Source organism: Triturus cristatus, chromosome 12, assembly GCF_964204655.1.
Source record: "Triturus cristatus chromosome 12, aTriCri1.1, whole genome shotgun sequence".
In the NCBI taxonomy this organism is placed as follows: Eukaryota; Metazoa; Chordata; class Amphibia; order Caudata; family Salamandridae; genus Triturus; species Triturus cristatus.
In genome coordinates, this window is record NC_140595.1 from 667,524,019 (window position 1) to 667,668,197 (window position 144,179).

A 144,179-nucleotide genomic window follows, 5' to 3' on the forward strand; every position below is an offset into this window, starting at 1 on the left:
TTGGACGATAATGAGGAGACACATCAACAGCTACATCCAGTTCATACATAAAGAGGAATTAGCCATCGTGAAGGCAGGAGAGCATGAATTGGGCACAACACAACATTGGCTTGGATCACATGGTGGTACACATATTGCATTAGGACCAAGACACCACAAGGAACAGGTCCAATGCAAGCCAGGTAACTTCCATTTGATCACTGTGCAAGCTCTCTGTGACAGACATTCCCAGGACCAATCCATGTCCACTTTGTACGTCTGAACAGCTTCATATACCTGCTAATTTCACAACTCTGAAATGTCCAAATGAAGATTCCATGGTGAAGGTACCTAGAACAGACCAAGACAGAGATTAGCTAAAAAAACATACATATGAAACACATCATATTGTTCACTTCTAGAGAACACAGCCCCAAACAACATTTACCGCTAAACAAAGCTACAGTTACAATACAAACACCGGGGATACCGCATTCCAGCTTCTAGGGAATCCCGCTACCAGATTGCCTCGCACCAGGAGGAGCTGACGCTGTTCCCACGCCCGGAGGTGCTATAAAATTCCAGCGCAGCTCCCGCAGCGTGGGTAGCCGCATTCCAGCTTCTAGGGAGGCCCGCTACCAGGCTGCCTCGCGCCAGGAGGCGCTGATGCTGTTCCCGCGCCCAGAGGCAGTATAAAATTCCAGTGCGGCTCCCGCAGCGTGGGGCGTGCAAGGGCATGCCCGGGCAAAGCTCGGGCCAAGGGAAGGCCTGTCCACGCCTGTTGGAGCCCAGAAGAGGCTGGGCTGGGCACTCGGCTAATGGACTCTGATCACGCTTTCCAGTTCCCAGGTACTGTCGCACTTAATCCTATTTCTGTCTATCAGTCTCTGTGTCCGGGCTATAGATTGCCTTTGATATCCGGTCCTACAATGAGCAAAAGCAAGGAAGTAGTGGGCCCTCTGGATGCATTCATTGTCAAGGCTGAATCACTGCTCAGTCACAAGATTGAAATGACGGAACGGCGACTCTCATTAGACCCATTAATATCACAGAGACGCTTGTCATTAGGTATCTTCAATCCGGGTGACGTCCCCCAAACTTCCTTGTCTACCATGCCCCAAAGTTTGTCTTTTGACCCCCCCTGCACTAAACCCCTCCACCAACCTCGGACGCACTCCCTATGGTTGTTTCTAATGGACCAAGTACAGCCACAAGAGCATGGGTCACTAAACCCCTAAACAAGAGTAAGGTGAAAGAGCCACCAGTGAAGCGAAGGTAGGGTGCTGGCACTCATAAAACTAAAGCCGTAAAGGGCCTCCGCCTTGCTGATTCCAAAGCAACACAATCTAACTCTGTCAGCACACAGACTGATGCTACATCTTCTACACTAATTTCTGGCATTGCAGGGGATGCTGCTCTTGTCACTGCTGTGGAGACTGCCCTGGAAATCGCACTAGCTTGCATCAAAGAGTCGATAGATAAGAGCTTTACCCTTCTTTGGGAACGCTTAGAACATGTGGTCACTGTAATGGAAAATTTGAGTGGCAGAAAGGTGACTTCACAGTCTGATGTTATTGTGGGGGAGGGCTTGCCAATTTTAACAGATGTCAATTCAGGCCTCAATCCACCAATTCCAGCTCCCATTCCGCATAAAGAGTCTTTTTCTGACAACCCATGTGCAACATGCCGCAAAGCAAAATAACTCTTTATGCCGAACCCTAGCTCTGAGCAGGAAAACATACGCGACGCATCCCGGGAACCTAATTTGAAGATCCGGGGATTATGCAGTACCCATCCCGAATGCCTACATACCGGTACCTTGCTAAGTAACCGGAGTAGGAGCACAATAGATAGCTTAAGGAGCAACCATCCGAGATCCGGGGATTATGCAGTACCCATCCCGAATGCCTACATACCGGTACCTTGCTAAGTAACCGGAGTAGGAGCACAATAGAAAGCTTAAGGAGCAACCATCCGAGACCCAATACCGATGTCTCGAGTTTGCCCCCAACCACTTGTCCACATGTATTAGTTTTGGCCGGTGTCCCTACCCTTACTGGGGACCAGAGGAAGTCTTGGGTTGACTTACGTAATAAGTGTGTGGATTGGTTAAAAAAGCATAAAAGGTTCCACCCATCCGACATGAATGAGATTATTATGGTCCATAGAGTTGGATGGGTTGGCCCATCTCCTAAGAACATAGACGATGATTGTATCGTGATTCACTTTTGTAAGCCCCACATGGTTCGCTGTCTATTGAGACTCTGTGAGCAAACATCTAACCAAAGCACTAGTATTTGTGCGCTACCTCTGGGTTACTTTTATAAACCAATACTTAGGCCTTTTGTGAATGAGCTTGCCCCCCCTCTCTATCCAATAGGTTTCAGGCCCTATCAGAATTAGACACCCAGAATTGACAACCACCTCTATTGGAACACCAATCATATCCCCTGGATAATTTTCAAGCCTCTGTTTCTCCCCCCCCCCCCTTGTTGGTAAGCTAGATGATCAGCAAGTGCTAACCAAGGTCCAGGATGACAGTGAGTTGAGCATTATGAGTTGGAATGTAGCAGGCCTTCAGTCGAGGCTGGCGGACCCAGATTGGCTAAGCATAGTAAACGAACAGGACATAGTCATGTTCCAAGAGACCTGGGCTACCCAGGAATTACACATTAATGCGTTCCAATGGTATAACATTGTAGCTCCTACCCCTAAGTTTGGTCGCCCTTTGGAGGGGCCTATCTATTTGGATCAATATAGCCGCAGTATTAAGGTTTTACCAACCAACAGTTGTAATTTCCAAGCTTTACTTTATAAACGAGTGTTTCTTTGTACCTGATTAATTTTTATAATAATGATTTTCATTCAACTCCCGATGGGAATTTTATTAAGCTTTTTGATTTAATTTCTAATTTAGACTGTCAGCAGGAATCAGCTAAAACCATTGGTATTCTTTTTGGTGGTGATGTTAATGCAAAACTAAAAGACTCACCACAGAGTATAGGGCTCCACAATTCTGGCCCAACTTGTCTCAGGGGCGTAGAGCTGGCTGCATTTTTGAACACACACAACCTCGCCAATGTCATGGAAATTGTGGAAGTAACACACACTAACAACCATCCTGAGCCAACATTCAGAGGGAGGGGATGCTCTTCCACTATAGATTTTGTCTTCACTTCCTCTCTACTCATAGACTATTTAATGAAAGCAGAAATCATTGCTACGAGTCATGGGGACCATAATCCAATTAAAACAGTGCTGAGCTAGCCCCCCAGTCCACCTTCATCTCCGAATGTGTGCCAGGAATTTGACGCCGACAACGTAACACTGACTTGGCGGGGTATTGACAGCAATGAGTTGTTCCATACATAAGCGAAGGCCAATATGCATCGTATAAACTCGTGCTTATCAGCTCAAGACCCACATCGTGAGGCCGTTCATGCCTTTACCAAACTTTGCCTAGCAATTAAACCCTACTATCAAAGCCTATCCCCTCTGCGAAACGTGGACCTAGATGGTTTGACCACGAGTGCATTGAGGCAAATAGACAATTGCGCAGAGCCCTGTCATCCAACCCTAGGTACAACTTAGATGTGAAATGGGCCAGGCAGAGGTACAAAACTGCAACTACTTGCAGGAAAGGGGAAATACTTAAAGATCGCTGGGAAGCACAATCCAAAGCCACTACCCTTAAAAGGATAATACACAGCTGTGATGGACTTGAGAGACATAGGGTAGCTATTAACTCCCATTAGCTGCACTATCACGAGCTAATGATGGGAAAACCACTTTGCAAAGATTTATGCTGCCCCTGTACAAGAGGCAGATTATTTTGAGGATGGGCCACCAACTAGAATACAGATAACTCTGTCTGAAGAGGAGGAAGCCATTCAACAGAGCGTGGGCAACAAAGCTCTGGGCCCAGATGGGTTACCCATTGACCCTATGAAATGTAAACCAGACTTCTGGGCGCCCCTTCTATTAAATGTTTTTAATAATTTAACGGTCGCCCCATTGCCTAGTACTTGGTCCACAAGTATGATTGTTTCGATTTTTAAAAAGGGGGATCACTCTCAACCCAATTGCTATATGCCTATCTCCTTAATAGATAACAATAAATGGCAAAACACTACCTGTACTACTTTAAGCGGATGATGCGGTCCATATGGGCCGCACTCCCAATTCTTTAAGCATTCTGGTGTAGGGTTTTGATGACCACAATGACAGCCTGGACCTAAGCACTCATTTTAAAAAATCTTTTATAATGTCGGTGGACCTGGGAAACACCATCCTAATTCTATATCTGTGGGAGACCAGAAATTGATAAGTACTAGTACTTTTCCTTACCTTGGGTTGGTCTTTGCTGCGAACGGCTCCTGGACTGAACATATAGCTCACTCCAGGAGCAAGTTCTCAAAGGCCTCCAACTCGATCCTTAGTCTCCCATGCCCAAAGAGAACAGGTGCTATCTTAGCTATTTTTTTTTTTAAATCACAATGTGTACCAACAGCCACATATGGCGCTGAGGCCTGGGTTATCGCCAAGAGCCACTGTATTCAACAAGAAGAGAATAGATTCTGCAGAAGCTATTAGGCGTATCTCCACGGCTCAATACATTTGCCACAAGGAACTTAATTTAAATTTCATAGAGGACTTTATCACGTCTCGCTCTGCCCTTTTATGGCTATCCCTATTGAAAAATCCGTCCGCATCACTAACGAGAGAGATCATAGGTGATTGCATTGGGTGTGAGAAAGGGAAGGATATCCCATGGCTGTCAGGAGTGTACCGAAGCTTATGTAGTGTTAACAAAGGAAGTATCTTTCTAAACCCTAGCACTGCTGAGACCCTGCATAAAAGTGACCTTAGGAACGCACTCCATTCACTTTACAGTACGTAAAAAGGATCAAAAGCGAATCTAAGAAATCCTCCATCCTTAGTTACATGACCACCGAACAGACCGTGTATCCCTTGGCCAGCTATCTTACCCTGCCTGTCAGTCATTGGGAGAGGAGTCTCCTCTTTTGCCTTAGGGCAGGTACTGTAAAATGCGCACTGTGCTTTCCCCTTGGCCATCACGCAAATCTTGACTACTTACCTTGCCCGTGTGATGGCCAGAGTGGTCAAACTATCTTAATTTTTTGGCTTTTCTGTAAATATTACTTAAAGTATATTAAGTGGTTTTCAACTCTGTTTTTTTAGGAAACTCACACCCGTTAGTCTGGAAAAAGCTTTTTTGAGGTTACTTACCCTGGCTGACGATGAGTTGGTTTTCCGCACAGGCACTTTCTTGAGAATTACTGTGCGAGCACGCCAGATGATGTCTAATCCCTGAGATCCTATATTATCTATATATGAGTTTTGCATAAACCTGATATATCTTCACTTCTTCACACAAATGCGCATGCACGGGCGTCTGCGCATTCGCATTTGTGGGAAGAAGTTACCGGCAAGCAGGAAGAGGGAGCCCCGGGACGCCGCACTGCAGGTAAGGTCTTTTATTTACTTTTTATATTCTTTAAAGTATTTTAAAATGAGGGGGGGCGGGAGGCGGGTGGTGCGTAGTGGGGCTACGCGGAGTGCGCAAGTGTGCATAGATTTTGCCACACTATGCACTGCTCCACGTAGCCCCACTACGCCCACTACGCCCAGGGTTAATGTGGACAGGACTCTGCTGTCTTCTGGGTCAGGCGGGTGGCGGGCAGCTCCGCTTCGCAGTGGCGTGGGCATAGCGCTGCCTGCTACGCCTACTTCGTAAATGGCGAAGCAGGCAGCGCTACGTGCACTCCGTGGGCAAAGCGGAGCACGACGCCCACCCTTAGTCCACATATAATTCTCTCCTTTTGAGCAGACACCTGGCTGAATGAAGTGAGATATCATCTCATGTTCTCAGTAAATCTGGTGACAATTGCACCACCCAGGCAACTGATCTTGCTTGTGTAAGGAGTGATGTACCCTCACTACTGTCTCTGTGATGTTGGCCCTATTGCATGTGACATGACATAGAGTTCAAAGTACATGCATTGACTGTACAACAGTTCTCACTTGTAAGTACTGGTCATTAACCCTGGGCGGAGATCGCAGAGTGGAAAAAAACCGATGCCGCACTACGAGGAGCTATGCAAGCAGCAGAGTGCGATAGAAAAATGGAGTTTGCGGTGATTTGCGGTGCTGGATGCTTGTCCGCACTGTGCAATCATCGCGAACGGCACCATGCACAGCGCAAGGGGGTGCTGCTTTCCTTTCTGCCGCTCAAGTAGATTTTTACTCGAGCTGCAGCTTTCTCAACGCGAATGGACAGTTTCTCAATGCGATCGGTCGCTAGCATACGCGACCACTCGCAATGAGAAATCTGGGAGGTTGATTTTCTGTGCTCGCACTCGCCAACTTGATCTTGATGATCGAGAACGAGGAAAAATCTTGCAGGGAGGTCGATTTTCCTCACTCGCACTCCCCAACATGACATTGATGAATGTGAGCGAGGAAAAAACTCCACTCCGCAATGCTAAGCGGAGTTCCTGGGAACTCCCCGTAATGCAGAGTTCGAAAGACACTGCAAACGCCACGCGCGGAGCCTAGCTCACAGCCCGGGGTTACTGGTCATACAGTGAAATACGAGTGCAAACATCACTGGTGCCATCAGCATTAGTGCCTACATGTGGGCCAATGTGCATTTGGCACTTGATGGTTCATCTGCAATAGTGTTTCAAAACACTTCTTTACTGACTGATGACATGCATGAGGGAGTAAGATCTAGAACTGTGGGGCTTCTATGTTAGTACACACACCAAGAAGCTACCCTGAATAAGTGTCTGATTCTAAAATGGACAACTTCTGTGTGGTGTTGGGCATATCAAAACAATGGAAGGACTGTCCTCATACACCACCAGGTATCATGCTTCATCATTGACAGTCCTTGCTCTCTAAAAAATGAGTTTGAGAGAGAGTGGCCCTTCACCTGGAGACAGGGAGGCACTTCTACAACTAAGTGGGGGCCGGTGCAAAAGGTAAGTGAGTGATTTAAAAATTAATGGAAACTCCACTTGTAATTTTATTTATATGGGGTTTGCTGAATATTAAAAGTTAGGGTGGGGACATGGGGGTTTAGTACCTCATCCCTATCAGTGTTGTCAACATGTTTCTGCCAATGTGGCCAGGAGGGTCCATGGCATTCATCAGGACGTAATGATAGGGCACCTATCTAGTTTCTAACAGACTAAGATAAAGTCACTTTGGTAGGGTGACCTTTGTCAGCCTCTACTTTGAGACTTCGTAACACCAGGTTAGGGGTTGGGATGTCCCATGGGAAGTGAGGAATTGAGAAACCCCTGTAGTCACACTTGCCTCAAGGTGCGTCCCTTGTGGTGCTCCTACGATCAGTCCTCGACTCTTCCCCGATCTTCTATGTGAGTGTCTTGACTGATCCTTATAAGGCAATCTGAGTATGCAGTACCGAAGAGTGGTGTGATGTGCCTGCCCATTGGGACTCTAGTGGTCCCACATCATTATATCATAGATGTTCAGGGCCACCCAAAACCTTCAAAGTGGTATTCGCTTGTAGAAATACAATCTATGACTGCTATCATCATCTGTACCATGCAGGATTGGGGATGTTCCTATGTCTAGATGGTGTCAGGTGCTGTGTGAATTCAGAGTATCAATCTCCCAAAGGTTTCTACCTCAATGTTGTCAGGGAACTTAATCTGCTAAATGTAATACATAGATAAAATACATGTGTACAGCTGTCATTTAACTTTTCTAGTAGTAGACAAATAATGTAATTTGTAGTGCAAAGTGTCATCAGTGTGCAATGAGGATTTGCATGTGACATGATGTCTGCCACAACAGTTAATGATGGTACGTTGGTGTACAATTTGACCATCATGTCATCCTGATGTATCATGAGTAATAGTTAGATTTGTTTTAATCTGGGCCTTGTGTGAGCATTGCATAAATCTAACAAATGGATCCATCCTATTTTGCTACTTCTCCTTACAAGGGTATGGAACATGTGCCAAAGTATGCAAGTGGATCAACTATCCTAGTATGGACATGAGGATGGAGTGTAAAGTAATCCATCAATGCATTTGGGCCTGTCTGGAATTATGACATGAATGGACCCAACTGTTTGCAGGTCTGTAGCATGCATGCATTTGCTCATGCTCAAGTAGAAGCCTACGGAGTGAGCCATGAAGGTGATATGTGGACGAAATTCTTCAATGTTTTCTGTGGATTTATTCAATGTCATTTCAAATACATCCAGGGCAAGTGGAGGAGAAGGGGCCAACGTCAGTGGGGATACAGCTGGCCTAAGAAGGGAGGAGCCTCCTTCACTTCAAGCACCTCAGCCCCTGTTAGCCCTGCTTTCCTAAGTGAGGAGGCTATTGACCTCCTGAGTAGCATCTTTGTGAGTCAGACTGCAATGCTGAATGTCATACAGGAGAAAAGCAACAAGCTGACCCAGGTGGTTGACTACCTGGAAGGCATTCACACTGCCATGTCTGACCTACAGAGATATTTTCAGGCTCTGGCCTCCACCCTGACGGCAGCCCTACACCCATTTCAACCTTCCACGACCCCCCTGCTCCTTCCCCATCCACATTCCCTCATCCCAATCGAATCCCAAGCACACGCACACCTAAGCATGCAGAAACTTCAACAAACACAAGCACCACACAGAAACACAATACATCCAAGAAACTCAAACATACATACACACAGCAGACACTCACCTCCCTCAATACCCCCAACATTCCGGGCATACCCCAGGCACTGCAGCAACACATACAGAACCTTCCATAGACACACCCATACCCACAGACATCACAGCAACACACACTGACCCCTCCACAGATACACCCATACCTGCAGACATCACAGCAACACACACTGCCCCTCCACAGACACAACCATACCCACAGACATCACACCAACACACACTGCCCCTCCACAGACACAACCATGCCCACAGACATCATGCCAACACACACTGCCCCATCCACAGACATACCCATACCCACAGACATCACACCAATGTGCACGCCCTCCCCACAGATACTACCATACCCACAGATATCACAACAATAAACATTGACCCTTCCACAACACCCAGCACATCTACAACACTCCCCCCTAAAAAATGCATACATTCACAGATAACAGCCACTAACACAACACACAGCATAGGCAGCAGACCCATCTCACACTTCCACTCCCTCTTCCTCCCAGACCGACTCCATAAAAAACACCCTACCCATTTTCCCTGTGAATCTGGCATGTTTACTCTTAACCTTACGCCTGGGATACCTGACCCCCTACCCAAAGTCCTAAAAACCTCTTCCACACCCAAACACATCCCTTCCACTTCCTACTCTACCACTGAAAAACAACCTTCCCAGCCCACTAAACCCAGCCCAAAAATGAAGACCAAAAAAATCCTAAAACTAAACCCACCCCAAAACCACCCAAACCCAAACCCAAAAAGCCACCTCCCAAAGACAAACTTACCCCCTAAACCTTTTTCCCCTTCCCAAGAACCATCTTCAAGGTGCCTGCTATGCCCAAAGGATGCCCCTTTTGTGAGGAGGTTCCCTGGCAGTGTCAGTAAAGGCAAATTTGATGGCAGAGCCCTGTACTGTAGCACACGATGTAACATAGGACTGCCCATTCTTCTTTGTTTCCCTTGATGTTTTTTTTAATCATTAAAACTTTTTCTAGTTTGGAATATATTGTTCCTGCCATTACCGTTCAAACTATTTGATGTTATTGTTAACCCTGGGCGAGACACTACGCTTCGCCCACGTAGTGTACGTAGCGCTGCCTGCTTCGCAGTTTTCGAAGTAGGCGAAGCAGGCTAGCGCTACGCACACCCAGGGCGAAGCGTAGCTGCCTGCTGCCGCCCCCCGCCTTCCGCCTCCCGCCTTTTAAATCAAACCTGCATTTTAAAATAAATACCAAGTAAAGAAACTTACCTGGAGCGCCGCGTCTCCAGGGCTCCCTCTTCATTATTTCCGACGTCTTCTAACAAATGCGCATGCGCGGACGCCCGCGCATGCGCATTCCTCAAAAGAAATGCGCATGCGCGGGCGTCCGCGCATGCGCATTTGTTAGAAGACGTCGGAAATAATGAAGAGGGAGCCCTGGAGACGCGGCGCTCCAGGTAAGTTTCTTTACTTGGTATTTATTTTAAAATACAGGTTTGATTTAAAAGGAGGGCAGGCGGGAGGGCAGGCGGGAGGCGGGTGGCGCGTAGTGGGGGCTACACGAAGCACGTAGTGTGCGTAGATTTGGGCACACTACGCGCTGCTTCATGTAGCCCCACTACGCCCACCCTTAGTTATTGTATAGTTTGTCATGTGCGAGTACAGTTGTGTTTGATCCCTCATTGCTGATCCAGTTGTTATGGTTAGTATGGTGTGCCCTTGGAGCCAGTGCTAGAATTAAATGGGACAAGGGCAAAAGTTGGGTGGATGTCTATGAGGAATTGCATCTAAATGGGACAAACATTGCATTGAGTGACATGTTATGTGATAGGTATTTCAGCTTGTGGCCACTGTCCACATCATTTAGGTTGCTTTTCCTATGATGTAGGTTGGATATGTGTTTGATGTGATGATGTTAGATATTTGTGTATACACACAAGAAGGGTGTCAACTTGTCGTATCTTTGTGTAGTTCAGCATAGAGATGTGTCCATTTTGCAGTATGTACCTAACAGCTACTTCATCTAGTGTGTGCCACATGCTGTTAGTGCTGTGTTTGCTTTCATAATTTGCACTGAAATATTAACTGCACAAGCATGGAACTTGGTTATGCTATTGGTTGTTACTGATATATTTCAGTTCCCAGGTCCAGTGCACATGGAGTTTGTCAGACATATGCAACATGTACTTACCCCAGGGCCCCAGCCTTTCAGTGTTTCCCCTGATAGAGGCATAGCTATCCTGCAGAGAGAGTTTCCATAGTGCCCTTAGAATGGTTCTCATATTGATTCTATGTAATCCAATCGACTGACATTGACTTTTCATGTGGGTGATATGTGAGAGTCCAATACTGAGTTCCACTAAAACATTAAAATACAGATGCATGGAACTTGGTTATGCTATTGGTTGTCCCTGGCATATTTCAGTTCCCAGGTCCAGTGAACATTGAATATGCAAAATATACTGTGCCTCAGGGCCCCAACCTTTCAGGGTTCCCCCTATTAGAGGCATAGCTATCTTGCAGCGAGTGTTTACATAGTTCCCTTCGAATGGTTCTCAGACTGATTCGATGTAATCCCATTGACTGACATTGCCTTTTCATGTGGGTGATGTGTGAGAATCAAATACTGTATAGCAGTGGAGAAGGTGTGTTTGACTTTACTGACACATCCATAAAGAAGTTTCTTTGACATCAAAAGAGGACCTGGGACGTGTGCAATGTGAGTTTATCACATTCACTATACCATCTTTGTTATAGTTGGTGTGATGAGGTCTCATGGTAGTTGTAGTCACTTCAATGTCACTTTAGCAACACTTGAATAATGGTAATCTGCATAAAAAGTGAACTTCAGTAGTGACATGGGAGACAAGTGAGAAGGGGCAGAAGGAGTCTAGCATCTTGGTTAGAGTTGGTGTGACAAGGCCTCATGGTAGCTGTAGTTACTTCAATGTCACTTTAGCAACACTTGAGAAATGGTAAGCTGCATGACAAGTGAACTTCAGTAGTGACAAGGAAGACAAGTGAGAAGGGGCAATAGGAGTGTAGCATTTTGGTAAGAGTTGGAGTGACTAGGCCTCATGGTAATTGTAGTCAATTCACTGTCACTTTAGCAACACTTGAGTAAGGATAAGCTGCATGATTAGTAAATATCAGTAGTAACATGGGAGGCAAGTGAGAAAGGGAAAAAGAGGAGTGACAGAGATTAATAGGTGTGATATTGTTGAGGAGGTGCTGTTGTGGAACACAAAATAATGCACACATCTCTATCACTGTATATAATTTGCAAACCCATGCCCATGTGTTAACAGTGTGCCTGTGCAGTACGAATGTTTTGGCCTAGGATGGTATCCTACAGATGTATTTTTGATGGTTGATAAGATACAATTCCAGACAGGGTCCATGTATATGTTCAAATTACTTAGGCACCTCAACTTCCTTGCCTGGTCCATGGCAGGGCATAATTTTGCAGAGGAGTCTATGGCAACAGGTAGTTGTATGAATTACTGATGATTTCATACACGATGGACTGGCTTTGGACGTGGACGAGGAGGTAGAGCAGTGGCACAATGTGTCTGATGGGCTTCATGATGCTTGAAGACGAGTACAGGTGAGTAAAGGTGAGTTTCGTCCTATCCCTCCCTTTTCACCATATATGATGTGGCAGTTAGACCGCCACGGTCACGCCGGCTTTAAAGCAACCCGTAATTAAGCGGACAATTTCACTGGCAGTCTGAGCCTCCCACAACCTTATAGGCACGCTACTCGGCCATCACGCTCGGAGTTGGCTGGCGAAGTCAGCTGTTCGGTAGTGGTCTTCGGAAAGCCAATCCGCCCAAATCGCACTACGGCAGTCGGACCGCCACTACTGGTATGGCAGTCCATGGACCGCCAAACTCGTAACAAGGCCCTAAATGTCTATTACTGGAACTTCAAGAACAATCACGGTCATTAGATTTATAGCCTACGGTAACTCCCTTTCTTTGCGATCATTGGCTCAATATAACGATTCGGCCCGATTCTGCAGTGAAGTCAAAAATCAATGGTACTTCCTCACATTCAAAATTCTAGACTGAAGCTTAGTCTCCTTAAATGTCATAATGATAATTCTGGAATAACCTATCTGGATAGCTTCAATACAAAAAAATAATATCGGAAATTACTCTGGGAAGCTAAACAGGAGCACAAGGAATCACACAGGCGATCTCTTGAATCAGTTTACTTGTGGAAAGACCTAAGATAGTTTAGTTTAGAATTATTCACTTCTTGTTATTTATGTATTTATTTATTAATGTTTTTATTTTATGTATTTTGTATTTATTTTTTAAAAATTATGTACTTGGCCAGACACTTAGAAAATACTTTTATTTTTTAATATAACAACAGAACAAGGTTGCCCAAACCTATGAAAATGTATTGACTGCTTTAATAGCCCTGATACAAAGCAACTTTCATTGAAAGTTCAAATGTATCTTGAATTCACATTTATAAATCTGTTGCTGTAATTTGCTTTCACTCAACACTATTTATTCCACCAAGTTGCAATCATTGTAAGAATGCACAAGTGTTAATTAGGTTTCATTCATTTGTTAAATTTATTAAAGACCTCCAAATGATAACTAGTTTTGTTCATCTTTCCATCAATGGTATATGGTTCAGCAGAACTTCTTTCACATACTTTGTAACCCTGGGCGTAGTTGGCGTAGTTGGCGTAGTAGCCCTACGCGTAGCTAAGCGAAGTACACTTTGAACTAGTGTTCACTCATGGAGCTTATGGAGCATGTGTAGTTTGATGATTTTGGGTTCCCCCCTAACCTAGGGAGAGGACCAAGAAGCAGATGCATTGAACACAAAGAGCATATCGTGCTGAACGATTCAGTGGTGGTCTCTTCCGCCTAGGACCACCCCAAGCGCAGTTATGGGCAAAAATACAATCCCAACCAAAGGCCCTGCAAAGCTTTATGGGATAAGATTAGCAGTGGGCAGTGAATAGTATAGTCTCAAATATCAAAATAATTCTACAAAGAGCTGCAGTTCAACTAGTCGTTACTAGATGTCCCTCACAAGTCAAATGCAAAAGCACTGAAATTATTATTACATCAAGCTGCAGTTCCACTAGTCGTTACTAGATGTCCCTCACGAGTCAAATGCAAAATCATTGAAACCCTTTCCTCAAGCTTTTGCATTTGACTCGTGTAGCGCAAACTACGCATGCTCCGAGCGTTGCGTTGTACTACTCCCAGGGTTAGTCATTTCTTATCCAGCACATTTTGCAAATCTTGATGCTTCATCAAAGCTTGGAAAAAGATCAGATTTTTATGCTGTGCCTCTGCACTGTTAACAATAGAATATTAAAAATAAACTGAAAACTCTTTTTGTGTCTTCAAAAGGCACATTTTTAAATTTTAAATTGGAAATTACAAATGTCCCACCCCTTATTGAATTCTATATCATTTATCAAACTTGTGGAGAGAAGGACTCATTTAGGGTTCGTTAGAGCTGCAGCCCACCCCAAATTGGTGGAGGTCTTGCCCTTTCCCATCCAGTAGTTCCCATGTCCCATTTAGAGATGGAGGAACCACTGATTGGGCACTGGGGAGCTTCTGCCAGCTCTACTTAAGCACATTATAGTCTACTACAGGACTGCTGTCCCAATGCATGAGGCTGTCTGCCCTAATTGCAGCACATCTTCTGATGTAGATTTTACACTGCCGAGAGCCACCATGAAAGGAAAGAAAAATCATCAGTGGCCGCACTCACATGATGAAAACTCCTGGCACATCAGCGTCAGTAATGTCAGCAATATTACGTATTTTGCTTTTTGATGGAACTGCAAAGGAATCGAGAATTGGTGGAAACTCTAATAACATGTCAATAGTTTTATGAAGTTGAAAAATACATGTAAAAATGTACTAAAACATGATTATACTGGTATGTTAAAAACAATTAATATAACTACATGTGTTACAGTGATATTTCCATGATCAAAAACCTAACTCTAACGACTTTCAGTTGGAAGATCGTGATTCAGAATGCAACATCAGGAGAGAGTGAATTATTTACTATGAATCTTTTAAGGAAGGATTGGCTCCACCATCTCTTTGGTAGGACTTTCATTAAAAATACATAACCATCTAGCTTTATTAAATATGTGATCCATCAATGTCCTCACTTTGTTACCTGTTACTTTGATTAGCTGTTGGTTTTCCAACTGCAGAAATATCCAGACTTTTGGAACTTACTGCAGAGAGCACAATTGGGATAACTCAGTGGCATAGGAAATCAATAGTGCAGTTTTCAGTATGTTTACTAATATGTATCTATGTTTTATCACCATTGAACCTCTGATGCCTACACAATCAGCAGAGATGACCAAACTAATGTGTTGACACAACTTTGAGATGCATGAAGGGGGAGCCTTCATCCCCTCATTGGCTCTACTCATTCTTCTCCAAGTGGTCCCAAGTTGCTGCGTTCGCCACAAAGTTTTCTTTATCTTTGTCGCTGTCCTATAGATTTGAATCTTTTGTCATCACTAACATAAGCTTTGATTATGTTAAAAAAGGAATTGTATTCAACATTGAGTCACTACCCTGTTTAAACATTTTATCATGTTGAAGACTAACTATTGTTGGGAACTATAGGTAGCCCTGCTGAAATATCCTGTCACTTTGCTTCATAAAAGTATAAGAACAGGACTGCATGCTATAATGTTTTAGTGTAAATACAGCCATATAGTAGCAGCAGTATGTCTGTACCCTGGTGTCTCCTCAGATGCTGGATACAAAGTCATTACATCATATTCCTGCACTGTTACAATATTGACATCAGAACAGAAGTTATATAATGTAGCAGTTCATCAACTACATCACAATACCCTCCTTCACCTTCAGGCCTCACCCTGCACACTCTAGGGAGTGTAACGACGTGCAGCTGCCTAATGCTGATTTTGCTTATTTTTAAGAGAGAGGCTAAAAGACAAATTAATAAATAAAAGCACCTCCTTCCAGAGTGTGGTTGACAAGAAATATTATTGACACTAGTAACTGTGGCAGAGTCTGTCGGAGTCACTTTCAACCAGAGTTGGGGCTACATTAAATCCACTGCATAGAAGTGCTTTATGCCACCACCATAAATGGACATCTGCGGCAGGAAATGGATGCCTAAACAAGGCCTTGTAGCCAAGGGGAAGAGAGTGCCAACAATGATGTAGCAACGGAGCTGCCTACTATTAGTTAAAAATGTAGCTGTCGCTTAGATGCTTCTTTGTTTTATTATGGCTGTTTGGCTGGCTTGTCACCTGACATAAAAAAAAACTTCACACACCTCGCTTCTGCCCCTAAATCCAAATCCATATGGTCTCCTGAGAAAAAAACTCACATTTCTGCCACAGAAAACACAATTGAGTTGTTATTTCTGACACTATACATAATATAATGCTTTTATATGTACACATTCAGGTTTTGACCCTTGTGCTCCATGACAAGCAGATTGAGACAGCACCCAGATTTTTTTTAGGACGAGCCTATAGCGGCAGTGTGCATGCGCTGCTTGCTTTGCGAAGCATACAGTATTCAGTATGGAGTGGCAGCTCCGTAAAAGCTTCGCCCATCTTTTTAATTGGCTTTGTTCCTAAATGCTGCTTTCCGATTGGTTTTAGACTTGTTAGTCCCTCCTTATGACAGGCATGTTGTCATTTGTATCCTTCCATGGCTACTGGCCCCTTTACTTCAAGTGTTGTACAGAATGTTTTATTTACGCTGTGAGCACTATTTTCTTCCCGTGCCTCCCCCTCCCGCAGTCCGTGCCTTCTCGTCCGTACACACGCACTCCCGTTTGCAATGCAATAGGTCTTGCGTAATGCTAGTCCAATTGCACTGCCAATGCTTGTATAAATTTCACACGGTATCATACGTTTTGTTTATATTCAAAAAGAGCGAAGGAAGTATGCTATTTTAGGAACTACTATTTCTTTTATTTTACATATGTGCCACTAGACCCTTGCTTTTAGTCCAGATAAGGCTGGCTCGCAGTGATCGTCTGCTTACGAGGTGACGTAGAACCATCCCCGAGGGGGAGGGGGGACACAGTGCAGTATTATGTGCTGTGGGGGAGGAATGTTGCTCAGCGCGTGATTTTGAACAAACAGCAATCTGTGTCTGATGTGCCTGTCTGTCCACGTGAGAGGAGGACAGCTGGTGAGCGCTGGCACCTGACAGTGGCATGCTGGCTTGTGGTACGTGGGTTTTTTACTGGTGGTGACTTTATGCGCCACACAAACGTGGCTGCTTGTGGGAGTGTGGGAGTGCCAGCAGCTGTGTTGACAGTTGCACCTCCCCTGTTCTGTGAGTAATAGGGAAGCGGTATCCGTGTGGAAATCGTTGTCCAGAATCTCTAGTAGGGCTCTCTTTAACTCCTTTCACAGCATGCTAGGAGGACCTGCCTCTTAGGTTGCCAACATCAGCAGCCTGATGATGCCATCTGTTTCTCTGTACTTTCCTGCACTCCTCGCTGTTCGACTCCAGCTGAACAGTGGTCCAAAGGGCGGTACATGTTTTTGAGCTTGCTTTTGTTTGCGTGACGCTTAATGATGCATGTCCTCATTTCATATCACCAACTGCTTTTGAAATTAACCAGGTAAACAAAAGAACACTATAGGCCTAGTGGAGAAGATCAGTTTATTTTGTCTATGCGACAGACTTAAACAGCACAAAGAGTAGCATTCATAAAATCCCCAGAAATTAAGTGTAATAGGTTGGATCCATGTCACTAATATTACATGGCATTGCATTCTACCCAGACTTCTTCAGTATTGCTGTTTTCTAATTAGTTATGCATCTGTTTCGAGTCGCTTAGCAACAAAATTACATTCCGTTGGCTAAACTTTTAAGTATAGGTAGTAGTTGCCCATTGACGGTCTCCGCAGAGGCATCACAACAGGTGGCAGACAAAGCAATACACAGGGTGGGCTAGTCTTCAAGGGAGGCTCCTTAGTTTCAGACTGGTCTGTTGTGCTTCCACCCTACATAATACGACAGCATGCGTGTATCTATCACTCTATATTTAACTTACAAGTCCCGCTTCTGCTCAGCTGTCAAAATGTTGTCCGGTTTGTGTCAGGCTTGGCAACCTCCACTGACAGCTTCTGGTTCAGGAAGTATTACAGCAATTAACTTGTCAAAAATTTTCTTTTGGGTTCAACCTCTGTTACCTTTGTTGCATTTTCCTTATTAAAGGTTCAACCTGATGTAGATGTACACATGAATGTTGAATGGCTCTGAAAGCAACTGTGACTAAGTAAGAGGGGCGAGGGCCATAACAGTTTTTAGGTCCTGACTGTGACAGAGTAATTGTCAAACAGATTTAATATGAATATTCATACAGTGTGCTTTTGGTCGTTCACTTCAAACAGTGGCATGACCTCTCCAGCCAATGTGTTGACCTCCAGAGTTAAGTTACCATTATTATTGTTCCCTGAGATTTAGTGAGCATACAGTGATAAGATATTTTAAAGTCAGTTAGTCAAGCTTGCTTCTGAACTTAATCTTAAAACAAATGTAGAAGGAGTAGGTGTAGTTACTGGCTGTTGTGCTCACTATACCAAAATCAATTTAGCATTCTCTAGATTCCAGTCCATAGAAATTGTCTTCCATGAGCACCCGTAGACAATAATATTTATTTCAAATCTTGTATTTTCAGTGATATGACCACTGAAGGCCCTGATTTTATATGAAAAACAGAGCTATGGACTATACAGTTGTCCGCTGAAAGGCAATACTTCGCTCCATGTGGTCCCATACCTGGTGTGTCACGCAGTTTGCTGTATGGTGTTTACTTTCCCTCCATGTTAAAGAACAGTAGATGTTTCAGCACCCAGGCTAATGTGCTGCATAGCTAAATACATATAAGGTTCCAAAGGCGAGACTCATTGCATTGCAAATGCTTGTTAATGTGAGGAGACCCTATAAGTAGCTGCATACTATCTCAAACCCCAACTTACAGGTGGTTTATCCGATATTTAAAACATATTTTGAAAGGTGTAAGCCAGTGCTTAATTTGTGCCGGTGCTTTCCGGTGCTTAGCACCGGCACCTAATTATCAGGGCCGGGTCTACAGTACACACGCTGACGCTGGTGCACGTAATTGATTTAAATACAAGTAATTATTACTTGCTTCGCTATCGCTACAGGACTTGGCAGTGGCACAGACAGTGAGTGATGGTGTTACTGCTGTTGAACGAACTCTCAAGTGTTACTTGAGAAAACGTTCCTCATCCCCCCAATAACACCTTAGAAGGGGATAAAAAATTCAGTACCTGGATCACTCAATCGCTTGACGCCATCCTGCCCAAAACCCACTCTCTTAGACACATCAAGAGAGTCAACCCCTCACCCTGGTATACCCCGGAACTCAATCTGCTACGTAAGGCGTGCAAAAGACATGAGCGTAACTGGAGGAAGGAAAAAACCGAGGAACGGAAAGAGGCATTCCGCGCCGCGGTAAAATCCTATAAAAAAGAGCTCCGTAGCATCAAAGCTAGTTTCTACGAGGACAGAATTAAAAACGCGGCCTGTTCAGCACATGAAACCTACTCAGTTCTAAAAGAACTACTCCACGCCCCTGACCCCCCACTCAAACCCCTCGACCCCAAAGCAGCGGAAACCAAATGCCAAAAATTAGCCACTTTCTTCGATGAGAAGATTCAAAACATTCTCCTAACCATTCCCCCCCCCCGAACAGGACCCCACACAGCCGGATCCTACCATCACTACCGCCAACCCTCCACTGCCACCAGCCCTCCAACCCTCCCTGGACACCTTCGGGCCCGTAACAACGGAAGAAGTAGGAGCTATGCTGGCCGCAATTAAAAGTGGTTCTCCCCTTGATCCTGCCCCCCTCCGCTTCCTAAAAAAAGTGTCAAATACCATCATCCCCCCCCTCACGGCCCTGATCAATTCCTCCTTCTCAGAGGGCATTGTCCCCCCCAGCTGGAAAGCGGCAGCAGTCAAAGGTCTGCTGAAAAAACCTCTTTAGACCCGCAGGACTTCGCCAACTACAGGCCCATATCCCTTCTCCCTGGAAACAGCAAGATCGCCGAGAAGCTGGTAAATAAACAACTATCGCTTTACCTAGAAAGCAACAACCTCTTAGCGGCCTCCCAGACAGGGTTTCGTCCAGGTCAGGGCACCGACATCGCCCTCCTGACAGCAGTGGAGAAGGCCAGAAGCATTCTGGATACGGGAGGATCAGTGGCAGTGATCCTCCTAGACCTCAGTGCGGCCTTCGACACTGTAGACCATCCCACCCTAATCCACCGACTGGGAGAGATCGGACTAAAGGGTCTGGCCCTGAAATGGCTAGAATCCTTTTTGACTGGACGCTCCTTCCAGGTGCGGGAAAACGACAGCTGCTCATCCATCATCCCCCTCCGGTGTGGAGTGCCACAGGGCTCATCCTTGAGCCCAACACTTTTCAACGTGTACATGGCCCCACTGGAGAAGAGGGTCAGCTCGTACGGCGTGTCAGTCATCAACTACGCCGACGACACTCAGCTGGTAGTTACCCTTTCCCACCCTCACCACGCCCCATCCGACCTCCACAGCTGCCTTTCTGAAGTCCACCGATGGATGAATCTCTCCTCATTAAAATTGAACGGGTCCAAGACTGAGATCCTCCTGATGGGCCACAATGGGCCCTCCCTACCACCTCACCTTTGGCCCAGGTGCCTTGGGGATCCTCCCGCACCTAAGGAAGAAGTCAAGAGCCTGGGTGTGTGGATTGAGAAGGACATGAGTTTCAGAACCCAGGCAAAGAGAACTGCAGGAACATGCTTTGGACTACTCAGAGCCTGCAGGAAGATCTTTCCCCTGCTCCCAGAGACCGCAAGGAGGCTCCTCATCCAGGGTCTAATCCTGGCAAGATTAGACTACTGTAACGCTATATACTTGGGAGCTCCTGAAGCCACCTTGAATTCACTGCAGAAAGTCCAAAATGCCGCAGCCCGCCTACTTACGGGCACACCTGGAAGATCCTCCGCCAGGCCAGCCCTCAACTCTCTCCACTGGCTCCCAGTCAGAGAAAGGGTCTTGTTCAAAGCCCTCTGTCTGGCCCACAAAACACTCAACAACAACGGTCCCCCTCTTCTGAGAGAACTTTTAACTCCATACAAAGCAGAGAGGGATCTCCGGTCCAATTCTGAAAATCTCATTGCAGTCCCTAGAGTGAGAAAAGCTAAGACCGGTGGCCGTCGCTTCTCGGTTCACACGGCGAAGAGATGGAACCAGCTACCCCGAAAACTTAGGACTGAACCGAACTATCTCCAGTTCAGAAAGACCTTGAAGACCTTCCTTTTCCCGCAAATATAATCCCATTAGTTGGCCAAAACCCCTGGAGAAGCAGATCAGCGCTGGGATGCTCTTCGGAGTTACTACGCGCTTTACAAAACCATTAAATTAAATTAAATTAAAAATTACTTCTCCTCCGACTCCGGAGACACTATAATCACTTCACTTCTTCATCTCACTGACTGGGGGCTCACGCGCGGCTCTAAATGTTGCAGTGTCGCCGCCGGCCCAGTGGCCGGGACACTGTTGGGCAGGGCAGGTTGGATTTTGGTTCTCGGGGTTGGGGCTGTGCGCTGCACAGATTTTTAAAGATTGTTGTGGAGGATTGATTGCGCAAGCGCATTCTCCTCAGAGCCACGCCCCAGCATACCCCACCTAGTCATCGTGGTGGTGGTTGAGGTTCGTTCAACGCAACGGCCGTGCGTTCACTTCCGCTCAATTAACCCGGCCGGACGACGTTGTGATCCTTGAGTTAGCCAGGGTGGCAACAGCTGCACCAGGTGAGACAGGGCCTCCTGGCAGGCCTAAGGCAAGCCCTAATCAATCAGACAGACACAGACAGTGAGCTGCGCAGCAGCCAGCAGTGCACAGAGAGACTCCCAGCCAGTCCCGAGTCCCACGGCCACCCACGTCCACTCAATTGGTCCCCGGCATCACTGTCCCCGGTACCCGGCCGTCCCCGTCCACGGTCCCAGCTATCCCCATCCGATCCATCCACTGCCCAGCCAGCCCAGTTCGCGAAGTGTGTTGCGGGCGCGCCTCTGAGCCAGTCTGTCTCTAGGCACAGTACAATAAATCTTTGGCAATCTGCGTAGGATGCGTTTCTTCTGGGTGCTGCTCGTCTCCACGCACGTTTGTACAGAACAGTGTTAAGTGAGTGACAAGTAAGCATATGCTCGCTGAGCAGTGTTGTGCTTTAAAAGTTTTCTCGCGCACTCAAAAATTATTTTATTTGCACAGTGCATTAATGTAAAGCTCGCCTTCATACGTTGTGCACTTCTGTTTCCTTGTCACTAATTTAACAATGTCCTCTACAAACGTGCGAGAATACTGGTAGCACTAGAAAGCTAAGCAAACTTACATGGTTAGCCATGGATTTACAGCTCCTAGGCTCAGCCTGACCTGTGCCCTACCATGTGGGAGCTTTCGGTACTACGCAGTGGCATGGGTGCAAGATTTGCTTGCAGGCAGGGCCACTGACAAAATTAGAAAAAAAGGTTCCGTGTGTTTTATTTCAGTCAAAATATCGACACATACATAGAATGAAAGCACACAAAGCCTCTCTGGAAGCAAAAAAGTATATAATTGTTATTTCCATTTGGTTGATAACTCCATCCATTAAGGTTAAATTCGTGGCTCCCCCTTACATTTTAGTGAGCTTTGAGGCAATGATTGATCCTCAGTGGAAATTGTGGAGCCAAAACCATCTTTAGCGACATTGTAAAAAAAGCAAAAGTCCAACAAAGTCAGGGATTTTTTGCCTTCGAAAATGAAGGTTAAGTTCCTCAAAAACAGAAACATTTCCTGTCTTTTCCTTAAAGAATCAGGGACCCACCTAGCTATCTGTGGTGCGGCCGGTGCAGAGGCACCGGGACATAGAGGTGGGTGAGGAGTGCCCATCCTGCCCTGCACTGGCTGAAGTTATTTTAAAGGCCTCCCGCTCAGATTTTCTTTTTTTTTCTTTAACGCAGCGCGACTGTGGCCTTGTTAGTTCCGTGTTTACATTTCATTTACAGGGGAAATGGAACCAGAGGAAAAACGAAAAATAGAGAAGAGAAAAGACGAAGGAAAATGAGGACCTTGACGATCGGTAAGCAGGGACACATCTGTTACATAACTTAACATGTGTATTTGTAAAGTGCACGCTCACCCAAGGGCATCTTGGAGCTGAATAACAGATGTTTATTGTTACCAACTCAATAGTACTCATTTTATAGACCTTGGAAGGATGAAAGGAGTGGGGTTTGAAGCTGTGGCCATGTGGTTGAACACAGGCCCCTATAGTGGGCGCATTAGTCCACTAAGCTACCAGACCCGGCATTACTAGTGCACAGACACCTGGTCTAGGTGTGAGGGGCCCACTGCACATCAACTATGTCTGTTTCTTTTTTTTATATCCAGCCGGCATCAGCAAGGGGTCCATTTCCTTACCTGTATTATATTCGGACAACATATTCTGTTACCATACCATAGTGGTCAGCTTCCCACTACGAACTCGCCGGGTGGCAGGCATGGACTATTAAAAAGGGCAAACCCTACCCCAGTATCGTCCTTTCCCCAAATCAGCACATAGAGCACTGAAATGATTGTCCCTTTTCAATGCATTAGTGATTTTATCTAATTTATTCCAAAATTGTGCTTTAAATGCACTTTTGATTTAATCTTTTTCAAAATGTTCACAGGGCAGGGGAACCTCCTATCAAAACGTTATTATGAGGAAGGCAGGCTCCCTTGCTGAACTTCATCTGTGCCAGTTGAGGATGTGGATGGAGCTAATAGAGGAAGTGGGTGGAGCCAGCGGAGAAAGTGGGCGGGGCCAAAGAAAAGTAGGTGTTGCCTCCGACAAAGATTTGAGCACCTGCACTTTAAATTTTACAAATTAAGCACTGGTGTAAGCACAGAAAATGTGGTAGCGTGAAATTATTTGAGGTTAGAACAAATCCATCAAATCGAGTTACCTAAAACTACTGTACACACATCCAACACAAGAGGGAAAACAGGCGTGCGAGAGATCCAACTGAAGACGCATTTTGGAGTGGGAAGCAGGTGAACAGCGACAAATCTAATTTTTGAAAACTGAAGCAAAAACAAAAAGCAATGTTTTGAATTGTTTCTCCCCCAAAAATACAGACTTGTATTTAGAAAGTTAGATTACATCTGTAGCAGGCCAGAATGACTGTAACTGGCTTATCGAATGTTACATTTTGTAGAAATAATATTTAAAGTGTTTAGTAATATTGTTTCTTGGTCGGTACAAATTTAAATAAAGCATTACAATTTACTGTTCAAGACCTTACACTAATACGGGAAGTTATCTGCTTACTAGTAGGTTTTGCAATCAGATGCATACTGTGAAGGTGCGTAAATCCCACAGTAAATACATTTCAAGAAGGCAGGTGTTAAAGTTTTGTATTCATGTAAAGAAATAAGGCGCTATTCCAACCTACACTTCCAAGCACTGACACAAAACTGTAGTAACATACAAAGGAGAAACAGTAATTAGTGTAAACATTACTCACACATTCCAAAAGGGAGCGGGGATGGAATTGACCATGTATGCCTTTTATTGTTTTCAAGGAAACTTTCACCTGTGTATGCAGGAGTAAAACCAGCTCCTTCTATAGAGTGTTACATTAGTGTAGAAAAATATTACTTTTCTTAATCCAACCAATTTATCCATACAATGCAAGGATCGGGCTTTAAAATGCATACATAGGCAGTATTCAAATAATGTAACTTGTATTTGTACACATTTAACCAACACGTTTAAAAACAATTGTCTCAGTGCATCAGGTACACCTTTTACGTGAGGTTATCAATTTCTTTGGTTTTTCCACAATGTGGATATAGTTGAATACTGTACTGTGCCACTGAATGTTTGAAGTGGAACAGAGAGTTATGTGTTCCATACACGAGGTTGTGTGACTGCAATCGTCTGGGGTTCAGCTATTGTGCACTTTGTAAGTTGCTAGATGTACCTGGGTTGCCAAAGAAAGGATCTGCTTTCAATAGTATTTGAGTCGATTTATTCTACAATTCGACAACAAACACTGGTGTGATGACATCCGTGTTTGCTGTACTTATTTTGTTGCTGCAAAGCCAGAAGCAGAGTATTAAGAAAGTGATGAACACTGATCCTGGTGCAACCCTGAAGTAATAACTTGACAAGAAATTGGGTGAATTGACTCCTGCACATGAAAATGTAAAGGTACAGCTGGAGAATATGTATGTGAGCATTCCTGAAAAGCTACATTGCGTTAGCGATTACTTGTCGAATTCATGTCTTTGTAGATGTGCAATGAAGCAATTGTGCTGAGGAGGACTTGGGAAACTTCTCTATCACAATCGTAAATATGGGCAAGAGCTTGTCTTGCCTCATTCACAGAACTACGTTTTGCCTCACCGACCTTCAGCCTACTGAATCTCAACCCACCTGTGGCTTCAGAAAAGAATGCGGTGCAAGACACAGCATATGCAGACCATCAGATGCACACTTAAGACCTCATTACGAGTTGCTTGTTATATTCCCACTAATATGTATACCCCTGTTTACACATGCGTCAGAACTACGAGTTTGGAGGAATTTAACATATCCAATAGAAATCGGATGTGTTAAACAGCTCAACCTTTGTTAACTTTTGGCAGGTCATACCTGTCAAAATTTAACACAGGAAAACCATACAGTAATTACTGTAGCATGCAGGTTTTGGTCTGTAAAACACCAAAATCTGCATGTTATTCCACAAAAACCAGTGATACATGCTATTTATCGCACCTGTTAAATAACAAATCCTGTGGTATTGTTACTCACCAAGGATCCAATTCACAAGCGAACGTACTTATAGTAAAGTTACGAGTGCGGAGCCTCCGTACTTGTGGCAGATCTTCGTACTAGGGGTGGAATCTCCGCACTGAAGTTCTCAGTGCGGAAAGTCTGCCATGAATACAGAGATCCTGCAAACTCATAACCTTACTACATGTTAGTACCTTTGTGAATCAGGCCCTTTGTGCAATAAATAGTTGCAAACAGGTTATTAAAAAGCATTTGCTGTTAAATGATCTCATATAACAGTGCATACACTTTGTGTATAAACAACATGCAGTGTAGAAATATAATCTATTAATGGTATAGTCAGTGCTCACCTTAACCCACAGTAAAAGGGCTAAAAAGAGTAGGGTAATAAAGGCAGTGAGTGGCTATTGCTAAATTGAAAATCAAGTCCATTGTTAGATGTCACTGTCAACCTGCCGCCAAGTCACAGCAAGCAAATATGTCCTGGGGTTAGGCACCCTGGAACATTGCAGGAGCTTGCCCTAGGGAGTGGTGGTCCACAGAACCATTATTAGCTCCAGTAGGGTGCAGGGTAAATTTGCACGTCCCCGCTCCCTATTTAAGTTAGCCTCGGGCAGGTGGTAGTCCCTCGGGCTTGGGGGTTCTGTGCACCTCCCCATGCATTATATTTTAAACCCTAAGGAGTTGTTGGTTACCGGGTCAGGGGGTCCACAAGGCCCCCCAAACATTTAATATGTATACCCGGGTAGGTAGTGGTCTCCAGGGATCTCCAGTGGGGTCTATATAATTAATATATTTCGACCCGGGGATGTGGTGGTCCCCAGTGCATTTTAAGCCCCTGAAGAGGGGGGCCCGTATGCACCCCTCCATTTTTTTAATAATCCCTGCATGACCCAGGGACCTAGCCCACCTGGCGGCTACAATTAAAACAAACGCAGTAGCCCACGCTTGTTTTTTGAAATTTTTATTAATAATGATATTCACGAATATTTCACAAAACTCACGGTGAATTAAAAAATATATATGCTTTTACGCCATGAAAGGGTTCCAGGGGAACCCCAAGACCAAGGCTTGGGGGTCATGGTATTCCATCCTGCCTTCTTTTATATTTTTTTCCTAGCCGAGTCCCAATATGGCTGGCAACACTTCCTGGTTGCAGTGTTGGCAGGCAATCAGACCACTGAATTTCCTTGCACAAGCTCGTTATTATTCGCAAAGTTGTCCCGATCGCAGATATCCTTATTTTTGTCCCCTAAATTTCTCAACAACTACTCAACAGATTTACACCGGAGCACTGAAAGCATGATCTAGATTCAAAATCTACCTTTCTGGCAAAGTTGGTGTAATCCCATTCAGCAGTTCGGGCTGTAGTCGTGTTCAAATCTTCTATTGGAATTAACATGGGGTGCACCATTTTTTTACCCCCCTCCCTTTTTCTCGGCCCCTGCTTGGCAGATCACCCCGAAACTTTCCACGCACAACAAGAATTACTGGCACACTTTTTATTTGAAAATGTAGTGAAGATTCGTAATATATGAGCACTTTATTATACACCCACTGCATTCTAAAGAATTATTGGTGATGCCTTAGAACTCTATCAATTGAGAGGGTAAAAGAAATCCAGTTAGTATCTGGAAAAAAACTTTAGAGGCTCAATGTTATCAAATTTTATTTCCAACTTGAAAAGGAGGGCAATATGATTATCATCCTATTCCAATTTCAGCATCAAAAAATTGTTCCACAAGACTATATTCAGAGGACCATGTTTTAGGAAAAACATGCCTTATATTTTTACTTTACTATATGATAGTGAATTACCCCTTACCGCGTATGCTGTCGCACATGTGATGTAAACTGCAACAGGACTTCAAACAGTAATAGCTAGATATTTTCCAAAATAAGGAGGAAAGCAATGATGAAAACCTTGAATATTACTTAATCAATATTATGACGTCATCAAGGTCCAAACTTGGTTACTTAGTTTGAGTTGTGCAGAATACCCATGGGATGTTTAATAATGTTTCCTACTAGAAGCTAACAATAATTTGACAGATGTTGTGTCTGAAACATTAGAGGAGTTATGTTCCTGAGATCTATTGAACAATATGTTACCTGTGACATCCCAAATAAAGAAACAAACAAAAAAAGGTGTGAAACAAGTTATTAGATTTCAAAGTCACAAATGCATAAAATACTGCTTCTGAATATTTTAAAACAATTCAAAACACTACACTGAATGTCATTTTGGCTTCCCAAGACCAGTTTTTATAAAAGAAGAGACAATAATCTTATGTCTTCTGTTACTCATGTTGTACCCTAAAAACACACCCCCTGCAACCGTTTAATACTGCATATGTGGAATGCTAATATCAATATACAAGTGGTTGCTGATAATTCAACAGGTGTTGCCCTGTACATGACTTCATATATTACTAAAGCTCAGAAAACTGATATGAAGGAAGTATGGGAAGAAATATCTGCTGAGCAATATTTAACTAAAAGGATGTATACATTTAGCGTTCAATACTAACCTCATTTATAATCAAAATGTGAACACTGATAATGATATTCAGGGGAAAAGAGGAAGAATTGATTCAAACATCAATATCATAAGAAGAAGCATTCTATGAGCACAAACCCTATATTACATTATCAGTGTTCTAGATTTATGTTAACTTGCTTGACCGAGAGATTTCCGAGAAAACCAAATCCAATCAGAAATATTATGCAATACTGCAAATACCAATAACCTTTCTAATATTACACCTGCAGACACACTTGAGGAAACCAAATATTGGTAATTAATTTACTGTTACTATTAGGGGTGGGCGGAATTTGCGAAATCCACTTTCGCAAATTATCGCGAAAATGTTAAAAATTATCGCAAACACGCGGAAATATCGCGAAGATGCGGAAGTTTTTTTCCAGCATGTTCGCGAGATTCTGCATGTTTGCGGCTCGCCAACTTACCCATGTGGTTGCTCGCGGGCGCGGCCATCTTGTTTTCAGTTGTCTCGCGGTGCATGATCGCGAGAAGAAAGACGTGATCGCGCAACGCATGACGTCACTGCGGGCGTGAACTGTCGCGAGGCAGCGCAAATGGCTAAAAACAATACAACATCTCATGGAGAACGCGACCGGATCAAGAAAACTTGTCGGCGAACGCAGGGATTCAGGTAAGGCGATCGCGTGCGCGAGAATGTATTATTTTACAGCGCGAGCAAGAACCAAATTATCGCTAAGCTGCGGAATGTGGAAATTTTGACATTTTTGCGCTTTCCGCGGAACGCGAAAATGTCAAATTATCGCAATTTCCGCGAACGGAACGAAATTTTAGCCCAGGCCCAGTTACTATGTGTGAGGTAGAAAGTGCTTTGGCCAAAATGTATAAGGATGGTGACAATGTTGACTACCTTTATCACAATTAAATACTGTACAACTTCAAATATTTGAAAACATCAAAACAACTGTCGATCATGGACTTCAACAGTAGCATGGTTTATGTATATGTTCAGATTTTCAGCCTATATTAAAATATATATAAGAGGCAGGCAGGTACCAGGAAAAGTTTCCTTATAAAAGTCATAACTGCTTACTTTAAAAAAGTAACAAATTTAAACTCAGCAAATTCTGATACCTACCAGGAACTTTGTAGAGTTCTCAAACAATTACACATTTTGATTATAAATGAGGTTAGTATTATAGGCTAAGTTAGTATGGTTTCCAACTTAATGATGGCTTTTTTTCACTTATGTATGACAGAAATACTGAAGACATCAGATGGCCTGGCGGTGGCGATCTGCCCACCAAATGACCCATCTTCACCCCCGCTATATTAGTATGGCGAGGGGCATCGTGGTGGATGGAAAGACCGTCCAGCACTTTTCCGCTGGTCGGATTGCCGGCCGGGCAGAAAAGGAATAGGTAATGGTGGCGGTGTCCTTGCAGGCACCGCCATCAATATTAGGATGTATGACTTTCCATGGCGGAGACTCCGCCATGGAAAGGCATTCCCGAAATCACCACCGAGGCCCATTGTGGGCCCCCGGGGTGTGGGTGGCTGCACTAGGGGGAACCCATGGTACCCCCATCATTGCCTTGCACAAGGTGGCAGGCACTGCACGGTGCCTGTCAAGTTGTGCATGGTAATGCACAACATGGGCATGAACATTGCGGCGGGTGCTGCTCACAGCACCGCCCGCCCGCCGCAATGTTAATGTCGAGGATGCACCTGCCAGTGTGTTGGGTGCTTCCTAATTTGCCTGGCGTGACCACCGCAACTTCGGCGGTCAGTCCCGTGCTCCGTTGCAGTGGTGAGTGGACAAAGTCTGCCCGCCATCGTAATAAGCTTCTTATTTCTTTGCAAAAATGTAAATGCTGTGCCATTTTATAACACAATTTAGATGTAGAACTTGGAACTTGTAAATGGAGCTATGGGACATATACTATAGTTTGGTAAAATGCAAGACTAATGATGAAATTGAATCATATTACGGCGGTCAGACTTTAAACCTACCAGATTGGTCGGAAACATTATTTTTTTTGTCTAGGAAGTTAAAACGCACCAAAACTCTGAGATTAATAGGGATAACCTATCGGGTGGAGAGAGGCAAACACTGAAGAACCTTATATCCCTTTCTGATGTATCCATCAAATATGCAGACAAGGGAGGGAATGTAGTTGTAATGAACACAGAAGATGACATTAATGAAATAGATAAACAATTGGCTGACACTACTGCATATGAATAGCTTAGATCTAACCCCCGAAGAAACATCACAAGTGCAATAGAGAATAAACGGAGGTACTGGCGTGACCAATGTTTGAACAATGATCTAGAATATAGATACTTGTTTGTTCTATATCCTAGGGCACCATGCATATATGCTCTCCCAAAATTCACAAACCTGGCCTCTTTCCGCCTGGGAGACCAATCATATCTGGGATTGGTTCTTCCACTGAACACATTTCAGAATATATTGATATTTTTTTACAACAATTGGTTTGTAATCTTCAATCATACATACGCAGCACCAAAGATTTGCTGAACCAATTGGTTGACTTCAATTAGTCTGAGGAATGTTGCTTTGTGACATTGGACATCTGCTCACTATATACTTCCATTCCTAAAGATTAGGGTGTTAAAGCTTGTCAGTACTATCTATCATCACAAGATGCCACACTATGGGAGCATACATCAATGCTGATAGAAATGATTGCACTAGTATTAGACCACAATGCTTTCTTGTACAATGGTGTGTGGTTTTGCAAGTGACAAGGAGTGACTATGGGATCACGATTTTCACCTTCCTTTGCTAACCTTTTTATGGGATGGTTAGATCTCAAATACATCTAGAGACAATGCCCTGAGAAAATGTTGAATCATGTTGTCTATTGGGGGTGCTATATTTATGATTTTTTAATGATCTGGATGGGGGGAGGCCCTTTTGGATGAATTGTGCACCTTTCTGAATAACAATCAATGCAACATTGTTTTTACACATGATTCAAGCCAGACTGAGATAACTTTTCTGTATCTCAAACTCTATATCAAAACCCATAAAATTCTGTCTTCTCTTTATAGAAAATCCACACCATGTAATTCAATCTTATATGCCTCCTCATCCAATCCAAGGTCACAGATATTCTCCGTACTTTTTAGAGAAATGACCTGGATTACACGTAATTGTAGTGGAGTTGAGAATTTCAGGTCAGAAATTGACATGGCAGAAAAGAGATTACTAGCATGGGGATATCCTCAGAATGTCAATTCCTTTTTTTTTTTTAAATATCTTTATTTTAGATATCATACAAGGGAGACAAAGAAATATCATGCATTACATAAAACAGATATAATTGATGTCCAATTTTGAGTTTTGATTCACCCGCTCCCTGAATGTCCCAACCCCTCCTGCGCTGCCCCTCCTCCTCTCTCTTTATCCAAAATACATTAGACTATACATTACTTTACTGCTACTTAACCTTTAACAAAATATCAATCCTCATTAATCCATCTAGTTATAGGCGCCCAGATTTCCAGGCCTATTCTTTTTGCTCTATATCTTCTTCTTTTGTATATCGCAATCTCCCACCTGTATGTTGCTAACAATTTCTCCAGCCAACAGTGTATTGAGGGGGGATCTTGGTCTAACCAAGCACTGGCCAAGCATAATCTAAACACCGCCATAGGTTTGGTTCAGCCATTTCCTGGTTACTTACCCCCAAAACTATCCCTTGGTGGGTGAGTTCCACCATATATCCCAAGATATTTCTAAGATGTTGGCCTCTCTCGGTTAACAGAGGAACAAGTTTATGGCATGTGGCAAACATATGCACGCTGTCAGCGGCTAACACTCAAGAACAGTGTATGCCTGAAACCCCCCCATCTAAAAATCTGTGCTGGTGTAATATACAAGTTAACCCAAGTTTTAAAACACTGTACTTGAAAATTTGCCGAGATAAATGCTGTCTGGCTTAGCAAAAGGGAATCTTTGCATTCCCCTATCCCTGCTTGTAAAAGCTCCCGCCACCGGTTTGTGTGTTTTGCTAAATCATACCCCATTTCCTTATTAATTAATTTATATATTGTAGAAAATGTTGGGTGATCCCCAAACACCATATCCAGTAGAGGGATTTTACTACAGCTAACTATCCTCTTAGTCAGGAAATCCCTTATCTGTAAATATTTGAAAAAGTGATTATTCCCTATCCCGAATTTTTCTTTAATTGTGTCAAACAAAAAAATGTCCTTGTCTTCTATTAAATTTCACATATGCCTTACATCTCTTTTAGCCCAAATTTTCATATATCCATCGTGAAATATGGCTGGAAGTAAATCATTATTAGCTAAGGGGGAATATCTGTGAACTCAGTTTTTTACTAACTGCAGTCCAGACCTTGAATGCGCCCAATAATACCTTGAATTTGACCCTTTTGAACTAGGCGAAATCAATATGTTGCATGAGACAGCCTTTTACCTCCACCCCATATATTAGCTCATAAATGGAGATATTAGATGTTTCCCTCATATCTCCACAGTCTCTTTTCAACAGATCGGCCATCTGTTGCAGAGCTGCTGCCCAATAGTATACTTGAAAATTTGGGACTGACAAGCCCCCACGATCTCTGGATATAGTCATATATTTTAAAGCTCTTCGAGGACGCTGCCCCACCCATAGAAATCTAGAGATCAATTGGTTCATCGCTAGAAACCAAGATTTACTTATTTCTCCTGGGATAGCTCTTAAGATATATAGAATTTGTGGGAGAAATAGCATTTTAATTACGTTACTTCTACCTAGCAGTGTGAGATGTGAATTATTCATCCTATTAAAATCTATCTTAGATTTCTGCATCAATGGCTTGAAATTAATATTAACAATTTCATCCACATTAGCGCTCATCTCTACCCCTAGATATCTAGCATTCCGAACTACTCGAATGTCTTCCAGATCTATTTTATCGTTCTTGACGATTAGCGTTTTGCTTTCCTTAAGGTGATAGCCTGAGATCTTGCCAAAGTGACCAGCTTATTTCTCTATCTCCATGAGGACATCCCGTGGTTTGGGTGTAACTATTGCCAGGTCATCCGCGTAGGCTAGAATCTTGGTGTCTCCTCCTCTGGCATGTATAGCCTGAATATTTTGGTTCTCCTCTATTTTCCTGATTAAGGGATCAATGTAAATAGCAAACAATAAAGGAGAACAGGGGCACCCTTTTCTCGTGCCTCTTGTGATCTTAATTATACCGGATGTGGAGCCCATCAAGGCTATTATAGCAGTAGGCTCCTGATAGATACTTTTTATAGCCCCAATAAACCCTTTACACAGGCCTGCTCTATCCATAATTGCCCACAGAAAGAACCAGGAGACCCTATTTAATGCTTTTTCTGCATCTAAAAGTATCAAAGCCATAGGGTCTCCCGTTACCTTGGTGAAGTCGAATAGTGCGCTAGTCCGACGAATATGTTCGGTTGTTCCCCGGCCAGAGACAAATCCATGTTGATGGGGAGTTACTAATTTCTTAATCACCGAGGCCAACCTATTAGGCAGAATTTTAGCATAAATCTTTGTATCACTGTTAAACAAAGTGATTGGTGGGTATGGTCCCAATTTGTTTATAGGTTTACCTTTTTTCGGAAATACAGCAATATTGGGTAATTACCAAGATTCGGGGGGACCTCACCAGATTGTGCTCTATGGAATATCTCTAACATTGTTACCAGTAGCTGTACCCTAAATTTTTTATAAAGTTCTTCTGGCATTAGGTCCGTTCCTACAGCTTTGCCTAGTGGCAGAGAATCAATCGCCGCTTTCAGTTCCTCAATTTTTATTGGTGATTCTAGAATTTCTTTCTCCTCGGGGGAAAGCTGTTCGAAAATTAGTCCGTTTAGATATTCCTCGATCTCACGGTCTCCTATTCGAATGTCCTCTGAATATAATCACTGATAACATTTCTTGAATGCAGATATAATAGCTTCTGGGTCATTCACCAGACCGGCACTAGGATCGATAATTTCGACGATATGGGTTTGTACCCGTTTTTCTCTGGTGCGGACTGCAGGCATGTGACCCACCCTTTCATTGCTCTCGTATACCCTGCTCCACCAAGCCATATACCTGCCTGCCGATTTCTTAATCAAGATTTCTATAATTGCTGACCTGGTGAGTATGATCCTTGATTGGACTGTCTCTGAATCGCCCCCCTCTGAAAGAACCTCTATGAGATGCGCTTCGGCCTTTCCCAGTTCATCATACAGTGTATGTAGCAGACTTCTTTCTTTCTTTTGTGTCTCCCAACCATACTTAGATGTTTACTCCCGGATATCAGCCTTTAGAGTATTCCAGACTACCTGTATACTTGTACTTCTTAGATTCTCTTCAATAAACCTGGGAATCCACCTCTCCATGTGCTGAACATAACCTTCATCACTAAGAAGAGCCCTATTGAATGTCCATCGTGCCGATTGTGGTTTCATCTGGATCTTAATTTCGAGCACCAAAGTATTGTGAACTGACATAACTCGGGGGTATTTGGTTATCTTGCTACCATGTAACAACTCCTGTGACACAAACAAATAATCCAGTCTGGCATGTGTTTGATGAGGAGCAGAAAAATACGTAGAATCTGGATCGTTTGTTGCTTGTTTTGCCCATACATCCGACAGCCCATGCAATAATCTCAGTTGTAACAGGGATTTATAAACTTTGGGTTTATGACTTTGACACGTTGCCCCTAATCGGTTAAAGGCCGATCAACTAATATTTATATTAAAATCCCCACAAACAATAAGTGGAAGGGGCCAACCAGCTAGCTCTGCATTCAGCCATTCGAAGAGTGCTGGATCATCGAGCACCGATCCATAGACCGAGCATAATGTGAACATGTTATTGTCGAAACAGCACTGCACAATTACCCATCTTCCCTATTTATCAGCAGTGAATCGTGGAAAGCTAGCTAAACCCTTCCGAGCTAATATTGCCACCCCTCTTGTCCTTGCATCCTGTGTGGTGCTTGAGATCAGCTGGTAGCCTGCCAGCACCAGAACCCCCCTCCTACAAGCATCAACGTGCGTTTCCTGAAGGCAGAGAATGTCTGACCTCAGGAATTGGATGTCCAGACTGACTCTTCATCTCTTTTGGGGGTTGTTTAGTTCGCAGATGTTAATTGAGGCTATTCTAAACTTCCCCATTAATGATTAAGTGAAGTTCGTACACCCAGTGGCATGTCCATATCGGTTCTTGAAAACAACCACCAAAAAACAACCACCAAAAATCTGTGCAACCTCCCCTTTCATTTTCCTTTTGGATCGCCCCCCTACCCCCCGCCCCACCCACTCAATAAGGCAAAAAAAGGTCTAAAGACCCTTGCAATGCCACCTGAATTCCACTTTGCTCCCTAGTCGCTACCCCTGCCTGAGATAAATAAGGAAAAAAAGGAAGAAGAAGAAACCCAAACAAAGAAAACAGAAGAAAAAGGATTAAAGGAAGAAATACTCTTCTAGTGGTATTTGACCCATCATACTGTATACGAAAAAACGGTGGAAAAAAGTATTATTAGTCCTTGCATTGTTCTCTTATCGGCTTGTGAGTTCCTACAAATATTCCTGGGCCTGGACCTCTGAGGTGAATACTCTGGTATTCCCTTTGTAGATAACCTTAAGGCGGGCCGGATTCATTAAGAAAACCTCACATCCTAGTTTCTGGAAGGATTAATCAGCTGCCGGAGCCTTCATCTTCTTTCCACCATTGTATAGCAAAAGTCCGGGCATACAAAGAAAGAATGTCCCTCGACTACTTGCCTTGCATCAGGTCTAGCTTTTTCAAATATTACCTGCCGTTAGAGGAAATTCCCAGAGAATATGAGAGTAGCTCTGGGTTTCTCATTTTGACCTGCTTTGTTCCTTTTCATCATCAGTGGAAATCTATGCACCCTCTGCACCTCGGCTTTCCAGTTCCAATGTGCCAAATCTGGAAAGGCGCCTTTGAGTAGTCAAAGAACAAACTCGCGTATGTCATTGCCTTCGGCTTTTTCCTCTACACCTAGCAATCGTAAGATTTGTTTCCACTGCCTATTTTCAAAATCCTCCAGTTTCCAGAGTACATCGCTCATTCTGGCCTCATTTGCTACAATTTTTCGTCCACCACTTTCCACCCCAGCTTCCAGCCCCACACACGTTCCTCTAGGGCAGTAGTGCGCTCCGAAATTGCTGAGCAAACTTTTGCGACTTTGCAGATCTCCTAACTGTGCCCTCTTGTGCTCTTGGCAGTCTTCTGCCTGCATCTGTTTGAGCGTAGAATATATTAATCCCATAGAAGGGGACGTTTCGGTCTTGTTCTCAGATACTTTAGGGTCCTTGAGAGGAAACTCATTTATATCTTCCTCCTCGGTCTCTATCCAGAAATGGATGGTCGAATAAGCCCATTGTAATTGACCTGTTTGGCTGTTGTCGGAGTTTGAGTCCCTGTCTTTCACTGTTCCCTTAATACTCCTTCTCTGGGATCAGTATCCTCGAGATCACTGGCATTAGTATGTTCCGACTCATCCGTCACGTAATTTTTTTTATCTCCATCTGGAGTTCCTGCATTTTTGCTGTCAAAATTAACCCTGGGCGTTATACTACGCTTCGCCCACGTAGTGTACGTAGCGCTGCCTGCTTCGCAGTTTTCAAAGTAGGCGAAGCAGGCAGCGCTACGCACACGCCAGGGTGAAGCGTAGCTGCCTGCCACCCGCCACCCGCCTCCAACCCGCCCTCCTTTTAAAATAATATCATGCATGATAAAATAATTAAATGTAAAGACTTACCAGCAGCGCGGCGTCTCCGGGGCTCCCTCTTCCTCGCCTCTCCCTCGCAAGAAATGAGCATGCGCGGGCGTCTGCGCATGCGCATTTGTCACAAGAAGTTGGAAACAAGGAAGAGGGAGCCCCGGAGACGCCGCGCTGCAGGTAAGTCCTCTTTTAGTCTAGATTGGGGTTCTTCCACGATCATTCTTTGGTCATGGCAAGAGAGCAACTCTCACAGCGGTCACGCAGCCACCATCTTGCCTCTAAGGCACTGCCATAATGTCAATTCCAATGTTAAACAACTGATTCTTCAAAAGAACTGCAATAAGTTACTTAGGAACAAAAGGTGTGTTCGAATGACATGAATAAGGTGACTTTAATCACACAATACCACAGCCAAAGTCACATTTTTTACAATAGCTTACACAAACACTGGCATGTGCTTAGGGTGGATTCTATTCTCAACAATTACATCTCTGATAAATCTGGGATGATCTACAGGAGAGGTACGAGTTTACGCAATATACTCTGTCCTAGTTTTCAGAAACCTAACAAAAACACACCGCTATTCAAGTTGGTTATCAATACAACCTGGAGTTTTTTTTCAAATGCGGTCACAGTAATGTTTGTCAATATGCTTTGCACAAAACCAAGAGTTTCCCGTACAATACCACTATGGAATTTGACACAGGAACCTTCATAAACTGTAGTTCCAAGTTTAGTTTATTGTGTTGTATGTGTTTGCAAACGTATTTATATTGGCAGCATCATAAGGCCCTTAAAGGAAATGATACAGGACAGGAGCACATTTGTGCTATAAAAAATGAAGACAAAATTACCCTCTAGCCATACATTTCAATACCTATCATGGTGCTGTGGATTTTGTACTTAATACTGATAGGGAACTATATGTATTTCTCAACGATTAATTAGATCCAAAATTATTGTATTCCGAGGATTGTAGTGGACTGTAGTGTATCCTGGCAAATCTATATTCTGTCCACTTAACATGCTTATGTCTAACTTTATGCTATGGCTTAACCATGTAAAGTCAAATATGTGTACCTATCCATCATGTTCTCTGGCCTTTGTATCTAACTGTAAATAACAGAATTGTTAAGAGTATTGCATATTATGTGAACAGCTCATGATTCCGAAATCTTATTGGAACCATGTTTTTTCTTATTCCCCTTTCCTTCCTACTAGCTGCCTTTTCAGTTCTTTTTTTTTTTTTTTTCTTTTTTTTTGAAACCGTTTATTACAAGTCTCAAGAGTATACAAGTATGGGCCTACAACCTTCCGGCCGGCCGCTAGCAATGGCAGGAACATACGACATACATTTATGGAACACGTGGTGTTGCGGAGGAGCATGCTCAGGAGGTAACAACGTCAAAAGCCACATCATCCAGACCCCACTATACGGTTTCATTTTAAATTAAAACAACAAGAAAACCACACCCACAAGGCAACCCACAATCGGAAATAGCAGCACGTGCTCCCCTAGAGGGGGGATCCCAACTATCCACAGAAGTCTAAAGAGGGGGAAGAGAGCAGAGCGAGGACTGGGGGAACCCAATGCCCGGCATGTGGGGCTGTTGCCTCACTTCAGGCAACAGCGCCACATGCGTAACCAGTCGCAGCACCTCATGTACACCACGCCAGAACTCCTCCACCTCCGGGCACTCCCACAAAATATGCAGAAAGGTCCCCAAAGCACCACACCCACGCTTACACAACCCATCTCCAGCATAGCCCATACGCAGAAGCTTTGGCCCCGTCATGTAGACCCGGTGGAGTATCTTGAGCTGGACGAAGCGAAGGCGAGCCGGTATGGCCACCTCCTTCGGGGAGGCCACCGCGGAGGTCCAGTCCTCGTCGTCCAACTCCAGCCCGTCGGCAACCCAAGCCGCATGAAGGGCAGTCAACAGGCCCGATCGGTCGTTTATCAGCTTTTTATATATCAGTGAGATCGTGCTGTCCGGGACGTGCCCATCCAGCATTCTATCCTCCAGGGGGGAATATTCCGGGATGGAGGCAACGTCCGGGAAGACGGAGCCCAGCGCATGACGGACCTGCAAATACCGAAAGTATTCACTGCCCTGCAACTGAAATTCCGTCTGCAGCATATCGAACGTTTTAAATCCTCCCCTCGTCCAGAGATCCCCCACTTTACTGATACCTATTATGTCCCACTTCTCAAAGCCCTTGGAGGTCCACAGGGAGCCTAACCGCTCAGATGCGTATAGTGGTGACGCCCGGGTCAAACGGTCCTTCCACCCCATAGCTGCATTGGCCGCGTGCCACACTTGCACAATGTCACGCGTGGGGCCCGTCAGACGAGCGTCGGGCGCGCTAGAATAGAGCGCTCGATTGTAGTCGCCACCTGGCAGGAGCATCTTGTCCATTTCGAATGCCGGGTTTAAGGCGGGCCCGTATAGGCCATGGTTAATTGCAGCTAGCTGGGAGGCCCAATAGTACCGTTTAATATCCGGGAGGGCAATCCCCCCGTCATACCATGGGAGCGTCAACTTCGCCAGGGCAATACGCGGCCTCCCGTCCCAGAACAGGCGGCGTTGCAGACTCTCCACCTCACGGAAGTAGCGCGCCGGGACTAAGTCCATAGTGTTCTGCAAAGCGTACAGGAAACGCGGCAGAGACATCATCTTGAACAATGCTGCCCGGCCGAGCGGCGAAAGCGGCAGGCGCCGCCAGCGTGCGACATCTACCTGCAGGCGCTGGAGGGGGGGAAGCAGGTTCCGTTCATACCGGGCCTCCGGGTCCAGAGTAATGAAGACACCCAGGTACCGAAATCCCTGCGGGGCGATCTGGATCGGACAGCCCCGCGGGAGAATAGGAGCCTCCCCAGAGAGAACATACACGCACGATTTAGCCCAGTTGATGACGAGACCGGAGTTACGACCAAATGAATGTAAAACATCAACCAGCACTATAAGTGATTTACGTGGGGAGGCTAGGTACAGAAGGATGTCATCAGCGTATAGGGATACGTGGTCCTCATACTCGGGGGTCCAACGGAGACCACGGATGGAAGGCTCCCACCGCAGCCACTCCGCCAGGGGCTCCAAGGCAAGCGCAAAAAGAAGCGGCGATAAGGGACAGCCCTGTTGCGTGCCCCGGCCCAGCTCAAACGGGGCCGATACTCTTCCGTTCACCACCACCTGCGCCAATGGGCCCGAATACAACAATTTGACCCAGCTGCTGAATCCTGGGCCAAATCCAAACTTCGCAAGCATCGCCCAGATGTATGGCCACTCAAGCGTATCAAACGCCATGGTGGCGTCCAAGGATGCCAAAATGGCCGGTTCCCGTATAAATGGGACACGCGCGAGCACCCCATGCAAACGCCGCAGGTTAAGGGCTGTGTTGCGATGGGGAATAAAGCCGGACTGGTCCTGATGAACCAGATCTCCCACCACACCGACCAGCCGATTGGCCAGTACCTTGGCGAGAATTTTGGGCTCCGCATTCAGTAGTGAGATAGGCCGATAGGAAGTAACCCGGTCCCGAGGTCTCCCTTCCTTGTGGATCACCACGATTGTAGCCAGACGCTGGTCAAGCGGGAGGGAGCCCAGCGAGTGGGCCGCCAGGAACATTGCGCGGAGGTGGGGCGCCAGTGTATCCGGTCGTAACTTATACAACTCGATAGGGATACCATTCGGGCCCATGGCCTTGCCAGAAGCAACCGAGCGTATGGCGAGGGCGATTTCGTCGGAGGTGGGAGCGGCGTCCAGCGACACCCTGTCCTCCCAGGAAAGGGACGGCAGCGCAATATCCCTGAGCAGGGCACGGGAATCCTCTTCAGAGCAAGAAGAGACCGGGGAATACACCTCGCGGAAATAATCCGCGAAACAGGAGACAATTTCTTCTGGCTCAGTTTCACACACACCATTCGTTTTCTCAATCAGCGGGACCACACGATTCGCTCTCTCCTTTTTGTCCAACCACGCTATCAGTTTACCAGCCTTATCACCCACATCATACAGTCGCCCCTGTTGCTCTCTACTAAGGCCCCTGGCCGCCTCCGTGACGAGGGCCCTATAAGCCGCTTGTTTGAGTTGGAGGACATGTAGTGCAGCATCCGTCACCCCATCTTCTAGATTACCCTCCAACTCGGCTATTTCAGCCTCCACCCGGGTCACCTCCTCCCGCTCGTGCCTCCGGGCGTGGGAAATAAGGGATAGGGCCTCCCCTCTGAGTACTGTCTTGAAGGCCTCCCACAGGGAGATAGCCGAAGGCACTGACCCCACATTCTCATCAAAATATCGCTGGAGGGATTTAATCAAGTCAGCGCGAATGGTAGGGTCGCGCAGGTACCAGGAATTGATTGGGACCACCCTGCCCTCACCCCTCGGAAAGACATCGAAATGTAACAGGAGCGGGGAGTGGTCCGAGATACCCCGTGCCAAATGGCGCACCTCCCCCACCCTCCCGACATAGGCCGCCGGGACAAGGACATAATCAAGCCGTGAGAGACTACCATGGGCCCCCGAGTGGAAAGTGTACTGCAGCTGCGTGGGATGTTTTAAGCGCCAGCAGTCCACCAATCCCAGTGTATCCAAGAGGCCGGATAGCCACGCCTGTGCCCGGGGGAGGTCCCTAGGGGGGTGACGATCCACAGTCCCAGAAACCACCGCATTGAAATCCCCCCCCACCACCAGAAGCCCCCCCGGAAGGCCAAGGAGGAGGCGCCCCAGGTCTGCAAAGGTGGTCGACTGCAGCCCCGGTGGGACGTACACTGACAAAAAGACAACCACTTTGCCCTCCATTCTCCCCACCAAGACAGTGTAACGTCCCCTATCATCGTGGAGCACCTCATCAATTTCTAACGGGAGCGAGTTCTTTACCATGATACCCACACCCCTTGAGCCTGACGTGAAGCCCGAGTGGGCCACGAGGCGGTAGCCACGCCGATTCATGGCACAGAAGGAATTGCCAATAAGGTGTGTCTCCTGCAGAAAGACTACATCGGGCGAGAGTCGCTTCAAAAACTGCAGGACCACACCTCGTTTGATCCTGTCCCCCAGTCCATTAACGTTCCAAGACAACAAAGTTAATTCCCTACCCCCCATCATACACAGAAACCATCATTCGTCCCCCCGAGAGCACCTTAGAACCAACACAGAAATAAGTTTGCCTTGTGATAATAACGAACAACACCCCATCCCTGCCCACCCCCCCCAACAGAACTCCCCCCTCCCTGCACCCCTGCATGAGCCCGAACAGCCCCCCCAACGTGCAGTGTGCCTGTCGCCCCATAGATAGTTAAACTAACTAGACCCCCAGAGGAGGAGGGAGAACCCCCAAGAGACCCCACACAACCTCCATAGGAGGGGAACTTAAGCGAACAGACGTATGGTCAAAAGTGGCATCATTTTTGTCCCGAGCGAGGCCTAATATTAGTCCCTCAGTCCTGATCCGGCGAGCCCTCTCCCCCCGCCGCTCCCCCCCCGCCCCCCCGATCCCCAGACAGAGTATCCAGCCAGTCCCCGGCCGCTTCGGGACGATCAAAAAAGTGCGTGCGACCATTCACCTCCACTCGCAGCTTAGCTGGGAAAAGCATGGCGTATTTGAGGTTTAGGTCCCGAAGACGGCGTTTGACACCGAGGAAGCTCAGTCTCTGCTTCTGGACCGCTGGGGTGAAATCAGGATAAAAATTAATGTCCATATTGTCAAGTCTAATCGGTCCCTGTAGTCTGGAGGATTGCAGGATAGCGTCTCTGTCCCGAAAATTAAAAATCCGGGCAATGAGAGGTCTCGGAGTGGCTCCGACCTTAGGCCTTCCCCCGGGAACCCTGTGGGCCCTCTCCACAGCAAAGAATTTACTCAGCCCCCGTGGCTGGAGATGGGTAACAATCAGGTCTTCCACGAAAAGGTCCGCCGCCGCCTCCTCACGTCCCTCAGGCACCCCGATGATACGGATGTTGTTCCTCCGGGCCCGACTCTCGGAGTCCTCCAGGCGGCGATCCATCAGCGCACTCGCCCGAGTAAGCCGGCGCACCTCCGTTTGTAGGGCCGCCACATCTGTCGTAAGGCCCGATGCGGTGTGGGCCAAAGAATCGACTCGGTCGTTGGTCTTGGAGAGATCGGCCCTTACCAGGCCAACATCCACGAGGACCGAGTCGATCTTCTGCGCCAGTGTATCGAAACGCTGGCCCACCGAGGCCTTCATCTCCGCGATGGCGCCCATGACATCCCGCAGAGTCAGATCCGTGGGCAGATCGGGGGCATCAGTAGGGCCCTCAGGGGACCTGCGTGGCACCTCGGGAGATCCCTTCTGGAGGGTATATCGGTCTATGCTGTTGGACTGATGGACTGCGCCACGCCGGGTCGATTTTATCTTTGCCCGGTCACCATCTTGTTTCGTGGCCATGGTCCCAGTCTCCCGGTCGCACCAGCCACGTCATGAAGGGCAGGCAAGCCGGTCCACGGGCTCCGGGGGGGGGGCCACCTCAGATCTGCGGGGTGGATCACAGCCGGCGGGCAGGCAGGGTCCCCCGGCGAGGCCACACCAACACACAAAGCCCCGTGACCCAACCTCGCAGAGACAGCAAGGGGGGTGCGAAAGTGAAAGTGCGGGGTACGCGAGCCACCAAGCCCTGCCCGCCGCTGTTGTTCACTTTGTCACTGGATCGCCCCACAGCGCAAATCCGGGGTTCGGCTAGGAGAAGGCCGCAAACCTCGATCGGTGCTCAAGCCGGTGTCCGAGGTCCGATTTGGAAGCGGAAAACGGGTACCACCTCAGCTCAGGCTCACCAACACAGTCCCCTCATCTGGGACAGGATATGTTCAGGATAGTCGTAGGAGGTCGCGGAGGTCCTCGGGAGCCTCGCACCTACGCGGCCATCTTGGTTGCGCGCTAGGCTCCTCCTCCGCCTTTTCAGTTCTTGATGTGGATTTTGGGGCTGTTATTCACCATTTGTTCTTTTCATTAACACTACTCACCAGCATGGCGTGGAGTTTTACTTGTATTTCTCAATTTTATTTTCAATTCTATATCATTTATGTTTTCTGATAGTTGGGGAGCTAGCTGTACCTACATATGTGTTGGATTCTCATAAGTTTTGACCACAAACTTTATATTTTCTTGCAACATGTTGTTTTTCTATTTTGGAATTAAGAATGGGGAGATTTCAAATAATGTGCTGACTTGTTTTTGCTAACATGAACTCTATGTTTTAAGCCCTCTTACTTTCGTTTACGGATGACGCTCCTCTTAAGAGTCGGTCATGTGACTGCGCCATAGTCGTTTCTACGTTTTGTAATAAGTGATGCTAGCTTTTTAGGTTTGCTTGTATTTCTAATGTTGTGTTTATTCTAATATAATTGATGTTTTCTGACATTCACAGATCTGGTTGTGCCTACCTATGAGTTGAATTCTCATACAGTTGACCACTATTTGTGTAACTTCTTGCGTTATGCTGATTTCCGATTTTGAAGTTTAGACTGCTGTTACTTCCAATATGGCGCTTACCTGTTTTGCTAACATTACTTTTACCTTGGGTCGTTTTTACTTTCAATTACGAATGATGCTCTTCATAAGAGTCACATGATGCCGGTAAGTCTTCGCTAATAGATTTGACATTTTTACTTGTATTGAGGGACAGCGTAGGACCTAGCTTGTCACCCGTTGCTCACTTACAAGTTACTTTACTTTTAGTTACTTTGAACTTGGATTACAAAGGGCATAACATAGCCCGTATTACGTCTATGCATTCTTATTACCATTGTGCATACTGAGGTGAGACGATATGCCCTTTTACTTGTTCGCTGAATACCATATTTTGATGCCCCTGAACTGTACAGGATTCAATTTTAGTTTTGACAGGACAACAATGTATTATCACTATGACATTTATTGGTTGATTTCGGTTGTTGTTGGCCCCGTTGGTGTTGCCTGTTTTTGACTGACAATTTGCACTTCTCTTTCCTTTCTCTAGTTCTGCTTTGAGACAGTTGGTCTGTTACGTATTCATTACTTAACTAAGAATTATTTCTACTTATTTAACTTTCGTCCTCGGGGCTCTGAGGCACGTATGTTATGTCTACGAAATATTGATTTGGAACGTGTGTCATCCATCAAAAATACTTTTGAGGTACTTGTTTCTACATATTTTTTTTGTTGTTTAACAGGTTTTATATTGGACATTTCAGTTAATCACGTTCGAGTTACAGAAGCACATGTGTATACTTTTTTTCTTCTTTTCTCTTTTTTCCTTTGCTTCACTTGGAGGTTTTTACTCATTATTATTTGCATTTCGACTTCATACTATCTGTTTCCCTCTTCTTTGTCTGTCTTCTGAAACTAAAGACAAGATGCACCAATTGAGTGTAACTTTCGCTTTGGTATATTTCACCTAACAAGCGACATTTTACCACTTGGGTATCAGGGTCTAGGTCTACTTTATTTCTTTTAACTTCAAAAGAATAAAAAAGCAATTCTTTCTATTGTAGCCATGCTTGTTTTTAATTGTCGAATGTCAGAGATTGATATGATTTTGACAATTGTTATAGCATGTATATTTTGAATGTCACAGCCTTGACAAAGTCATCAAACGATGAAACACATGTCAGCTGTATTCACCTTTGGCTTATCTTTGGACTGTCCTCCAGATTGTTTCTATGTGAAAATGAAAGTATTTGAAGCTTCAGACCTCAAAGGCATGTTGTGTTTGGACCCTAATTAATGATTACACTTTAAAAAGTTACATCTCCTTTGTGGACAAACATTTCGACCTGTCAAGCTGACAGACCAAGATTTTTTTTAACTCTGTGTTGCTTTTGGACATATTAATATCTTTTGTAAATGTATTTGTTTATTTTTTTTTTCAACTGTAGGTCAACCGGACCAACACGGAAACAAAAAAGACAACACACCAACAGGGCCTAACAAAGCCTCCTGGCAAAAAAAAACCCAACCCTAGGGGTTTCGGGGAGGGCAGCGGTGAGCTCTTACAAGATTCCAGTGTATGTTCTGGGCACTCTCCCCTGCCGCTGTCACTGTTTGACAATACAAACAGTAGGTTACTGTCTGCGTAAGAAGGCTCAACGATTTTGCAGTTTTGCCTTCAAGTGGTTTACAGCCACTGCTGAGCCAGGTGGTGGAACAGTGGGTGGTGCAGATGTAGTAGGTGGGCATACTAGTTCACTCTTCTTGGCTGAAGTGGAAGGTGCAGCAGATGTAATGTCAGCAAATCCTGTGGAGGTTCACTTGTTGAGTTGCGCCAAATCCAACTCCCACTCCATTCAGATAGAGCCAAATGAGTGGAATGCATGGTGCGAAGATGTTTGTGCATCCATGTGGCCCCCAAAAGAGTACTGCTGTCCAGTTCCAGACAAGATGACTTAGTGACATAAGTTGCATGTCATATGCCGGGGATTCACTGTTTTTCCCCTGCTGGAATCGTAAAACCTGACACATCACAAACTCTTTTAGCTGTTTTCAAAGCTCCCGCTCTTGCTCTTCCACAGTAATGGCCTCCTCTTCCTCTACCAATGCACCATAAGCAACACCATTCAGTTCACCACTTCTGCAATGCTGGAAAATAGCAGTCAAACCCAGGCACAACTGTAATACTTCTGATCACCTCAGAAGCACAACTTTAATAAATTCCACTACAATACTGATTTCTAGTGCTTAAAAAACTAACGTTCCACAGTGTAACATCTAATGACAATGTCATTCCTACAGTAAAGCTACTATAACTCACCCATTGCAGCTTTATTATTTATTGTATGTCATGACCTGTTTTAAATAAATTGATAATTTAGCCATGTTTAAATGCAATATTATATGGTATTGCTAATATCTTTTTTTACAGTAGAGTTAGTTGAGCTAACTATAACTCACGCCCCTGCAATGCACTGCTGATGACATCACATATTACATCACTCATGACATGGTCAGTGACATCACTGATGACACCAATGATGACATCTCAAATGACATCACTGATGACATCATCAATGGTCTGGGTGTTTTTTTAAAGTTAAAGAATGTTATGTATAGATACGCAAAGGTGTATTGAAGAATGAGTGGGTGTATGAGTGTCTGAATGGATCATTTACTGGGTGCGTGACGGACTGTGTAAGTGTGTGATTAAACATGTCTTAGTGAATGCATGTGTGAATGACTAATCTGTGTGAATGTCTGTATCAGTCTGTCAGTTGGTGTGTAAGTGGTTGCATGGGTTGGTGTGTAGCTACATGAGTGTCTATATGGGTTAATGATTGGTTGTCTGAGTACCTGTATGGGTGCCTGAGTGTGTGTGTTGGTGAGTCGGGTGTGTGACTCCCTGCATAGATGTGTGAGTGGGTGATTAACTGGGTGTATGGGCTCATGAGTGCATCTGCAAGGGGCTGTATGGATGAGTGAGTGTGCGTATGGCTGTGTTGGTGAGTGAATGGATGTCTCAGTCGAATATATGTGAGTAACTACATATGTAAAAGGCAGTATATGTGAGTGTTGGAGTATAAAAGTTACTATATGTGAGAGTGAGTCATTGTGAGAGTGGCTGTATGGATGAGTGTGTGCTTATGTCAGTGATTGTATAAGAGAGTAAGAATGTGTTAGTATCTGTATTAATAAGTGAGGTGGATATGTCTATAACTGTACAGGTGAGTAAATGGCAATGTGATTGAGTCTTTGGGTGACTGACTAGGTGTGTGAGAAATTCTATGAGTGAGTGGTGGTGTGTTAGTGTCTGTATGAGTTCATATATCAGAGGCTGTATTAATGAGTGACTGCGTGTATGAGTGACTGAATGGGTGAGTTAGTAGATGTGTGTATAGACCTACGAATCAGTGAGTGGGTATGTACTAACTGGTATTGGTGTGTCTATGGTTTTAAGAATTGTAGTCTGCATTTTACAGTGGGTGTATGAAAGGATATATTAGGGTGTGAGGAGGTGCATCAGTTATTAAGTGGAGGATTTCATCAGTGATGTCATCAATGATGTCATTTGTGATGTCATCAGTGATGTCACTGATCATGGCATGAGTGATGTAATATGTGACGTCATCAGCAGTGCACTGAGGGGGCGAGAGTCATAATTAGCTCAACTAACTATAACGGCCGAATTTCTCTGGTTTTGTACGAGTGAAATGTCCAACTAACTATAACGTCCCTGAAACCTGTGTTTTTTTTCAGTGAATATCAAAGGTTTTTTAAATGCTAATTTTTAAATATAACCTCCCTGAAACCTGTGTTTTTTTCAGTAAATTTCCAAGGTTTTTAAATGCTAATTTCTAACTCTAACATAGTAGTGGCATTTGCAGAGTGGTGCAGAAAAGGGCCTGGGCCTCTAACCAACACTCAGGAATTCTGCTGTGGTGGACTTCTGGTGCGTTGTGGGTTGGGGGATTAAGGTGACTTGAATCCTGAGGGTCCCTAGGGGCCAACTAGCCCACCAGGTACCTCCAGTAAGCCCCAAACAGCTGGATTGATGGATTGCTGGAAGTACCAGGAGGGATACTTGGCCGCCAAAGTCCCTCAGGAGTAAACTGGACTTCATCCCCCAACGAGTACAGTGCCAGGAGGCGCATTTACAGACTGGTGGAGAAAGGTGAGTGTGGCCTCCGAAGACCTCTTAGCAATCCCACTGTGTGGGACTTACTCGAGATAACAGGAGGGGTAGTTGGCCCCCAAGGTCAACCTTGGGTGCCGACTACCCCTCCTATTACCTCCAGTAAGTCCCACACAACAGGATTGCTAAGTTCACATAGCAGGCCACGTCCCCTTTTGTCACCACTCTACAAACGCACTTCCTGGTGCACTATTAGATGGGGATAAAAGTCCCCTTCACTGCTGGTGGTATTTAGGGACCAACTAGCCTACCAGATTCCTCCAGTATGTCCCAAATAGTGGGATTGCTGACAGGTGGACACAGGCTGCGCCCCCTTTCTCCACCACTCTGCAAACATGCCTCCTGGGGCTTTGTGGGTTGGGGAATTAAGTCCCCTTGAATCCTGAGGGTCCCTAGGGGCCCACTAGCCCACCAGATACCTCCAGTAGGCCCCAACCAGCTGGATTACTGAGAGTGGTCCGAGGCAACACCCCCTTTTTACACAACTCTGCAAACGCACCTCCTGGTGCACTGCTGCCCGGGGAATGAAGTCCACTTTAGTCCTGAGGTCCTCAGAACACAAGAGAACCTCTTCACCCCACCAGCAATGCGCCAAGAGGCACGTTTGCAGAGTGGTGTAAAAAGGGGCATGGTCTCGGAACACATCTCAGCAATCCCACTGTGTGGGGCTTTTTATGACACTTTTCTTGATGTAGAGGAATACAAGGACATCTCCATCAAACAAACAAGAACTTACTTCATATAGTCAGGAGGAAGTACCCTTGTTCGGTGGAGATTTGCTTCTTTGTAATCTGATCATCTGACCAGGATTCATGTTATCACAAATTTGGTGATGAAGACGCTGCACGAACAATCACAATGCTGAAAATACGTACACACAAAGTCGCTGGAGACATTACCTTGTGGTATTTTATGCAGCTGCAGTGTACAATATGCACTGTTCATATCTCCAATTAGGTAGCACCTACTAATTACCCAGTCAAAAGTATTCCAGTTGGGTAGACATTTTCGGCAAACCTGTGGACTCTGCTTGGAAAAAATGAAGTTCCAATCTGCCCCTGATGCTGTTTTCACATAAATTAAACCTCAGAGGGAAGCACTTACAAATATCAACACAGCAGATGCCCTAGTTGAAGCTCCACTTCTGTAAAGCACAAATGATCCTAACTTCTTGAGTTTGGCAAAGGCAAAACAAATGTGTTTTCTCTCATATACCACATTGAAAAACAGTCTGAAATCCATAATGGAGGTGAATGGATTATTGATCTATTGGACCACAATCTGATCTGTAGTGGCTGTGATGGGTTGTTTCTTTCTTGTCTTGAAAGCAGAGTCTATTGTTCTCCCTTTTATTTACCTTGAGTATGCAACTGCCCAAAATCATTTGCAAGGGCCACCCATTTAGCCTCCGACCCATTTGTCTTCGCAGTATGCAAAGGTCTTCTCGCCTTTTCCTATGTTGATGGACAGCTTACCAAAAGGCCTCCGAGCACGTTTCCCGACGATTTTGGTAACACGTTCCTGATGCTGAGGAATTTTCAGGACATTTCCATCAAACAAACACTGACTTCATATAGTTAGGAGGAAGTACCTTAGTAAGGTGGATCTTCCCCTCGTGGAAGTCTTGTCCTGTTCTTTAGATAAGGTTTCATGTTAGCACAAATTTGTGGATCAAGATGCTTGAGGAACAATCACATTGCTGAAATTACATGCACTAAAGGTCAGCAAAGACATTTCCTCGTGGTTAATTTTGCACCTGTAGTGAAGAATATGCACTAGTTTTACCCGACAAGGTAGTACTTACTAATTAACTATAACAAAGTACTCCCGGTGGGTTGACATTTTGTGCAAAATTGAGGACTCTTGTTGGATAAAGGGGCAGGTGAGGTTCTGACTGGCCCAGTCACTCACACAGCTACTGACACACCTATACAGACACTCAGACACCCACTCACAAACCCATCAGCCATTCTCACATATACTCACATGTCTGCACAGCCACTCACAAACCAATACAACCACACACACAACCACTAACACAGGTACTTACAGACCCACATAGCCACTCACACACCCACATAACCACTCACACCCACTCACACACCCAGAAAATGACTCACATACCCACTCACACACCCATGCAACCACTAAAACACCTACTTATAGATCCATATAGCCACTTATAAACCCATTCACAGACCCATATAGCCAATCACACACCCACTCACAGACCCATAAAACCACTCACAAAACTGGTGTTAGACTTGGCACCATTGACGTGGGTCTCCCTTCCATATTTTGCTGTTGCTTCATCTGTTTTTGCTGGTTTAGATGCTTTGGGCACTTTGCCACTGCTGTTCAGTGCCAAAGTGCAAGAGCACCCTTTTGTAAATTGGTGTAATGGATTAGTGATTCCATGATTGGCTGATTTGGTTGACTTGTCAGACTTGTCAGACCCTAGTACAGTGCACCATGTGTGCCCAGGTCCTGTAAATCAAATGCTGCTGGTGGGCTTGCAGCACTGATTGTGCCACCCACAGAAGCAGCTTGTAAAATGTGCCTCAGGTCTACCATTTCAGAGCCTGTGTGCAGTCTGGGACTGCCATGTCGACTTGGCAAGTGCACACACTTGCCATTCCCTAAATGTTCCCTTTTCTGCATGTTAGTCACCCCTAAGGTAGGCCCAAGATACCCCGGTGGGCAGGGTGCATTGTATGTGAAAGCTAGGACATGTCCTGGTGTGTGTGGCATGTCCTGATAGTAAAATACTACCAATTTCATTTTCACTATTGCAAGGCTATCCTTAGTGAGGGTGATTTTTACATTCTGTGTTTGAAAATACCACTTTAAGAAGGTAGGTATTTTCTTGCCTAACCATCCAGTGTGCCTCTGCTAGGTTTGTGTATTGCTGCCCCTAAGATGTTTGCTGTTTGGGGTTGGCCTGCAGTGGTTACTTGTTGCCAGGGAAAGGAGAAAAAAGGACTTTGCTGTTTGCTTTGTCAGCTTGTGGAAGATCTCCAAGGACTTGAAATTGAGCTTGCCTACTGTCTGAATACTCAGGGACACAAAGACTTCCCCCCCAGCTCCCCTGAATTCCCTTACTGGGAATTACAAACTGCAAAGAGGTGCCTGCTGCTGTTTAGGACCTCTAGAGACTGTTTGTTGTTGGGTGCTGGAAGATAAATGCAACGAGGAAGAAGCGTGTCGCATCTGCACCCATTCCCGACACATTGCCAAGTCATGGAGAAGAAGCATTCCGCATCCACACCGAGTCCCGATACATTGCCGAGAAGATCTTCGCAACACCTGCCGTGTGGCTGCAAACGTTCACGCATCTTCCGGATCGTCGCATCGCATCGAGCCACAATTTTGTCGCATCGCACTGGATCGTCGTCACGCATCGAGGCGCTATCTTGTTGCATCATAACCGGAACACAGTAAGAAACAGATGTATCCCCTCCTTTCCGGAATGGAACAGACGCATTGCCTCCCCTGCATTGCAGTAAGGAACAGGTGCCTCACCGCCCCCAAAGCAAGGAACTGTCGCATCGCCTTCCATGCGACCCTTTTGTTTGTTTTGCATGATGCATCTAAGGTACTTTGTTTGGAAAAGTGTTGCATTCACAAGTTGCATTGAACTGAACTATTTCTACTATTTTTGATACTGTATTGTGGATTTTTGCCTTTTGGTCTTGTTTAGATAAAGATTTCTTGTTTTTCTAAACTGGTGTGGTGTCCATTTGTAGTGTTTTCACTGTGTTACTATATGTGTTCACAAATGCTTTGCACACTGCCTCTGAGATAAGCCTGTCTGCTAGTGCCAAGCTACCAAGAGGGTGATCAGGGGTTATTTTAGAAGTGTATCGCCCTTATCCTGACTAGAAGCAAGGGTCCCTATTTGGACAAAGGTGCCAACCATTGCCAACTAGAGACCCCCATTTCTAACAACTGGTCACACATCCACACAGCTAATCATGCATCCACTCACAGAACCATACAGCCACTCACACACTCAGTTAGTGACCCATACAGCTACTCACAACTACTCACAGACCCATACAGCTACTCACACACCCACACAAAGACCCATACAACCACTCACACACCCACTCACACACCTAATAAACAACTCACATACCCACTCTTAGACCCCTACAGCCACACACACACCAACTTACAGACCTATTCAGCCACTGACATGCCCACTCTTAAAGGTAGCAGGTTATAGTTAGGAAATACAATTTACATAAACGTAGAAATTCACTAAAAAAAACAAAGATTACAGGGACATTATAGTTAGGAAATAGAATACAAAACCTTGGAAATTCACAGAAAAAACCCAAAGGTTACAGCAATGTTATAGTTAGGCTCAAATTTCCCTCCAACAAAACCAGTGAAATTCAGCAGTTATAGTCACCTGAGCTTACTTTAATTTATGCACGTGCAATGTATTGCTTATGACGTCACATATTACTTCACTCATGACATGGTCAGTGATATGACTGATGACATCTCAAATGACATCACTGATGACATCATCTACAGAACCACTCTCACACCCACTCATACACCCACACAACCACTCACACACCCTTACAACCACTCACATACCCATACAACCACGACACACCCACTCACAGATCAATGCAAATACTCACACACCCATTTAAGCACCCACATAACTACTCACACACCCACTCATAGACCCACACAACCACTCACATCCCAATACAGTCACTCTCACACCTGCAAATCTACTCACAAACCCATACAAGCACTTACATACCCAAAAAGCCACTCACACATCTACTCATACACCCACACAGGTACTCAAACATCTACTCTAATCTACAGAAAAGCACCCACCAACCCAATCACAGACCCATACAGCCTTTACCATACCCACTGACAGACAGATACAACCACTTGCATACTCATACAGCCACTCAGACACCCTCTCACACACTGATAAAGACAGTTACAAAACCACTCAGATGATATATGTTAGAAACTGTATCACTCATTAGTAGTACAGAAAGAATAATAATTTAACTTATGCTGTAGTTTAGTATATTTCTTTAAATCTCAGAAATGTTTACAAAACACTTACACTCACTTGATGATGTAATCAGTGATGTCATTTCTGATGTCATGAGTGATGTCACTGACCATGTCATGAGTGATGTAGATGTGAGGTTGTAAGCAGTGCATTGCGGTGGCATAAGTTATAGGTAGCTCAGGTAACTATAACTGCTGCATTTCACTGGTTTTGTATGAGTGAAATCTGAGCCTAACATTAATGACCCTGAACCTTTGTTTTTTTTGCAGTGACTGTATCTTTGTATGCAGCCTCCAGAAAGCTCAGAAAAGAAGCTGTTCACAGATAGCAGAGGTACAGTGCAAGAAATCAAAAGTTTATTACTTGTGAAATACCCATGACGTGTTTTAACCTTGTGGCCTTGATCACATGACCAGCAGTGACAGCCCTTCCTCTCTTAAACATACAGCAATGATAGGCATCGTGACAGGACAAACGTCACTCCTGGGTGCCATTTTGTAATAGCTATATATCAATATTAAGAAAAGGGACTTGACACAGCACAAATCAATTGTCTGTCATAAAATCCCAATTGTAACAAATTTTTGGATAAATAAAGCTTATTGTTTTATTATTCAAATATATTTTAATAACCTATTATGGGTTTCCAAAAATAATGTAACCATGTTTTTCTATTAAAAATAGATATATTAATTTTACATAATTCTATATCACTTTATTTATTAGTACTGCACATTGACAATATTTTTTTCTTCAGGTGGGAATTTACTTTTTAATTTAAATTTCAGGAAAGTAATTTAAATGGATATTTCATTTAATATATTTTCAATAATTACCTTTTGTAATTCAAAATTGATGTAATGGTGCATTAACATATTTTATTTCGTTCTACATTCAAAGTAAATGTATCAAATTAATTTATATCAATACTTAAAAATGTTTGTAATATTTACTTTTGAATCAAATGCTTTTTTTTAAATACCCCGGTACTTCATCTCAGGGACACTCAGCAGTTGGGGTGGAGACCGCTGCCTGGCAACTTCCGGTTGGCCACGTGTAGTGCTGGACTTACTATTGTGGTTTTTTAGCCAGCAGCGCTCCGTGGAGGGAGTTCCGTGGGGAGGAAAGGTGGGGCGGGGGTACGAAACACCGGAACATGGATAATTGGGGGTAAGTAAACAATTGAATGAATAAAACGAATTTAGTAGCGCTCCCTGCATCACAAAATGCGGCGCAGCGCTCGCTACGAAATTCGTTTTATTTATTTAATTGTTTACTTACCTCCAATTATCCATATTCCGGTGTTTAGTACCCCCCACCCTGCCCGTCCCACGCCCCGCCTTTCTGCCCCACGGAACTCCCTCCACGGACCGCTGCTCTTTTTAGCATTAACTTAAACTCAGAATTTGTGAACACCGAAAAATTGTAAACTTCCTCAAAATTGTAAGTTACCTTTATGAAATAGGCCCCTAACTCTACAAGGACTTCTGAGAGTAGATGGAGAAACTTTTTCTCCCACTCTCACCTTGTCCAACTCAAACCAGAAACCATACAGACATGTTCTCTATTCTTTTAAATTGGGTTTGGTAAAACTATGCTAGAACGGACAACTAACCATCTGAAAATAATTATTCCAAAGTTTAAATTGCCAGCTGACATAGAAACTCCGATTTACCCTTACCGATTTTAAATGCAAACAACCCGGCACATAATGTCTCCAATAATTCAAAGAAAAAAGAGATGCATGCTACCTCAAACACTAACAATATTAAGCCACCACAAAAAAACACATTAGTCATCACGGGTTACCTTCTCCGTAGTCACTTCGGGCACTTTACAAAAAGTTATCGACACCAATAAGCCTTCTTGACGTCCCATCCACCCTTCAGTAACAAAGAATACACCGAAGGCCCTATTGATACAAACCATCAAATCTGATTGGTGGCCCATACCTTTATATTTATGCAGTCCTCCACAACATCAGTGAACTTCTCTTTGAAACTTCAACATGACTGCACATCTGTCAGCGAAGAGCAGGATTTATTAATATACACTTTTATATTTGTAGGCAGAATAATAAGCCGGTTTTGCCTCCTGTCACTTGGATTGTGCTCCGGGGGCCTTTGAAGCTCGCAGGAGTCTGCTGAACGTGGCAGTCTAGCCCGGTGCCAGCCACAGAGCTGGAGGAGTCATGCTTGACTTGGAAATGCATTAATTCAAGATCACCGCGGTGTCTGCGCGCGGCACATTTGCAGGTGCTGTACATTCCATTACTGACACTTTGTCAGACTTCTCTCATATACTTTGTACGTGGGGAATAGGATCCAATTTGGATCAGTTACAACCGAGTAAACATAATAAACTTCAATATGCGGCACATTTGCATTGTTGCAGTGGGGAAGGCGGGAATGTGGATAGTTCCAGCGAGGGTGCTAGAGGGCCTGTGGCTGACGACTCTGGCTTGCAGACTTCCTCAGGAAGGTTACCGGATTGGCCGAAATTGCTTTGATATATCTCAATGTGCAGATGAAGCAATTACATGCATTTCTGCTTCATGTGTCTCGCAAATAACTACTTTTACAGAAAGCAGCAAATTGACAAACGCCTCACTCCCCGCAGCATCAGTCAACTCATGATGAAAACTGGCAAATACAAATGCATTCAGCAACTTTTCAACTTCCATACATCTCTGTTAACTGCTATATTCTGTAACAACAAGAGCAATTCCTCTGATGGTGCAGGACACAATTGGAATGACTGGCCAATATTATTTTTCAGTGCATTTTAGGTCTGGGTTTTGACACTGCAGCTGTCAAACAGACTTATTGCTTTTAATAAACCTAGAGGGGGCAGGGAGTCCGCCCCTTTCAACCATTGGCTTCTTTTGACAAGCCCTTTCCAACCATTGGCTTCTTTTGACAAGCCCTTTCCAACCATTGGCTTACCACTTTGTCAATCACAACTTGGCTCAGCTAGGAGCAGCACATCTCTCACACATAGTGATAGTGACTGGTTGGATGTATTTTTCTGCTCCAAGCATGTCTTTTAATTGCTGGGGAGGGGAACAATTTTACATTGAAATAACTGTGATCCATTAAACTTTTTGTCTCTGTCAAATCTCCTTCGCATTCAAGTCTCAAAATTTTCTTTTTGTTACTGCGGCAGAGAATATTTGGAAAGATTCTGTCATCACTCCAGGTCGAGCCTGGCCCTAATATAAGCTCTTAATTTCTTTTGTTTAAGACTTGAGTAAGCTGTATTTGCATCAGGTTGCCAATGTATTGACCTACACACACTGTACCTTACTTTTGCCTGCACTTCCTGCTGAGGAAGGCAAAAAGGACTGAAAGTTCTATCCATTTCTATCTATGTTGTTGCTAGCATTTCTTGTTTTAACTTGTTGTTTACTCCAGGCATGTGCATTTATTTCTCACAATCTTGGCTGTAGTCCTTCTATTATGTCAATGACTAGGTAGCTCTTTTGATGTGTTATGTTATGGTACTTAAATTTAATATAGCGCATGATTCACCCATGGGCATCTCGGCGCTGTGGTCAGTTTAACAAGTATCAGTAGGAAGAAGAGAATAGGAGTTAGAATAGGTAGGCTTTCAGCAATTTCCTAAATTTACAGTAGTTAGTACTGATCCAGCGGCGTACCAACAACAGATACTCCACTACTATATACTCACCTGGGCCCATTTAACACACACACGTATTGAGTAAACCGCTGGAGTCAAAGTTTATGTGATTTCCAAATAACCAAGATTAGTTATTCCACATTCCTAACTAACCTTTCACTGATCAAAAAGTTTGTTCCTCTGGTCGATGGACCATTAGTTGAATTAGTTGATGGTGAAGATGCACATAACTCTAACTCTTACCTTTAATTTTGAAGCAAATAATCACAGACTCTGGAAGTTTTCAAAACCTTTATCTAAACTTTTAAGCGCATGTGAACCATCTCAAATACACAGTACAGACACCATCATCCGTACGAAGGAAAATTCAATTAATCAAACACACTCTTCGAACCCATGCAATGACTTATGCTCAGAAAGGAGAGGACAGAGCGAGAAGAACATCTGCAAATGCGCAAAATTTATAATTACCAAGAATGGTGTGAAGACCAACTCCCTGGCCAAAGAGCTGGTAAGGGTCCCCTGGGATAGGTCAGGCGATAAAGGCTTCAAGGCAGGATTCAGGACAGGATAGTGGACCTCTCTAGAACTGACGATTGCGCCGTGATAGAGCGCGGGTTACCAGCTCAGGTTACACACACACATACCTAATACTCACCTGGGCCCATAACATTCACACAGATAAGCTAGTGAACCCCGCTGACATCAATTTTTGAGTTTTACCTGTAATTTGAATTTCACCTTTACCAAGTCTTACCAATTTGATCTCCTTCATAATTCCTTTACTCAATGAATCAGGTTGCTGAGATAGTTTAAGGTAGAGAATGACATTTAACTTTAAATTTGAAATAACCACAAACTCAAAAGTTGTACCTTTAACTTTATCTAAATCAATAATTTTTGTGAGTCAGATTCAAATACAGTTTAAGCACATTCTTCCAAGAGGAAAATTAAAGTCAAAAATAGCAAAGTCATAATAATGATCAATGAGGACGGTACCTGGAAAGGGAGGAAGAGAGAGAGATCAGGTACAAAGACAGGCTTCACAGGATTATATTTACCTAGAGTGATAGATGAACCCAACTCCCTGAAGATATGCTAGATAGAATCTCCCTGGACAGGATGAAGACAGAGGATTGGGCAGATTCAGATCTGGGAAGGTGATCTCTTCTAAAGTGCAACGCCAGCGTCTCGCCCCTCTCTGGCACTACTCTCCTCGAATGTCCCTCTTCCAAAATCCCCTTCTAGATGATTAGATTATCAATCAGTATCTCGTTTTCTCGAGCAGAGTTTCTGGCAGCAGCTGGATCTGAGACAGCATCTCGGACAGGATCTGTAGCAGCATACGTGTTGGGTCGGTGACGAGTCGGAATGACGGATCTGACAAGTCTGGCAATGTCTCTAGCTAACTTACCTCAGTTATACTACTCTGTATTCGTGTACCACCCCCAAAAGTTGCAATATTCGTGTTTTCCCCTATTCCGATTGGTCAGGGCGAGGAGGTGTGTTCATCACACCATATTAAAAGTAAGATTTTCTCTTTGGACTATTGTTCTAAGTTTCCGCCCCTTAATTACATTCCCATAGCTTTATTCCCACCCGCATTTCACATTATGATCAATACAAGTTATACATTTTATTCAAAATTGTTGCTTTTGTCCGGTTCATTAGTTGGCTTTCCCAGGCGTCTTCGCCCAATGTGGCCTTGGCTGTGATTCAAGTGTGTCATCATGTTTTCCGGCAAGTTTCTATGCGCCTGCGTGCGGATCAGGTGGGGTAGGGATTTCAGTCACCCTCCGGGGCCAAATATGAACTAATAATAAAGTCAGAAAAAGACACGTTAGAATGTGACAATAAATGATTTCACTGTATACCACTTATCTCTACTCTATCCCCATTTACTTATTTTAATCTTTCGCATTAGTGCTTAGTAGAACTTATAGGTTTTAGTTTAAGTGATAGCATATGCATTATCATGGAGTTTCAAGCGGCCATATTTAAAGCTATTGCGCAGCTGCTAAGTTTTCCCACCAAGCGAAAGAGGACGTCATACTACGTAGATGCAGTAGACGCATGCGCAGAGACTTTCCCGTGTTTCTGGCGGCCATTTTTAGACACTCGGGTTACTTGTTAGTAATACACATATGCAAGCATCCCCCGGATACAATATAATGAATGTAATGTAATATCAGTATTTACAAGACTTGTTGGTTGAGTGGTTACATGTTATTTGAGAGGATCGCATACAAGCAAGTTTCTAGATTACGAAACCTTGGTCCATCAGCCGCACCCCTCTCTGACACTCTCTTCCTCCCCGAGATTCTTCCGCGATCTTCTTATCTAACCAAATTAAATTAGGATAGAAAGTTCTGCATTTGATTCTTCATCAGCATCTCACAGCATCTCATCCACCATCAGCGTCTCTCGCCACCCTGACAGCACCCACGCTCTGCTAAATTAGCTAACTAAAGGCTACCTCAGTTATACCTTTCGTTCTTCAAGTACCACCCACTAAAGTTGCAATATCATAAATATGTGAAATCTAATTGGTCAGGCAAGGGGGGGGAGATCATCACACCATGCTTACATGTCATCTTAGTCCACCAAACTATTGTTCATAAATCCAACCCCTTAATTTTTATTCAAAATGTTATTTCCCTCCCACATTCACATCTCAGCTGCAACATTTGTTCTTATTTAACATGTGGATCCATTCATCTTTCACTTTTCACCACTTGTTTCCAGGGTAGGATACTTCAGCATCCTTGGACTCCAGTCAAACACTGTATCATCCTTCTGTGTTCACTTTCAATAGTCATGCACGACTATCATGTGACTTAACTCATTCTGGTCATACACGAGCGCCCCAAATGCGCTCTAACGATAAACTCAAAAAGACAGATGCTACTTTCACAAATAAATGGTTTCACTGTATACCACCCATCTCTACTCTAACCCATGTTTTACTTATTAATACTTTCCCCGCATTAGCATTAGTAAAATAGCTTGTTTTCTATTCAGCTAAGCAGGTGCTATGCATGTGGGTCTTAAAGACGCCATTTTAGTGCTCTCTGCTCATGCGCAAGAATTTCCTACAAGCATTATACCGCCATACTGCGTAGATGCAGTTGACGCATGCGCAGTAAAGATTTCCCCGTTACAACAGCTTTTAGTCCTTCGTCCATTTTACTTTCATTAGTAAACACATAAGCAAGCTTCTCTAACCCGCGTTTTTTTGTGGTGCGCATTAATTATTCACAAAACACAGTTAGTAATTCAATAGTAAGTTAAAGGAGAGGATCGATCCAAGCAAGTCTCTTTACTACAAGTCCTTTCTCCATCAGCACAAATGCGAATGTGTAGCAGAAGCTCATTCCAATAAAAGGGGACAAGGTAAGAAAAAGCTTTACCCCCACATCTCATTAAGCGAGTGCGGGGGACACACAATAGGGCCTTATCACGTGATCGTAAGCTTCTGCTATGTGCGTACGGTTAGAATTTTTTGATGTGTAGTCTTGTTTAAGTTTGGTCTTTAAAACAGCTTTAGCTGTCGTCCCAGGCAGTTATTTCCACACAAACCCATACATAACATACACACATAAAGGTGCATTTGATCAGCACGCTTCATCCATTAGTCTATTAAATTGTTATTTACTTTGTGCTTCCACCCGACACATCATGCATACAACATGTGGCAATGAGCAGCCCACTTTTCCCTCCTTCACTTTGAGTATTTGTACAAAACCTATGCAGACTGTGCACAAATGCCAAAATAGTTCCTTTTTCTTCATTTGCAAAGCCAGTTCTAAGTGTGCTTTTTAACTAATGATATTTTTTATATTAATTTTAAGTAACTTAAGTGTTTATTTTGCTTGCACTCCTTGTTAGCGTAAAATGTGTTTATGAGATTGTAACATTGTAGCTGTCTGCAATTTGAGTGCTTGGTGCTTGGTGATTTATTCTTGGCTCCTTAACAAATGATAATGATATGCATTGTGCAACTGAAAGACTTGATGTTTAAAAAATTACTGGTAAGACAGCCTCATTGGTGAATGTCTATTAAACTGGGGCCCTCATTTACAATATTTTAGCATAGAGCAGTGCAGCAAGCTTCCTGCTGCGCCGCCCGATGTACAAAAAAGGGCATGAATGCACCGTATCTATGAGATAAGGTGCATTCATGTCCTCTTTATCAGAGCTGGTGCCTAATATAGGCACCCTTGCACTATGGTTGTTTTTTGTGGGGAAAGGGACACCCTCCTTCACAAAAGCAACATTTATGCCACCCCTGGGGAGGACCAGGATTTTCATGCATTCCCAGGTTTTCAGCATGTTGTAAATCTGGGAATCTGCCAAATGCCATGTTTGTTACGTGGGAACACCACCATCACACCCAAGGGTCACCTCCCCATTGCATTGTGAGGCATTACAGTGACTTGTTCTGCGTTGCTTTACACCATATCTACGAGGCCATGAAAAGCTATGCAGGCTGGCTTTACATGGCCTTGTTGAACTGGGTAAGTCCAGTATCCTGTAAGAACTTCATAAAAAGTGAGGTTCCGGCAGCACACTGGGCTTGTAAATAAGGCCCTAATGTTTTTTTATCACAGGAATTAGACCTGCACATTTAGGTGGCGGCATAATTTCTGTTTTCCTTTTTAGGTTTAGCCTTTGAGAATGCTTTGGATGTCTTTCCAACTTATTGTTTTATCATAACAATATCATGTTAACATACCTACAAAAAGGTGCTTTAAGATAGCATTCTTCATCCATTGGTCAGTGAAACTGTCAGTCAAATTTTGCCTATGCCCACTGCATCATACAAAACGGGTCAATGGGTCTGCCCACTTCAGCCACTGGCTCTCCTCAGTGTGCGTGACAGACAGCATTTTTGCTTGAGCACAGTATGCACATCTGCCCAAAAATGTATCCCTCTCAGGCCTGGAGTGGTGAGCCAACTTATTATTTTTTTTAATATATATATTGTTTTTAACTTGCACACACTATGCTTTTTTTCTGCAAGAGACTGTCAGATCTCCACATACCGCTCTTGGGTGTCTTGTTATCGTCTACAGTGAGCCACTTCTGAAACAAGCATTGCGTTGGTGGCCAACTTTTTTTCTCATTTGTAATAATTCTTTACAGTTCTACGATCAATGTCATGGACACTTTGGAACAGTAAAGGATTATGAAGAGTGAGAAAACAATTTGTGATGTTCTAAACAGAATGCAAGGAGTGCTTGGTGATGTGGAATTTTTGGTATTGGAATATTAGTAGAGAGTGCGTTATGAGGGATCCAAGCCAGTTGGTAGTAGCAGCCGAGCTGACACGATGTGTTTGGTGGCTCCTGTTCAATAAGCTTACCATTTATGCATTTGGAAGCGGTGTTTGCTGTCTTTGTTTCGCCCTCATTAAAACAGAATTTTCATTATTTATGAATGTTTTTATAATTAGTGGTCTATTGTCATACTTGGCAATTCTTCAGTCTATTTAGGTGCAACACTTTGACCTTCCCTTGAGTTTCTGTGAGCAGTGAGATCAAGTGACTTGCCCAATTCACGTACCTCTACTTTTCACTGCCAGTAGCTACACTGTTGCCAGATTGAGCTATTCCCCATACAAATGGGCAATATTTTCCCCATTTGTGCGGGAAAAAACACTCCTGGTGGGTTGGGTAAATTTGAGTGTTATGTGCCTCTTTGTGTGGAATAATTTGAGAATTCTACAGTACCGCAGGATGGTCTACATTTTCTATGTAGGCTCCAAGGTTCTGCGTAGCCCTGTTCACCTCACAAGGCACGACTGTCAATCATGTGTGGTGCGAAAGCGCTACCTATGATGGCTGTGCTTCATGTGGTTGGCCTGCCCGCCCACAGAGTAAATGGACCAATGTGGTTAGGAGAGGCAGGCCTGTCTTTTTTTATTTTGATCATTGCCTGCAGAATTAGCACGGCTGCAACGCATCCAGAACTCGGCCGCCAGAGCGGTGGTTGGCCTCCCACGCAGGTGCTCTGCCAGAGCTACCATCCGTAACCTGCATTGGCTCCCAATTGAATCTCGAATTCACTTCAAAACTCTTACCACCGCTTTCAAAATTCTGAATTCTGACTGTCCGGAACTCCTACGCCCGCTCCTTGTACCCTACACCCCTCAGCGTAATTTACGCTCACTGGGACAACACCTTGTGTCGATCCCTCGATTCAGGCTCTGTAGAATGGGTGGACGTTCCTTCAAAGTCTTGGGGGCTAGACTCTGGAACTCATTACCCCAACATATCCGCACTTTAACTAACCTGACTGCCTTTCGGAAATCACTAAAAACCCATCTCTTTTCCCTCATCTAGTCCTCTGTAGCCTTCCCCCTCCCCCCTCAGGTACTGGTTAGGTCAGCGCCGGGACGCTCCGTTGCTGGGGCAGCTGTTTGCGCTTTAACAATCATATAACATAACATAACATAACATAGTGCTCATGGTTTTGGCATCTCTAAGATATTCTGAGTGCCCTGCAATTTTAATAAATAATAGTAAGATAAGGTTCAGTATCTTAATGTTATTATCAGGAAAGATATCAAAATCCTATAAAATCTAAGAAAACCTTAGTGCATAAAATAGTCTCTGTCCATTGTGAAGTGCTCTTATGTTCTTGAACAAGTTTTGCGCTATGTAAAACTGCCACAAATGAAATGTGGAGTCTACCTTTCACCCATGGACCCGTCACCCATGGTCTTATCTCGTGCTTTGGAATTTAGAAAACAGGTGTTAATATTTGATGTTGGATAGAGATGCTCATTAGAGGCCCCATTGCGTAACTTGAAAGTCTGATATCAAACCCAGTTATCCTGCTTGATTAAATTATGTGATCTTAGGTGTTGGAAGGTGGTTTATTAGTATGTGGAGTTAGATACCTACCGCTAGTAATAACACCACGATCACAAATAAGGTCCAGTCAGGTCTCAATAAATTAATCCTTGCTCCACCCTTTGTAACTTGACAGTCAGACTTAACTCAGGAGACAGGTGTGTAAAACATTCAATATCATCAAAACAGTAAATAAGTAAAAGGCACAATACAATAAACAATCCAACACCAATTTATTAAAATAGAGAATATTTCTATGTATCAAATTACACCAAAATGACAAAAACTCCAATGCAGGGAACTGGAAATATGAATTTTTAAAGTTTGAATAAAAAATGGTGTTTTCTAGCACGTAAAAGTGTAAAGCACCAACCACAGCTATCTGGTCGCGCTGGACCAGGACGCAGTCAAAGTTTCAGGCACACTGTGATGGAGTGCAGGTGGTATACGATGAGTGTTTTGGCCCGATCAAGTTTTTACCTTCACACGGGGCTCCCTTCTGGCCAGGATCAAGGAAGTGGGGGATGGCCTAGGTCCTATGACATCTGGGCTTCTACCTTTAACCCCTTCAGCACTGGGCGAATTCCGCCGCGGTGCTGAAGGGTTCGAGCGCGGGCGGGCTCATGACGGAACGGTTCCGTCATGAGCACAGCTCAACCGTGGCTCATGACGGAACCGTTCCGTCATGAGCATGGAAGGGGTTAAAGACCAGTGTATCTCTCCAGACCCCTTCCTGTCCCTTGCTTCTCCAGGAAGCAAATCTGCATCCACTAAATGGCAGTATTGTTTGAGCCCCAGCCCTTTTCACACCTAATCAATGAGCATCTTCTTTCAGGCTGTCAGAGGTTGGCTAATCAGAAGAGGCTGCTACAGGGCTGTTTTAGGTGACTTTGGAAATTAAGTTCTAAAACTATTTACCTGCAATATTTATAATAAATCTGACTTTTGCAAGTTGCTGTATTTATTGTAACTATTATTTTGATACTTTGAATCATGTTGCTAGCTAACTCCTGTAAACGTTAAACTTATTTAAAGTTTAATAAATCCTTCCCATGTTAGCCTATGGAGCTAGCAGCACTACGATGGGGAACAATACTTTTTATAATGTCCCTGCTTTATATAACGCTGCACCCTACCCTTGGGGCACCACGGGCACACCCTAGGGGTGACTTAAATGTAATAAAAAGGTAGTTGTGGACTTTGGAACTATCAAATGTAACCTCCGGGTTTACCACTGCGCTAGCACCCCGCTATGTAGGAAGAAGCACAAATACAAAATCAGCAGTTTAAACTGCTGCTCGCTAGTCAAGCATCATGCAGAAGTCTTTGAATTGCCATCCGAGCAGTCTCTTGATATTTTATTCTTGACTGAGACCTGGCTTCCTCATGACTCCGTTGCCATCCCCGCCCGCTTATGACTCCAGGTTATTCCATGAGAAATGTGAATAGAGAGACGAGGAGAGGAGGGGGCATTGCAGCTTTATCCAGGAAACCATCCAGGACTGCGAAAGCGCTATTTTTAAAATGGTTCTAACTGATAATTTCGCGCTCTCTGGATTACTTATTTACCATCCCCAGGGCCGTCCAAACCGTTCAGAGAAGCAGTTGTCAATGCTGCCAACATTCTATCGCTTAAATCAGCCAACTTCACAATTATTGGAGATTTGAATCTCCACTTAGAGTCTTATAATGACACTGACATTTGCAACTTCCTAGGTGATATGGCGGCCTGCCAACTATCTCAACTAGTTCCAGGGCCCACACACGAGGCTGTCCACCTCCTTGACCCTGTTTTTTCCAATATTTTGCCCCTCGAGTTCCCGCCACCCCTTCCCTTGACATAGACCAACAACAATCTTGTCCTGTTCTCGATACATTCAGCAGGCTCCAAACCCCAGGCCCTTCGCAATCCTATATATAAAAGCCCCTGGCATACCATAGATCACTCTACTTTCCGAGACACTCTCGTCATCATACAAATGTGTCCTGGCCAATGAACTCATCACAAGAAGGCTCGGGCCATTGTCTGGTTTGATGATTTACTCACAACAGCCAGGAAGAACTGCAAAGGGTTAGAACACACTTGGAGATGCTCATATAGAACCACTGCTAAACTTGAATATAGAACCGCCATTAAAGCCTATCATAAACTGATACAGGATCCAGTGCTGCCTACTTTGCCAATAAAATTAATACCAGCTATAACCTCTCAAAAACGATACTTTGTTTACTAAAGGATATGGTGAACTCCCCTCTGTCACCCGAAACACCAAAACCTCAAATGCCCAATGTGAGGTATTGGCCACTTATTTTATCAACAAGGTGGAGGGCATCTATGACAGCTTCTGCTTTAAGGGCAACGATCTGGAGCCCCTGGAAGGCGATCTTACTGGGGCTGAGACCCACTCCCTCCCTGCCCTTCCCTTAATCACCGTCGAAGGCCTACAGGCCTTGTTTATTAAGATAAAATCTGGGTCTCCAGACGACCTCCTTAAACCAGAACTCTTACTTAAGTTCGGAGACTGTCTCCTACCCAGTTGTCTGGATCTTGTCAATCTCTCCTTATCATCGGCAGAGTCCCCGGAATCCTGGAAACATGCAAAAGTTATTCCAATATTGAAAAAGCCACCATTAGATGCCTCAAGATAGGAGAATTACCACCCGATCTCTTTGCCTCCTTTTTTAACTAAAATTACGGAATCCCATTTGAACACCACTCAGACTCAGTATGTGGAATCTTGTTCCATACTAGATCCCTCTCAAAATGGCTTTAGGCCACGTCATAGTACTGAGTCAGACCTACTGCCAGTTACTAAGCAAATCAGAGCATCCCTGGATGAGGGCAGAATGTCGGCACTGATTTTGCTTGATCTCAGTGCCTCCTTCAACATGGTCTCCCATGACATCCCGCTTTGCCGGCTGCGGGAGATTGTCATCACCAGCAAAGCCCTCACCTGGTTTACATTGTTTTTGACCAAAAGGTCCTTTTAAGTCATCGCCCTTCCTTTACACTCACAGACACATTCCCTATGCTGTGGCGTCCCTCAGGGATCGGCACTAAGCCTGACCCTGGTCAATGTTTACATTCAGCTGCTGGCTCAGCTGGCCAAAGCCAGCAACATCTCTCTGGTGTCATACGAGGATGACACGAAGCTAATACTCTCCTTTACCAAGGACCCTAGCCTAGCCAGGATGCCCACAAATTTCAGGAGGACCTGACCGCCATCTCTACTTGGACAGAGGCTAATTGCCTGAAGATGAACTCCACTAATTCGGAGATCCTCCTTCTAGATAGAGACTTACATCTTAGGGGCAGAAATTGGTGGCCTCCAGAGCTCGGCGAACCCCCTCTGCCGAAAACTCTCTTAAAAAATCAAAGCATTTGGGTCGATAGCGTCCTTTCTTTCAGGGACCATGCCAAGTCTGTTGCAAATACCTGTTTTGGCTTCCTGCGCTGCCTCAAACCCATACTGGTTTTTTTTTTACCTCACAAACGCCAGCTGATTGTTCAAGCTGCTGTCCTGGCCAGACTGGACTATTGTAACGGACTGTTGCTTGGCTCCAATAAGTCTGTTATCAAAAGGCCACATCGCACTATGAACGCTGCAGCCCATACGCTGTTTGCCCTACTCAGGCACTGCTCGGTCTCCGGCCTTCTGTGTCACCTTCACTGGCTGCCCATAGAGCAAACAATTCATTTTAAAGTGCTTTGCTTTACGCACCAAATTTGTGCAGGCTCAGGCCCTTTGATCCTGAGTGATCTTTGCCGTACCTATATCCCAACTCGTGTCCTGCGCTCGGCCGACCTAACTGTGGCACGTGTTCCTCGGTTTCATAAAACCGTAGCAGGAGGGAGTTCATTCAAGATGCTTGCGCAGACCCTCTGGAATTCTCTGCCTCTTTCCATCGGAAGCACCCCCAACCTTCTATCTTTCAGAAAGGCAGTGAAGACCTGGCTTTTTCCTTAATAAGTAGCTTCCTTTCCCACCCTCTTTCCTGACAATCAGCGCTGGGACGTCCCTTTGCCAGGACAGCCATGTGCTTTACAAATTTCCTAACATAACATAACTTTTAATTCAAAAATCGAACTTGGACATAGTTTTAATTTAAAACCAGCCTGCGAAGCAGGGGTGGCTTTTAAATGACACCACACACCACAGTAGTGCACAGTTAGGTGCATTAAGTCCACTGGAGTCTCTAAACCTACATACCCTACCATATACTAGGGACGTACAGGTAGGTTGTCTGAACCAATTGTAATTACACCAATTACCATATACTTTTGAATGACAGAGCACTGGCCCTGGGACTGGTTAGCGCAGCCCAGGGCATCTTCGTAGTCAGCAACCTTCATCATCAGTCAAAAAATTGGGGGTGATAAGGGCAAAACGGATGACTTTCCTACATTTGGCAATCTCTTTATTTCACTGAGGCCAATTTTTAGGTCTCGCCTGACCCAGCGCATACGCTGGTCGGGCGAGACTTATTGAGAGGGCTCCAAAAAGTGCTACCAGGCCAGCCTGGAGCTACAGTGCATATGCGCGGGCACGCGCGCCGCGCTTTACTGCGATTACTTTCACTTTAGCGGCCGCTTTGATGTTTGACCGCGATCACTTTTACTTTCGCGGCCGCACGGCCGCTTTCCATAGCCAATAGGTCTCGCTTTTGGGACCTTATAAGTATTTAGTTATGCAACTGTTGCATGGCTAAACACTTATAAGGTCCCAAAGGCGAGACCTATTGGCTATGCCAATGGTTGTTGTTAATTGCCACATATGAGAGCACCTTGAAATACTTAAGTATAGGATGTGCGCTGTACTAAAAACCTCTTTTGTTTTTGACTTAATAGCTTCATGTTTTGCCATATATGGTAAAAATGTACACCAGATACATATAGAGTACATGTGACCCTGACTTACATCTTACTTCACTAATAGCAGTGTCATTAGGATGGTAGAGGGAATTTTTCAAGGTCCATGTTTAAAAACTGGCACTTTTAATAAATACTTCTCTATGTAGTATTACAATGTGATGTGCTCAGAGAAAGGCTTGTGAATTAAAAAAAACAAAACCTTATCATGTTCTAACACAATCTTGGTTGCATGTTGTACATATGATGTATTTTCATGGCTCGGCATAAACACTGGCACTTGGGGGTACAGCCGACCATGGTTTGGCTTGCCCTGTTAATTTGTTGGCTCGCCCACCTCTATTGTATTGTAAGTAGATCTCTCAGTGGGTTACTGCTTTTACCACAAAATTTCTTTAGTTATTTGCAGTTAATAGGTCTCAATCCTTTTAATATAGCACAGTGAGTTGTTGAATAGCATCAAGGAGCTGCATGCAAACTGAAAGGCATAGCTTTGAAACCTTGCTTTTATCCTTAATCTTTCGTTATTCCAAAGTTGTTAAAAAGAGTTCCTTTGGATAGTAATGCAGTCTTATTAGCACAGGCAACCACTGAATAACAGTTTTTAAATCCTGACTTTGTGTTTCTCCAGACCAAGTGCTCTTGACACTCAATGCATACCAGTTTGGATGATATATGACTTCTACGCCTTGTAACCCTTATTGTCTTAGTTGAAATTCCCTAAACATTAATTTACACACTTATATCATTCTCAGTCTATGTACAAAATGTTTGTGTGATGTAAAGTGCTCTGACACCCTACATTAGGATGAATAGCGCTATCAAAAAATAAAAGATAAATAAATGAACTAGCAAGTGATATTTGCATCATTAAAGCAATTAATCATTCTTACAGTGTATGCATTTCTCTTACATACAGAGGTTGGAGAAACTTGGCTACAATTTAATGTATCTCCAAAGCAGTTGTGACGTGATAACAAACTGAGTGTCTTTGTTTCCTTCCATTGCATTGATATCTCGGTGTCATGCTCCAGATAGCATTAAGCCAGGCTGGTTTTCCATCAAAGGGAGGGCTGATGGATCTTTCAGTGAAGCCTTTGTTTTGGCCCAGCAAATACAGGCGGCTGCTCTTAAAAGAGAACACACAACATGACGCTGTTACTGAATGGGTCTCAGTGTCAGGCAACTGTACCTGGACAAATTCAACATATTTCTCTGATGTTGGCACAGATCCTAGGTTGGGCTGAACAATAGCTGCCAGATCCAACTAGATCCCTTCGTTTCCTGCACTGATAAAAGCAAAAATATAGAAATAGAGGATTTCATAAAGATTTCCAGCGAAGAGGGACCATACAGTTCTGGCCTCACCCCGGCTAGATGGGCATGCAAAACTGTCTATAACCCATCCTCCGGCTGCACATGCGTAGTAGTGTTTGCATTTTTAATTGCTATTTATATGACCATTGTCCTGTCAGCTCTCTAGAAAGATCAAGGAATGGGTGTGCATTTAGTTTCAACTCCTCAGTGATCCACAGGCACGCACTGCCTTCAGCCTTAGGCTCTCAATCGAGGATATCACCAAGTTTGTGATGAAGTAGATCTGCCGAACTCTAAACTAGGCTCTAAACTCCTCAGATTTCTTGCGACTGGAAAAGCCATTCCTGGAATGTTCTAAGCCTATGGTTGCGCGGTCTAGTCTGTCCTGTGCTCGAACCACTAACTGGAGAATTCAGGAAGCCCAATTATGGCAAATTTCCCATGGAAAAGCCACCTCCTTTCTGAGCATTTGATTTCTCAACTAACTGCAAATCTTCCAAGATTTCTACTTCCAAAATGGATCCTGCTTTCCAATCTTGACAACTTTCCCATGGAAAAGCCATCTCCTCCCTTTGACCTTTGTCCTCCACTCACACTATAAACGCACCCAGACTTGAAGGCGACTCAGTTCACAATTAGTCCTTTATTAGTGTAATATGTTGTCTGAAAATAAAACTACAGAAACATCTGAAAATAGGAAATACTCCTAGGGAACGTAGCAAGAAGCAAAACGTGAAATGTACAAATTCGGCTTCAGCTTGGTCAATATTAGGTCTCTAGATTACCTCTCCATAAAGGGCTCCACTGTTTAGTTTTACCACTAACCATTTTTAGGTCTCGCCTGACCCAGCGCATGCGCTGGTCTGGCGAGACTTTTAGTGAGGGCTCCAAAAAATGCTGCGATGGCTGGCCTTGCGCTTGCGTTCACGTGTTTTTCACGGGTCATTAAGCGTGTGGACGTTGCAGCTGCTTTCACTTTTGCAGCCGAGCGCCCAATCCCTCCGCCTTGTTTAGACTGGCTCCACTTTAGGATTGAAGGGAAAAATGGTGCGTGCTCATGCTGTTTTCACCAGTTTTGCCCTCACCCTCAGGAATGATTAAAAAAACCCAACTCTACAGCAGTGCCACCCTTCACCGCCTTGGATGTAACTTTAAATAGACTCGTTATAGTACTTTAACGCTCTCACCATTTCTGAACTGAAGCATTTTCAATATTAAATACAACGAAACCATAGTTGTTGCTTATTTGTCTTACGCAACTAACAAGCACTGACAAAGCCAATAGTACTGGCTTGTTGTAGGTGTAATGTTGCTTCTTGTATTATATATCTGGATGCAATGATAGAAGCTGCAAAATACCAGTCGCGCGGACACTGAGCTAAGCACAGATGTTCAGTGGACGTGTTTTAAGCCACACCCTTAATTACATCGGTTAAGGACCTTTGAGAGACCCCCTCGCCCACACACACACATACAGGTTTTTCAACCCACTTAGAGCCCTGTAGATAACTACGACACGTTGACGCCACTCCAAAAAACTTCATGTTCAGATGGTTACAGAAAGCAAACTTCACCAAGCTGATGATGGGAAAGCAGGCGTAGCTTTTGTTCAGACTCACTGTTGCGCACCTTCAGAACGAATACTTGTATATATTTTGGAGGGGCGTCCGGTTTTCGCGGGACACGCCAACAACTCAGCTGGAACTTTCTGACACATTCGACAAGAGCGGAGTTTCCTCAAGTGTTGTCATTGGCAGCGCGGGTGAGACGTGTCTCTCTCGTGTAGGGCTCTGCCTGTGTTCCCCTCTCTTGTTTGCTTTTTGCCTCTCATTCCCCCTCCCCACCCGGCTGTATTGTTTCAGCAGCTCGTTCTTCCCGCACCCCCTCCGCCCCCCCCCATATCCAATGACTGTGAATGGATTCTCTCTGCACAGTGTTTCCAGCCACATCATCCAGGGCACGGGCAGCTCTTGCTGTTCCCACAGGCTAGTCCAACCTGTGCCTACAAAAAAGTTCCACCAGGAGCCAGCTCTCTGGTGTCTCTCAGCTGAGTAACAGTCTCTTATCACAAAGAACGTAGCTCACACAGAGAGTCTGCTTTAAACATCCCATTCCGTAATACACACTGCTACAAACGCCGGATCGCTTTGTGTTTTGCCATGACATGCTGCTAAGGGACAGTCTTTGCGATGGTTATCTCCTGCTATGAAATGGGGGGAAGAAAACAGACTTCTGTGGCGAGTAGAAATGACCAGCAGAATGCCACAGCAGTATGGAAGTCTGTGCACTTTCAAGCACGCAGCGCAGATCTTTGGTCCTTTATTCCTGCGTATTGCACCACCCGAAACCCTGCTGTCACATTTCGGCCTTCACATGATTTTTGGGGAGTATTCAGTAGTTGTATTCAGCTTGCAGTGTCCATGTTGTACCAGTTATTGTTATGTGCGAGACAACGTAAGAGCACATAGGTGCAAAGATGAGCATCCCTTTGATACGCCTCAGCACACCCGATGTTTTCCGCTCCCCACCCAATTTTTCTTTCTCCGCACTCTGTTTATTACAAAAACACTTTTGACCTTTTTTTCTTTTCAAGGGGCTCTCTGCAGAGCACCATTCATTGTTGAACATTATCCGATATAGTTCAGGCTTTACAGTGCCACTTCTGACGGCAACCTTTATCCATAGTTTAGTCACAAGGTGTCTTTGGCATAGCATCATTCTTTTAAGTAAGATATTAATACTCCTGTGTTGAACAAATGCCTAACACTACCCTTTGATAAGCCTAAACTGTTTGTCCATACTACCACAAACAAGCGTTGGCATAGCAATAGGTCTCGCCTTTGGGACCTTATAAGTGTTTAGCCATGCAACAGATGATGTTGTTGCACCAAGGATATTGTGCTGCATAACTAAATACTTATAAGGTCCCAAAAGCGAGACCTATTGGCTATGCCAATGCTTGTTACCTTTTCCATCTGCTTTTTAAGTTCCTTCTGGAGGGGAATAAGAGCCAGCTGCAATCTTCCCCGTTAAAGATCGGGTTCCTTTAAGGTTTTGGCACACCATGGCGCTGGGATGTGTGGTTCATGTCTTGTCTCATTCCTTTCTTTATGTGGGCTGCAGGCCCAGTGGGGATGTTGTATTGTCTTTGTGCGTTGAATGCTTTGATCGTCTTTTGGTTATGTTCCCTGTGGTGCTTTAATTTTATAGTTTGCTTGCCTTTTTATTAAACTTTTATCTAGGCATACTTATACCCAGTAGCGGCCCGTGGTGGGAGTGCTGCCGGGCTCTGACGTATGGTGGGGGGGGGCAGGGTGGGGGGTAGTTAACTACGGATTACGGCCAAATAGAGGTAAGTAAACATATAGATAAATAAAACATTTCATTGCGCGCGCTGCATCGTCAAATGACGATGTGTTGGAACTTCCTCTAACACCATAAACATAAAAAAGGAGTACCTTCAACAAAAATCCATAGTATATCGACATAATAGAAGGGCTCCAACCAAGGCAATTATTGGTATCACACACAATAAAGACAAGGACCCTATTAGCGTATCAGACAGTTTAAAAAGTGGCCCAACTATGCAATTAGGGTGAATTTAAACTCATAAAGCCGACTTGTATAGGTGTTTTGCTAGGTGTGGGAGACTGCATGCATTTGTGTGTGCTGCACGCACTGTTTTTGGTACTATTCGGGAAATCAGCAGTAAAAATCAGCCCACCAGACCATAAAACAGGCCTACAGACCTAAAAAAAACCAATCCATTCATTAATTTTTGCATTCAAAAGAAACACAGTGATAAAACAAGAAACATGTTGTGTCAAGTATTCAGCAATGCCTTTTTTTAGTTCTCGTTTTCTTGTGGAAGTTGTTTTTTACAGTGCACTTGCTTTGGTTAACATTTGTACCGAGAGGGTAACAAGCTGCTCAAATTGCAGCCTGCACAATAAGTACCTGGTTTTATTTTGCATACAGTTGTGAATTTGTTTTGGGTTGAGTTGCATATTTATAATCCAAGCGTTGAAATGAGCCGGTGTGTTCCTGGGCTCCTCGGGGGGCGGGTGGCACGGCTGCCATATGCCTCTGTTGTGAGCGAGCGAAGCCTGCTGCACCTGCTGAGTGTCCAGGGCTTGAGGTTAATTTCCTATGAACATCTTAAGTAAACACTGAGAAAAATCACCAATGTAGTTTGAGATTTCATTTTCGAAATTTCACATCGGTCCCTGGGAACAACGCGGTCCCTATTGCTCAGTCTTGACAATGCAACAGGAATTTCAAGGCCCATTGAGCAGCTATTAAAAAATGAATTTTCTTTTATTATATTTTAATGGCACAGCTGAACAGGAGGAAAACAAAAAACACACTGCTGATTGAAGATGTCTGACTTGGAAGTAAAGCAAGCAGTTGCAGAAAATACTTGCAGTTGCCTTTCCCATAAGAAAGGTTTTCCATATTGTTTAAGAAATGTATTTCTTCTACTGCTGAATGTTGGACCTGACCCTTTCTGCAGGGTTAACCTCAAACCGTTTGCTTCCTTCCTCTTATTTTTTCTGACCTGTTTTCGTTGGCTTTTTGACTGTGGACACATTGCCACTGCTGATCAGTGCTAAAGTGCATCTGCTCTCTATGTAAATTGTGATTATGATTGGTTATCCATGACTTGCATATTTGATTTACTGCAATGTGTGTGCCCAGGGCGTGTAAATCAAATGCTACTAGTGGGCCTGCAGCATTAATTGAGCCACCCACAAAACTAGCCTTTCAAATGTGTCTCAGACCTGCTACTTCAGTGTTTGCGCACACAGTTTTAAACTTCTTTGTTGACCAGGCAAGTGCATCCACTTGCCAGGTCCTAATCTTCCCTTTTCTTACATGTAAATCACCCCTGAGGTAGGCCCAAGGTAGCCCCATGGGCAGGGTGCAGTGTATGTAAAAGGTGGGACATGTAGTGGTGTGTTTTACATGTCCTGACACTGAAATACTGCGCGTTTCGATTTTCACTATTGAAAGGCTGTCTTTCCCATAGGGGAGCGTTGGAGCTGCCTTGTAACCTTTTACAAGTGTAACTTCCAATTGGGAAAAAATAAAGGAATGGACTTTATGTTCCCTGAGCTCAGAATTTAAGGACACACCTTTTAGTAAAGGTGTTTTTTAATTGTGTGTTAGAAAGTGTTCATATTTATTGGGCAACCCAATATACCTTGTGGCCTTCGGTAGCAATTTTTTTTAAAGGTAAAGCTGCCCACAAGGGATTTTGTTTTAACTTGTAAAATCGTTGTTTCTAAACATCAGTTATGAGTGCTCAGTTAGTGGACTAATAATAATTTTAAAACCTATTTTTAAAAAAATGGGACTTAGGACTTGTAGATCGGCATTAAAATTTTGCCTAAGTGGTGTCAACGTTTATATTATACACCAATTTGTAAAATTTATGTTTATAGTAGAAAAGAAATTATGTAAAGTTGACACCTAAAGTATATGTTAAATTTGTTAAGACTGTGAACCGTTGATGTTGTTGTTTTTAAGGTGATGAAGAATTATTTTTATGGCACTTTTTAATTGTTTGCTTTCATAGTACTACTTTAAGATAATGTATTAATTGTCTGTTTTTAGAGTACTAATCTTAGATGATGTTCCATTTATAATGTTTATTATTTTTATCGAATGGCACATGTGCACTTTATCCCTGAAAATTGTCAAGTCCTTTAAACTATTTTAAAAATGAAATAATAACTTTTGAATTATCCCGAACTGGAAAAAGTCAATTGATTGTGGTTAATTTTATGCATTGTATCCAGGAATGTTCAATTAGGTAAAGTGTTTGGTTTGTATTTATTTTTGTCCTTTTTGTAATGGTTTTAATTAATCAACAAATAAATAAATCAATCAATAGTGGACTCAAAAACATAAATTTTCAAAATCAATATAAATATTCAAAAGCAAGTCAATCAAAACAAGGACGGGTGTATTCTTTTTTGTTAGACTTTATCTTCTTGCGGCTGTTTTATTCAACGCTACACCACCATGCAGGAGAGAATCCTGGCGCACCGCCCTATGTGGCCGAAGACATCAGTGCAGCACCTGCCCACCACCTGGAAAACCGTCACACGCAGAGTCTCATGCTCCAATCTCTGCCGTCCGAGATCACCCCACCAATTACGAAGCAGGCTCTGCTGTGCGGCTAAAAGAATCTACGCATCGCCTGTCAGAGGCTACAGTAATCAACGCAGTACTTGGATCACCACTGCATCGACCTAAAGCAGGCAACTTTTCTCACGCAATACACCTGTGCATCAAATCCAAAATGATGCTGAGCTTTCAGTAAGAAACTAACGCATCACCTCCTCTTCAGTAAGGAACCAACACTTCACCTCCCCTGTGTGGCAAAAAGAACCGACATATCACCTCACCTGGAGAAAGGAACCGACGCATCACCTTCCCTGAGCCTGTTTTCATCCCATATTTTTAACTTATTTGAGGTACTTTGTGCAAAATTCATGCATCCAAAGTTTTCTACGAGCAGAACTGTTTTCTACCTTTTAAGAACTTATTTTGAGTTGTGTATATTGTATTTTTGTCATTTAGGTCTTGTTTGGGTCAGATAAAAATAATTTAGTTTACCAAACTAGTGTGGTATCCGTTTGTCGTGTTTTCACTGTTTTACTGGGGGCTATATACAAATGCTTTACACGTTGCCTCAGCAGTTTAGCCTGACTACTCTGTGCCAAGCTACCAGAGGGTGAGAACAGGCACACGTAGGTGTGTTCTTTACTCATCCTGACTAGAAGGAAGCAAACCTACTTGAGCAGGGCGCATACCACTACCAACTGGAGACCCCCCTTCCCAACACTCAATAAGTAATATTTGCCTATATTTCCCCGGGAAACTGACTGTAATGTACATATGGGCCCAGCCAAGAGCTGGGGTGTGCACTGGGTTTACTGCTTCAGTAAGATCTGTGCGATTATGCATGGACAATAGTGTCCACCACCAACAAATATTTTGCGCAGGAGAGGTATACTTTCTTCAGGGCAAAGGGCTTTATCACTTTGCGTCAGTGGGGTGTTTCTGAGGCATTACAATGCCCTAGATTTTGACACAAACCTCCATCTACTAAGCGAATCGGACTAGGCTTTTAGAAAAAACAAATTACCCCTTGGAGAAGGCAATAATGAGACATATTTTTATCTTTCAAAAATGCCAGCGACTTGTATGTGTGCTGAATTTTACACCACACATCCAGTTTGTTGGGTCCTTTTATGTTTGTCTAGATGTGGGAATTTGTACTGGAAAGGTATGCTTCCTGTACAAATCCTATGAGGCTGTATTTCCCGGGAAGCAACCTTAAAGAGTGCCAGTGCAGGGAAGGCAACAGCTGCACAACTCATAGCACATTTGTTTGCTGTGCTGCATTGCTTAAAGCTTAGCAAATCTGCTCCTTGGTATGCACTTGTCTTTTTTCTATGTGCTGTCTGCACACAGGGCATGATGACGGGTATGAAAAGTTGCCGATGAGAGTTTCCCTACTTGTTTTTCTGGAAAAGTGCAAATTTCAGGCAATGTTCAGCACGATTAAAATATGATTTTCAAAAGGGGAAATATATGCTGGTAAAAAGCCTATCACATGATGAAAAGGCCTATCACATGCTGCTCAGTGTGTGTACGCATAACTAGGGGACAGTTTACAAATGTTTATTGCTGATGATCCCATGATAAAAAGCAGCACATATGGTCACACTTCCTTCCTTCCTCACACAACATACGTTTTGATTCATGCAAAATACGTGCTGTTCTGCGTCAGAACACGTATACTAATGTTTAAGTCCAATAGGCAAGTTTGCCATTATTTTCAAAGTAATTAGGCTAGCCACATAATTTTACACCTGGTTACCACCTGGTGCAAGTTGTTAATGTTTTGCACCCCATAAATTATTTTTGTGACTTTCCCAATGCTTTTTGTTGACAGCTTTTTCAAATCTCTGAGTTTTGCACTGGGAGTGCTTCACTTTATGCATGTTCTGTACATACCCTGAATATTTTGGACTTAATGTACTAAGACCAAGTTGCAAACCAATCGGTGGTTTAAGCACACCAACTAGTTTGATACCCTTCCTTAATATTTGCGGTGCCACTGATGTACTAAGCAGTCATGTCGCAAAATGCACAATCACAGGCAGTCGAAAACAGCCTGCCTCATTAATGTTTATTATGCAGAAGGTGTTTTCAACTCCCTGGGAATACCTGCAAAAGCAGGTATGAATGCCTGCGTAGAACAGAAGACCTCCATTCACCTCTTGAACAAAATTTTTTCATTGATTATGATTATTTTACTGTGGTTCTGACTTTTCTTTAAGCCATACATTGAATCAGGAGATCTACCTTTTATTCTACTTCTCAGTCATTTTTTTCCCACTGTAAAGTATTTCGAAAACTTGTGCAACAGACAACAACAGGGCCCACTCTGCATCTCATATCATGGGCCACGTTTCAAAAATCCATTTTGCACTCCTTAAATAGTTCGTTATAGGAAATCGCTATTTAAGGAATGCAAAATGGTATGTAATAAAATTGCAATTACCTAATAGCGATTCACAAAGATTCACAATCGTAATTAGATAATCACTATTAGTAAATACTACTCTGTTTGATCCTATGGGCCTTAAGGCACATATGGGCCTAAAGGCCCATAGGTGAGAATGGCTTTGCATTACCTTATTGTGATTACCTAATTGGTAATCGCAAATTAGGTAATACAATATAATGGGTGCCTAAGGCCAGCCTGAAGCACCCCAAAAAACAATGTGCACATGTAAAGCGCGCTCATGCCCTACGGGTATATGTGTGCTACATGGCACTTAGAAAAATGTATTTTTGTGCATTTTTCAAAATTTGCACATGGTTACCATTGACTTGGAGTCGATGGTAATAGCATTTCTTAAATGCACAGTTTGCATTTAGAAAATGCATGGTACCTTTGCTAAGGGCATCGCAAATTGCAATTCCCTATTTGTAGTCGCAATTTTAGGTACTCGCTAAAGGTTTAGGCTATTTTGCATTTTTGTGAATGCAAAATGTTTGACACGTGACCCTATATCTTTAACAGGCAACAAATCTCGTCCTTAGCATTAGACAAGCAAATTGAACAGAGGTTCGCACAAGGACCCTCTAAGCTATTTTCCTTTTATCTTTGAGCTTCTAAAGAGAGACTCCATTTAAGAATGATGGTGCTTTCATCCACCTTTAGTTAAATATGAGAACACAGGCTGAGGTCAGCTAATTTTTGGTGAAGCCATTCCTATAACACTCCGTATCTGAATAACAAACAGGGGCTTTATTATCAAAAGTACCCCAGAGGTGCAACAGCAAGGGTGTCTGTTTTATGTATCTCATGAAGGGACTTTATTATTACAGGAGTGGCCACAGTCTTGTGCAACCCTTGCTTGTAAAACAGATCGCACAGGCACCAAATGTGCACTTATGCAATCTCATTAAGCCATTCCATCACATGCACTGAATCTAGCACACTTCAAATCAGGGAACCTTTTGCCTTTGCCCCTGTGCAACCAGATATACAAGGTGCAGAGACAAAGAGGCCATCGGGAGGAGCATTGATTTTGCACCACATCAAGCTGGCTCACAGTCAGTGAGCCCACTCCAAGGTTGCCCCTTGGAAGGGAGGAAAAAAAGTCCTCTGGGCCAGATTTTCTCATGCAGGCAGGTGCAGGGACTCTCTGCACCTGACTGTGTAATGCAGCATCATAGTGTCAGAGGGATAGTAAAGTAACTCATTACAATGCTTGCAAGAGGAAATTGGCTGGCATTCCTCTGGGCCAGATTTTCTCATGCAGGCAGGTGCAGGGACTCTCTGCACCTGACTGTGTAATGCAGCATCATAGTGTCGAAGGGATAGTAAAGTAACTCATTACAATGCTTGCAAGAGGAAATTGGCTGGCATTCAGACTATGTCCAATGCACCACCATCTACTTCCAAGGAGACCTGAGGAAGGAAGGAAAATAACAAAAAGGAACAACAAGATGGAGAAAAACAATCTGAAAGAGCGAAAACAGAAAACATTCAAATGCAGTCTGACTTACTGAGTTCTCGAAATGGTGATAGCAAACCACAATTTTAGTAGGCAGTTGCACATTGTCTTAGCTCAGACTCATGTTTTCTCTGCTAGCATTACCCTGATGTGTGTTGTGCTTTGCAAACAAAAGGAGAGCCCATGGGTGCTATCTTAAATGGGACTTGTTGTTGCATATTTCTTCCTACCTTTCCTAAGAATGCCTCTTTTTGATAGAGCCAAAAGCATCATCCATGGGACTTGACAATGTGGGGCAAATGAGTGAATAGTTCCACGGTTCAATTATACAATATTGATTACAAAAATATCAATGTTCAAAATATCGAAAAGAGAATATGGACTACAAAAATATCGACTCCCATACCTACACAGGTAAGTACAAAAATATCGAAGTAAAAAATATAGATGTAAACAAATATCGATTTAAATATATATATAATACAAAATAATGTATATATTAAATATATTAAATATTAATATTAATTTTAACAACATGAATTAAATTGAATATACATTTTAACAAAATATAACAAATATAAACACACCACCATAATAATGTATACACATATATATATATTTGATTTAAAATAATTAATAAACTACTATCTTTAATTTATTTTAAAACTTTAAAATTATATAAAAATAATATATATATATCAATAATTTAAAATATGAAAACAAATTCTATAATAAACGTAAACATGAAACTATTACAAATTATTTAAACTTAAATTTCCCAGTACAATCAGTGCAACAGTAGGGTAAGTGTTGGATAGCAAAATAATTTAATTTACTATTTCAACTCCAGTGAGTGCAACAGTAGGGAAAGTGTTGGATAGTGGAGAGGAAAACTTACTATTACCATTCCAGTGAGAACAACAGTAGGGAAAGTGTTGGATAGCGGAGGGGAAAGAATTACTATTCCCACTCCGAAGAATGCAACAGTAGGGAAAGTGTTGGATAGCGGAGGGGAAAAAATTACTTTTCCCACTCCAAAGAATGCAACACTAGGGAAAGTGATGGATAGCAAAATAATTAAATTCACTATTCCAACTCCAGTTAGAGCAACAGCAGGGAAAGTGTTGGATAGCGGAGGGGAAAAAATTATTATTCCCACTCCAGTGAGTGCAACAGTAGGGAAAGTGGTGGATAGCGGAGGGGTAAAAATTACTATTCCCACTCCAAAGAGTGCAACAGTAGGGAAAGTGCTGGATAGCGAAGAGACAAAAATTACTATTTACACTCAAACAGTTAAAACAAAAATGAAAAAAGATAAAAAATTATAAAAAATCATAAAAGTAAATCAATAATATTTAGAAATGAGAAATCAAATATATTAAATATATAAAAAGAAAAAATATTATAATATTAATTGCATATAAAAAACCTACAAATAAAATATAATATAAAATAATAAATAACTTTATTTAAAAAAAAAATTTAAACAGGGAAGTATTTACAAACAAATACATTAATTAATACATAAATATATTTATTTTATTTCCTACTCTATAACACCACACCAATAACAAAAGATTTCCACATTTTTAATTAATTTTCTTTCCAAAATTAACATAATTATTAATCAAATTAAAAAATATTATTAATTAAAACAAAACTAATAAGAATTACTTTACTTCACACACTTTAACACTATGATATCCACATCACACACCTAAATTAAACTCTAAAATCATACAACACAATTAAACCTTATTTATACAGTAAAAACTATTGCTATTAACTACTAATAATAAAGTAATTAACATGTATTTAATACCCACCCTTTACCCCTTTAAAAGCAAGAACAAGACAAAAAAATAAACAATTACCCAAAATACAAATAAAATAATTAACATTAATTAACAACTATACATTAAATAATTAAGGAAATTTGTTAATTCCATTAACACAATTCTCAGGCTACCCAAACCCAAAAATATAGAGGTAGTGCCTGCTATTGTTAAAATCTATAGAACACAATGCATTCCAACCGTTACATACGGTGCAGAGGTATGGGGGAACACTGTAAGCACACCTATTCAACGAGAAGAGAACAGGTTCTGCCGCAAAATATTAGGTGCCCCATTTTTTTCATCTACATATGCTTGTCACAGCGAGCTTCATTTACCTTATGTAGAGGATTTTATTAAGGCCCGCCCGACATTGTTCTGGCTTAGAATCTGGAAGAACTCGGCTGCGCAACTGACTAGGGAAATTAGCGCCAGAAGCGCCAGGATACCCTTCGGGTGACAGCTTGCGCTATACAAATACGCCATACATACATACATTTTGGATTGTCTAAAATGTGACAGAGGGCTGGTTATACCATGGTTGGCCGAAGTCCACAAAAGTTTAATTAGCCTGAACTTGGAATACATTTTTTCAAAACCCTCTAGCCCACAACCTTTTAAGCACTAAAACTGTGGAAAAACTACTCTATGCATCCTATAAAGAAATTAGGCTAGCAGCTGAATGTAATAAAACCTCAGTTGCTAGATACATGCAAATCGAGGATGTAACCACAGTTATGCCTAAATATCTTTTAAAACCTGTTGGCTGCTGGGAAAGGGGTTTATTCTTCAGGCTAAGGACAGACACCATGAAATACTTATTGTCATTTCCCATTGGTCATTTTCCGAACCTTAATTTTACCCTCTGTCCATGTACCTACAATCTGAAACAATCAATGCTACATTTTTTATTCTTTTGTTCCTTTTATTTACCACTTACGAAAAAACTTCTGATCCCGTATTTTAAATCCCAAGGCGTAACTGACTATAAAACAGCCTATGAGTTGGTGCTTGCAATTGACAATGATGAACTATGTTTTCGAGTTGGATCTTTTTTAAAAATGGCTGTACGTATTCGTAACTCAATGCACTTGGATTCATTTCTTTTATGTGAAATTTGTATTTATTGTATTTTTAACTGCACTTTTATGGAGATGTTATTTTTATCCGAATAAAGTTCATATTGATTGATTGATTAAATAATTAAATACAAATTACTTCCCACCCTTTAGTCCTGATCGTGGTGGATATTGATCTCACGATTTGTAGATTCCCAGTCCATGGTGAGTCTAACGATTGTGTTACTTGCACAATGGAGTTGTGCATGGGTGGCATTGATTTATTTATTTTGCCTACCTAGAGGTTAGCACAGGTGATTTTATTAGGCGTAGGTCTTTTTCTATCCTTTTTCTTTGTAACTTTCACTCTAATATCTCAGGTGTCTTTTATGTATTTTTTTCCATTTTTTTGTTTTCTTTTTCTCTTGAAGATAACCACCTTTTACTTTATTGCAGTTTGTTGTATTGCACAGTGCACTAAGATGGTTTTGCCTTGCAGGGTCTTGTAGTTTCACCCACATATTTGGTGGAGGTTTCAATGTAGATGTAATACAATGTAATTAGAATATATATTTGTTTGTTGTAGCCCTGATGAAGTTTTTGGTTATTACCAATAAGTTGAAACACTTGTTGGCAAAAACTGTGACTGTCAGTAGCTTTGACGAAGAACTGAAGCACAAGCAAATAGTACAAGATATGGAATAAAGACCAAGGATAAACACATTTTAAGAAAACCATTGTGTGATTTAATTATTGTCATGCACTACATGATTGTGGCTCAGGAAATTGATTTTATATTTAGGTATATAAATGTGGATGATTTTTCACATTGATTGACAACACAGGGTACTCGTTGTATTCATTTTCCTTTGAGCACTATCTGATGAATTTGTAGCCATAATTACACTATCACATAACCGTGCGCAGTCTATACCCCACTGCCCAAACTTTGTTGAATTGTCTGAATTGTGACTGTGTTGGGAAATAAGCTATGTTAAGAAAGGTCTGGGGAGGATCTAAGCAAAGTACTAATCTAGGCACTAAATAATAGAGCTTAACCAAGTCAATAAAGCTCAATAAAACTAAAAGTAAATCTAAACTGAATCAAGCTCATGATGAGTCATTGAGAAGATGCAAAGAGTATTCTTTTGAAAGTTCCCTAGCAAACTTACATGTGTGGCAACATATGTAGTACTCACTATACATCTCCGAACAGAGGTATTGGAGGATACCAATACCAACAGATAACAATGTGTTTTTTCCCACCAGACCAGCGGCAAAACGAAAGCAGTAGTAACTGTGGTGGTGGTCTATCACTGACAAATGTGTAACTACAGGGTGACACCCCTTCTCTACCTGGGTTTAGTACAAGTAATCTAAACATCTGATAGAATCCAATGTGACAAACAACTTGGTATCGGTTTTTGGTGTGCAGGCTTTATTCAAGCAACAGACCCACTGGCATCCCTGTAGACGGCTGAAACATACAGACCTAGTTAGATGGTAGGATACTAATATCCCCAATCCATTGCTAGTAACCTTTTTAATCCAGACATAGTACCCCTAAATGAATTAATACTTAGGGATACTAACAACTGCTTCACCTTTTCCTTTCTCTCTCATTGGGAGATTTTCTCTCCCTCTAAAACAACACAAAAAAAACCTTGCTCCCAAAGTGTTGACTAGCCCACTTGCGCCCATGTGACTTAAAGGTTGGGAATGCCTGATGATGATTCCGTGGATGAGGGCTTTTGATTTCCCAGTGACATATCTGTTCTAAATCGGTATTGACAGATGCACAAAGCCTTGTTCTTCTTTGCTGTGTATTTAGTGTTTGGAAAAATATCCATATCAAGAGACACAGCCTTATATTGGAATTAACTTCAGGGTCGCCTAGTTCTCCTCAGCATTTCCTACTGTGGTAATATTCCCTCATTTGCCTCACATTGCATCCTATCACAGATTTGCTAAATGATAGCCAAACAGATAGATATCGTTCTGATCAGAAGCCAGGGTTTGAGATCACCAGCATTCTCAACTATGTGTAGGACCATACTGAAAAATGCCTTTAGTACTCACTTACAAACATCTTATTTCTTAGCTTTAGTCACATGGGCCTCTTATTTTATGATATGTCTTTTTATAGCAGTAAAACACATTAAGGTTTTACGATTTAGTAACAAGCTGTGGTCTTAGCAACAACGGCTCCTTGTTATGACGGAGGAGCGTTGCTCCACTGCTGAAACCAGCAGACGGATGTAATATAAAATGTTCATAAAGTATTTAATAAAACTGCTTTATTATCAGTTTATTTTACACCGGAGCCATCCTCTGAGGGACAGCAGCAGGAGGAGTGGTGGGCACAGGGTACTGCAAGTGCGCATGTTAGTTTGGCTGGCTGTCCTAGGAGGGCCAAACCGACATGAGCACTTGGATAAATCCAGACTGATGCTTGGAGATATCAGCAGGGCTCAGGAGCCAAGGGCTCCCAGTCCCTGCTGGAGTGTGAAACCAGCCTGTTTCGTCCAATCTTCATGCTTGTCTCATGCTGGGTAATACCAGCATGCGAGCTGCGTCTGGGTTGGTGCAGGGAAGTCTGGGAGCCTGTGTGTGCATCATCGGAAGCTGAAGAGGCGGTGAGGCAGCAGCACAGGCTGCAGGTAAGGTTTCTTTGTCTGTCCCCTGTGCTGCCCACCACTTCTCCCTGTTAGGGACCACCACTGTTCTCAGATGCAACCTATTAGGATCAGGTGCAGGCATTTGCCCGTGCTTGAAGTTATTGATGGGATTAAAAATAGAAATTTCCAAACTTTCCTACAACTGACCACTACCCAGGTGAAGGGGCTGTTACTGCAGAACACTGAACAGGTTTTCTTTCACAATATACTTTCTAGCACTGAAGTACTGAAGGTAGGCACACAGAGTATTACAGAGCTCCCATATAATTAAATGAAAGGATAAGCAGTTACCACTGGGAAAAGCAGTAGATTGTACAATGTAGGACAAAATGTGAATCACATTGTGTTTCATTGTTCTGCCTTTTGCCCAGTTTTTGCTGAGTATCTTGATAAATATTTTCCTGAATAAGCACTCTACTGACTAAGACGTCAATAGTTTTCAATTAATTATGAATTGTTGTCAGAAAAAGTAATTTATTCTGTACTGCTTTCTTATTGAATTTTATGAAACAATTACGATTGCCTGTGAAGATGGATTTGTGCTTGAAGTGTGTATGCTTTTATGAACTGTATGTCATCTTCGAATATATAAACAAATTAAAATAAACATATTGTACTGTAGTGCGACCCAGAAAAAGCACCGATGTCTGTGATTACTTCAAGCATTCCATCAGCACCTTTTCATTTTTTTCAATTACACCCTGAGTAAGATGAGAATGCACAAACATAGGTCCCATGAGTCACTCTGATATAGGACACAAGCGACATCTCGCTGATGAAGTTCAAGAAGGCTAAAACATGGATGGGTTTGCATGTGCCTCAGTCTAGCTGTTTGCTCTGAGACTGCCTCTTTCAGAGCAGGACCAAGGCTTATTTATATATCATTGATTCCAGTCTGTAGTTTCACAGAGAGCAAACTCATCAAGGACTGGAGAGTGGTCCAGAGTGATTGGGAGAGACTATTCATTTAAGCATTGCAATGATGACTCTTTCTGCCTTCTAAGTGAGTTTCCATAAGTAGCATGCGTCGGAATTTGCCTAGGTGGGCCTACAGCAACCACAAATGTCTGTCCCCCCACTTGTAACAATTGCGACTATCTCTGGTGTCCTAAGGCCTCCCTATACTGCATCCAAACTGAAGACAAAGCACACCCCTCTAGCACTTGAGTCTCAGTATAGTGAGGTAAAGCAATCAGAATTTTCATCACAGAAATGATGCAAACTGGACACTCAGAACTCAAGAACATCAATAACACGCAGCAAATCAATGTCCAGCCAGGCCTTTTACTTTTAAATAGAAAAGGGGGGGGGGGTAATTCACACACTGAAAAATACTACATATAAAAGTACAAACTGGGACCTCTCTAGTTTATCCTGTACTAGCAAACAGAGTGAAAGTGGATTTAACAATCTGAAAATAACTATAGAAGGTGTAACAGGGTGTGCAATATGCAAAACTCTTTTTACTGGATTTGACACAGGTCTTTCTTAGTACAAAAAACCTTCCTTGTTTAGCTTGGCATGTGACTTACACAATGTAAAGATCTGGACTACAATCTATGATATAGGAGTTACACAATGCAACATTCCTTGACTGTTGTTTTTATTACAAGTATTACCCAATGAAAAAACCCTCTACCACTTTTTTACCATAGGCTTTTCACAATGGAAACAACCCTTCCCACTATCTTCGGCTCAGGCTTTATGTCAAAGTAAACTAACATAGTGCTCTTCAGTCTCTCACTGCCTCCACCAACAACCAGATACACAGGAATATGAGGGCCAGTGGTAGAAACAGGGAAAGAGGAGTAGAATAAGGGAGAAAAAAGAGACACTGGTCTACACCACCTTGACTCGTCACTTCTTCTGGTCACTGACATCTGAAGGACAAAGTGGGTTTCTAAAAGCAAAGCGATGTCTTTAGTATTTTACCATAAAGGTTTTGCACTTAACTGTAACAGTGAATGAATATACCATAGCATTATCTGTGTGCACCAACTCTCTGCACTTCGATGTGGAATTTTTTGTTCCTGAAAGTAAACATCAAGAGATAAGTATCTTAAATGTATGTTCACAGACACTTCTATCTGAGAAGAATATTACCTCAAGCTTTTTCTCCATGCATTCTTTGTGGACGATAACATATAGTTTCTCTTCAACTCATATGTCGCTGAAAGATAATTAACTCAGAATAATGTTCTGCAATTACTATCTTAGCCACTTATGTAAACATATTCACACTCTGATATCTCACAATTATCACATATACATACCTTTAGCCAAATATCCCTGACTTATGATTGCTAACTGTGCTGTCACAATATCAACCTCAAGTCTGATATGACAATCCCACAGTCTTTAAACGTTCACAGTTCATTTTCATCACACTACTCGACATTCAGAAATACTTCTCTATATCCCCAATGTCCTGCATTCAAGTCAAAGAAACCAACTGTTCTTTGTAGAGAATATCTTAAACCTCCTTAACAAGGCCCTATTTCTACCAAAATTGTATCATGATTGCCAATCATTGATGTCAAGGGCCATGAGGGAAGCAGTACCCAAATATCCAATATCCTAGATGCAATATATACTATGTTTACCCACCTATAGGATAAGCACAATACTGGGTCATAACCTAAGACTCTCAGCCAAACAGTTGTAGCTAGATTGACCCTCCATTCACTTACAAGGTACTGAAATATTTCAGTTCAACATCCCAGGAAGTGCCCTATACACTGGGGACAGTATCCCTGGAGGTCAGGGATAATATATATTAAAAAAGCTGGGGTTCCATATTCAAGCCATTTAGAGAAAAAAAGCATCTGATGTAAATTGGCTCCTCTTAGCACACTACATTTTAATATATTGACTTCCATCCACATCTTATTGTTCATTTCGAGGCCTTCGTATTTGTCCCATTTTTTAATTGCTTTTTGGGGAGAATCAGGGCCTTTACATACTAAAAGCATTCTTTTCCATTCCCCTGACCTTTTCAAAAACACATCCTCATTTATAGAGCTGCTACTAAGAATATGGCTTAATGCAAATCCAGCAAAACTTTATTGAGTATTCTAAATGAGCCAGAAAGGATAACGTCATCCTGCATATGCTGTCTTAATTCCCCTAAAATTTACCATCTATCTCCCATAAGTAAGTTGGATATCTTCCAATATCCTGCTTTACCCCACTTTTGAACAATTTTGTGTGAAAGCTTTTCCCCTGGTCCTATATTCACAACAGCTAAGGGTGTTGCCGCATTGATCTGGGGAATGTAGTTTATCCTATAGAGATCCCTATTTACGAGCCACATCAAGCTCTTATAATGTACTCTCTTAGGCAGCTTAGTCATCTTTAGTACATAGTGGAAATTAAGTTTAAAAAAAATCAACTACATAAAGTTATTTACAAAAAAACCTGGGTACCTTTGTATTAAGCCTAGACATATATTGTGCAAAATAGGCATTGTAGTAATCTCTGAGGTTGGGGAGCGCCAACGCTCCGATCTCCCATGATTCATATAAAGTGCATAGTGCAAATCTGGGTGATTTCTTTGCAAAATAAAATATGAGAACATGGACTCAAGAGCTTAGAAAATGAAGTAGTTTACACGCACTGAGTATCCGAGAATAGCAAATTAAATAAAGGGAGGACTGGCATTTTGATCATCAAAGGGAGAGAAATCCACTGAGAGAATACATTTTGTACCTTTGTAAGAAGGGGAGAGAAATTAAGGTCATACAAATCCTCGATCTTAGAAGAGAACCATATTCCTAAATAGTGCTTTGGTTCAGAAATAACCCAACAAGCCAAATCTGAAAATAAAACATTGGGAGTACAGCCACAGAGTATTATTTCTGGCTTCCTCTTATTGATTCCATACCCTCCCAGTGCCTTATATTGAGCAAAAATCTCAAATAACTTTTCTTGAGTCTCCTTCCGACTAGCTAAAATTAACATGATGTCATCAGCATATAATTTTGTCTTATCCATTTGTGGCAGTGGAGGCTGGATACTCTTATTTGCTTGGATTGCTCTAGCTAGAGACTCAATGAAAAAGGCAAATAAAATAGGGGATAATGGACACCCCTGTCTTGTGCCACTCAAAACCTTTATTTGACCCACTTCCACTAAATTAATAATTATACCTGCTTCAGCTGTACGATACATATTATATATAAGCCCCATGATCCGGGATGGAATACCAAATCTGTTCAAGATATTAAATAAAGTTTTCAAGACCACAAGGTCAAAAGCTTTTTCCACATCTAGCATAAACACTAGAGCTTGTATCTTAGTCACAGCAAAGTAATCCAGAACTTCTGCCAAATAGTGGGTGTTTATTCCTAGCTGCCTGCTAAAAAACTGTTCTGATCTAAATGGATCAATCCCACAGCTATTAGGTTGAATCTATTTGCGAGCCGCTTTGTAACTATTTTATAATCTGTGTTTCATAATATGATAGAGCGGTACAAGTTAGGATCTTCAGCCTCCTTGTTTTCACCAGGAAGCTTACAACATTCCCCATAAAAAAGAAGATGGTATGTCATCTCCCTGTAACATGCTATTAGCTGGAGATAAAAGAGGTTTGGCTAAAACATCTGAAAAAAATTTCAAAGAATTCCCCAGGGAATCCATCCGGGCCACAGGCTTTCCCATTAGGAAGACCCGTGATGACCTCTATCAATTCCTGCCTAGATAAGGGATTAGACATGTAGACTCTCTCTTCTCTAGTTAAGGCTAGGATATCACAATCTTCTAAAAATCATCCTAAAAAGAGTCTATCGATTTGTGGTAAATAAAATTCCTTTACCGGGACTTAATTTGATATATAAACATAATAAAATAGCTCAGTAAAATGAGAGGCAGAATCCGTGGTATTAGAGGTTCGGAATGGGCTTTATTCCAGTGATCGATTATAATCGGTTGCTCCAAGTTCCATCACCACGGGGGTTCAGGAAGTGAAGTACATACATTATTGACATGAAATGACTTTTATAGATCATACATTACAATGAAGCGAATGCAGTAGGCGTAACAATTGATAAGGAAAATGACGATTTATCTGCGTAACCACAAAATGGGTGTAATAAGGAGTAAAAAGGAACATAATTGGTTATGATGTCACATATAGGTGGATCTATAAGATAATACTTGGCATAGATGCGCGCGCAGCAACATGACGTGTAATTGACGTGTTACTAAGGGGTGGAGGGGACTTGACATTTAGCTCTACATGTGGAGACAAGAAGTCTGGGGGGTCAAGTCAACCTAATCCCAAATCATATCTAACATCCTATGTTTAAAGAACTATGTTATCCACGAAAGAAGGACTCTCGGACAGAATCTATTCTATACTGACTGTGCGTGCGTGTACAAGCGTCTAAGTGTCTACACTAAATGCGAGGGGATAGGAATATTCCATGGTAACAGGACTATGAGTTACTTGCATGAGGACAGAGAAGCCGGGCCTTTTGCTCGGTAACTGGAAGAATGTTTACTTAAACTACTAGGCAGGAATGCATCGGCTGAGGGGGAAGCAGATAATTCGAAGGTGAAATACAGTTCTTGGCAGAGAATAGGCTGATGTCAGGCTTCGTGAGCCGCGCAGAGAATGAGACAAAGTTCATGGTCACGGATGCAGGCTCAGACTGGAGCTTTCAGAGGCAGAAGGCAAGAAGAGTTTGATGACAGAATCAGGGCCTACTTGCCTGGACTGTAAAATGGCATAAGTGAACCATATAAAGCCGGTGGCCTTTCATATTTAGGAATGGAATATCCGGCCTATTCATGGCGGATCTGACAGAGGACATGTTGACGGTGGACGCACATGTATTTGCGTCTTCATAACTGGAACTGGAGGGAGCATACATGTACTTGTAACATGCACATAGAACCGTTGGGGTCCAAGATAGGGGACATAACTGACCAGAAAAATCCATATTTCCACATTCCCTCCTTGTCCCCTACTTGCCCGTCAAGAGATATCAATCTTCATTAATCCATTGATCTGTTCATATAGCATCATTTGTTCTTCTTTCTTCTTCCGTGATGAATGGAATCTTGGTGGTGGAATACACGATGTGGCACACAGACCACAGATCGCTGGTCCACATTGTAGACATAGACAGCAACTGAATAGTATGAGAAGGCCAATACCTAGGAAGGATAGAACTCTCCATCCCCAGGCTGATATCACACTCCAAAACCAACTGGACCAAGTCCAAGTGCCTGGGTTCTGGTGTATCTGGTTTACAATCTTATGAAGGCGAGTTATGGCTTTATATACTGATGGCGAATTTTCTGGTATGAATACGCAGCAGCTTGATCCGATGACCCTACAAGCTCCGCCCCTATCAGCCAGGATGACGTCAAGGACAAGACGATTTTGAAGCACAACAATCCGCATAGCAGACTGCTCTTCTGTTAAATTGCCTAAGGCGGAAATAGTTTCATTTACTACTGCTTCAAGGGTTCTAGTTAATCTACGTATCAGCTTACTATTTGTAACAGTACCTATATAAGGAAAGAGACCTTTATTGAAATCTGTGTATTTTTCCCATGCTGTTTCAGTGTAATCGACAATTGGGAGATCTCTCCGCTCTCTGTTGTGTACTAAATGAATATTTCTGTAATAATCAGGAGGAGCTAGGAAAACAGGTGGCAAAAGAAATGCAATGTAGCAGGTACCATCCCAATCTAGAGGTAGACGCATATATGCAGTCTGACCACATATAAAGTAGGAGTGGCGATAAGCTCTAAATGAAGATTTGCCTTGATCACTGAATTCTACTATAGTAGTGCATTTACTATGGCCCATATGTATGGAACCAACCTTTCTTACACACAATTCACCCTTCGCTGGGAATACTGACATGGTGGGTAAGACTAGTTCAACTTCGGATACGACATTTAGAATCATGAGATTAGGTGTAAAATTACCTAATCCATATACTTCATTTTCTAGATCAGTTCCTGTTCTTTTGGGGCGACCCTCCTTGTCAGGGTAGCAGACCTTGAGTAAAACTAGGTTCAGGTTTCCCCATACCCACTGATCTTGGTAAACTGCTGTGTCTGAGTCTATGGAATTGATTAAACTAAACCATGCTCCACAGGAGCCATTATGTGTAAATGGGTGTGGAAAGAATGGCAGGACTCCTTCATAATTCTGATAGGGAGGGAGCCGACCACACACCCAACAATTGGTGGCATTACTAGTCTGATGGGAATGATGTAACATACTAATGAAAGTGTTATTGCGCAGCGCAAGTCTATAAGACAATTCATGCGGAGGTAAGTCACTAAAAGAATGTTCTGCGGTAACATTGTAAACGTTTCTGGCAATAGGGTAATATATGTGCAACAATATACTTGCAGTAATTATTAAAAGACTTAAGGAAAACAAGATTATTAATGTCACTATGCAATGGCTACGCAGTGATTTACAATACGCCTGTCGTTTCATCATTTTTCGCGACTGTCCATGATTCAGGTCTAGAGGATACATGTCAGAGACAAATTCAACCGCTTCACCTTGGAGAGGACTTAAACAATCAAATTGTCTGACGTTCTAGGCCTCAATTTTACTTTATAGAGTTCGGTTTCAGTCTTTTCAACCAAAGGAAGTTTTGAATCAGTCTGTGAGGGAGTGCAGGGCACAATGTCTATATCCGAGGATAGTCCATGAAATTTCTTGATATGACTTGAATGAATCCAGCCCTTGCGGCCCTCGATCTTCACGGCTGTCCTTGTGGTGAGCAGAACCAACTTGGGTGTCTTCCACCTGGGCTCCAGCTGAGTCTTTCGGTCGAAATTTCTCACAAATACGAGATCACCCGGAACTACGTCATGGGGTTTCACCTCAGTGTTGTCGGGAAAGGCTGCAGCTACCTGTGAACGACAAGATTGTAGTGCAGACATCAAGGAAGCCAAGTAATCTGTCAGCATATTACAGTCAACATCAGTTATTTTGCGTGGTATAGGCGTCCCCCACATATTTGGTGGTCTGCCGAAGATCACCTCACACGGGGATAGCCCTGTTCGAGAGTGTGCTACCATTCTCATGTAAAAGAGTGCAACTGGTAACGCTACTACCCAGTCGACACCTTTCTCTCTGCATATTTTGGACAATCTGATTTTCAGTATCTGGTTATGTCTTTCTACGAGACCTGCTGCCTCGGGGTGTCGGACACAGTGGAATTTCCACTGATATCCTAACAGAAGTGAAACATGTTTCATTAATTCGGATGAGAACGGCTGGCCGTTATCTGAGTAGACAACACGTGGTAAACCGTATCGTGGGAAGAATTCTCGAACCAACTGTTTGGCAGTAGTCGGGGCAGTGTAATCTGAAACCGGGTATGCCTCCGTCCAACGGGACAGAGCGCAGACAACTACGAGAACATATTTGAATCCTCGACATCGTTCCATCTGGATATAATCCATCTGGAGGGCTTCAAAAGGGTGATCAGGAGGATGAAATCCACCCTGTTCTACGGGAACGCTTTTTCCTGGGTTAAACTGACAACAGATCATACAGGTACGGACCTTTTGTTTGGCTGCTGCTCGCAAATGTTTATTGAACCAAATGTGTTGAATGCTGTCTAGCATAGCTTTTTCTCCGAGATGTGCTGGACTATGTGTAGTGTTAATTATAACTTGGACCATTGAATCAGGAAGGAACCATACAGACTTTTCCTTCATCATCCATCCTTGGTCCGTTTGTATCCCTCCTAATTCAGTCCATTTCTTTATTTCGTCTGGTGTAGCATGTGTCTGTATGTCAATTACGTCAAGAGTAGGATCTTTAACTGTCATACACTGTGTCGGTGTCGGGACTATTGTCTTTATCATGTCGGGGGTTTGAGTTTGAGCAGTCTGTTTAGCTGTTCTGTCGGCTAGATCATTGCCTTGGGAAGTGATATCAGTAACTTTCGTATGAGCCTTACATTTCATAATTGATATTGCAGTAGGTAGATGTATTGCATCTAATAAGGCATGAATGAGGGGTCCGTGCTGAATGTGGGCACCGTGGGAAGTTAAATAACCTCTCTCTCGCCACAGCACGCCGAAGTCATGTACAACTCCGAATGCATAACGTGAATCAGTGTATATGTTGACTTTTTTATTCGTGGCTTGAATACAGGCTTGTGTCAGAGCAATAAGCTCTGCGGCTTGAGCTGACAAAATATTTATACGATTAGTTTCAATGACTTCAGTATCTGTTGTGACTGCGTAAGCAGCCACTAACTCTCCTGTACTTGTTCTCATACATGAACCATCTACATACAATGTCAGGTCTGGATCTGACAATGGGACATCGGTTAAGTCTTGTCTGGGTTTTGTCGTTATAGTAATAACTTCAATACAGTCATGAGCTAGTGGGTCTGTTCCGGTTACTGGCAAAAGTGTGGCAGGATTCAATGTGTTACAGCGTCTGATTTCTATATGCGGCTGAAACAATGTAAGTTCGTACCCTGTAAGTCGCGCTATAGTCAAGTGTTGTGTTTGCGTTCTATTTACGAGAACCTCTACTGCGTGTGGTACTTGAACTGTCAATGGATGTCCTAACACTATGGCATCGCTTTGTCTGATTGCTAAAGCTGTCGCTGCCACTGATTTCAGGCATGCAGGCAAAGCCTGAGCTACGGGATCTAATGTACTAGAAAAATAAGCACATGGTTTGTGTGCTCCTGCTTGTTCCTGTGTGAGTACTGACAAAGCAGTACCTTCGCGTTCTGTAACAAAGAGTGTAAACTGTTTTCTGTAACATGGTGTTGCTAAGACAGGTGCTTGACATAAAGCTTTCTTTAGGCTTTCAAAAGCTTGTGTATGTTCCTGAGTCCAAGGGAGAACAGTCGATGTGGCTGCCTCCTGGGTGGTTAACTGAATGAGTGGTTTTGCTAGAAATGCGTACTGAGGGATCCACTGCCTGCAATATGAAGTGAGACCTATGAAAGCCCGCACCTCCTTTTGTGTCTTGGGTGTTGGCATGTTAGCTATTAACTGAATGCGGTCCGGTGTAAGCTGCCTTCCCTCCTTGGACAGCGAGTGTCCAAGATAAACAACTCGCTGGACACAGAATTGCAGCTTAGAAGGGGACACCTTGTGCCCCTTTTCGGCTAGAAATTTTAAAACTGTCAGTGATGCTTTTTCACATTCTGGTTCGCTTCTTGCGGTGATCAGCAGATCATCGACGTATTGGAGCAGAGCAGTGTTAACTGGCATGTGGATACTATCGAGTTCTCGTTTCAGTGCTTGGCTATAGATGCTGGGGCTTTCTGTAAATCCTTGAGGTGCGCGTGAGAATTTAAAGCTACGTCCATTTAAACTAAATCCGAACAAATATTGGCTCTCCGGATCTATTGGGACGCTGAAAAAAGCATTCTTGAGATCAATTACAGTAAAGAATGTTGCTTCGGAATCAATGGCTGTCAGTAATGACGAGATATCTGGGACCACAGGGAATTGTGGCACAATGCACTTGTTTAATTCGCGCAGATCAATAACCAATCGATATACTGGCGGGGCCTTTGGATCTGTTCGTTTAAGAATCGGAATTATCGGTGAATTACATACATTGGAGTCTGTTTCCACAACTACTCCTTGGGCAATGAGCTCGTCAATGATTTGTAGTAAAGCCACTACAGCATCTGGTGGTAACTTGTATTGTCGCATTCGTGGTAGCACCACTCCTGCCTTTAATGTGACTCGATATGGTGTAATATTCATGCAACCAACATCAGTAGGGCCTTGTGCCCATAGACGTGTAGGTACAGTCTGCAGTCGGGGATCCATGTCTCTGGACACATAGTGACCTTTAAAATCACGTAAAAACAACCTCACTCCTTCCGGAGAACAACATATTATGGCTCCTAGAGCTTTCAATGTTTTTATTCCTAGCAAATTTTCTGGACATGATTTAGTAAGCAATAAATCTGTAGTTCGGGTCAGAGGTCCTATCGTAAGTGGAAGTGGCTGTGATACTTCATTAACAATAGGTTTTCCTGAAAAACCAAGGGAAATATTCTGTGAGCCTGAGAGGGGTACCCCTGGAACTTCACTACGTTTTATAGTTGTTCGACTTGCCCCTGTATCGAGTAAAAATTTTCTATCTTGGCCTAATAATTCACTATGTACATAAGGTCCTTCTTGATCTACAGGTATTTCAATAAGGGGTAAGTCAACTTCCCTCTCTAGGCTAGTTCATGCGTAACGCTGATACTCAGGATATTCATACTGGGCGGTCTGATACATTTGTCGTGTTGTTGTCTGTGTGGCAGCAACAGGCAACGGTGGTGCAGCTGGCACAAACTGTATTGGCTGTTGTGCGGCTGGCATGGCCTGGGCATGCTGCGGAGCTCCTTGTTCATTCTGCTCTTGTCTAAATGGCCGTGATCTTTCTTGTGTTTTACCTATGCTGATATTATGTTTCAAAACTGGACAGTCGTGTACGTAATGACCTGGCTTTTTACAATAATTGCATGTCCCTTTTACAGGTCCTGCTGAATCGGAATGTGTCATACCCTTTTTATGTCCTTCAGCTGGAACTGTCTGGGAAACTAGCATTTTCATTTTCGTGTCTTTCATGCGTCTGTGTTCATGTTCTTGTTCCTCTCTAATTCTATTGTGATGGTACTGTAACATTTGTAACATTTGTGATGGAGTGTTACCTTGCCAGGTACTCTCGAATTTTAATACTCTATTCTTTACTTGGGGCAGAGCATTTTCTACTAATTTTGTTACAAACAGATGTGGGTATGATTCGCTACTTGCTTTTATGCCACTATTTATACCAAAACATTTTTCAAATCGGGCATAGTAATCACTAGTGTCTTCATCTTGCTTCTGTTTACAGGCTGAAATTGTACCCCAATCTTCCTTTTTCGTAGTTAATAAACGTGGCAGTACCTGTACTAATAAACCTGGTAGTGCTTTAGTTTTATCCCCAAGTCCTGCTCCTGCAGTTCGGGCCTTTTCTTCCGCTTCTAACACTGACCATTCTATTTTTTGGTCTCCTACCTCCCACTCTTTTTCCTTGAGTTTCTCATAAATACCAGCAGGCATCAATACCTTTAATATTGTCATAATGTCGGGATAGGTATACTCTCCCATGAGTAACATGTCTTTAATTTCTCGGTGAAAACCCGCTGGATCTTTGTCATGACTGGGTACCACTTTCTTCATTTGTAACAATTCTATTTTTGATATGGGCGTATATACAAATACGCGCTTAAACTCGTTGTCCTCGCCTTTTATTGGGTGCACTTCTCGTAAGGGATTCTGTCTATCCATGTGATACGTGGTTCTTTCCTTGACGGGCAATGAGACATGCTCTGCGCATACAAAAAGAATATACTGCTTTCTTGATTCTAGAATTTCTTTAATTAATTTAGTACCTGCACCTCTCCATTTATTCATAAGCAATTCAGTCAATATGTCAGGTAAGGGACCAGGGTCCGAATGCTGACTCCGATATAGTATAATGAGTTGTTGAATCATATAAATCCCAGCTAACCTCTGTTCATCTGGGGTGAGATTCAAAAATGTGCGTACTACTGTATCATCACTATATTTTCCGGGACTGTCCACCCAATGGACAGCTGCCCTGGCTAAATCTTGTTCATCCATAGAATCGAGAAAATGATAACCCCTTCGTTCTCGGAGTAGTTTGTCGGCGGTTTGGAACGAATGCTCGTTAGACCTTATATTAATTATAGGTATTTGGAAATTCCTGTTATTATCTGGACATATCGGACGTATCGGGTCAATAAGACATCTATTACTATTACAAGATCTTCCTCTACCTACATAGGCTATGGTGTCTGACTGTCCTGTGGGCAGTCCTGACCCTTCTTCCTCGCTTTGTTCGAACTCGTCTACCCTTAATCTCTCTTCGTGTAGGCGTTCTATTTCTTTACGGATCTTTCGGCACATGGCTACTATACAATTTTGCTTATCATGTCTCCCTTCTGATATATTCTGGCTCCATCTGGTAAGAATTTGCATTGCTTCCGGGTCTGCCCCCGGTCGGTCTTGATTTCTGATCACACAATTTATGAGGAAACGTAACAGTTCCCCCTGTATCTCTACTTTCTGGTATTCCATAGCTCTGTTAATACATTCTGGATCTCGCCCTGTTTGGACAAAATGATATATTTTATCTAGATGTGCAGTCATTCCTGGTAACTTCCCTAAATACACTGCGGCTCGTCTGATACGCAATGATGCCAGGGTCATTTCGTCCTCTTTACCGGGCACAGGGTCATATCTGCAATCTATAAGAAGTTCCTTCAGCGTACGGGCGCTTATGAGTTTGGGTGTACGTGAATGTGCTGACTCTTGAAAAGTAAGTTTATTTATTCTGGGTGGCGTAGAAAAAATATTGGTAGCACCTCCCGTGGCCCCATCTGGGGTGTCGGGTGTGAAAGGATTCGTCGAACGTGACACAGCAACTACAGGTGTGGACACAGCTATAGAAGTAGCTGTAGGAGCGGATGCAGAAACAGATGTGCTTGCCGGAACTTGTGACTCGATCTGTTGCTGTAGGGATACGGGTACTGGATCTTGGCGTTGGACCTCCCTGGTATGCGGTCTATGTGGGGCGGAATTAGCATACTCGGGAGCTGCGTCATCTAAATATGAGGAAAGAAAAACATCTTCTGCGGTTCTAGGATGCCCCTTAGGATGTACCTTTATTGGAAATAATGGGGGTGGCAAGTCTTTCGGTATTTCTGGAGTAGCTTTAGGTAATCCTTCGGCCAGAAGGGGATACATACCATTCATAAGGGCATTTCTTTGCCTATCTACTTGTTCTGATTTCACTCGGATACCTTCCTCAATTAATGGATTCTCTCGAACTTTATTTGAACTCTCTTTATTCTTTTCTTCCTGTCTACGTGCTTTTTCTGTGCGTCTATGAGATTCTTTACGCCATAACTCAACCGCGTCTTTCTGTGACTGTCTGACCTTCCTTTTCCATAACTCTTCCTCGACTTTCATGATGCACTCCGCATCCCAGGTTCCCGCTGCGGGCCACCTCTGACTTTCTGGTAATCCCTTGGTGTAGTCTACCCATAAATCAAGAAATAATATAGCGTCTAAGCCATGTTTGTGATACATGAAGTGCCCTGGAGTGTCCCTAGGAGGAATAGGAACGGCTTCTTCGAGTACCCCTTTTCTTGTAGTGATCTGTCTTAGTTTCGAAAAGAGCGGCATATTGGCAACTGATCCGATACTTAATCTTGAACACATTTAATACAAAAGCACAATAATGAACAACCATTCATACCACAATATGCAGGACGTTTTTAAACACATTAAACATTAAACATTAAACCTTTAACTGAAACAACAATGATGATCGTCTGCATAACTAATCACCAAGCTTAATTCTTGACAATAACTAGATACTTCGGAATACTTGATATACTGCTAAACAGTACAGATACACTGCTAAAACAGTGCAGACCGGATTTGTGTACCCAAACCCGTCTTGACCGGCACAACCTATGTGCACGTCAGAAATGCCTCCCCAGTAATGGTACTCACCGGGTAGCTTCGGAAACGGAAGGCCTCGGAAACCGGACTTGGACCGGACTGGACTCGACTCGACTCGTCGGAAACTGGACTCGACTTCGAACTGGTGGGTCTCTGTATACCTCGGATCTTGCTCTCTCAGCTAGGCTCTGGTCGGGATACTTCGCACTTCTCACCGCCTCGTCTGGGTGTTGATCGCAGTCTCAGTCGCCCCCGCTTGACCGGAGGGAGCTACAGGAAATCCTGCTGGTACGCGTTATTGTCCGTCCAGCTGTGGCAGGAGACCGGGCCTGCAACTCACCGCCGGCGCGTGAGATGAGAAAGTGTCCCTATTCGGGCGCCATTCATGTGGTAAATAAAATTCCTTTACCGGGACTTAATTTGATATATAAACATAATAAAATAGCTCAGTAAAATGAGAGGCAGAATCCGTGGTATTAGAGGTTCGGAATGGGCTTTATTCCAGTGATCGATTATAATCGGTTGCTCCAAGTTCCATCACCACGGGGGTTCAGGAAGTGAAGTACATACATTATTGACATGAAATGACTTTTATAGATCATACATTACAATGAAGCGAATGCAGTAGGCGTAACAATTGATAAGGAAAATGACGATTTATCTGCGTAACCACAAAATGGGTGTAATAAGGAGTAAAAAGGAACATAATTGGTTATGATGTCACATATAGGTGGATCTATAAGATAATACTTGGCATAGATGCGCGCGCAGCAACATGACGTGTAATTGACGTGTTACTAAGGGGTGGAGGGGACTTGACATTTAGCTCTACATGTGGAGACAAGAAGTCTGGGGGGTCAAGTCAACCTAATCCCAAATCATATCTAACATCCTATGTTTAAAGAACTATGTTATCCACGAAAGAAGGACTCTCGGACAGAATCTATTCTATACTGACTGTGCGTGCGTGTACAAGCGTCTAAGTGTCTACACTAAATGCGAGGGGATAGGAATATTCCATGGTAACAGGACTATGAGTTACTTGCATGAGGACAGAGAAGCCGGGCCTTTTGCTCGGTAACTGGAAGAATGTTTACTTAAACTACTAGGCAGGAATGCATCGGCTGAGGGGGAAGCAGATAATTCGAAGGTGAAATACAGTTCTTGGCAGAGAATAGGCTGATGTCAGGCTTCGTGAGCCGCGCAGAGAATGAGACAAAGTTCATGGTCACGGATGCAGGCTCAGACTGGAGCTTTCAGAGGCAGAAGGCAAGAAGAGTTTGATGACAGAATCAGGGCCTACTTGCCTGGACTGTAAAATGGCATAAGTGAACCATATAAAGCCGGTGGCCTTTCATATTTAGGAATGGAATATCCGGCCTATTCATGGCGGATCTGACAGAGGACATGTTGACGGTGGACGCACATGTATTTGCGTCTTCATAACTGGAACTGGAGGGAGCATACATGTACTTGTAACATGCACATAGAACCGTTGGGGTCCAAGATAGGGGACATAACTGACCAGAAAAATCCATATTTCCACAGATTGACTGATTTTGTGAATAAATCTGGCTATAATGGTTTAACATGATTCCTCCCACCCTCTCTTTTCCTTACGTGTTATTCCAGTGATTGGGCATTTCAGAGCATTTATCCAATTCCTGGCTGCTTGTTCCCATTCCTGCTATGCTAAATATTTGCCAGTGGAGTTACTTTCTTCATAAGCTTTTTGCAAACAAGTTTGACTCAGTACGGCATATTTATCATAGTATGCTTCACTCATTGCCTGTCTGCCAATGTTAAATGTTTTTTGTTAGCACTGGATGAGTTCTTCAGACACCAGACATAGCTTGGTTGTACTTTTCATTCTAAAATCTGCTTTTGTTTTTTGCTTTCGGGCTATTATCTGCTTCCTTTCTTACTATCCTCCCTCTAATAAATGCCTTCATGGCATCCCAAACAATACCCTTAGGTGAGATCTTTTTATTAATCGTAAATAATTTACTAATTTAATCTTTAAGAATTTATACCCACCCTTTCTCCTGCTGATTTTGTTTATTTAACACCCATTGTCTATGGCCCAGTGGAGATTTGGTCACTTTGAGCTCAAGACTATTAATAGCGTGATCGGAGAACCCTTTAGGCATTGTGGTTTAAGTTTTAAAAATAAGGGTTTGGAAATAAAAACAAAAATCTATGCAATAGGAGGTACAAAACCTCCCAGAAATGCATGCATATGCAGATTCTGTAGGGCATGCTGCCCTCCGGGGGTCAGCTAAGCAAGAATATCCTTGAAGTTCCTAATGATTCTCAAGGAGATTTGCTTTGTCTGTTTCCACTCTTGAATCCTGCAACAAATTAAAATCCCCGTTGATAATCAATCCCCCTGGGATTTGCATAAGTGACTAGAACAAATTCACATACGGAGTGTTATTGTCTTCCACTGGGCCTTGAAAAGTTGTGTTAAAAGTTTTGATCCTACCAAACAGCTAACCAAACACCAAAGACCCTCTGTATCACTGGCACTGTTGACCACTTCTCCACCCGCCCAGTTTGACAAACAAATAGCCATGCAGCGATGAGCATCTTGGGAAGATGAAAACCCTTTATATGCTACCTAGTTTTTGAACAACAAAAATCCTGACAGTTACCCAGCTTCGATATATGTCTCCTGAACCAAGATCACTGAAGGGTTCTCTGCTAAAATCCTGCTTTTTATTACCCGAACTTTCTTTAACGTTATTGAACCCATTTGCATTAAAGGACATTACCTTCAAGGAGTTATTCACATTGATGTTCTATTCTACGATAGAAGAAAGGTAGAGTATTGCCTATTTTAGCTTCCTTCCCCCTAGTCCGAGTCACTTCAAAGAGACAGCAATCTTTCACAGAGAGAGAGAGAGAGAGAGAGTGAGAGAGAGAGTACACTTTGCCCCTATTTCGTCCCTCCTTTATCTTGCCATAGGCTAACAAAAGGGAGAAACCCTCACTGCTGATTGAAGCTCCCCTCAAGCTCCCCTCAAGCTCCCCTTACTGCTTAAATTGAATAATTGCAAACCAGGATCCATATTTATCTTTTTTTCACCCCTCACCTCCATCTAGCATGTGCCCCCAAATACCCTCTCCTTCACCCCATCCCTAAGCTGTGGTGAGTGGTGCACCATCCCACTCACACCTAACATGCTTCCCTCCACCAAGAATCTGGCACCCTGGTGTTGTGTCCAGATAGATCAGCCTACCCTTACCACCCCATCACGCCAGAGGGCACAAAAAGGGGGAAAAAAAAGAAGAGGAGAAAAAAAGGTGGAGCTCCCGTGGAGACATAGACACACCCTTGCTCCAAGGCCGCTAATCCCTCTCTCTGATTGAAAGTTCTCTGGATAAGGCTCATCAACCTTTGAACAAAGTTTATAAAGATAGAACAATAAACCATAGCCCGAAGAGTCAACATTCAATCCCTTATAGCTTGTCTGATATTTGGTGTAATGGTTCCTGAGCCTCCGAGATGTCACAGAAAACGTGGAACGACCCTTTACTAGCACCTTCAGTTTCAACTGCTGCACAATCATTGCCTGTGCTTCTTGGGCCTTAAAAAGATGAAGCATCTTTACTAATTCTTTTCTCCTCCGAGCTGCTGAGGCAGACATATCAGAAAACATATGATAGAGAGGGATTTCAGGGGTACTGAACTGCTTCTCTTTGATAGCTTTAGATAGCACTAACCCCTTCACCCTGTAATCTCCGAAATTCACCAAAATTGTATGAGGATATTGTAAATTCAGAGACAGATATGCGGTTACTCGGTGGGCTCCTGTAAGTGTGAGTTCACCGGAATGATCCAGGAGGACATATTTTTTAATGAAGGTGTTTACCCATTGCAACATTTGCTATCCTTCTGGAACCCTAACGATGCTCATATTAGTGCGTCTTGAGTGATTTTCCAACTCCTCCAACTTGAAGCCGGCCATCCTGGCCTGTAGACTAACTACTTGATCTTCTAGCTGAGAGATCTTTCCTTCTGCCTCTCTTAGTCTCTCTGGGATCTAGTCCACAGTCTCCTCAATTTTTGTAAGACATGTATGTAGGGCAGAAATCTCCGTGGTTTGTGAGGCTTTCAAGTCCAGTATTTCCTCCTGGATGAGATTTAACATAGTCTTGGCATCCCATTGCATTGTTGAAGACAGACCGCCCTGGAATGTCTCATTGTTTGGGAGAGGTGGTTCCTGTTGCACCTTTCCACATCCTGAGCCTTTCTGCTCAGGAGCTAGTGACTCAATAGGCACTGTCAGTGGTTGAAATACCATCAGTTTGCCCCCGGAGGAGAAAGCAGGTGAATGTGAGTGTAGTAGTGGCAACTGCAGAGGCTGCGGAGGCTGTGTAGACTGCGGGAGCTGCACCTTCTTGAGCTGATCAGTCATGCACCCTGCTTTAGCGAAAAGCTAAAACTTGAGATAACACAATGCAAAGCGCTTGAAAGGCACTGGAGGAAATCTTACACTGAAGAAGCCAAAACTAGCTACAAACATGCCTTAAAAAATATCAAGTTCGATTCTCAAAAGATTCTAAAGGCCCTAAACTATGCAAAAATTATTTTTAAGCTAGTGAAGGAACTAACTGATCCCAGGAATGCGGTGACCTCCTCCAGTTCTTTCCCACAGCCAATATGAGGAACTTGCTCTCTTTTTTCTTAATAGAATTGTTAATATACACTCTCAGCTGCTGAGAAAATGCTCACAGGATTTGCGATTGGAAGACGCTGACCCGCCTATTATCAGGCAGCTCACGTATGCAGCTGATTCCCCTCACAGCGCTAGCCCATCACTTAAACTAGATACCTGGGCACCCCTCAGCATCTCTTCCTTTAAGCGCATTCTTCATGCCACCAAATTAGGCCCCCCCTTGATCCCCTACCTCCCCATTTGTTGGGCCAGTTGGATCCATCCATACTATTGATGGTTATAGATCTCCTTAATGCCTCTCGGAAGGAAGGGATAGTTCCTCAAAGATGTAAACATACTGTGGTCCTCCCCCGCCTAAAGAAAGCAAACTTGGATCCTTCCAACTCATCTAACTTCCATCCCATCTCTCTGCTCTCCATTCTCTCAAAAATTCTGGAGAAGCATGTTAATGGCCAACTTTCCTCCTTTGTGGAAAACCAGAATTTTCTTCATCCTTCCGAATCTGAGTTTAGAGCTGGCTTCTCTACTGAATCCACCCTTTTGGGGGTTACAGAAATGTTAAGGCACCGCTTGGTGAAACTATGGCACTCATCCTGCTAGATCTTAGTGCTGCATTCAACACGGTGTCCCACCATATTCTTGTGGGGGAACTACAGACACTCGGTCTCGATGGAATGGCCTTGGAATGGGTTTGCTCCTTCCTTGAAGATCAAACCTTCCAGGTATTCTCTCCATCAACCTGATCAATCTCTCACGCCTTTCCCCATGGAGATCCATGGGGCTTAGTGTTGAGCCCTCTAGTATTTAACATATATCTGCTCTCTAGCTGAGCTGGTCAAAAATGCTGGGCTGTCTCGTTTTTCCTACGCAGACGATACACAGATTATGTTCTCCCTTTCTTCATTCATGGACATGGGCCCTCAGACCTCAGTTTGGGCTTGAGCAAAGCCTCTCTCTGGATGCAGAATAACTTGCTCAAACTCAACGGAGACAAAACTGAAGTTATGATCCTAGGCTAAAGGCTTGATCTCTGGGGCCGCAGCACTGGCCCGCCGAACTGGGAGTTCTTCCCACTCCTTCTAGCAGTGTTAAGAATTTGGGGTTTCATTGTGGATGAGTCACTATCCATGGAACAACAAGTAGCCATGGTATTGTCCACTTGCTTTGAAGTCCTGAAATGCTTAAAAAAGATCCTATGGCTAATTCCTCTCTCAGAATGGAGGACGGTGATCCAAGCTCTGGTGATTTCCAGGCAGGATTACCATAACGTACTGCATCTGGGAGCTGACAAATCCAGTATCCATAGACTACAACTGGTGCAGAACGCAGCCGCTAGGCTTCTCTACCATCTACCCGAGTTCACCTCTGTCTCCGGCATCCTTCATGACCTACACTAGCTGACTGTGATGAACCGTATCAAGTTCAAAGCACTTTGCTATATGTTGAGGGCCAAATCTGGATCTGCTCTTAAATATCTTCTGGAATTAGCACACCTGTACCACCCCTCCCATCTCTTGCGATCCGCTCGACAGACTCGGTTTGTGGTACCAAAAATCCGACTTGCCCACATGAAAGGCCATTCTTTCTCCTACCTAGGGCTAACACTCTGGAATTCCCTGCCAGCTCCCCTGAGAGACTCCACATCTATTCTTGCATTCCGCAAGGGTCTAAAGATCTGGCTTTTCTAATCTTGTTTACAAACTTCTCCCTCTCTGCGCCCCACTTTCGCCCTGCGCCGGGAAACCCCTCCGGGTAGCTGTGTGTGATGGAGCGGGGAAAATATTTTGGTTTTGTATACCCAATCCATTTATATAAGTTTATATTAAAAAGATTAAACGATTAATTTTAATGATTAATAGTGTGCTGTGATAAACTAACCAACCTTATTAACCAAGAGAATATACTTGGGAATGCATTAGCATGGCTAAAATAATAAGTGAACTAAGTTTGTATGCATATTAAAACGATAAGTGTTGCTTAGGCATCTGTTAATGTGAATTGCGCTTAAATAAACCAGCATTTACGGCTTTAAATGTTGCTTATGGCTAGATAAATACATACACATAAGGGTATTAGTAAGGGAATAACACTGTTTAATTGATTTCTATGTATTAATTACGATTCTTGTGTTTCTTTATTAAAGTTGACCATTTTGGCCTACTAAAATATGGCTGCCGACTGAATCCTTACTAAAGTATATGACTTCATTATTTGAGAAATGGAGAAAAGGCCTGAACTGATTTCTTCGTGTCCTCACCATGAACTTATGAACCAGGACCATGAAGAATACTCTGGGCGAGATGCCAATGTCCCTGAACACGGATGAAATGTTGCCATCTGAGAACCAAAAGCCACCTATTGACAATAGACTGTTACTTTCCTGACCTGGGAACAGCCTTTCCCATGCGCTTAGTTTATACATCATCCGTATGTGAACTTTTTCGAATGTTTCCTAAAGTATTGGGACGAGGCTGAATTCAGCCAACCAGAGGCCTGGAAATAAAGAAAATGATACTCTAATATGTAAATTTTAGTATAAATATTAGTAGTCCAGAGAGGGAAATTAGGTTACCACCCAAAGAGCTTGAGACGCACCCTGATCGACGCTACTCTATGCGGCACTCCATGCTGACAGCAGAGGACGGGACGGTAGAACTCTGATGAAATTTCTGAGGACCAGTTTCTGACTTAGAGAACGACATTTAGCCAGAATAGGTAATTATGACAAAAGATAATATTGCATTGTTAGGCTTTAACCTGAAAATTTGATTAGATAAAGAAAAATCATTGTTTGAAGAACTGTGTCGGGTGGTTATTTTCTTGTAATGTTTTATTGATTAATACGAGAGTTAAAGTATTTTCATCAAATTCTAAACAACTAAATGATCCAGTCAACCTCCGGATGGAGGAACTGTTAGGGTAACTAAAAGATGTGATTTCCTCTATCTAAGTAAAGAAACTGTAGTTCGGGATAATTTGAAAATCCCTCTGGTAGGCACGGATAGTTTGATGAGAATGAATGTTGGTGTTATGGGCCCCACCAGCGTGTGATGTGTGTATGTGTGTGTGACTGTGGAATCATCCTGTCCGTGGAAGTAGAGGGAGATTTTGTGTTCTGAACTGCACCATGTGCACTACAAGGTTTGGAATTATATTAATTCATGATGGGTGCCGACTAGCATTTCGGTCTGTTGCATCCCTCCTGGTTCATCACTTAATCGTATGTGGTTGTTTGGAGTAATTTCCAGAGGAAATACCAGTTGTTGAGATTAAGTTAAGCATTCCATATATTATTTTTTGTGTTGATTAACCAATCTCAAGATATATTAAATGGCCAGACTACCCTTCACCAATAGGGACACAGGCTGATTGCCATGCACTTCATCCATGGGAGAATAATTCACAATAATGAACCTCATTCTAGGACACTGAAACACATATCATGGCACCATAGAAGCAACAACACAGCATGCTACAATGCATCGGATGTATGACGTTACAACGCACACTTTTACAACGCATGCACTTACAACGCATTTTTTACAACGCATAATCCATTACAACGCAGGACACTACAACGCATTTTTAAAAAATACCTTTACAACGCATTTCCATTACAACACATACTACCTTTACAACGCATACCATTACAACGCATAATATTAAATTAAATTTAAGGTAAGTATTAGATAGTATAGGGGTAAAAGTTACTTTTCTAACTCCAGGGGGTGCAACAGTAGGGTAAGTGTTGGATAGTATAGGGGTAAAAATTACTATTCTAACTCCAGGGGGTGCAACGGTAGGGTAATTGTTGGATAGTATAGGGGTAAAAATTACTATTCTAACTCCAGGGGGTGCAACAGTAGGGTAAGTGTTGGATAGAATAGGGGTAAAAATTACTATTCTAACTCCAGGGGGTGCAACAGTAGGGTAAGTGTTGGATAGTATAGGGGTAAAAATTACTATTCTAACTCCAGGGGGTGCAACAGTAGGGTAAGTGTTGGATAGTATAGGGGTAAAAATTACTATTCTAACTCCAGGGGGTGCAACAGTAGGGTAAGTGTTGGATAGAATAGGGGTAAAAATTACTATTCTAACTCCAGGGGGTGCAACAGTAGGGTAAGTGTTGGATAGTATAGGGGTAAAAATTACTATTCTAACTCCAGGGGGTGCAACAGTAGGGTAAGTGTTGGATAGTATAGGGGTAAAAATTACTATTCTAACTCCAGGGGGTGCAACAGTAGGGTAAGTGTTGGATAGTATAGGGGTAAAAATTACTATTCTAACTCCAGGGGGTGCATCAGTAGGGTAAGTGTTGGATAGTGTAGTGTAATATTATGCGTTGTAATGGTATGCGTTGTAATGGTAGTATGCGTTGTAATGGAATGCGTTGTAAAGGTAGTTTTTAAAAATGCGTTGTAGTGTCATGCGTTGTAATGTCATGCGTTGTAATGGATTATGCGTTGTAAAAAATGCGTTGTAAAGGTAGTGCGTTGTAAAAGTTGCGTTGTAAAGGTTGTTCCCCCAATGCATCTTGGGGACTCTACTGTAAAAGGGCCTTAATCCATCACTCTGCACCGTAAGAACACTGAGCCACTGCACTTTATCCTATTGGCAGTAATATAAACATTGCCCTGCATCAGAGTGACATTGCATTTCTCCCAGGGTGCAGTAACCCAGCACATTGCACCTTAGACATACTAACAACTCCACTGTTCTGAATACTGGGTAAGTGAGTCCAACACACAACATCATATTCACATTAACCCACCATGTTGTTTTGCATAGGGGAACATTAGGCCACCACACTGCACTGTAATAAATGTATGCTAACCCACCAACTTGAACTGAATATTGGAAACCCTAATCCATCAAACAGCACTACTTTGAAAAGCCACCATCCCACACACTACATTGACACTACTGGCAATAATTAATTCCATTGTAATGATACTTGACCATTCACACACCACACAACTAGTGGTTCTGAATGAAGAAAGGGAAGTCAAACAGATATTTGATGTCGCCAAAAATGTATTGGAGGGTGCCGGTCCGTTCCAAAAGGTGAAGAAGCCCCTCTGGCCATCTTCATGCTTATAGACTGGAGCTAAAAACACTTTGCATATTCATTCCAACCCAGTATAGTGATACCGTTCGTTGAACATGGCTGGAGCCAGGAGGAGGAGAAGGCTACACAAAGAGAGTAGATTCTGGAAAACGTAAAATTCCTGGTGACACCAAACCCCAAGTTCCACAGCTCTCTCTATGCAACATGCTCCTCATGCACCGTGGGAGACCTAGGTGGCAAGTCTATTGCTTGCAGGGGCAACAAGCCGGATTCAGCTCCATACCCACTCACATTCCCTTATGAATTGCATACAGGGAGCAGGGACAGAATATCAGAACAAAAAATAGTATGTGGACAGAATATCGTTTCAGAACTGTCGAGCACCGAAATTTCGAGAAGGTAAGTGTAAATAGGTTTATTCTTAAATCCACACCTGTGTACCTTGAGGATATATCTTAAGGTACGTATATGTGGAGTTATATGTAGTAAACCTTTACTTACCTATAGAAACTTACTTTCACATTTTTCCCTCGATATTGTTGACACGATATTGTGTCCCACAATATTTTCGGTTCCAATATTCTGTGTAAACACCACATTGCAGTGCAGTTTCCAGCACAACGCAAGAGACTGAGAGCCATCATATAGGCTAGTACCAAGATCCATTCATCATAGCTGCCAGGATTTCTGTTCGGGTTTGTGTGACATTTCCATGTTTCCTTGTGCTTATGTGTGACATTTTAATACATTTTGTGTGGCACATAGAGTGATGCTTTATAAATGAATAGAACTAGGCAGCTATAGCTGTGACATATGGTGAATATCAATTGTTACCCTCTTTGTGTATATAATTCTTTAGGAGTGCTCTCTCACGTCCCTGAATGCAAAGTGATATTGGCTGCAAAGCCCCGATGGACCCTCAAGCCAGTCCTCCAAGACAAGGGACCACATGCCAGCTGTTTGATGGGCTTGCCACATCCACATCACCCCTCTGCACATTTGCCCACACACTGACAAAAGCACCAACATACATACACACACACACACACAGAATTTCAAATACGGGAATGTATTCTGTTTAGTTTTGCAGTTTTTAAGTTTTAAAAGAATTTTATTAGGCAGAGGAAAATGAGTATGCAATACAGAATGTCAGGTAGGGAGGGGAGAAGGGAAGGGAAAGGGGTGGAAGGGTAAGGAAGGGGGTTGCAGAATACAACATGTCAAAGAAAGTTTACAACAAAGTAAAATTTGTAAGAGAGAGTTACAACAAAATAATAATCATGGGCATATTAAAAGAGGTAAATACATTGCATCAATCCTATCTAGACAATTAGGTACAAAAAGAAACAAAAAAAAGTAAAAAATAAAACAGTATATTGAAAAAAATTATGGACATTAGAAGGGTATCATGGGGGTTTAGGAACCTCTTGTTGAGCAGGCGATGGTCGAGAGGAACGAGAGACACAGTTATCTAAATATAACGTAATAGGATGCCATAAGTCTGCACGTTTGGTTGCTGAGTGAACAGAAGAAACAAAAGCATTATCAAGTCTATGATTATGGCAGACATTATACCACCATGCTTTGAAAGACATTTTGGATGTATTTTTCCAATTAAAAGTGATCTGTTGAAAGGCAATGGCAAGTAGCAAATCAACAATACGAACATACATATCTACGTCGTCCCAACTAGGGGATAGACTGCCCAAGAAAAGTTGAGTGTGAGAAAAGGGGATACAAGTGTGGAAGATAACATTAACTTGAGCTCACACCTGTAGCCAAAAATCATGTACATGCTTACAAAGAAATAGCATATGAAGTAATGTAGCACTGGGAGAACCACATGACCAGCAGATGTCTGAGGTACTGGGAAATCGTTTGTGCAGTGTAAAAGGAGTGTGAAGAAGTCTGTTGTAAATAAAAAATAGGGATTGTGTCAAGGAAGCTGCTCTAGGGGTTTTACGGATTTTTGTCCATATTTTGTCCCATAGAGAGATCGGCCAGTTTATTCCGAGATCAGTTTCCCACTGAGATTCAACCTTGGACTTAGGTCTGGGTGGCTCGTGCGCATGAAGGTACTTATAAATAAGGGATGCTTTGGGAGTAGTACGCAAGATAGAGTGAAGTTGAGAAATGGGGTCGAATGGAGCAGGAGTGGACGGAGAGACCGAGAGTCGCTCATAAACCTCCGAAACCGCAGCCTTGAGTACAAGATACTTAGAGAGAAAGGATAAAGGCAAATCAAAGGAGGAACTGAGATCAGGAAAAGAGTGGAAGGTGGAGCAAGAGAAGAGCTGCGAGATCCAAATCAATCCTCGGCATCTCCAAGATTTCCAATAAAAGGGCTTACGGCCAATTAAAAGATATTTATTATGCCATATGGTGGAAGAAAGGAAATCAGCGACAGTTTTAGGGGGGCCAGGAGTAGCAGACAGTAAAAGCTTAAGGGTGTATTTATGGATAGAAGTAGGGAGCAATGAGGGTTTGCGGGAAAAAGCAAGATATTCTGCAAAAGAAAACGGAGAAAGGAGAGCGCGTTCGACCTTAACCCATAAAGGACAAGGAGACGTGGGATCTTGCAGCCAGAGGGAGGCTTGACGTAATAAAAAGGCCTTCTGATAAGCAGGAAAGTCAGGGAAATTGACACCACCCTCAGAGGCGGGACGGATAAGTCTAGCAAGAGACATTCTGGGTTTTTTAGAGTTCCATAAAAATGAAGATAACGTTGAGTTGACCTTTTTAAAGAATTTCATTGGGATGGGTACAGGAATATTAGAAAGCATGTAAAGAATAATAGGGGAAATCATCATTTTAATAGTGTCAAGACGACCCCACCAGGATAGGTATAAGGGATGCCACCTTACAGTGAGATCAGCGATTTTTTGTGCGCATTTGGACATACATAAAGAAACAGTGTCCGAAACAGAGGGGGTGATATATAAACCCAGGTACTTGATGTGGGAAGGACACCAAGTAAACTGAGATTCACTGAAATCTTGTTTGAAAGTAAATTTGGTCAGGGGAAGGATCTCACATTTGTCGTGGTTAAGTTTATATCCAGAAATAGAGGAGTAATTTCGGACTTCGGTCAGAAAGGCAGGAATGGATTCTGCAGGGTTGGAGAGAAAGAGTAAAATATCATCCGCATAAGCAGCAAGTTTAATGTGAGAATCTGCAATCTGAAAACCACAAATAGCAGGATTTTGAAGCAATTTGGACAGAAACGGCTCTAAAGCAAGGTTGAAGAGAAAGGGGGACAAAGGGCAGCCCTGGCGAACGCCTCGACCTAAATCAAAATAAGAGGAGATTTGACCGTTCGCAAAAACAGCAGCTCTGGGATGGGAGTATAAAAGGGAAACTAAGGAGATAAATCTAGGGCCAAAACCAAACCAAGTAAGGGTGTGAAAGAGATAACGCCATTCGACCCGATCAAACGCCTTTTCGGCGTCAAGGGCAATCGCTGCAAGTGAGTGTTGACAACGGGAGGACTTTGACAGGATGTTGAATAAAAGTCTGGTGTTGTCCGTAATATGTCGTCCCTTGACAAACCCAGATTGTTCTTCGCCTAGAAGATCGGGGAGAAGGTGATCCAATCGGATCGCTAGCGCTTTAGCGAAGAGTTTATAATCAATATTGACTAAGGATATGGGCCTGTAATTTTTGCAATATTTTACATCTTTCCCGGGCTTAGGTATTAGGCAAATGTGGGCATCTGAAAACGTCCCTGAGGAGGCGCCGCGATCAATAAAAGTATGAAGAAGGGAATGGAGCCGTGGAATCAATAACTTAGAGAAATGGAGGTAAAATTCAACGGTAAAACCGTCAGGGCCAGGAGCCTTATTGAGTTTGAGGTGTTGCAAAGCAGTGAGTAGTTCCTTTTGTGTGACGTCAGATTCTAAAGAGGAAAGATCGGGGGGAAATTAGGTGTTGTGTGAATGGTGGAGAAAAAATTAGCAAGGGAGCTGGGAGAGGGTTGAGTTTCAGATGTGTATAAAGTCTTATAGAAGCGTGAGAATTCAGCAAGAATTTCAACATCCGTGTGTTTCAAGGTGTCATCAGATTCATATACAGATTCAATATTTAACTTATTATGTTTGATCTTCAAGTAGTTAGCTAGAAGCTTCCCTGCTTTGTTCCTTCCCCCATAGAATTTAGCAGTAGACTTCAACAAATACAGGGAGGCATCCTCCGTGGACTTCTCATTGAATTTCATTTTTGCAGCAACCAGAGCATTCAAGCTGTCAGCTGAGTGAGATGTAAAGTAGGCATGTTCCAATTTCTTGATGCCAGAAAGGAGCTGTTTAGTGAACCTACGCGCAGTCTTGCGTTTATCTGCAACGTAGCGAATAATAAAGTCACGTGCAGCTGCTTTAAAAGCATCCCAGATAATATGGTCAGGGAGGGCATCATCTGTATTAATCAAAAAATATTTGTCAAAAAAAGAGGTAAAAGTGGTTGTAAACTTGGGATCAGCGAGAAGGGAATTATTAAATCGCCATCTTCTAGGGGCAGCAATATTAGGGAGTATGTCAACACTTGTAAGAACAGGGGCATGATCGGAAAGTAGTATTGGGCCTATCTCAGAATGTAGAAGTGATTGAGTGAGGTTGTGTGAGACAAAGATGTAATCAAGTCGTGACTGGGAATGGTGACAAGGAGAATAAAAGGTGTACTCCCGTAGGTTTGGATTACAAAGACGCCAGGAGTCTACTAGCTTATGCTGCGAAATAGCATGGTTGAACAGCTTGTGTGGTCTATTGGGAATGTGGGGGGCCGAGGACGCCCTATCGACAAAAGGATCAAGAGGTTGATTACAATCCCCCGCCAGAATAAAGTTGTGGTCCACAAATTTTGTTAGAAGTGGAGAGAAATCAGCCCAAAAAGAAGGTTCGCCCATGGTTGGGCCATAAACATTGAGCAAAGAAATTGGAACACCTCTAAGTGACAGCTTGGCATAAACCCATCGACCAGAAGCATCCGAGTCGTGGGTAAGGACCTGAAAGGGGAGAGACTTGCGACATAGGATTGCCACACCCTTTCGTTTGCCATCACCCTGTGAATAGAATAGTTCACCCACCCATCCACGTTTAAGCTTAACAGACTCTACATCAGTTAAATGCGTTTCTTGAAGGAATGCAATATCAACATTCAATTTGGCTAGGTGCGATAAAATCCGTTGACGCTTAATCGGTGAGTTAATACCCTTCACATTCCATGACAAAATATTCAGTGACATAACAGTAGCTTATTTTCAAAAAGGATGAAAACCAGAACCAATGAAAGGAAAACCCATGAAAAGGAGAGAAGACAAGAAGAAAGAAGAAGAATCATTAAAGACATGCTGAAATAAAGGAACAGAGATAGATGATCGACAGTGCGAACAATGGTAAGGAAGAAAGAATAAAACAGTATCAAAATTAGCCCATAAAGCCAGGAATGAGAAGGAGGTTGAGAGAAAAGCGTGACTAGAAGAACAAGAGATGTAACTCTTACAAACGCGAAAGATGTCAGTCAGAGATAAGAGAATAGGATTTAAACATGTGAGCAAAGATAGGAACAAGGAAAGAGGAAAGAGGGAGAAAGGAACAAAGAAACAGGAAAAGAGAAGGGGTAAAGCATATAAGTGAGAAACAAACACGTGAGGAGAGGGGGAAAGAGATAAAAAAATAGACGTGGAGAAAGGAGGAAATATACGAAAGAAGGAAGAGGAAAAGAGGATACATAGATGTCGGGAAAACGGAAAAAAGACAAGATGGTGCTAAGATCCAAGAAAACAGAAAATGAAATCCAGAAAAATCGGTAAGCAAGTGTGAATGAGGGAGAAGAAGGAAAAATCGAAAAATGTAATGAAAACGAATGAAGCTAGAGCGAGGGAGCCAGTAAGCAGTGAAGATAAAAAAGGAAAGAGTAAAGAGTAAGGAAAAAGATCGCATAAAAAGTGCTGATACCAATACATCTGAAAGTATGAGAAAGGGAATCAAAGTAAGGGAAACTAAAACAAGAACAAACGTGGTATAAAAATAATGAGGAATACTCACAGGGGGTGGTTGAGGAAATGTATGATCAGGTACAGGAACAGACAAGGGTACACGTGGATGCAGGGAGAGGGAGGTAGGGCCAACTGGAGGAGGCAGGACACTCAGGGTCAGGGGAACGTCCAACCAGAGACATGGGACGGAACGCATAACATAAATCTGTGGGAGAAAAAGGGGAGCAGGATTAAATGTCAACAAATAATAAGGGCACGAGATGAGGAACAAATAGGAGATACTACTATGAAGAACAAGCCCTCAACAAGAGAATAAACAAAGTGAATCAACGGGATTAGAGAAATTAAAACAACGAGCATAAAAAACTGGAGCATCAATATAAGAATTCAGGGAAAAGTCATGGTGGAGAGGAAGAAGAAGGACCAGAAAGTTCCATATCAGCCTGGCCGCAGGAATTCAGGTAACTTCGGAGTCGTTCAGGCTGTTCATAGGTCGTAGTCTTATTGTTGTGGGTGACTTTAAATAAGCAAGGATGAAAAAGGCCATATCTGGCACCAATGGAACGAAGGTCAGGTCGCATGTCTAAGAAGGCCTTACGGCGATTTGCAGTTGCTCTGGCATAGTCTTGCGCGAAAAACAAGTTGGAGCCCGACCAAGTGATGCGAGGAGAGGCTCTAGCCACAGATAGAACTTTCAGCAGGTCAGTGTACTCCAAAAAATACATTATCACACCTCTGGGCTTCACTGACGGATAAAAAGAGAGGAGGGAGCTCGTCCCAACCTGTGCGCTCGCTGGATGTTGAGAGGGTTATCGTCGGGTAAATGCAGAACCTTCGGAAGAAAAGATTTGAAAAAAGTGATGGGATCGTTTCCCTCGCAGCCCTCTGCAAGGCCATAAAGGCGAAGGTTGTTGCGCCTGTTACGGTTTTCTAATTCTTCCACCTGCTTCTGAAGGGAAGAAATTTGCGTGTGCATAAATGTGACCTTGGCGGCAGAATCCTGAAGAGAAGAGACGTTACGCTCTACCGATGACACTCGCTCATCCATCCGGGTCCAGTTGTCCGTGAGAACCTGCAGTTTAGCGTTGGTCTCCTCCATGAAGGGGCGCAGGGCCCGTATCTCCTCAAGAATTAGTTCCATCGAAATGGCCGCAGAGGACTTGGGAGGCGAAGGCGGGTCTTTTTTTAAACGCTTAGGTGTCGTCTTAACTGAGGACTGTGAGGAGGAATCTATATTCAGCGACATCTCGTTACTAGGAGAAAGCTGAGAAGCTTCCAGATTAGCCAGTTCCGTAAAAAGCTTAGAGTTTTTGATGTAATTGCGTTTTTGGGTCTTGCCGGAGCTTTCGGCCATAGATGCGACTGCAAATTGTAGGTAAAACCACCAAACTGAGTGCAAAGGCAGATATAAAGCAAGGTCCAAAGCACACAAGGTATGAAGAAGAGCAGCAGGGAGATTTGTTGCGAAGAGGTGCCAATCCAGACAGGCAGTTCTGTCAAAAAAGCCAGGAAACGCAGATAGAGAGCACAAAATGGCCGCCAGATATGAGGAGAGTAAAAAAGGGAAAGAAAATTAAGTCCAAAAAACAGTTGTGTCAAAAAATTTATTGAAATAGTCACCCATCACTGTTGATTCACTCCATGTGATTTGCTGGGGATGTTGAATGCATGCTCCGTCGAGTGCACCATGGACGAGCTGCTGAAGGAGTCACACGCGGGAAAAAACAAAATGGCGGTCGCGGCCGATGCAGAGCCGCGAGCGGGAGGAAAAAGCTGGTAAAATGCGATGCAAGTGCATTCCAACAATGAAAAGGGTCTCAAAGTAGTCCAGAGACCTTCCGACGCAGCAGGCTCCTCTTCGTAACTCGCAACATGTGTGCGAACCGCCCGTAATCTCCGATATGGACGGAGCCCTCACACCAACGCCGCCATCTCCTCGGGCGCCTAGCCACGCCCCCTAGTTTTGCAGTTTTTAATAAATGTAGGAGCTGCAAACACTACTTTTATTTTCAGCTAAACCCCTGCGGTTTGTATTAGCAAAAATGAAGTGAATCAAAGCTAAAACTCCCAGAATGCCATATATTGTTAAGAGACGGTGCCAGACTTAACTATGCATTTTATAGTGATACCCTCAGGAAATTCATTTTTTACAGTAGTTGTTCTCCTCAACTTAAATGGAAGATAGGCAGAGTGGGCTCTACTGGCATTTTATCCTGTGATCATCTGATTATGGACTGCTCTTGACAAAAGGGATTTAAATTATTAAGCTATCTCATCATAAATCAGCATGGTAACATTACATCTCAAACAGAATATCGCACCACATCTCACTTAAGTAACTGGAATTACAACAAATCCTCTTGAAATAGAGACTCAGACAATAATAAGAAGGGATGCATAAAGGAATGAACATGTGATGCAAATAGCGTATGTACTGCTTTCCATGGACCAAGCAATACAGCTTGGACCTCTACAAAATGGTGTCCATAAACAAGTGACGTTGTCCGCGTAAAGCCAAAGCATCCCTATCTGACCCTCGTTGCTTCCACTCATTCTCTTCCATGTTATCACTGTACATCAACTCTCACTTTCTTCATGTTTCTTCCTTCTCCCTTTTCATTGCAGTGCCCACTTCTATTTGGCAGACAGCAGCCCATTTCCTCGGCTGGTGAAATTTAACTTCGACACACCTCTTTTCATCTGCACTCAAGTCTCCTGTGTATTTCACTCTCCCCTTCTTTCTACCCCAGTCTTAGCTGCAACTATATGTTTCCTTTTGTGTGTGAGAAAAGTGAAGACTCTGCATCAAGTATGATAGTTTAATTTAAATCGATCAGTAATTTAAATTGAATGTAGTAGATCAATGAATATAATGTGACTACATTGCCTTTAAAAGTGGGCAAGTCACAAAAGTATGTATTAGTTTTATTAGAACATTGGAATGTTGAGCACTCCAGCTTCTAATGGCTGGTAGATACATGGAGCATAAACTTTCCAATGTTTTCCTTTCACGGCTGTTGATGTGATCAAAGGCCCAATGGAGCCCGAGGGGATTTCAACGCCCTTGGGTTCTGTGAGGCCTTTGTTTTACAAATTAGAACATTCTGCCCTCAAGAGGCAGCATGTTCTAATAGCCTTATAGCCCTCGGTAGTGGGTTATATCAGCCTATAAAGCCCTGTTTCCTTGTTAAAGGCCCGAGCTGAACACTGACTGTAGGCCTTTCATGCCGTTGGGCTATAAGACTATATTACAGTGGGCTATAAGACCATATTAGAACAAGATGTTGTGCACAGGAGTACTAATTCACAAATGTCTTTGTGAATTTTACTCATAGGGCCTCATTTACGAAAAATGGTGCAGCGAGGCACGTTATTTTTCTGTGTCAAGTCGCGTAATTTTAAAAGCACAGGGGTGCGTCGTATTAACAACAATACGACGCATTTGTGTGCTTTCCCCTGTGCTGCCGCACAATTGGCTGCCATGCGTCAAAGCAGGCACACTTGCGTCATGTTGCAAGGGTGCCTGCATTGCGGCGATGATTGTTTTTGTGTAGGAAGGGACACCAGTCTGCAAAAAAAAAAAATCATTGATGGTATTATTCTCTTTCTATTTGTGCTGCAAAATGCAGCATGCATAGAAAGAGGAAAAAAATGAGGAGAAATAAAAGTTTTTCTCCTCATCGCGCCACTCCTATGCCTCCCCTGGCGAGGCATATGATTCTAATGTGTTCCCAGCTTTACAAAACGTTGTCAATCTGGGAATGTGTCAGGTTCCATGGATGGTGCGTGGGAACACCCACAGCAGCACCCATGAAACACCCCTTTCACACAGACTAATGAATTAAATAGGCCTATATTACAAGTCCATGAAAAGTCATGCAAGGGGTGACTTTACGAGGCCTTGTAAATATAGACAGACCCAAAAAGTGATGCACTGACGGCCCAATGGCCTTGTAAATGAGTCCCATAGTTTGGAAAAGAGTAGGACATGTAAAATGATTTTAATGCCTGCCAAAAGAGTGATCATTAAAACAGCAACTGACAAAACTGCAACATTAATTTAGGGCTAGCTTAAACATTATGAGACCAATTGACAAAAGCATTAATGAATATGTGAAGTAGTAAAATAGAACTAGTACTTCATGTTCTCATAAATACCTTTGTGAATTGTCCCCATAGCTTTTAAAACACACGCAGAAACTGCTACTTGCATTAATTGAGTAAAATGGCTAAAATAGATCTTTTATTTCACATTCTTGTACCTCTGCATTTACTGGTGCCGCATTTCCAAAGCAGTGAGCAAAGTTGGAAAAATTAGGATTCAAGGAAAAACATGACTCAATTAACTACTTATGCATAATTAGGACGAAGGTAAGTTCTCTGTAACATAGGAGCCGAGGGAGTTTCAAGTAATTCATTTTCAGAATGTCACTGCTTCATAGAAATAGGGATCTAAAGGTCTGATATGCAAAGGTGCCTGTCGATTGCAAAGTCAGTTATTCACAAAAACATGGGGTACCAAAGCTATTTTGTGACTATCCACGAAGTACAACTAGGAGGTGTGTGTGTTGGACCTGTCAGTCTCAGTGTGGTCTTCCTCCTAACTTTTTGCTTGTGTACCTCTTTTTGCTTAATCGTTTTGTTTTAGGAGTATGAGCACTTTACCACTGCTGACCAGTGCTAAAGTGCATGTGCTTCTCCCCTAAACATGCTAACATTGGTGTATACACAATTGGCATATTTAATGTGCTTGTATTTCCCTTGTAAAAAGTGTTAGACCATATACCCAGGGCCTGTAAATTAAATGCTACTAGTGGGCTTGCAGCACTCATTGTGCCACCCACACAGGTAGCCTTTCAAACCTGTCTCAGATCAGCCACTGCAGGGACTGTGTGTGCAAATTACTGCCACTTCGACTTGGCATTTAAAACCCTTTACCAAGCCAGAAAACTTGCCTTTATTACACATATGTCACCCCGAAGGTAGGCCCTAGATAGCCCGTAAGGCAGGGTGCAGTGTAAGAAAAGGGTAGAACATGTACTTTTAAGGTTTTGCATGTCCTGGTAGCGACAAACACCCAAATTCATTTTTCATTAAAGTGAGGCCTACTACTCCCATAGGTTAACATTGGTAATTCCTTAATACACTTTGAAGTTGTAATTCCTGATTAAAAAGGAGTAGTTTATCATGTTTAATAGTATTGCAATGGTAGTGATAAATCCTCTTTGCTAATAAAGTTGGATTTTACATTACTGTTAGAAATGGGTTTTCTGGTTGGCTAGGGTATGCACCCAAGCCAGGCAGAATCCACCACTTTAGTCGGGATAAGGGGATTACACGTCTAAAATAACCTCTGTTTGCCCCCTTGATAGCTTGGCACAAGCAGTCAGGATTATCTCAGAGGCAATGTGTAAAGCATTTCTATATAACAAACAGTAATACAGGGAAAATACTACAAACGGACACCACATCAGTTTCAGAAAAATATACAATATTTATCAGTGTAAAACAAGACCAGAACGATAAAAATCCAAAATACAGTGATCAAAATATGAATAATGCAAAAATAGACTTTATTTACTGGTCCTTGAACTCAATAGCTCCATCCGGGGCTATCGCATCAACGTGAGTAAACAAATCCAACAGTTCCGGCAGGTCATGGCATCTCTGGCCAGCTACGGTGTCGGGAGACCGGTAAAACAGTACCTTTTGAGATGCATGGCGTCAGACCATGCGGTGAGCTCCGGAGGAGCAGCATCTGTTCCGGAAGTCAGTAAAGGTGTTGTCGGGCCCTTGAAGTCACACGCGTTGCAGGTTAAACTCCGTGAGTTTGACGTCAGGAGCGTGAGCAGGAGTTGGGGCTGTGGTATGAAGCAGAGCGGTGCAATGTACAGTACCCTCAGGTTGCAGTGCAGGCAGTAGCTTGGTGATGGTCATCCAGCGGCATCAGTGATACCAGGGCTGCGGTGCGAAGTGGGGTGGTACTCCCTGCGGTGCTGACAGGTCACGGTGCAAGCAGCAGCATCGTCATTGCTGAAGCGCTGTCGTCGATAGACAAAAGGCTGTAGTGCAAGATGGGGCAATGCATTGTGCATGGGGCCACAGGTCACGGTGCAAGCTGTGATGATGGTTTATGATCTGGAGTGGATGTCGCTGGTGTTGGTGGGCTAAGGCTGCAGTGTGGGATGGGGCGGTGCATCATGTAACCTACAAGCAGTGCCCTCAAACCACGGTGCAGGCAGCGGCATCGATGTCAGCTTGGATCGGCATCATCGGTGAGAACAGGGCTAGGGTGTGAAGTGGTGAGCTGCTCCGTGTTCCCCACGAGCGGTGTCCACATGTCACTGTGCAGGCAGCAACATCAGTGATGGCATTGCGGTGTCATCGGGGATGCCAAGGCAGCAGTGTAAAGTGAAGCTGTGCAAAGTGTGGTGCCCACAGGTCACCGTGCATGCAGTGGCTCGGTGGGTGCATCAAACGGTGTCGCCGGTGAGACCAGGGTTGCGGTGTGAAGTGGCGTGGTGCCCTCTGTGGTGCCCTCTGCAGTGCATTCAGGTCACCGAGCCAGCAGTTGCATCATTCAAGGCGTCGGGTTACCTTTCTCCTCCGTGGCAGCTGAAACATCCGGTTCAGGAAACCGGTACCCAGAAGAACGGGCTTGGACTCCACCAAAACAGACACTTCTGGACCTACAACTGGACTCCGTCAGAAGAACAGCTGTGCTGCATCAAGGACTGACACTCTGCTGGACTGCTGACTGGAAGGCCTGCCTGCTTTTCTCTTGGTCTGCCCTGCTGCCTGATGCTCTCCGACCCTACTGAGGAGAGCTGGACTCTGCCTTGCAACAAAGTGATCCTCAAAAGCATGTTGGCTTGCCTCCTGTGGTTTGAGACCAAGGGGATATCAAAGTCTCTACACCTGCTGCAGTGCCTGGTTCACTGCAAGTGGACTCAGATACTTGCACTCGAGAAATCCACGCATCTCTAGTGAGGGAGTAACAGAATCGACGCATCAACCCCGTTGCGGGAGTAGAATCGTTGCATCGCACTGGAAAATGCCACATCGCATTCCAAACCACCACTTCAGAATCAATGCATCGCCACCACTTTGTGAAGAAGATCAACACATCACCCCTCCAGCTTTGGTTAACGTGGCGCATCACCTTCAGAACCATCGCACCCAGACCTGGCACTTCGCTCAATGGACCCAATGCATTGCCGCTACCGTGTGAAATAATTCAGCATATCACCTCAACTGCGGGCTCTACAACAACGTATTGCTTGTCTGCACCCTTGATCTCACTCTTACAATCAGAATAAAGGTACCCTGTTCACTGGGCCTGCATGGCTCTTGTCCCTGGCCAGTGCTCCATCGTGGTCAGCTTGAATTCTTGATTTTGTCAAGGTGCAGTGTGACCAAATAACCCTCATTGGTGCTTATTGCTTCTAAGTGCTAGAACTCTTTTTATTCTTTGAAAGTCATAACTCAACTTCTGCTTATTGGACTTTTGTCACTTTTGTCTTATTAGTCATACAATTATTGTCTATTTTTCTAAAACTGTGTGGAGTGTTTTGTGGTGTTTGCATTGTGTTGCACAAATATGTTGCACATTGCCTCTCTAGATAAGCCTGACTACTCTGTGTCAAGATACCAGAGGGAGAGTGCAGGTTATCTTTTAGTGTGTATTTAGCTGACCCTGACTAGTGGGGTGGTACCTACTTGGACAGGGTGCATACCTCTGCCAACTAGAGATATTTATACTAAGGTGGTTTTAAGAAAAATGTTTTTTATAGCAGCACCTGTCCCTTTAAGTTACACTGGTCCCTTTAAAATCCTGCTAAGAGTTCCAAAACAGGGACTGAAGTTTTCCCATCCCTGCAGGTCTGTATTCCTGCATTTGCAGGCATTCAAGGGGTTGCATGGTGCCTCCATCCTAATAAACATTAAGTAGCAGGTGTTGCTATCTTCTGCAAATACTCATGTTATGGCCATTGCAGGTGGCTCTGGCGGAGGTGCCGCTCGCCAAATTTAGAAAAGACCGCAAAGTGGGTGGTCATTTCTAAAGCATTGGCTGGAACTGCCGTCACAGCGGCTCCTGTCAATGCTGGTTACAATTTGGTGTAGTGCTGAGTCAACATGATGGAGACTTTCCTCAAACTTTTCTTTTTCATTTTCAAAAAGAAAATCCAACGTCGGGATTTTGTTTTTGAAAACAAAAAAATAAAATGCTTCCCCACCATGGGATCCCTCTCCTATGGCGAGCGGTGCATTTAGCAGTTTTCACTGCCCCTTATAGACATGGTTTTTCTGGCGCTGACAGGCAGTGAAACCTGATCTCTAATTCCAGACATCTAAATCAGTTGGGCAGAATTAGATGTCTGCCTCCGACAGCCCTTACTCCACGCAGCCGTCGGTGGGTTTAATCACAGCAGAGAATGAGTAGCCTTCGCCGCTATTAAACCTGTGGTCGGCCAGCATCTAATTCAGGCGGAAGGATCTTTATCTTGGGTATGTATGCTTCATCACCATTGCGACAGTGTACATCCACGCCGCCAAGATAAAAATGAGGCCCTTATTTTGCACACAGAGACCAGTCTCTGGCTGCAGCTGCTGCACCCCAATAATTAGTGTTCAAGCAGCCACCAGACATGGCTTGTGTATAGGGGAATAAATGGTGCTTCTCCATTGAGACTGCAGAGTGGGGAGACCAATGGAGGCTTTAACCTCTGAGGGCACACTGACTAAAAAGGTGTCCCCAAGATTCACCAATTTGCATTTCGCGGGCCCCTCTTGATCAGGCGCTTCACATAATGTTGCCAAAACTGAAAATGAGGAAACTGGAAAATGTTCCAGACGAGAAGTGGCGAAATGCCACTAACCGGCTGTGGAACTTCGAGGACATATATAATTCGTATTGCTATTACCAACTGGTTGCAGCATCTTTGCACGCTCGAGAGGGCAACATCATTTTGCTGAAAAATGACGAGGCAGCAGAAAAGAAATGTGGTTTGAAAGGCAAGGTTTTCAACTTTGGACACTGAGAACAATCACTGGGAAGTATTTTCCGGCAAAAAAAAAAGCAAGACATTTTTCCTCGCCGTTTTATTTTCATTACACGCTGCTCTTTTTTCCACCTGCCTAGTTCCGCCCTTTTCCTTGCGAGTTCTTGGCGCAGATATTGAATCTAGATTTGACGGCCGGGTTCAGAGGCCTCTGTCGCCCGCAGCTGCTCCCCCGCTCGTTCCATTACATCCAGCCGGGCTGGCCGCTTTCACCCCGTCTTTTTCATGCTGCACCTGTCAGTCTTGTTTCCTGCTTTTGAAACGAGCCTTGACTGAGGAGCAAATTAGGAGCGGCAGAGAAGAAGCCACGAGTGCAGACGCCCTGAACCTGCAGTGCTGATAAATTGCCGGGAAAGCGCTCTGGGGGGCTTTGGAAATAGTACATGAAACATAAAAGGCGCGGAGGAAGTGGAATCATTCTCGCCGATAAGGAGTTCCCGTCCAATCAGTTTCAATAATATGCAGTGAACAGGCCGCTGAAAGAAACTATCTGTGCTAATATAAACAGCAGAGAGGTCCGCCGAGAGGCCAGAGAGATGCATGAATAATTAGAGCTGTTTCCTTATCACGGTTACACTAAATCCGATTTTCTTTTCATGCACCAACCTCATAGGCTGCAAGGCATTGTTTACATGCAGTCTGGGCATGCATTTTTTGATCTTCAAAATGAGTTTAGTATTGCACCCGTGGCCTGATTCTGGAAGTTTTCAGGAGGAAGAGGGTGGAGGGAGTGCTCCTATGCGCCTCCATCCACAATGATCTGTGTGCACCTTGTGGGTCACTGGTAAGTATTTTCGGGATAGCAAATTTAATCTTTCATCAGCCTTAGCTTAATATCGGGAGCGCTTTTGGGCATGGTCGTTGATTCACCAAAATGCTAGGGGTAGCACCAGGCAGGCAACTAGAGCCAAATTTCGGGGGGGGGGGGCTGAAAAAGATTTCGGGGAGGGCTAAGTCTTCCAGCCATAGGCAGAATGGCTGTAAGAAGGGGTGAAGACACAACAAAAGCCTCATTAACGAGATAATGGTCTTTTAAAGACCCGTGAAGTACTCTGGTGCGGCTGCAATTAGACGGACGCCAGCCCGCGAGGCTGTCTCGGCCGGGCTGTCACACACGACGGGGGGGGGGGCTGAAGCCCGGTGAGCCCAATGGGTGTTGCGCGCCTGGGTAGCACAAGTAACATCACACGTCCTTTGTCCCTCTGATGATGTCACAGGAAGTGACATCTCATGACCTTCGACCCGGCGACATCCACGGAAGTGACATCATGTGATCATTGGCATACCGGGAGATCAAGGGAAGTGGCACTGCACAGCCTTTTGGCTGGGTACTATCACATGGCACTTCTGTCTTTTGGTTAATTGCATCGCACATAGAGGCGGGAAAATCGCAAGCAGTACAAAGGGAATCCTCTAAGAACTATCATACTTATCTTCAAATCCTTTTGTAAATGCTCCTGTATACTTAGTCACTATCAGACAGTATCTTCAGACGCAGAGTTGAGATAATGCAGCATTGGTTAAGAATATTTGAAACAGTGGACAGCAATGGAAAATATGCTGGCCTGGTTAAAATCACACAGTATCAAATAAATGCTACATAATGTATCAATTTATAAGGATAGGTCTAAGAGTAACTACCATGATTTGCACACCTTCCAATGCTCATACAGAAAGCACTTCTTCAGAGCACTTGCACTGTACAATAAGCAGCCACAGTGTAAGTGGACTAGTAGGCAGTGCTTTATGTGGGGTGACAAAAGTGGGGGTCTCCAAAGGGATGTCGCCAAATAAGAATAACTAGGGACCAGATGTACTCAGCATTTTTCCCATCGAAAAATTGGACTGTTTGCTACCAGAAAAATTATTTTTCAAATGTACAAAACACAAAATGCGATTGGGTAAGTTGTTACCCAATCACAATTTGCATTTGTAATTCAGTATTTGTAAGGGACGTGTTTAGGGTTTCCCCTCCAAATACCAAAACGGTAGTGTATGAATGGCTGTTTTGCGACTGAATTCTGGGACAACTGCCTACTCTTAGAAAATTCTACTTCAAGGTTTCATTTAAATTTTTTCTTTTTAATCGCATCCCAATTTCCTTTTTATGAAAAAGGGCTGCATTTAGAAAACAAAGAATGCTTTATTAAAAGCAATCACAGACATGATGGTCTGCTGACCTTAGCAGGCCACCATCCCTGTAGTGGCTGTGATTCCTAATGTGTCGTAAACTGAGACCTACCTCATTAATATTCATGAGGTAGGTTGATTTGCAACCCGCAAGGAATCCCTAAATGAAACTCATTTCAGACATTAGGAATACAGATTTCCTAATTGTGATCTGGAGAGCATTGCAATTAGGAAATCTGTATTCCTAATGTTTGTTCAGGTTCCTTCCAAGACGCGTGGCACATGCAATTAAGGCCATGTCTTAAACTATAATCCTGCACTGCACAAAGTGGGTGTCCTCACCAGTATTTTTGGGGCTCTCGGTGAGGCATTGCGTCCAGACATGTAAGACAACAATGGACCTATGCCTAAAACAATGCCTTTGCCAACGCTTGTTAGCAGTATTAACAAAATGAGTAACAATAATGATTTTGTTGTGAATAATTAGAATTGCAAATATTTCAGTTCTGAAAATGTGACACTTGAATTAAGCCTTTTCAAGGTTAGTGGAAGTAGTAGTTGTCTTTGGAATGTCTTAATCAGGGCTGTTATCCCCAGTACACACTTTCCCTGCAGTCTTTCACTTTGTTAATGCTGGTGACCTGTTTCTCCTCACATCTTTGGTCTGCATATCTCACATATTATCCTGTTCCTCTTCAGCACCGTGGTTTCACTCTCTCCTACTGTAGTACTTAGTTTCCTCTCCTCCACTTCACGATCCTCCACACACAACTCACCCATCCAACTATTGGCACTGGATCTTCTGTTTCTTTGGAGTTTCTACCGCTGTGAACCTCCTTCACACACTGTGCCACATTTACAGTTGGCACATACGTAACCATCGCTCTGCAAAGTGGCCAATGATTGGATGGGCATGCGATCACAACACCTACAAGACTCACTGACAGGCACTGTGGGAAACACTGCCTTATTTTACTCCATCCCCACCTCTCAAACAGACACATAGAGATGACACACATTAAAAACTGCACTACTCAAAAGTCATATGTTGCATGGAAAAAACTGCAGAAACATAGTATCTCGAAAAAGCTAATTTATTTAAGGACTGCAAGATGAACTAAACCATGTAAAGTGAGAAATGGGCTGCATGCTTGACATTATTTACCGCAAAGGTTTTTACAGTCATTGAGAAATCAGTCGATTGGTGTTTTTATCCAATAAGGGTATCAAAATAGGGTCGGATAAGGATGCAAAGCCCTGCTATAGGACACCAATCACTTTATTATCATCACGCAGAACAACATGTTTCTCACTTTCACAGCCAGGCCTCTGCCACCGTAGCTCTTATTATGATCATAGACAGGTATGTAATACATTTAGACAATAGTATCTGCTTACAAATTATGTTAATATCAGCATGCATTTCAAAGGGGGGCATATTTACTTACAATTCATGAAATGCAGTGTAGCAAGGCAAGTTGCTGCGCTGACTAAAAGGGAGAGAGCTGAAAAGCGCTATATTACTAATACATGATGCTCTTTAGCTCTCTCCTTGTTCTTGTGCATTTGTGGCTCCCTGGAGCCAATGCAGGAACCCTTGAAACATAGTACAAGGGGGCCTGCATTGTAGCCAGGATTGTTTTTGTGCAGGAAGGGACTCCTTCCAGTTCAAAACCAAGCCTTAAGTGCATCACCCATGTAACGCCTTCCTGATGCAAAGTAACACAAGACAGCTGTTTGTGCTGCCTCCCGTTACTTTGTATTTACTAAACCACGCAAAGCTCACAAGATGGCTCTGCTTGGCTTACTAAATGCCACAAAGGACTTTTTGTCAGGGCTGGGCCATAAAAGTGACGCAACCCAGAAGGAAAACCTTAGTGAATGTCCCCCAACTGTCTGAAAGAAGTTATGCAGTTGTGCATTTCAACGCAATAAGATTTGTCTATTTTTGTAGTTTCCTTCTATGCTTTCTTGCTGTCAATCTGTGGGATTGGCCTGGGCTGGGTATCAGAGACCTGCCCCGTCCACATCAGGCCCAAACTATGCATTTCTGAAATAACAGAATAAAATGTAGTGTTACATTTTCCTATCCTGCTGTGATCTTTCCATCTTGGGCCATGGCCTATCTGTGTGTGCATTAATACCTCAACATGTACCCCTGGGGCTGGGTGTTAGGGTTTAATACACAGCTGCAGAATTTGGTTGTGGTGAAGTCACGCAACCAACTAACGTCAACGTCGTTGTCACCACCCTCTGTTATTCCTCAAGAGAAAGTGGCACTGGCTCTACAAATCATAGATGCAATGCTTGGGTTGAATGCAGCGGCTCTCCCCGTCTGTAATAATGAAAAAAGAAGAAGACCCTCTACCACTGTCCATGCCGGAGAAGGACCCACCCATACTTGCACATGTGCACAACGGTAAATGCATCCTGCTCCACACGCCCCAGTGCAGCTGCTGTCATGAGATGCAACTCTTGATTTTCAGGCAAAGGGAAGCCTGGCAGCCCTACCAGTCAGCACAGGGGAATGCTTCTTATTATTGTAACGAGGGAGGCAATGGCAATAATTTTACTGGTCGATAATATTAGCACTTTTCTGTATGAAGATCTCAGGGACCATAATTGTCTATTGGGTGGATCCAATTTCACAACTGCTCTTGATCAACACATCAAACAGCCAAATAATGTGAAGCACTTCAGGATCCACAATAGGGACATCGAATAGTTAAGGTTCAAACCATAAGTTTATCAAAATGTGATATTTACAGAAGGCAAAAATCAGGTGAGCATCAATCATCAAAATGCGTATGCTTCAATTAATATTGACTTCAAAGTATCAAAGCCATATAATCAGAGGACAGACCAGCATAAGGTCGTATCAGGGTAAATGAGAACAGAAAAGTCAATTCTCTCACATGGGCGAATACTCTAATTCGCCTACTGTGCTCTGTTCTAAGATGTATCGAATAAGTCCCTGCTCTCTAATCTACTCTGCATACAGTTCTAAAATTGTACACATTACACTCTGTTGTCAGGAAAACTGTCCAATCACGTTAAAGGAAGATGATACAATTATGTGCTTGTTAGGTTCTCAGCACTCCTAACATTACAGGCTTCTCTCAGCCTCCTTGAAACTTTCATTATCTGTAACAAGATGAGATACACCTACCACGCTGGACTCTGCAGGTGTCTTCCTGAATGCGCTGCTCATTAAAGCATTCTGTGATTATCACAGAGAGAAGAAAACAGTTCTTCACATGGGAAAGAAAACAACAGAACATTGCATTTGTTAATTAGAATTTCGGCTCGCCTACAAATAAAATGTTCAAGTGCCACAAAGCCAAGAGGGGAACTAACTTTAGCCATTTGAAATGTAGGCCTAAATTAGCTATAGTCGATATAAATGTAAATAAACATGAATTCTCCTCTGCAGAAAACATTTGCGCCTTTATGTGTAAATGTTGTCTAACTGCAAAACATGTAATACAAAACACACTCTTTTACGAACAACAGCCAACTGTCTCAACATGTTGCCTAGGGATCACAGTCGTGGCCCTTGGTGACCCCTAATTGATGTTCATGCTTTTAAGCCTTTTAATTAGAGAACTATGATAACATTATGGGAAAGGTAAAAATGTGCTCTAATTGTTTGTAAGTCACAATATTATTACATAAGTGTCATGTACAATAATATAGTGTTAAAAATGTAGAGAAGGAATGTACTTAAAGTGAATATAAATTAACAATTTGTAACTCCACGTCTATGCACATCTATATATTGTCAAGGTACATATACAGTAAATAAAAAAAACTATAGATACAGTACGAAATTGGGTTATGGGTTGAGGGAGGGTAAAACCCTTCTAAAACAGCAACTACAATCCTTATCAGAGAGAACTCAAAAGTCACTAAACGAAACATGCTTAACCCTCTGGCAGCTTGGCACAAAAGCAGTCATGCTTAACTTAGAGGCAATGTGTAATATATTTACACAGCACACAAACAGTAATAAAGTGATAACACAATGCAAGAAATATCCTACCTCAAAATAGTGTAAAATGTAATAAATAAAATGACAACAGAACAAATTACATCCAATCAGTAGAACTAAAGTTATGTATTTTTAAAGTTTTAATAGAAAAATAGCACAGAAAAGATCAAAGTGTCAACTCTTGGTATCTGGTTGTATGAGACTGGGGCAAAGCCAGAAGGTGTGGCCTCCTGGAATTACACAGGAGCATCATTTGTTTTTACTAAGTCCAATAGTAGAACGCATTGGGGACCTAATAAAATTGCTAAACTATCAAAGGCATTGGTCACATCAGTTAAAGAAAGTTCAGTAGAAGGGGGACATTCTTCAAAAGTATGAGCTGTATATGAATCAGTTTGTGGTGAAGAAAAAAAGTTATACCTTCCTTTAGACTCGTACTAGAGGTATAGGAAGATTAACTCCTCTAAAAAGAGAGATTGACACGTTAATCAGAAGGCAATTTCTTTTTGATCCTCTGAATGCCCGTTTAGAAAGAAGAAGAGCTAGACTAATAGCAACTCTAACATAGGAGGAAGGCATTCATAAATGGACTGCCTTGAAAGATGCCACCCATAATAAAGATCCCCAAAACGTTTTGGAGGTTATCTCAGAGGATTGAGGGAGTAAAACCAGAGTAAGTCCAACTCCGATTGGAAATGATCAATTGGAAACTATATCTTTGAGCTTTGTGCCCCAAATTCTGGAAATTAGCCAATGGATTAGAGGATGGCAGACTCAGCGGTTCTGCAATCTAAGTTATGGCCCTCCGGTAATGGAGAAAATAAAAAAATGTATTCAAGATATGAGATACTCTGGGGCACTGGGCCCAGATGAAATCCCTTTCTTAATAATAAAAAGAGAGGTAAAGCTGCAGTCCATTTTCTTAACTCCAATATTTACCTATTGCTGGCAACAAGGTTAAGACCCTGCTTTTTGAACAGGGAATTTCGTAGTGCCACTTCTTGATTAGGGTCTAAGGAATCAACCGAACAACTGTAGTCAAATAGCTTTCTCTTCAAGAGCTTTCTTAAATTTGGTTGGTAAGATATTTGCAAAAAGTATCTTGGAACATCTCTACACATGGATTGACGAGGGGGACCTGATTCCATTGGAGCAAGCTGGATTTAGGAAGAATTATGGTACTCTAGACAATGTGGCTATCCTCCAGCTGATTAAAGAAAAATATGTTATTATATGAGGGCAACCGGTCTATGCAGCATTCATAGATCTTTTCGCAGCCTTTGACCGGGTGGATCGTCCAGCACTTTGGAGAAAATTGCAAAGACCAGGGATACCGGCCAACTTAATATGCTTAATTATGGAATTTTATTCCTTTACCTGCTGGCACTATGGCCTATCTTCCAGAAATATGACATACAATATAATGGATTAAAGCAGGGATGTCTTTTGGCCTCTATTCTCTTTTCTTCATATTTTAGATTTTATCAAGTGCCTAATGGTGGCAAGATGGTCCCTCAGGAATAGGGAAGGTCCTCACCTTTGTTTATTACATGCTCATGATATTGTTATCCTAAATCTAATCCCAAAAGGTCTTAATACCTGTTCATCTCTGCTTTACCAGTGTGAGGTTGTAATTATTTTTATTTTTATGAATGCATATAAAGCGCAATATTAATTTTTAATAAAAGTAGACCTGGGAACCCTTATAAGACTTAGTGGTATTTGAGAATGAAAAATTGGAAGCTGTGAAGTTTATTTATTTTACGCTTTTTGCTAGTAGATTGCTTGTTAAGAAGCATATATCCAATAATTCTAGTAGGACGATGGCTCAAGCTAGTGGGCTATGAGCTTTTTACAATGCTGAAGGTCACATACACTTTTTCTACCCTTTATTTGTATACAGAGCTAAAGTACCTACAACCTTACTGGATGTGGTGGAAACTACTGACGTTATGAAATGTGACTTTTTAAATAAATTCAGTCAGGTTTTAAGGAAAAACCTATAACGTAAATACATTACAGACAGTTTAAGCTATATGGATGGTTAAAATGTGGGATAGTTGGGTGGGCGGAATTTGCGAAATCCACTTTTGCAAATTATCGCGAAAATGTTAAAAATTATCGCAAACACGCGGAAATATCGCGAAGATGCGGAAGTTTTTTTCCCGCATGTTCGCGAGATTTTCTGCATGGTTGCGGCTCGCCAACTTACCCATGCGGTTGCTCGCGGGCGCGGCCATCTTGTTTTCAGTTGTCTCGCGGTGCATGATCGCGAGAAGAACGACGTGATCGCGCGACGCATGACGTCACTGTGGGCGCGAACTGTCGCGAGACAGCGCAAATGGCTAAAAACAATACAACATCTCATGGAGAACGCGACCGGATCAAGAAAACATGTCGGCGAACGCAGGGATTCAGGTAAGCCGATCGCGCGCGCGCGAGAATGTATTATTTTACAGCGCGAGCAAGAACCAAATTTTCGCAAAGCTGCGGAATGCAGAAATTTTGACATTTTCGCGCTTTCCGCGGAACGCGAAAATGTCAAATTATCGCAATTTCCGCGAACGGAACGAAATTTTAGCCTTGGCCTAGCGTATGTGCAAAAACCATCGGCAGTGCTTCATTGGGGTCATCAGATAATTTTAAGTGGAGAAAATTCATTAAGGTACTTATTGTGTGCTGACATTTTTGAAGGGCAGAGTAAAAAGTTGGCGTTTTATAAGAATTTTTTTTTAAATTTAAATTAATTGAATATAAGGAAGGAAACTTATTTCATTTGCTCAGGTAGTCATTTAAAAAGTTTTTTAAAACAAGTGTCTGGAAGGTTGAAGTTTGCCAGGGATTCTGGGATTTTGAATGAATAGAATAGATTTGAATTAATATCATTTTCATATATGGTGAGGACTCCTCAAAATATTTATCTGGTTATATTGATCATGGAGCCCGGCGTTTCATGATGTTAGTAAGGCTTAAAATTGTACCCTTCGATTGTAGAACTGCGGCGTGGCGAAAGCCGCAGGTAAAGGTGAGAGTGTGATCTTTGCCACAACGGCATTCATGATATAGAACACGCATTTTGTGTTTGCACACCTTTCAACCAGCAGCGTTATATTTATTGGAGACCTTTATTTTAAAGCATAATGTGTGTTCGGTAATGGATACTGGTACTCTGATAACTGCTTCAATAAATAAAATGTTTTTATATGAAATGCACAAATAAAAAAATAAAAAAAAACTTATCTTAGAATATACCAACACTTTTACTGTAGGGTTCGTATAGATCTCGGGTTTAATACTCTGGTATCAGGGGAGTGTTATCACTGAATTGTAAAGCACAGTTGTAACGGACTATTGATTCCTTTAGGGAAAATTCCCGTTTTTAGATTTGGAATTGTGTTTGTGAAATGTCTGCAGTCCTGTACTGTTTTGTCCATTAAGCACAGCACTTTTTGGACCCAGCAGTTTCTAAGGTTTTATTGTAAGGATGGGAATTGTTAGTTATGATCTGTTATGAAATAATATTATGTTGTACAAATATTTTATTTGCAAAATGTTTTTTTCTCTGTAAAAAAAATTGCTGAAATAGTCTGTGGACCTCCTTTGAGATCCAGATCTTGAAAAAAGTAAGAAAAGAAAGAAAATAATAAGGTATTGATTAATACTTACCAGGACAGATAAATACGTCCATTGGAGTGGACTTGGGTACTCTCTAGTTGATCCATGCCACCCTACATGGCATCAGTTTTATATATGGCCAACATGACTTTTGAGGATGCCCCTTCTCAAGAACTTCTTTTGTGCTTAATTGAAGGGTTGTTAACGTTTTTCTAAAATAAATAAATGAATTTATAGATACACACATACATTACCTCCATGTCCCTGCCTCACTTGAATTCAGAATGAATGAGGGATTCCTACCTCTATTACACACCAACCACAAACAATCCAATCAAATAAACAACCTCTCCCTCCACTGCCTCCTACTCTTTTATCTGTCTCATTCAGATACCTGCATTGTCCTTCTTGACCAGGGTTCTCCAAAGTTGGTCCTAGAGTGCCGGATCCATGCCAGATTTTTAAGATAACTACATTTATCTAAAGGGGATATGCTAAAAATCTGGAATGGATCCAGCCCTTCATGGCCAACTTTGGAGAACCCTGTTCTTGATGGAGCAGGAGGGACTGACGTGTTGGATTTACTTCTGTCTGTTAGAGAAAAGCAGGGCTCCTTTTCTGATCTTGGAAACTGCGTTGCTCTTCCTGGTGTCATTCGTGAGGTGGTTGATCTCAGGGCGACAGAGTATGCCACGACGAAGTCCGGCGGTCGTCGGCGGTGGGGTTGTGCTTTCGGGTGAGTGGTCGATGGTGCAACGGTAGACACGCGTGGCCCAGACTTCATGTCCTGCTGCTCGTGAATATTGGTTAATTTAATGATGATGATCCTGTCTAGTGTGTAAATTGTAGTGAAGACTCTGTTGCTGGTCGGGATTGAGCAGTCATGACAGTAGTCTTTGTATTCTGAGAATACCTTTTTCAGCTCCTGAGATGGCATTCAGCAGTGAAATGCATGGTAAGATTCATAATGTTTATGAAATGTGATTGAAATATTTCTATTCTAGTGGTGCTTCTGGCTGTATAATAATAAAAAATAAATCATGACACTGGAGCAACAACAAGGTGTGAATGTCAAAAGTTGGAACTAGAGAGGCATCCGGGCACTAAATACGCGCAAGTGAGTGTCTAATGCTAAACGACAATCAAAAGGTTCATATTTCCAGACATGAAAGAAAGTAACAAGCCTGTAAAAAAGTCAAATCAAGCAATAAATATTCTTACAGAGTTTTAAGCAGGGCAGTAGCATTTTGTCTGGGATGGAGGGGTCTCCATTGTGTTTCAGATCAGTAGTATTGAGCTTTTCATGCCACATAAATCACGAGATGCACTACCTCTCAGTGCTCCAATGCCACAGAGGTGCCACTGCTGAATGGTACCTATTTATCATCCACACTAAAGGAAAGATTCGGTCACCTCCCTCTGGATTCTTTGCAAGTTACATGCAGATTTCTGCGGAAGGGAGGTGGTTCACAAAAACACTTATGCTTATGGGAGTCATTACTATAGGAGTTCTCTTATGCTTATGGGAGTCATTACTATAGGAGTTCTCTTAATCTTATGGGAGTCATTACTATAGGAGTTCTCTTATGCTTATGGGAGAGGAGTTCTCTTATGCTTATGGGAGTCATTACTATAGGAGTTCTCTTATGCTTATGGGAGAGGAGTACTCTTATGCTTATGGGAGTCATTAGTATAGGAGTTCTCTTAAGCTTATGGGAGTCATTACTACAGGAGTTCTCTTATGCTTATGGGAGTCATTAGTATAGGAGTTATCTTATGCTTATGGGAGAGGAGTTCTCTTATGCTTATGGGAGTCATTAGTATAGGAGTTCTCTTAAGCTTATGGGAGTCATTACTATAGGAGTACTCTTATGCTTATGGGAGTCATTACTATAGGAGTTCTCTTATGCTTATGGGAGTCATTATTATAGGAGTAGTCATGCTTATGGGAGTCATTAGTATAGGAGTTCTCTTATACTTATGGGAGTCATTACTATAGGAGTACTCTTTTATCTACTATTACATGCCTTTGTGATTCTGCCCCTGAAAGTCACATTTTGGTTGTTTTGGGGTCTGTTCGCAAAGGCATGTATGAGTACTCATTTACCTACTGCAAAATGCCTTTGTGAACAGGCCTCATGCTGGTCTGTGTCCAATGAGCTATCCTGTTGGAACTAACATCTCTCACCATCAAATTACACGCTGATCTCTGCAGCTGGTGCTTTCATCTGCTGATCTATCCTACTGACATTCGCACACGTGACCTCCAGGTTGTACATACAACTCTGAACTAATTCATGTATTGGAACGGGATCTGAACTTGTGACATATAGATCACAACGATTTCTGCAACAGTCGCATTAAACCACTGAACATTCTTGCCTGAAATGTCAGGAGAAAGGGCAAAGATGGACAGACCCATAGTGCTTCTGAAAAGCTATCTACCATCAACCTCTGAATCAAAAATGATCAACAATACTATTAAAATGTGCCCGAAATATCCAAAGATATTTTTTAATAAATGGGCCTTCCACACATGTTTAAAAACACTCTGGGTCAGATCTACAACTGTGTTTAGTGGCCGCAAACAGAGAATCGGGCCATGTGCAACCACAAAAATGTCTTCTGGTATGTGCCGACCCTATTCAGTGAGTCCGTAAACTATTCCCGATTCACAAAACAGGGTTTGCCAGTCGCTATTAGGAACGGGTGTGCCAAGGGCGTTCCTTTCCTAATAGCGTGTCGCAAGGGCATGTACGATCGTTTTGTGACCAGAATGGGGTCGCAAAAGAATCGCAGTTTACTGCCTACTTGAAGTAGGTAATAAGCCACCTGCAAATGGGAAGGGGGCTCATTCCCCTTTGTGACTGACAGCGAAAAAGTTTTTTAAGCGTAGGCAGTGGTACCATTTCATTTCACCACTTGCAAATTGCGCGTCACTAAAATGAGCAATTTGCGAGTCACAAAATGTAATGGCCGTACATCTGGCCCCTAGACATGATCAGACCACAAAGTAACAGATTGCATGTCTATGGGTTTTTAACAGTATTGTTGGCCATTTGTGAAACAGAGAGTAAAAACAGAACATTCAGTTCATTCGAGGACTTTTTTGGAGGCATGCCCTAATGCATTAGTGGTTCTTTTGAATATACATCCTAGGTCTCCCCCTGCAAGTAGTTTTTGGAGGATTGGCCTTCTTTCTTTTTTCCTGCATTTGTTGGAAAGTGCCAATGATGAGGTATTAGCCAGTCATTACTCTTAGACAGGCAAATGGTGGTTATCTACGTAAAGCACAGCCTATATATTTTTATCAAAATCATTCCCTTTTTCTTAAAATTTTGTTAAATTGTTTTGACTGTCACCGCCTAATGCCACATCTGTTTGGAATTTTGAATGTCGTCTCACCCCATGTATTAAGGATCCTCCCTGTTAGGGTAGTGGACCCTTATTTGTCATAACAAACAAGGGAGCTAGGGGCGCCGGAAAGTCACTTTTAATATGGGAAGAAGTGACGCATAGGTGGCGCAAGAGGCTTGTAAATAAGCCCCCGAATGTACATAAAAAATTCAGTGGAGTGTTAGGAAAGTGGTATATTGTTGGGTGTCTAGTTTAGTGGAGTGTGCCCATTTTTTCCTCCTTTTCCTCCTTTATCTCCTTTCCTTTCTGATAAAAAAAATTGAAACAATAATTTTGTGTCACGATATGTTTGTGATGAATATTGTGACACACAACTGCTGTGCAAAATTATGCTCTTCTGATGCCGAAAATCATGGAGCATTGTATACTCGAACCAGGCCTCAGCAGCGTAGGAGGACCTTAATTTTAAGCTAGTCTTCCTCCTGCTCTGAAAAAAGTAGTACGGAGACAAGACCTTACAACCCTAGTAGAGACAAAAAAAAACCACTAGTAATGGCCAGTCTTTGCACTTTTCTAAGTAGTCCCAGTCAGTGATTTACTGGTCTTTCACAAATGGGATATCTTAATGCTTAAAGACACTTGGCTGCAGGAAACTTCACACCCTGTCCTCTCTAATCCTTAACTTTATAAACTTAAACCAACAACAGAACAGGAAAACAAGGTGGAGTGCTATGAAAGGGCACTCTGCAGATGGAGTAACCTATCCCATATCGTGAAACACTTGCCATGTAAACCCTCTCCCATGCAACCTATTACACTTCTGCTAGTTTATCAGCTTCCTTTGCTGGTTATAAGGCTACAGTGACTCATCACTTTGTCCAGAGAAAGACTTTGAAGTGTAGTTCATAAGTGGTGGTTGGGGATTCCAAACTTCACATAGACGATCTTCTAAACAATGCCAGCAGCGGCCCATGCAGGTAAGAGCAGTGGGCGGCTGGGTGGGGGGATGGGCGGGATTTTGACAGACAGCGACGAGGGAAAATTAATTATTTATTTAATTTACCCTCGTGGTCGTCTGTCAAATCCCCCCCCAACCCGGCCCCAATGCCCTACCTGCACGGGCCGTGGCTGAACAATACCGCAATTGACTTTGAACAACCCCTTAACTCCTTTTGACTGAGCCAGTTAGTGACCAGGCCACACATCTTGGAAGTCAGACATTTGACTCAATTTGGACCTCTGCTAGAGGTACCCAAATTATGAGCAATTGTCATCTAGCCTGGTCAGACCACCATCTAATTTATTTCACAGAATCAGTGGTGTAGCACAAAATGATGGCGTCCGCTGCAGAATGTGATGAGGGACTACTGAGTCTGCAAAAACCCTAGAAGGAGTATAACCCCGAAGAAATCAGCAATGAAATCCGCGAGATACGACAGGACTGAAAAAAAGGAGAAAAAAAAATCCTTTTTAAAAAGACCCCTCACTCACCAACCTAATTGGTGACATGCTTCATCATAGGGGTCCCACCTGAGTAACCGAATGTTAATCGGGTGTGCTTCAACACCTGATTTACAGTGGAGCTGGTTATTCACAATGAAAGTGCAGGTGAGTGTAAAGTGAGTTTAAAAATGTCTTTATTGTACTCCCTAACATTTATTATGTAGCAATAAGACAAGATTAAAACCAGTGTGTGATACCTCAAAAAGGCTCTAATGGCCCGTGGTATCTGTACAACAGTGCTCGTGGTGGTCTACATGTTTCAACCTGTAAGTGCTAATACTAGGTTTTCTTCAGGACCAGGATAGATGACCCGAGGAGCGGTATACACACGCTAAGGTGCACCACGTCCCTGAGTCAACTGTGAACCATGCCGTGGACTCACAGTATGGTGCCCTCTCAGCCTTCTGTGAGAGGAAAATGAAAACAGGGTCCCCTCTCAGCCTTCTGTGAAAGGGAGACAATCTGGAAAATAAACAAACAATCACACATGCAACTGAGCTTTGCTGTACCCCAATTACGAGAGTATACTAGGATCAGCATCCATGGTCTCAGTGGGTACGAATCATCAGCCGTGGAACATTTGATCCATAATATTGAAGGTGACCACAGGCCTACCATTTGCAAGAATTATATGATGAATTCACCACTTGACTTGTCATCCTTTGGTATAGACAACCTGTCAGTCATGGGATATTGACGCTCTGTTTGATCATTCAGTCATGTGTGTTTTCAAGTGAATAAACTCTAATTGGTTTAAAATCTTATTAAGCTCTTAACTGAATGAGAATCCAGTGAAGATCTAGCTCTCAAGTTAGTTTATGAAGGATGGGGAATCGCTCCCTCTAGCCTGGTGGAAGCGATTTATCAACCTCTACCACTAAGTAAAGGATGCTGTCTGGTATGTAAGATGTAACCATCCATGATGTATACCTTTCTCATTCATAAACGTCCACTAAAGAAGAGCCAAAACCATTGCTTAATTTGGGCCGGTGGTTTCCGGTGCTCTGCACCGCCAAATAATTGGTTTCCGGTGCTCAGCACCAGCACTTAATTCTTAATTACCAACACTGCACTTAGGACGGTCTGCCACATGGTGGCGCTGCTCATCGAATTTAGAGAGATAAGCATAACAACGGGTGTGAGGTGAGAGAGATGGTTAGTAGTTGTTTTGGCAGCGATGGCAGGGGTGATGGGTGGTGCAAGCTGCAGTGGCCTCCAGGTCAGAGCCCTGGCACTTATTATTTTACAAACTAAGCACTGGCCAAAACACAAATGCGACTTTAGTTTTCAATAGATTAGTGTAAAAAGGTCCACATTGTTTCCAAGTCACATAAACATTTTATTTAGTTGGCCATTCGAAATAAAATTAAATTCAAGTGTGACTTTCAGCTTGTCCTTTTAGTTGCTCCTCGGTGCTAATCACGCTGCGCTGTATAGATTTACTTTTCCCATTATAAGAATGGGATTACAAGTCGCAGCATGATCAGGGCTGTTGGCTGAATACCAGGACAGGATGACCGTCATAACATGTGGCAATGTCAGCATGACTGGCTTTTATCGTTCTCGACTGACAACACCTGAAGCAGGTTCCTGAGTGCAATGTCACTTAAAAGGCTTTCAGAGCAGGATACACTTGCATGAGGAGCGGGCCTTGTGCTTTCACATGGTGGAGTTGAGTGTCCTTTTCTGCTCACCAAACACAAAGTGAAGCAGCAGCCTTTTATAAGTCTGAGGTTTTTGAAAGCAGGTGCTGAGCGGTGCTTGAGAATAAGACATTTGCCATCTTGCAGCTTGGTTATGCTCAATAAAACATTTGGGAGCCTACTCACAATCTCCATTTTGTAGTACATAAATTAGTACTACAGTTGTATTACTTACGCGCTTTAAAATGCTAGTCGCAAACATACAAGAGGCGACCTCTTCCTTGCCTATCTTTTCTGTGACACATGTGGGGGTATATTTTAGTTGTTAAAGTGGACGGAGTGGCTGTAAATTGGGGAATACTTACTATTAAATGGAAGTACAATTGGCATCTACCTTGATTGGTATCCTAATTTATTTGTAGGTCATTAGTAAATGGTACTACATATACCCAGAACCTGTAAATTAACTGCAACTAGTGTGGGAAGCAGCCCTCATTATGCCACCAATTAAAGCTGCACTATTAAACATGCTTACAGGCCTAGCGGCGTGGCTTGTCCATGCAGCAAGATGGCCGCCTGCAGAAGGGGCTCTGCTGGCCGGGCTCAGTATCCTGCAATATCCTTGCTACCATAAGGCAATTGTGAATCCTAACACTGTGAGCCGGACTCTGCACACTGCGAGGGACATGATCATCCCTTCCTTGTGTTAAAATGCGGCCCAGGACGGAAGTTACGATCTAAGCAACGACATCACAGGCAGAAGCGAGGACGAGCCGCCGCTGCAGAGCCCTGGGCGGCAACTCGCAACCCGGCGCTCACCGTGCCCCTGGGCTGAATAATATCGCCATCATCTCCTGACCAGCCGAAACTATTGGCGCTCTTCAGGACGGTGCGGAAGGTGCCCTCGCAACCCAACGGCGCTGCGCACCAAATAAAAAGTTAATCACCTGGCCGGCCTGCAGCTGTAGCAGGATGCGGCTGTAGCTTTGCCCTGTCAAGACGGACTGAGGACTGAGGTCAGGAGATTGTGTGGGGCACAAGAAGCGGTTAACCTAGCGGGCGAGACCACATGCGCCTTCCTGGCCGTGGCAGCACTTGCAGCAGTGTAGCAAGCACCGTGCAGGCGGTCGCAGCTGGAGCGGCAGTAATCTACAGTGGAGACCGATGGGAAGACAAGCACACCTCTAACTGTGCCTGCAGGGACCAGAGGGCCTACCTGGCAGGCCAGGCGCGAACAGCCTCCGGCCATGTGAGTAGGCCTTGTGCCCAAAGAGCTTCTGTTTGCTGTGCGCGCGGGTGGGTCCTCCCCTACACTGGGGTATAGCATTAAGGCCTTCTCCTGCTGATGGGGGATTCCCGCTTGCTGCACGCTTGAGCGGGACTCTGAGGGCCCGGTGGCATAGCGCATAGGCGTGAGAGCGAGCGCTGAGTGAAAGGCAGGATGGTGCGGAGTGTGGCGGTCCCAAGCAGTTTGGCTCTCCGCTGTCGGTGGGGCTGCGGCGCGACCATTGCCCTCCCTGGCTAGACCTTGGTCGCCAACTCTCATCCCCCCTGGCGCCTTTGCAATCAAGGCATGCCTTTAGCTGCACTCAGGCTGAAGTTGAACACGTGCGTTCTGCTGCCAGACAGATACCTGGTGGCTCCGACAGCGCGGCGGTGCATGTGGTCAACTTGGCTCTGTGCTCAGACAACCCGCTCTACCCTTACCATGGGGAAAAACGACCCTAAGCAGTCCAAACTGCCATTTGAAAACAAGCACCAAACCCGAACAGGAGACACCAGTTTGGAACCAGAGACTGAACCAATTTAAGGTAACGATAAACAAGACGATGATCTGCGCACTATTATGCTGGAGGTCCGTTCAAATTTAAGATCCATGGACACCAAATTAGATGCGCTTACCTCCAGGTTGGACACGGTAAAGAGTCAAGTTGACTCACATGAGACCAGGCTGGACGTCCTGGAGAACCGCGCAATGAAGGTTTTTATGGTGGAGCGTGCGCACAGATCACTTGTAGGAGGCACGCCTAGACCCATAATAGCACGGTTATTAAACTACAGCGACAGAGACACGATACTAAAAGCAGCCAGAGAACACAGTCCTATTAATCACCATGGCAACACCATATCTATTTTCCTGAATGTAACCCCTCTGGTCCAGGCCGCACATAAAGAATTCCTCTCCACGAAACGCTGGCTACAGCGTGCTAAAATTCCATACGCCATGCTCTACCCAGCAAAATTGAAAATCTTGCACGATGGCCAGGCACACTTTTTCACCGACTCCAAATCAGCTTTTAAGTTTGCAAAACACAGGTGATCTAAAAGCAGTAGCCCAGTGCATCCCAGCAAGCTGAAGCGACGGACAGACTCAGTGACAATGATTAACAATGTGATTATGTATGGTTGTCTTATATCGCTCCACCTGCACTGAGCCGTACTACTATTAATTTTCCACCACGCACATGTAATACGACCCCGATTAGTTCCACACTAATGGCTCCTTTGTCACCTATCAAAGTATGCTTCCTATGACGTTTTAGTTAACCTGGCCATCCACGCAGGGCAGTTCGCCAATAACCCATGCCCCCACAGGGAGATCTCCCACAGTTCACAATGTTTGTTTCTTTTATGGGTTTGTCTGGGAGGGGGTGGGCAGGGAATTCTCAACCTAGTTGCGGGGTTGGTGTGGGTGGAGGGGTGGGTTGGGTATCACTTCAGTTAATTTACGTTCTTAAGGTCACTACCAGGATACTAAGCCTGTTCACTTCACAATGCACACAGAGCAATTGCTCGCTCTGCTCTACATGTCTGTCCTGCTCGCTTAAAGGTGTCACACGCCTGTCAACACGACCGGCAG